Source organism: Hippopotamus amphibius, chromosome 1 (genome assembly GCF_030028045.1).
Source record: "Hippopotamus amphibius kiboko isolate mHipAmp2 chromosome 1, mHipAmp2.hap2, whole genome shotgun sequence".
Classification (NCBI taxonomy): Eukaryota; Metazoa; Chordata; class Mammalia; order Artiodactyla; family Hippopotamidae; genus Hippopotamus; species Hippopotamus amphibius.
In genome coordinates, this window is record NC_080186.1 from 235,316,651 (window position 1) to 235,449,834 (window position 133,184).

A 133,184-nucleotide genomic window follows, 5' to 3' on the forward strand; every position below is an offset into this window, starting at 1 on the left:
GCTTCCCTGGTGGTGCAGTGGTTAAGAATCCGCCTGTCAATGCAGGGGACGTGGGTTCGTGCCCAGGAGATCCCACATGCTGCGGAGTAACTAAGCTCGTGCACCACAACTACTGAGCCTGCTCTCTAGAGCCTGTGAACCTCAACTACTGAGCCCACGTGCTGCAACTACTGAAGCCTGCGCACCTAGAACCCCTGCTCTGCAACAATAGAAGCCACTGCAATAAGCAGCCCGAGCACTGAAACAAAGAGTAGACCCCGCTCTCCACAAATACAGAAAGCCAACGCAACCAAAAATAAAAACAAATGAATAAAAAACCAAAAAAACCAAGTACTCAATAAATATTATAGAATAAATATATTACTCTTAAAAATCAAGCAACACAGAAACTTAAAAGAAGCAAAAGTGTTTTTTATATTATCCACAATTTTACTACTCAGATACAGTAACTTTTTACTTGGTGAATGTTATTCCATCTGTTTTCTTTGGGCATTAAAGTTTTATATGTAAATATATATATATGTAATGCAATTATATTATATACTATTTTTCTTTTTAGATTTTACTTTATTTTCACTTTTAATTTTTAGTTTATTTATGACAGAATAACAAATGAAACTGAAGGAATTAAAAATCATCAGATTATTTACTCATAAGACAGTCGCAGCAAAAATACCCTTCTAAACTTAGCAAGATTGTGAGAACTTTAAGAGGCTTGAATCAGTATTTTGTTGACTGCATGTTCCAATTTGGGGCAGTTTCTATTATCATTTTCTTAACATTCTGATGTCACATTTTATTCCATAACCATAATCTCACAATTGTTTTTCTTTTATATTTAAATGGATTAAAATCTCATCTCCAGTTTTGTGGGGTTTGTTTTTTTTTACACCATTCACTTTCTTGTCACCGAGTTTTTAAAGTTTGATTATCCTCCTGATCGGCTGGATGTTTGCCCAAGGAGATTTTAAAAGAAGCGCTCCTGATTCCTGTATTTTTTTGAGTTTTCGCGGGTTGAGGAGTGTCCGTTCGCCCTCTATCCACACCAGCTTGGCTGTGTGTGATGTGTTGGGCCGTGCTTTTGCGCTCAGCCTCTTCTAAGATGTCGCACACCACCATCCTCTGGCATCAGGTGTTTCAGACGCGTCTAAGGCCGCCGTCCTCATGTCCCCGTTTTTCTCCCTGGGCGGGAACGTCATTCTTCACCCTCGATGTGTGGCATCTCCGCCGGAACACGCGCGGATGTCCGCCCTGGTAAACCCCTCCCGCCCCGGGGTGCTGCCCGAGAGCTGCAGCCTCGTCTCCTACGACGTCCTCGCGGGGCGCGCGCCCCCCGCCCACTGTGCCCTCCTGCCGCCTCGCCGCGCTGCCCGGCTGCTCCTGCGGCGCGGCGCCGGCCGGGAGAGCCCCCGTCCCCGCCCTGCCGTCTGCCGCCGTTCTCCCCGGCGGGTGCGGCTCCGGCCTCCCGCTGCTGCGCGAGGACCTCCCGGGGCACAGGCCTCCGGGGGCCGGCCCCGCGTCGCGCGCGCCGAGCCTCCGCCGCTGGCGCGTAGCGGCCTCGCGGGCAGGGCCGCCCGGCGCGCACCCCACGGCCACGCCGGAGGGAGCCGGAGACGCCCCGCGGCGCGCGCGGGCCCACCACGGCGCAGGCGGGCGGCGAGGGGCGTGCGACCGCGAGGCCGCTCGGGCGCGGTCGCCGCCGTGAGCCTGTGAGGAACGGCAGCCAGCGCCCGGCGGGCGGCGCGGGGAACGCGCGTCAGGGAGACGCCTGCAGGCGAGCGCGCGGAAACGTCCAGCTGCCGCAGCGGAGGGGGCGGGTGTGCAGGGGGCCCCGGGCCGGCCCCTCGGCCCCGCGTCTGAGGAGAAGAGCGCGCGAGGGCGGGCCTCTTCCCGCTCAGCGACTCCCGCAGGTCTCCCGGCACCGCGACGCGCCCGCGAGGGACCGTCACGTGGGCGGCGGGGCGGGGCCGGCTCTGCGCACGCGCCGTGCGGCGGACGCGGCCGGCAGGGTGCGCTTGCGCGCCGCGAGCCTTTGGCGCCTGGGCCGCCGCGGCCGGGGGAGCGGGCGGGGCGTCCCCGGCGGCATGGTTCCGCGGTGCCAGGTGAGCGTGGGGGCGGCGGGGGCCCTCCCGGACAGCCGTCTGTCCCTTCGCGTCGCCTCCCCGCCGCGGACCCGGCCCTGCGCGGCCGGACGCCGTCGACCGCCCCGCCGCGGGGGCCGCTCCCGGCCTGGGAGGCGTGGCGCCGGGCTCCCCGGCGGAGGGCCGGTCGGTCCCGCGAGCCCCGCTGCGCGCGTGGCGGCCCGGGAGGCCGGCTGGTTCCCAGGGGCGCCTGCGGTCCCGGCCCTCGCGGCGCGGCGTGCTCGTTTCTCAGCTGACAGGCTCTCCGTTGAGAAAGAAACGCGCTTGACGAAGGGTTCTTTGGCGAGACGTGCTCCGCGGACCCTTGGCGATGTGCAGAGCTCCGATTATTTCGCGGAGAGATGCGCCCCGAGGGCCGGCGGGTTATGTTTCTGGGTCGGGTCCCGTAGATTCCAGGCTGTCTGCAGGGGTTTGTCCTGCGAAGTACCGGCTTGTCCTGTATTTCGGGCCCACCTGCGTTTGTGCGGATCGGGGTTTGTGTGTTGCGTAACCTAATCCCGGGCCGCTGGGGTCAGCGTCGTGTGGACTGGAATCAGAGTTCCCGTGACAGCCGTGAAAGACGTGTGTTTCACTTATTTGGCCATTTGTGCAATTCATCTCTCGGCTCGGGCATTTGGTCACTGCTGAACTGTTTATGAAAGGTGCCATAATTTTACGTCAATGGAAGGCCGATTGCATGGTTTCTAGGAAGATATTGTCAGGGTTTTAGTTGTGGCTCGCGTACATTTGTAAAACTAAAAAGCATCTGCACATCCGTCTGAATTGTGCTTAAAACAAACATTTTTCAACATGTGAACGTGTAGATATACTGACATTTTTACGGGCACTTTAATTTTCTCCAACTTGTATGTAAAAAGTGTCTTCGATTAAAGTAATCCAGTTGAAATACAAAACCCAGCGTGGACAGTCAGAAAAGGACTGTGAGTTACTTTGTTAAAAACAATTTCTTTCTTTTCAGGTAGAAGTGTTGTATTTTGCAAAAAGTGCTGAGATAACAGGAATTCGCTCAGAGACCATTTCTGTGCCACAAGAAATAAAAGCATTGCAGCTCTGGAATGAGATAGAAACCCGCCATCCTGGGTAGTTATACATTTGTAGAATGTATATGATTAACACTTTTTAATATTTAAAAATGTGTGAGTAAATGGTAAAAGTAAAAAGTTGATGTAGATTTCCATGTTTAATGTCAAAAGGATCATTAGTTGTATTTTTTTCTGAAAACTTAAGTTTAGTATTTAAAAATGCAAAATTCCTTAAGAAAGGTTAGAGATACTTTACTTAAAAAACAGAGTGAGCTGTGATACTCCCAAAGGGACATGATTATATTTGCTTTTATAATTTACAAAATACTGAAAATGTAGATTCTGCATTTTTGTAACGTTAAATGAAGATTGTTACAAATTCTGTTAAAAATATGCGCTTTAAACTTTATATCCCACCCCTCCTTTAGAGTACTCAAAATAGAAATTTCTAAGATTGAAAGAAAAATGAAAGATAACAAACGTTAGCTGCTGCTGAATTTGAGTTTTTACAGTATTTGATGTTTTATTCTGGTTCTTGAAAATACATCATTTTACTGCTCTTCTTTCTACCTTAGTGAGTCTTTTTTGAAACAAAATATAAAAGTGGCCTATTTGAACCTGTTCCTGGAATATTAATAGTGTCACTTAAATCTGTGTGAATGTTTAACCTGGAAGTCTTAGTGCTGTGTATAGACAGTCCACAATGTATGTTCAAAAAGAAAATTATTCCTGCTTGATTTCGTATCTTTTTAAGTTCTTAAAGTGCCCTGATAATCAATGAAACGTGGTGGGGCATCTTCCTGCCTTACCTTTAATTTTATACCTGCTGAGAGGCACCTGGTGTTTTGGAACTTTCCAGGGTATACTTAGATGGAAAGCTCCTGGGGAGGCCATGTACTGATTAAGAAATTTTCCTTTTTTTTTTTTTTTTTTGACCTGGTGTGAATGTTGTCTGCAGTCTAGTGTTTTTTTGTTTGTTCCTTTAATTTCCCAAGACACTCAACGTCCGGTAAAGAGTTATTAGCAGCTTATTGCATTCTTTGTGGTGAATAAGTACGTTCTTCAGTGGATTTACCCTTTCTCTGCAGAATATGAGTTTAGTAAGCCATCTTTGCAGACGATGCTTCATAATGATGTTTATGTAGTTCTGATGGCAGCTGAGGAGCTTTGGGGTCTCACAGCATTGACACATCTAATTATACTTTTTTTCCTTTCAGATTGGCTGATGTCAGAAATCAGGTGATATTCGCTGTTCGTCAAGAGTATGTCGAGCTTGGAGATGAGCTCCTCCTGCTTCAGTCAGGAGACGAAATTGCCGTTATCCCCCCCATTAGTGGAGGGTAGTGCTTTGGAGCCACCTGGGTGTGTGAGACGGGCTTTTCTTAACCACTCTTCTGCAGGAGGGTCATACAGATAATAACTTGTATGTGGTTTGCTGTAACTGTGTGCTCTTTGTAAGGCTGTCTGCACCAACTCTTGGTAAAGCAGCAACTCTTTATTGGTGCAAATGGACTTAGAAATACCAGTCACCTCTGCATCAGTTCTGTTGCAAGCAGTTTAATGTCATGGTGATATGTTCATTCTATTGATTTAGCATGGTTTATTGAGATTTTATTTTATGCTGGGTGCAGTGCTAGACACTGGAATTTTAATATTCCTATTTTGCAGGAGGAAAAACTGAAATTCAGGGAAGTTAAAAAACTTGCCTGTGATCACATAGCTAATAAGTGGCAGAGGCAACATTCGAACTCAGGTTATTGGACTCTCTGTGTACTTTTCCACAAATGTGCTTATTAATACTGGATTATAGTTCTCCTGGGCACAGAGAAATGTAGAAAAATTGCATAGCTGGAAAGTGAAAAGATGACTCTTCCTGAAAAAAGCTTACCATTTTCCAGGTATAAAAAACAACTTTATTATTATAGTTACATTGCCAGTGGCTCTAGGACCCATGTCATCTTTCCATCTTTCCAGATAATGTAGTCCATGTCTGAGTAGGATGATGTGTAAGAACATTTCTTAGTATAGTCTGGAGAGGCAGACAATGAGGCTTCATTTGTCAACCAAGGAATAAATCGTGTAGAAATTAATAATCATCCCTAATTGAAAACTCTTGTAAGTTAGGAATGAAAGAAAATTTTCTTAATTTGATAGCAATGTTTTTCTCCAAAATCAAGTAAATATCATACCGGATGGCAAAACTTTGGTTTTATTACAGGAACAAGACAAGGATGCCTAATTTTTTCACTCATTTTTTCCCCCACTCTTCTGGAGGGCAGTGCCCCAAAAGTGAAGAATAAATATTGCAAAGCAAATTGCCTGGCATGTTGATAGAGATTGGATTTTCTTAGTCCTATTATTTGGAAATAATAGAATTCTTTCTTAGATATGTATCTCAATTTTATTTGGAAACTGTGGTCACCATATCACCACTATGATTATAGGAAAATAGTATTTTTTTGAGTTTGGAATTTATTCAGAAAACAGTGGGCTGCCATTGAAGGGGTGTGTGTGTGTTTGTGTGATGATTAGAGCTGTTCTTTGAGAAGACTAGGAAGATACTCAACAATATTGTGTATTATTTGAGTGTGTTTGACAGGATTTGTAACATGCAGTTTTAGAATCTGTGTTCCTATAGAATCAAGCTGTGGGAACTCAGTATGGTGTGAAGTTCGTAGATGATGTTTGGGTTACCTACATCATAATGCAAGAAGAAGTGAAAGAAACTCAGTGGCAGGTACAGGAGGTCGAAACATCTTGGAATCCAGTAGCATGGGAATAATTGCTTTTTTTTCCAGTAGCATGATCCTCTTAACTTAAACACACCTTCCCCAGTTCCCATGCTGTGTGTCAGAACCCTGTTTGTTTCCGTAAGTTATCCCTATTTGTAATTCCTGTCTGTTGCTTTGTTCCTCCTCTGGCGTAAGCGCCCCGAGTGCAGGAGCCAGGTCTTTTGTTCCCTGGTCTGTATCCAGTGTGTGGGCTCAGTCTCTGACCCTTAGTGAGTACAAAATAAACACTTGATAAATGAAATGAGACATGCATGGCAAAGGACTTTTACAGCATCTGGTGAATAGGCACGCAGTCCATTTCTTCACTTCCTCAGTTACTTAACTGAGGTTGTGCCTGATTGTGGGCTGAACCCAGTTCCTGTGGAGTCATCATCCTTTCTGCTTGCTCTCCTCTTTGAATAAAGAAAAAGGCAGTTCTAGGTGTGGTGCTTGGTAATATAGTGATTAGAGGTGACATGCGTGTGAATGAAGGAGGTTGAGTAGCAATTCCAGAATTTGGAATACATTGGCATATGAGATAGATTATATTTTAAGTAACCATGTTAATGGCAAGTTCCTTTTTATATCGTGCTTAATACATTAGGAATATTTGTAAAATTACTGTTTTGCTAAAATTTTACACTTATTTTTATCATTTAGATCAAATCATGCCTCCTAATGTATCTAATGTAGAAAAAAATATGTAAATTGAAACAGCCTATAAGTTGGGTGTTTTGCTCTAGTACCAATGTTAAGGTTTAGTAATATTTTATTTCTAGGAAAAATATAAATGAAGTTGAAGAGAAATCTAAAGATATAATAAAATTCACATCTGAGAAACTTTCAGTAGATGAAGTCTCACAGCTGGTGATTTCTCCACTCTGTGGTGCAGTATCCCTGTTTGTAGGTGAGTTGTATTTTCATAGCATCTGCTGACTATACAAGACAGTAGAAATTAGCAACTGATTCTCAGGTTTAGTGTTCATAGTCAGAGGATTTTAAGATACTGAGCAGTAAGCCATGGTGGTGGGTAGAAATTTTTTTAGTTCTTGTTTCAAGTAATCTTCAAAGTAACCTATATTAAAGGCAAAAAAAAAAAAAAAAAAAAAGTAGAGTAAAAGCCATTGTTAGCAGAGAGAATTCTGTATTTTACAAATATTGTAAAATGGTAACTTAATGATAATCCTGGGAACATAATGTTTTCCTTTTAAGTGTCAAATTCTAATTGTTAGAAAGGGACTATATACTGGTTTCTCATTTGAGTGTTTTCAGTAAGCCTGGCTAATAGTGTCATTTTACTTCCTTATCTTTGTGATAATTATCTTTTGATTTTCTAATCAAGAAATTTAGAAAATTTCAAAGCAATTTTTGGGCAAACTGGTATGCTACTTGTCTGCTCAAAAATAATCCTTTTTATTAGTGTGCTATTCCTACAGTAAGGAGAAAGCTTATTTTGTAATTAAAAAATTTTTTTTTTATTTTAGGGACTACAAGGAATAACTTCGAAGGGAAGAAAGTCATTAGCTTAGAGTATGAAGCATATCTACCAATGGCAGAAAATGAAGTCAGAAAAATTTGTAGTGACATTAGGCAGAAATGGCCAGTCAAACACATAGCAGTGTTCCATCGACTTGGGTATGATTTCCTTTATCAATTTAAAAGTTTAAGTGTAGTTGTTTTCCGCCTTTGTACTCATTCTGATTCTGGAATCTTTCATTCGCATCATGTATTACCCTGAGCGGGAGGTTTGTGTATCATTCTGGCAGACAGTGCCTTTAAGGCTGCTTGTTTCATTGTACCATTTGGAGAGTGGCTGATGCTGTAACAAAGCCCAAATGTGCACGACTCTTAGGCCCTGTGCCCAGCAGCCTGTGCTGGTGTGTGCTGAAGGCCATGAGGCCTTTTCAGAACTGTTTTGTAGTCTGGACTCTGTGTATGTGACAGTCTGTTAAGAGATTTGCTTGATGTAAAAGCCTTTTAAGGTCATTAAATTACTTTGTCTTTTTGTATCACTAAGAAGAGTAGAGTTCCAGGCTTTGAAAAAAACCCAGCAATGGGACTAAATCTATCATCTATTAGTTATTACTTTGTTATTGGTAACTATATTTTATTAATAATGTTATCAGTGATATCAATTCTGTTATTTACTATTTATTGCCATTTAATACTTTAAATTCTAAGTTATCTGCATCATGCGATGACTTTGTATTTCCAGGCATTACCTGGCACTGTGCCTTGTTTGTTTGACCAGATATTTGTTGGATCAGTGAGGTGCTTTCTTCTTGGTGCCGGTCATGTAAATTTAGTGGATACACGCTAACAAATTAGTCACAACCTTGGCCTCTCCTGCTAAATGCAACTGGGATGAATTACAGTTTGCTAACTAAACGGGATGTTTAGGTAAAACAGAACTGAATGTTTAGTTCTAGGAATGCTTCACTGAAAAATTTTTTTTCACATGTCTAGTAGATTTTTCAGAGGAGATGATCAATTTCTTCATTTTGTTAAAGCTTAGTTCCAGTGTCGGAAGCAAGCATTATCATTGCTGTGTCTTCAGCTCACAGGGCTGCATCCCTCGAAGCTGTGAGCTATGCCATTGATACTTTAAAAGCCAAGGTGCCCGTATGGAAAAAGGTACGTTAGGAAAATATCTAATTTTGTCTTTGGACATGATTTTTCTCAGGAATTTAAAGACCAAGGAAGAGGAGGACATACAGAGTTTGTATTCATGGGCCTTCCTTGACTTTATAGAATCTTGTTTTCTTTATCTAGGAAATAGGGTGTTATGTAATAATCTCCTTTCCAAGGTTTATTAAGCATGAAAAATACGTGCCCCAAAGAATGCATGACCTGGAGAAGACCTCAACAAGTGGTAACAGTTAGAATTCCTAGTCTAGAGCGTTCCAGTGGTTCATACATGAAGTATTAACCCTCGGATTGGAATTCCCTTGAGTTAGAGGGTCTTTTCTTTGGAGCGCAGGAATAATGCATGGCTATTTAGGCAATGGCTACAATAGAAATTTCTCAAGGCAAAAGGGCCTTCTCCTAGAACTCCTTCATTTTAGGAAAAGAAAAGTGGAACATTGCCTCCTCGGAGAAAATGCAGAATAAGTGGATTTAAAAACCTACGTAGGAAATTCTAGCTTGTTTTCTGTCCATACGTCAGACCCATCAATCAAAGCAAACAAGCCCCTGCTTAAATAGAGCATGCGGAAGAGATGAAAAGCCTAGCTCCCTGATTTCTCCCCTGGTGTAGTAACGTCAGCAGTGGGTCGCTGTATTCTCAGAAATGTGTCATGACACGTAAGAGCGTCAGGTTGCCCACAGCGTTGTGGCTGACAGCAGAGCTGAGGCGTGCGTTCACTGCCCAGTAGAGCAGAAGGCCAGAGTGAGGGACCAGAGGTGAGGTCAGCACATTGGGCTCTGAACCAGCACCTGTCAAATTTAGCGACCGTATTTTCTGAATAAAACCTGAAACGCATTGTTATAAGGGGATCCTTAGGGATTAGAGCAGCCGTCCCCAGCTCTTTGGCACCAGGGACTGCTTCCTGGAAGACAGTTTTTCCTGGGGGTGGGGAGTGTGGTTCAGGCGGCGGCGCGAGCGATGGGGAGTGGCAGGTGCAGCTTCGCTCGCCCGCCCGCCCGCTGCTCACCTCCTGCTCTGGGGCCTGGTTCCTGATGGGGTCGGGGACCCCCAGATTAGAGGATAGGATATGGGAAAGGAGTCTGTCTTAGTGAACTCAGATATCTGGTGGTTTTGCTGTGAACAAGACTGCCACAATTTTGATAGACCACGAGACCCTGGAGAGAGCAAGGTAGGAAGAGCATTCCGGAATGAACTGTGAGCCTGGCTGGAAGCAGTTCTTTACCTGGGAGCAAAGAAGGGACAGCGAGCTGACAAAGTAGATGAGAGGGTAGGCCCCCCCAAGTAAGGGAGCGGGCAGGAGTTGGGGCATATTCTCATTTTGACACTTTGAGGACTAGCTGGGCTTTCTATTTGCTTTGTCTGTAAAGAGTGGGAGGGTGTACAGGTGTTCAGAGGACAGTTGAATTTGGGTTTCTACCCTTACAGAAGTAGCATCTGACTAGAGAGTGAGAAGAGAAAGTGATATATTCTCATTCCCCTTCTATCCAGAAATTATCTAACTCCCAGTCTGGTTCTAGTTTCAGCCTGTGCTGGGAAATCGCCTGTGATAGAGGCGAGGGATGGGCAGGTGGGTAGGGCACGTGCTTACAGAGTGGGTGTCCCCAGCCTGCAGCGCAGGCCTGTTCAGGAACTTCTGTGGTGGTCTCTTAATTTCAAAGCTAATGGAAATATCCCTTCTGCCTTTTGAAAAGCCTGTTTAGAAGTGTGGAAGTAGTAAATGTGTCTGGAAAGAAAAAAATGCTTAAAGACCTTTCATCTTCCATATATAACCTTGCCCAGGCCGTCTCCAGTCCTGGTCCCAGGTGAAACTAATTGTTTATTGCTTTCCATGCTTGCACCTTGTCTTGTTAAGGCTCCTTGTCTGTGGTTTCTCCTTCTGGAGTGGGCCCTGGCGTGTAGGGAGCATGTTTATTCATCTTTTTGCTCTCGGGCCTCATGCAAATGGATAAGGGCTGTTAAAAGAGGACCAGATGTAAATAGTTGTGATATGCATTTGCCTGATTTATTCAAATATATTTGCATTTATTAAAATGCTCTTTTTTGAATTCTTGCTATGGTTCTGTTTTTTAGGAAATGTATGAAGAGTCATCATCATCTTGGAAAAGAAACAAAGAATGCTTTTGGGCAACTGATGATTAAACCACTGAGGTTTTTAGAGTCCTAAAATTTAAAACTTGGTAAATTCTTATCTTTGATCACGTTTTGATTTTTCTTCCCCAGGAGGTAGTTTACCGAACATAGTCTTAACGTATGTTACAGCAGTGGAACAGAAGAGAGGAAAAAAAGCAAAATAAATGAGTGTTTAGGATGAGGGCTTATACGGGAACTAGAGATAGAGGAAAGAAAGGCTTTAGGGAAAATAATGGAAGAATAATTTGTGTGAGGAAAGATGCCTGTGGTAGACATATTATTCTGTGACTAAGTTCTAATTGTGACTTGACTCACACTGAGGTGTGGCCCCTCCTCAGTGACCGTCTCCAAGGCTGCCCTCAAGCCCCTGCCCCTATGCCCAGTGATACCATTGTTGTCAGGGATGCATTTTGGCAATGTTGGCAGAACTGGAAGGTATAAAAAGTCCTTATCAGATACTCTTGATAATGATATATTTTTAGAATTTATATATTTTAAAAGTAAGCTAAATAAACACCATTTTAAAAGTTTAAAAGCAATATTTTCCTGTTTTTAAAAATTCAGTGATAATATCTAAGATGTTTCATAATATGGAGATTTCTGGTATGTCAGAATCAGTAATCTTACCCTAATACTTATTTTATTAGTTATTAGTATTATATTGGTATATAAATTAGCATAAAATTGTTGTAAAACAAGGCAAATTAGCAACAAGGGTGCTTTGTGTTATAATGTTAGCTATAAAATTGTACCCACAACTAATTAAAGAGGAAAATTTTATGATTATTTAGTAAAGCATTTTCAAATAGTTTTCTTTTTAGCTTAAGCAACGTTATCATCAGTGAAGTCATTAATAAAGTTATGTTTTCTGCAAAATCTTTATACTAAATAATGGTCCAGTTTTTGCTTGGTCAACCTATATACTATCTTGATAGATCTTAGTATATAAGTTCCATATAGTTTTTTTTAATTGAAGTATTGTTGATTTGCAAGATTTTGTTAGTTTTAGGTATACAGCAGAGTAATTTGGGGTTTTCTGTACATTATATTCCATTATAGGTTATTACAAGATTTTGGCATAATTCCCTATGCCATACAATAAATCCTTGTTACTTGTCTATTTTATGTATAGTAGTTTGTATCTGTTAATCCCATATTCCTAATTTGTCCTTCCCCCTCATCCTCTTCCCTTTGGTAATCATAGGTTTGTTTTCTATGTCCGTGAGTGTTTCTGTTTTGTATATAGATTCATTTGTATTATTTTTTTAGATTCCACATATAAGTGATATAGCATTTGTCTCTGACTTATTTCACTAAGCATAATATTCCATAGGTCCATCCATGTTGCTGCAAATGATGATATTTTATTTTTTTGTGATGAGTAATATTCCACTGTGTGTGTATGTGTGTGTGTGTGTGTGTGTTTGTGTGAGTGAGACATCTTTTTAAGCCAGTCATCTGTTGGGTTGCTTCCATGTCTTGGCTATTATATAATAAACAGTGCTTGCTATGAACATTGGGGTGCATATATCTTTTCAAATTAGAGTTTTTGTGTTTTCCAGATATATACCCAGGAGTGGAGTTGTTCAATTATATGGTAGTTCTATTTTTAGTTTTTTAAGGAACCTTCATACTGTTTTCCATAGTGACTGCATCAGTTTACATTACCACCAGCAGTGTTCGAGGGTTCCTTTCTCTCCACATCCTCTCCAGTATTTATTTGTAGACTGTTTGAAAATAGCCATTCCGACTGTGATACCTCAGTGAGGTGGTGCCTCGTGGTTTTGATTTGCATTTCTCTAACCGTTAGTGGTGTTTCATGTGCCTTTTAGCCATCTGTATGTCTTCTTTGGAAAAATGTCTATTTGGGCCTTCTTCCCATTTTTTCAGTGGGTCTTTTTTTTTTTTTTTTTTTTTGATATTATATGAGCTGTTTATAAATATATTTTTGATATTAACCCCTTGTGAGCTGTGTCATTGCAAATGTTTTCTCCCATTCTGTAGGTTTTCTTTCCATTTTGTTGATGGTTCCCTTTGTTGTGCAAAAGCTTTTAAGTTTCGTTAGGTTCCATTTGTTTATTTTTGCTTTTATTTTTTTTGCCTTGGGAGACTGATCTAAGAAAATAATTGCTACAATTTATGTCAAAGAATATCTTCCCAAGTTCTCTTCTAGGAGTTTTATTGTGTCATGTCTTATACTTAGGTCTTTAAACTATTTTATTTTTGTGTATGGTGTGAGGGAATGTTCCAGTTACATTGTTTTACATGTAGCTGTTCAGCTTTTGCAACAGCATTTGTTGAAGAGGTTGTCCTTTCTCCATTGTACATTCTTACCTCTTTTGTTGTAGATTAACTGACCATTGATTTGTGGGTTTATTTCTGGACTCTCTATTTTGTTCCATTGATCTATGTGTGTGTATTTGTGCCAGTACCATGCTGTTTTGCTTACCATAGCTTTGTAGTATAGTCTGAAGTCTGGAAGGGTTATACCTCCAGCTTTGTTCTTTTTTCCCAGGATTGCTTTGGCAGTTCTGGGTCTTTTATGGTTCCTTATAAATTTTAGGAATTTTTAAATTCTAATTCTGTGGAAAATGTTATAGGTATTTTGATAGAGATGACATTAAATCTGTAGATTGTTTTGGGTAGTATGGACATTTTAACAGTATTCTTTCAATCCAAGAGCACAGGATGTCTTTCCATTTCTTTGAATCATCTTCAGTTTCCTTTATCAGTGTTTTATAGTTTTCAGTGTATAGGTCTTTCACCTCCTTAGTTAAGTTTATTTTTAGATTTTTTTTTTTTTTGGGTGAAATTTTAAACAGGATTTTTTTTTTTACTTTTTTTTTTTGTGATATTTCATTATGAGTGTATAGAAACACAACTGATTTCCGTGCATTAATATTGTATCATGCTACTTTGCTGAAATCACTTATTTTAATAGTTTTTGTGTGGAGACTTTAGGGTTTTCTATATGGAGTATTTTGTCATCTGCATATAGTGACAGTTTTATCTCTTCCCCTCCAATTTTGATTCCTTTTATTTCCTTGTCTTGTTTGATTGCTGTGGCTACGACTTCCAATACTATGTTAAATACAAGCAATGACAGTGGGCATCTTTGTCCTATTCCAGAATTTAGTGGAAAAGCTTTCAGCTTTTCACTCCTGAGTATTATTTTGGCTGTTGGTTTGTTGTAAATGGCCTTTATTATGTTAAGATATTTTTCCTATATACTCACTTAGATGAGAGTTTTTATTACGAATGGATGTTGAATTTTGTCAAATGCTTTTCCTGCATCTTTTGAGATAATCCTGTAGTTTTTATCTTTCCTTTTGTTAATGTGATGTATCACTTTGATTGTTTTGCATATGTTGAAGCATCCTTATAACCCTGCAAGGAAGCCAACTTGATCATGGTGTATGATCCTTTTTATATATTGTTGGATTCAGTTTGCTAATATTTTGTTGAGGAATTTTGCATCTATATTCATCAAAGATATTGGCCTGTAATTTTTTTTTTTTTTTTGTAGTGTATTTGGTTTTGGTGTCAGGGTAATGGTGGCCTTGTAGAATGAACTTGGGAGTATTCCTAACTCTTCAATTTTTTGGAATAGTTTGAGAAGGAGGGTATAAGTTCTTCTTTATATGTTTGGTAGAATTCCCCAGTGAACCCATTTGGTTTTGAACTTTTGTTGGCAGGGAGGTTTTTTTTAATCGTAGATTCTACTTCACTTCTAATGATCAAATTGTCTTTTTCTCCTTGACACAGTCTTGGCAGGCTATATGTTTCTAGAATCTTGTCTGTTTCTTCTAGGTTGTCTAATTTGTTGGCATATAATTGTTTGTAGTATTCTCTTATTTTTTTTTTTTTTTTTGTATTTCTGTGGTATTGTTATTTCTGCTCTTTCATTTCTTATTTTGTTTATTCCAGTCCTCTCATTTCTTCTTGGTGAGCCTGGCAAGAGGTTTGTCACTTTTGTTCATCTTTTCAAAAAAACGAGCTCTTGGAATTACTGACCTCTTCTATTTTTTTTTTTTTTAAACTCTTTTTATTTATTTCCTCTCTAATCTTTATTATTTCCTTCCCTTTCCTTCCTGGGGGTATTGCTGCCCCCAGCTTCCTGTCATTTACTTTTGCATGAAATATCTTTTTCCATCCTCTCACTTTCAGTCTGGTGTGTCTTTTGCCCTGAAGTGAGTCTCTTGTAGGCAGCATATTGCAGGTTCTTGTTGTTTTATACAATTAGCCACTCTGTGGCTTTTGATTAGAGCACTTCAGCCATTGACATTTAAGGTAGTTCTTGATAAGGTATGTACTTTTTGGCATTTTATTCCTTGTTTTCCAGTTGTTTTGTAGTTCTACTTTATTTCTTTTTCTTTTTGTGGTTGGGTGGGTTTCTTTTGTAGTATGCTTAAGTTCCTTTCTTTTTGGTGTTTGTGAATCTGTTATATGTTTTTGATTTCTGGTTACCATGGAGTTTGGGGTTCCTGTATGTTGACCCATAACTATATCGACTTGCTTTATTTTTTTAAGAACTTTCATTGAGATATAATTGACATACAATAAACTACATATATTTAAAGTGTACAATTTGATATTTGTTTTCTTATTAGTGATATATATATGGAAATCCCAATCTCCCAATCATCCCCCCACATCCACTACCTCCACTTTCCCCCCTTGGTGTCCATATGTTTGTTCTCTACATCTGTGTTTCTATTTCTGCCTTGCAGACCAGTTGATCTGTACCATTTTTCTAGATTCCACATATATGTGCTACTATGCGATATTTGTTTTTCTCTTTCTGACTGACTTTACTCTGTATGACAGTCTCTAGGTCCATCCATGTCTCTACAAATGCCCCAATTTCGTTCCTTTTTATGGCTGAGTAATAGTCCATTGTATATATGTACCACATCTTCTCTATCCATTCATCTGTTGATGGACATTTAGGTTGCTTCCATGACCTCGCTATTGTAAATAGTGCTGCAGTGAACATTGGGGTGCATGTGTCTTTTTGAATTATGGTTTTATCTGGTTGTATGCCCAGTAGTGAGATTGTTGGGTCTTATGGTAATTCTGTTTTTACTTTTTCAAGGAACCTCCATACTGTTCTCCATAGTGGCTGATCAATGTATATTCCCACCAACAGTGCAAGAGCATTCCCTTTTCTCCACACCCTCTCCAGCATTTACTGTTTGTAGGTTTTCTGATGATTCCCATTCTAACCCATGTGAGGTGTTACCTAACTGTAGTTTTGATTTGCATTTCTCTAATAATTAGTGATGTTGAGCAGCTTTTCATGTACCTCTTGGCCATCTGTATATCTTCTTTGGAGAAATATCTGTTTAGGTCTTCTGCCCATTTTTTGATTGGGTTGTTTGTTTTTTTTGATATCGAGCTGCATGAACTGTTTATATTTTAGAGATTACTCCTTTGTCTGTTGGTATCATTTGCAAATATTTTCTCCCATTCTGAGAGTTGTCTTTTCATCTTGTTTATAGTTTCCTTTGCTGTTCAGAAGCTGTTAAGTTTCATTAGGTCCCACTTATTTATTTTTGTTTTTATTTCCATTATTCTAGGAGATGGGTCCAAAAAGATCTTGCTGTGATTTATGTCGAAGAGTGTTCTTCCTATGTTTTCCTCTGGGAGTTTTATAGTGTCTGGCCTTACATTTGGGTCTTTAATCCATTTTGAGTTTATTTTTGTGTATGGTGTTAACAAGTGTTCTACTTTCATTCTTTTACATATAGCTGTCCAGTTTTCCCAGCACAACTTATTGAAGAGGCTGTCCTTTCTCCACTGTATATCCTTGCCTCCTTTGTCATAGATTAGTTGACCATAGTTTATCTCTAGGCTTTCTATCCTGTTCCACTGATCTACGTTTCTGTTGTTGTGCCAGTACCATATTGTCTTGATTAGTGTAGCTTTGTAGTATAGTCTGAAGTCAGGGAGATTGATTCCTCTAGCTCCATTTTTTTTTTCCCTCAAGATTGCTTTGGCTATTCGGGGTCTTTTGTGTCTCCATACAAATTTTAGGATTTCTTGTTCTAGTTCTGTAAAAAACGCCATTGGTAATTTCATAGGGATTGCACTGAATCTGTAGATTGTTTGGGTGTTATAGTCATTTTCACAATGTTGAGTCTTCCAATTCAGGAACATGGTATATCTCTCTGTCTGTTTGTGTCATCTTTGATTTCTTTCATCAGTGTCTTATAGTTTTCTAAGTACAGGTCTTTTACCTCCTTAATTAGGTTTATTCCAGGTATTTTTATTCTCTTTGTTAAAATGGTGAATGGGATTGTTTCCTTAATTTCTCTTCTGATCTTTGTTGTTAGTGTATAGAAATGCAAGAGATTTCTGTGTGTTAATTTTGTTGTTACTGTATAGGAATGCAAGAGATTTCTGTGTGTTAATTTTGTGTCCTGCAACTTTACCAAATTCATTGATTAGCTCAAGTAGTTTTCTGGTGGCATCTTTAGGATTTTCTGTGTATAGTATCATGTGACAGTTTTACTTCTTCTTTTCCAATCTGGATTCCTTTTATTTCTTTTTCCTCTCTGATTGCTCTGGCAAGGACTTCCAAAACTGTGTTAAATAGTAGTGGCGAGAGTGGACATCCTTGCCTTGTTCCTGATCTTAGAGGGAATGCTTTCAGTTTTTCACCGTTGAGAATGATGTTTGCTGTAGGTTTGTCTTATATGGCCTTTGTTATGTTGAGGTAGGTTCCCTCTATGCCCACTTTATGGAGTTTTTATCATAAATGGATATTGAATTTTGTCCAAAGCTTTTTCTGCATCTATTGAGATGATCATAAGGTTTTAATTCTTCAGTTTGTTAATATGGTGTATCACACTGATTGATTTGCATATATTGAAGAATCCTTGCATTGCTGGGATAAATCCCACTTGATCATGGTGTATGATCCTTTTAACGTGTTACTGGATTCTGTTTGCTAGTATTTTGTTGAGGATTTTTGCATCTAAATTCATCAGTGATATTGGTCTGTAATTTTCTTTTTTTATTGTATCTTTGTCTGGTTTTGATTTCAGGGTGATGGTGGCCTCGTAGAATGAGTTTGGGAGTGTTCCTTCCTCTGCAATTTTTTGAAGAGTTTGAGAAGGATAGGTGTTAGCGCTTCTCTAAATGTTTGATAGAATTCACCTGTGAAGCCATCTGGTCCTGGACTTTTGTTTGTTGGGAGATTTTTAATCACAGTTTCAATTTCATTACTTGTGACTGGTCTGTTCATGTTTTCTATTTCTTCTTGATTCAGTCTTGGGAGGTTATATGTTTCTAAGAATTGCCTATTTCTTCCAGGTTTTCCATTTTTTGGGCATTTACTTGCTTGTAGTAATCTCTTATGATGCTTTTTATTACTGTGGTGTCCGATGTAACTTCTCCTGTTTCATTTCTAATTTTATTGATTTGAGTCCTCTCCCTTTTTTTCCTGATAAGTTTGGCTAATGGTTTATCAGTTTTGTTTATCTTCTCAAAGAACCAGCTTTTAGTTTTATTGATCATTGCTATTGTTTTCTTTGTTTCTATGTCATTTATTTCTGCTCTGATCTTTATGATTTCTTTCCTTCTACTGACTTTGGGTTTTGTTTGTTCTTCCTCTAGTTTTTTTAGGTGTAAGTTTAAATTGTTTATTTATTAGAGATTTCTTGTTTCTTGGGGTAGGATTGTATTGCTACAAACTTCCTTCTTAGAACTGCTTTTGCTGCATCCCATAAGTTTTTGATCATTGTGTTTTCGTTGTTATTTGTGTCTGGATAATTTTTGATTTCCTCTTTAATTTCTTCAAAGATCTCTTGGTTAATTAGTGGTGTATTGTTTAGCCTCCATGTGTTTGTGTTTTTTATGTTTTTTTTTTTCCTGTAATTGATCTCTAATCTCATAGTGTTGTAGTCAGAAAGGATGCTTGATACCATCTCAGTTTTCTTACATTTACCAAGGCTTCATTTGTGACCCAAGATGTGATCTCTCCTGGAGAATGTTCTGTGTGCACTTGAGAAGAAAGTGTAATCTGTTTTTTTTTGGATGGAATGTTGTATAAATATCAATTAAATCTAGCTGGTCTATTGTGTCATTTAAAGCTTGTGTTTCCTTATTAATTCTCTGTCTGAATGATCTGTCCATTGGTGTAAGTGGGATGTTAAAGTCCCCCACTGTTATTGTGTTACTGTCGATTTCCTCTTTTATAGTTGTTAGCATTTGTCTTATGTATTGAGGTGCTCCTGTATTGGGTGCATATATATTTGTAATTATCTCCTCTTCTTGGATTGATCCCTTGATCATTATGTAGTGTTCTTTCTTCTCTCTTGCAATATTCTTTATTTTAAAGTCTATTTTATCTGATATGAGTGTTGCTTTCTCCAGCTTTCTTTTGATTTCCATTTGCATGGACTATCTTTTTCCATCCCCTCACTTTCAGTCTGTATGTGTCCCTAGGTCTGAAGTGGGTCTCTTGTAGACAGCATATACATGGGTCTTGTTTTTGTATCCATTTAGCCAGTCTGTGTCTTTTGGTTGGAGCATTTAGTCCATTTACCTTCAAGGTAATTATCAATATGTATGTTCCTATTACCATTTTCCTATTTGTTTTTGTAGGTCCTTTTCTTCTCTTGTGTTTCCCGCTCAGAGAAGTTCCTTTAGCATTTGTTGTAGGGCTAGTTTGGTGGTGCTGAATTCTCTTAGTTGTTGCTTGTCTGTAAAGCTTTTGATTTCTCCATCAAATCTGAATGAGATCCTTGCTGGGTAGAGTATTCTTTGTTGTAAGTTCTTCCCTTTCATCACATGAAATATATCATGCTACTCCCTTCTGGCTTGCAGAGTTTCTGCTGAGAAATCAGCTGCTACTCTTATGGGAGTTCCCTTGTATGTTATTTGTTATTTTCCCCTTGTTGCTTTTAATAATTTTTCTTTGTCTTTAATTCAGTTTGACTACTGTATGTCTTGGCGTGTTTCTTCTTGGGTTTATCCTGCCTGGGACTCTCTGCGCTTCCTGGACTTGGGTGGCTATTTCCTTTCCCATGTTAGGGAAGTTTTCGACTATAATCTCTTCACATATTTTCTCAGGTCCTTTATCTCTCTCTTCTACTTCTGGGACCCCTATGTTGGTGCATTTAATGTTGTCCCAGAGGTCTCTTAGGCTGTCTTCATTTGTTTTCATTCTTTTTTCTTTATTCTTTTCCACATCAGTGATTGCCACCATTCTGTCTTCTAGGTCACTTATTGGTTCTTCTGCCTCAGTTATTCTGCTATTGGTTCCTTTTAGTGTATTTTTCATTTCAGTTATTGTATTGCTTACCTGTGTTTGTTGGTTCTTTAATTCTTCTAGGTCTTTGTTAAACTTTTCTTGCATCTTTTCAATCTTTGTATCCAGTCTTTTTTCCAAGTCCTGGATCATATTCACTATCATTATTCTGAATTCTTTTTCTGGAAGATTGCCTATTTCCACTTCATATAGTTCTTTTTTGGGGTTTTATCTTGTTCCTTCATCTGGTACAAAGTCCTCTGCCGTTCCATTTCTCTGTCTTTCTGTGGCTGTGGTTTTCATTCTGCAGGCTGCAGGATTATAGTTCTTCTTGATACTGCTGTCTGCCCTCTGCTGGATGAGGCTATCTAAGAGGTTTGAATACACTTCCTGATGGGAGGATTGGTGGTGGGTAGGCTGGGCTTAGCTCTGGTGGGTAGAGCTCAGTAGAACTTTAATCTGGTTGTCTGCAGATGGGTGGGGCTGAGTTCCCACCCTGTTGGTTGTTTGGCCTGAGGCGACCCATCACTGGAGCTTAGAGGCCCTTTGGAGGGGCTAATGGTGGACTTTGGGTGGGCTCATGCCAGTGAGCTCTCCCAGAACCCCAACACTAGCAGCCCTGTCCCCTTGGTGAGCCACAGGCGACGCTCCAACACCAGCAGGTAGGTCTGGTTCCGTCTCCTATGGGGTCACTGCTCCTTTCCCCTGGGTCCTGGTGTGCACAGTATTTCTTGTGTGCCCTCCAAGAGTGGAGTCTCTGTTTCCCCCAGTCCTGTGGAGGTCCTGCAGTCAAATCCTGCTGGCCTTCAACGTCTGATTCTCTGGGGATTCCTCCCCCGATTGCCAGACCCCCAGGTTGGGAAGCCTGACGTGGGGCTCAGAACCCTCACTCCAGTGGGTGGACTTCTGTGGTGTAACTGTTCTCCAGTTTGTGAGTCGCCCACCCAGAGATTATGGGATTTGATTTTATTGTGATTGCGCCCCTCCTACCGTCTCATTGCAGCTTCTCCTTTGTCTCTGGATGTGGTGGTATCTTTTTCGGTGAGTTCCAGTGTCTTCCTGTCGATGATTGTTCAGCAGTTAGTTGTGATTCCGGAGCTCTTGCAAGAGGGAGTGAGTGCACGTCCTTCTATTCCGCCATCTTGAACCATAATCCCCTATCAACTTGATTAAACTGATAAGTTATTCAAGTTCAAACACATTCTAAAAGATCTATGTTTTTTACTCCCCTCCTCCACATTTTGTGATTTTGGTGAGCTGTTTTACATCTTCATATTTATCCTTTCACTGCTTATTGTAGTTATAATTGCTTTTACATTTTCTGTTTGCTTTTTAATCTGTGTACTGGCTTAAGTGATCTTCAGTCCTTACTTTATATTTGTCTTTCGTATTGGGATTTTCCCTTTCCAATAGATTTTTTTTTTCCATTTAGAGAAGACCCTTCAATATTTCTTACAGTGTAGGTTTAGTATTGCTGTTTTTTTTTTAGTTTCTGTTTGTCTAAGGAATTCTCTATCTCCTCTTCTATTCTAAGTGGTAGTCTGGCTGGGTAGAGCATCATAGGTTGCACGTTTTTCCCTTTCAGGACTTTGGCCTGCAGAGTTTCTGTAGAGAAATTAGCTGATAACCTTACGGGGGATCCCTTGTAACTGACTCTTTGTTTTTCTCTTATTGCCTTTAGAATCTTCTTTTTATCTTTACCTGTTGCCATTTTAACTGTGGCATATCTTGGTGTGGGTCTGTTTGGGTTCATCTTGTTTGGGAACCTCTGTTTGTATATCTGTTTCCTCCTTCAGGTTTGGGAAGTTTTCATCCATAATTTCTTTAATTACATTTTTGATCCCCTTCTCTCTCTTTTCTCCTTTTGGAACCCCTGTTATGTGCAGGTTGGCATGTTTGATGTTACTTCATTTAAGAAAATTTTTCTTTCTGTCTGCTATCCTGATTGGGTGATTTCCATTATTCCATCTTCCAGATCACTTATTCTCCTGTGTTATTTAGTTGCCTCTTCATTGCTTCTGGATTGTTTTTAATCTATAAAATTGAATTATCTATTTTTGATTGGTTCATCTTTGTGGTTTCTAGTTCCTCCTTACAGTGATCTGCATTTACATCAATAAGCTTTCTTAATTCAGTTAGTATTTTTTATTACCACCTTTTTAGACTCAGGGTCTGGTATGCTGATGAACTCTGTTTCATTATTTATTCTTTCAGGGGATTTCTCTTACTCTTTTAATTGGTTCTAGTTCCTCTGCCTTTTCATTTTACTTAACTTTCTTTGTCTCTGTGAAAATAGGAGAAACAGTTACCTGTTGTAGTCTTGACAGGGTGTTTTTATGTGGGAGCGTCCCTGTGCAGACTGTGTGTCCAGAGTCTTTGGTGTAAGGGCTTGTTTTGATGTGGGTGCCAGCCACGTCTTTCCTCAGAGTGTGTGGCCGCCGTCACGTTTTTAGGGGGTTATAGCTGGTGCAAGGGTGTGAGGCGGGCCTTCCTTTATGCTCCATGGCTGTCACCACGCTGATAAGGGAGTAGAAGCTCTGAGGGTGGGGCTCAGTCAGGCTCCCCTCCCCTTGAGTGTGTGTTCTGCCCCAGAGGAGGGGAGTGCTGAAGCAAGTTGCGGCCTGTGAGCTCACAGAGGACCGGCATGTTGCCTGTGTAGGTGTCTGCGCTCTGCCTGCACACAGCCCGGGGCCCCGTCTCTTCCCCTGTTTTGTTCCTCCCAGATCTGGGGCAGGGCTGTGGCTTGGAGTGATGGGGGCTGGAGTGTTTGCTCGGCTGGGGCTGGAGATTGGGGCATGTGGCTGCAGGAACTGAGGTGGCTGTTCTGCCACCGGAGGTGTGGGCTGCATCTGTGGCAGTCTTCCCAGGACCTGTCTGCCCTGGATCCGGTGCCAGGCTGTGGAGTGGGTGGGGCCAGGGTGCTTGCTTTGCCGGGAGACTGACTGCAGCCTGTTGCTGTGGCACTGCCCGTGCGTGTGCCCGTTGCCGCCCCATCCAGATCACCCCAGGCCCCCCAGGCTGTCTCTGCATCGCTGGATGGAGTCTTCCCCAGGGTCTGGCTGGCTGAGGTCCCAGGCCAGGATGTGATGTGGAGTGAGCGGGGCCCAGCGTGTTCGCCCTGCTCAGAGTGGGGAGTGCTGTTTGGGAGTGCCGTGAGGCAGCCGCTACCAGTGCAAGGCCCCCTCCACCCTGGCTGTGGGCACGCCAGCACACGCGCACCCCTCGAGCAGAGTGTAGGCTTCTCCAGCCTTTCTATCTGCCCCAGCAGTTTTCCCGGCAACCAGCCAGGCTTGTCTCCTCTGCGTAGGACCCCAGGACTGGGATGCCCAGTCTCTGGCCCAACCCGCTCGCCCTTCTCTTCCTTTCAGATCCCTTCCAGGGGCGGAGGGCCCAGCTTTATGGCTCTTTTCCATCCTACCCGGTTATGTGAAAATCTTGCCGTTTCAGTTGTATAGGAGTTCTTTTGCCAGTTTCGTTCGTCTTCTGTGTGAATTGTTCCACACGTAGATGTATTTTTGATGTGTTTGTTGGGGGAGGTGAGCTCCGCATCCTGCTGCCTTGCCATCTTGCTATGACCCCATATAGTTTTTAAAGTAATAATATATTGGCATAATTTGGGGCAGGTGACATCATCATAAAATTTTCATAATGCATTTTGGGAACAAAGACTTAACTTTCATACCCATAGATTTTTTTTTTTCTTCAGTACTATCATTTGTTACATCTAGTAAAGCATTTTTTACCTAAGGAATTCATTTATTCAACAAATATTGAATGCCTGTTCTGTGCCAGGCACCTACCAGTGGTGTTTGTCCGTCAGCCTTAGATACCATGGGGAAGATCCTACATCCTGTCTGGCTGGGACCTACAGAGCAGCCATGTGGACATTAGGAATCTCCTGCTTACTTGGTGCTAATTCCTTTTCCTCTTTAGAGATCTGACCAGAGGAGTCCTGGGAAGGCAGACAAATCCTCCACCAACTCTTCTCTTACTGAGACGGGGCTGCCTGTCTGGTCTCAGCCTTACCCTCTCAGAATTCATTGCCCGCCTCCCTTCCACCGAACACTGTCCTGCTTCCGTTCGAGAGCAGGGGCTGCTGGTCGGACAAGAGTCAGTTGCCTTCTGTGCAGGCACAGTATCGTGAGATGGCTGGGCCGCCAGGTAGTCTGAGGACTGTGCACCCTTGTTGCTCATATGGTGTTTGTTTATTATGTCATACGTGTCCATATGAGGTATATGTGGGTTTCAGGATTTTTCTACTCAAATATTTCTTTAAAGGATCTTTATTGATGGTAATTAAATATTTAAAGAACAGAAAACATTCTCTAAGCATGTTATTTTGAAGAATCATATCTTCATTTTAAGTAGGTTTTGTTCTAAGTCAGGAACACAGATTATTTTGCTTTTAAGTCTCCAGTACAGAGAGGAGTTAATCTGGGGCATGTTAAAATTGGGATGGAAGGTCCCAGACAGTTTTTAGTGCACTGCAGTGGATTTAAATAGGGTCTTTGTTGATCCCCACTTTCTTAGGTGTGGCAGAGTTAATTGGTGGTGAGGTATTAACAGGCTAGTATCACTCTGACACAGCCTTTCTATACCTGCCACTTAGCTGCTTAACTAATTAGAAGAGTAACCTAAAAAAAACTGGCCTTTACGTGGATTGTAATATTTAAAGTCACTTTGGAACTGTGGCTTTGTATGACAGCCTATGTAGATTCACCCAAGAAGTAGGAAACTCAGATTACTTGTGTTTCAAGTTTTTTTTAACAGGTAGCAAAATTTAAAGAATTTTATCTTTGAATGAAAGTAACAGCAGATGGTCAACAAGTGAAGTGTTTTGTGATTTTGTGGATATTTTTGTCCTTTAGATATGATGTCGAGTCACTGTATTTTCAGTATGTTTTGAGAAACAGTGATTAAGAAGCCAGACGTTAAATCTTGATTTTAGGTCCCTGAATGAACCTATTGGAGAATTAGAAAACGATTCCTGGATATCTTTTGAATCCACTCATTTCTTTTTTCCGCTGCTGCATTTGTCATCCAGGCCACTCCACTTCTCTTGGACTGTTGCCGTGGCCTCGCGACAGTTCCCACTTCCTTCTCCCACTTAGGTCACTTCGTCATCCTACTTGAATCTTCTTCTGATAGGTAATCACATCCTAGAACCTCCGTGTTCTCACTGTGACCTACAAGCTACGTGATCAGGCTCCTGCCTGCCTCTCTCACCCTCCTCCTCTCTTGCTCCAGGCGCCCTGCTTTGGTGTGGTGCTTTGTGGCAGGCTTATTCTCCCTAAGGGTCCTTGCCTGTCCCTTCGTGTAGAATACCCTTCCTCCAGGTATTCCTGTAGTCCGCTTCCTCACAATTTCCTCGCTTCCTCCCTGATTCAGTGTCATCTCCTTGGAGAGCCTTCTCTGACTACCCTACTTAAAGGTGGATTGCTGTTCCTTTGCTCTGCTTTATATCTTGCAGTGGCACTTAACCTCATGTACTACATCTGTTAGTTTATCTCCATCACTAGACTGTCAACTTGCTGAGGCCAGGGACTTCTGTCTCTGTCACCGCAGTGTCTAACCACGACATGCACTCAGGAGCACTCAGAAGTTCTGTTGGTGTTAAGTGTTGTGCCCCCAAATTAAACACACCTGATGTGATGTGTCGTTGTAGTGCTCACAGACGCATAAAAGTATTTGGCTAGACGAACGAGTGGATAGGCGCAGGTTTCCTTCTGCACGTTCTTCCTCACTCCCATCCTGTAACGTCTTACATAGTTGCTGAGCATCTAGTTGCCGTAAAGGCCTCTCTTAAGGCAGTAATGATTTGTGTGGTGTAGTTAGGTAGCTCACCCAGCAGAGGGCAGTAGAGCCAGGGCTATAGTAAGAACAAGTTGCGTTTGCTTTTTACTTTTATCTTGCACAGAATCAAGAAGTTCGGTTTAGTTAGTAGCCTTTTCTTTTAGTTAGGTTGGAGTGGTCCTCAGATAAAAATCAGTCCCTTTTTTTGAATAAGATGATGTCCGATCTTTAATTGGTATCATAGTTTAGAATATTAAAGGATTTTGATAGGATGAGGGAGGAATTTTTTCAAAAATGCTCTATGTAGTTTTTTTTAAAGGGGATATGTAATAAACAAAAGGAATTACTTTTAAAAAGTACATAAATATAAAACGTTTCTGATTTGGGAGAGAATGATAGATTTGATAAAGGTCTTTAGCAGCACTTCCTAACCTCTGTGACAAAGAAAAATGAATGTTCTTTTGCTCCAAAGTTGTATTTTAATGTACAAACCATACCAGATACACTTACTGGTGGTGGTTCTGCAATAAGCTGCCCTTATGGTGTGCTTCGCCAGAACTGAGATGGGCTGAATAGGGGAAGGCGTGTGAGGGATCACCTGGTAGGAACTGGAGATGTTTGTGCACAGGTGCGAAAGGCAACACATACCCTGCAACCTTTGCATCTTTGCACCGTCTGCACAGTGATGGCCAGTCTCTGAGCCGGATGTGTATCTTGTTTTATAATTTCAGCACATTCTTTTCAACATAGTTAATCCTTAAGAATATGTAAGCCCTCTTGCTTACTATTAAATTGTTTTTAAAAACTATGCAGATGACTACTCACGTAGGCTGCAGCAGTTGGACCGGTTTTTTTTTTTTTCCATCAAACACATTTATTTCTAGAGGTGACTTGTGCTTTAGGGTAGTGCGTCTCAGACTTTAACATAATGTGAATCATCTGGTGATCTTGTTAAACTTTCACCTGTAATTCAGCACCTGAGATGTGCATTTTGAAACGGGCTCCAGGTGATGCAGCACTGCCTCGCCATCGACCACACTGTGAGGAGCAAGCCTTTACACCAGTCTCTAAACTGTGAAGGAGGTTTAGGGTTCCTGCAAAGCATCCTTGGAGCCACTGCTACTAATGTAAGAGACTAGATACATCCTTACTCTTCTTATATTGAGTCCTGAATGTGTTCTGAAGCACAGTGAGTGCATAAGATAAATACAGTAAAATAAAATTCAAATTCCAAAGTAAATAGCTTTATTTTCAAAACGATTTTAATGATAGTCATGTGGTATGTAAAGAGTGGTTTACAATTAAATAATACTTTTCTGTTTTGATTGTCATACTTTAATAGGGGCAAAGCTCTTAACTAATTTATGTTGATTACTGCTGCAGTTTGATTTTGTTTCTTAGAAATCAAATGAATTGTGAACCTTCATATACAAACATGCGTATTCATTTTTACATTTTTTGATGGAGAGAAAAAAGACAAAAACCAGTTTATCAAAAAAGCAAATGTACTTAACGAAGATTTATACATTGTGTGAAGGAAACTATCGACGACAGTTTGTCTTTAAAAAAATATACAATTTAACATAGTTGTGCAATATATACATTTATATTCTGACTTTATCTGCCAAAATAACTCAGGAAACCACTTTTTTATATTTACATAATGGCTACATTTTTCATGCTTTAAGGTCGAAAGAAATAGTTACCATTTTCCTTTCAAACTTTACCCCAGTATACCTTTGACCTCTAGATGTCTAGTCTTCTGAATGGATTAAAATGAGGGCATAGTCCTAAAAGTTGTGTATATAATTATTTTCTGTGTGCAAATTATATTAAAGATGGACCAGGGAGCTCAGTTTGAGGAATCCTATTTAATGCTTTCTGTTTAATGATGTCTTAATTTACAAGATTGCCATATATTAAGTTACAGCTGTATGTCAGAATAGATACATTATAAAATTATAGCTTCTGTAATTACTTTTAGTATAATCACTTGCGTGATTATGATAAATTGGTTTTAGTTTTCTTTTCACAGTTAATAACTTTTACTATTTTATAAAAATAACACAGCCAGCTAGGAATCTGTCCAGTTCTCATTTCACTGCTAAAGTGAACAACGCACAAATTCAAATCTCAATGCAATTTCTTCACAGGCTTTTACTTTACTGTTTTGTAAGGCGTGTGTGGCAGCCATGCACGAAGCAACTCAGTTCTCGTCACATTCTATACATATTGTCTATACACCATTTATGAAATGGAAACTTTAAGATGACATTTTTTAAGCCTCATATTCTGCTTACTTTTAAAACAAAAGTATGGCTGAATAGGAATACAGAGCTTTTTTTTTTTTTTTTCTTTTTTTTAATTTCTTGGATGAATACTCAAACTTTGCTTAAAAGTGCTTGAGAAATACTTCTCACTAGAGCCTCTGCCTCAAATTTGTGATCTGGTAACAGAAGTTGTGTATTCAGGCCACTTGCTCTGAGTGCAGTGGTTCTCAGTTGGGGTGATTTTTGCCTTTCAGGAGGCATTAGCCAATGTCTGGAGACCTTTTTTGATCACCACAGTTACTGGGAGAGGGAGCGTCTGGCATTGGTAGGTAGAGAGGCCGTAGATAGAGGCCACGATACTGCTGAGCATCCTACAGTGCACGGGGCAGGCCCCACAAAGAAAGAGCTGCCTGGCCCCACGTCAGTAGTGCCAAGGCTGAGAGGCCCTGCCCCAGCGTGAGACATGGTGCAGACAAGTGGCTGATTTTTCAGTTTATAGTAACCCAACTCCTTCATGCCAGCAGCGCCATCAGGGTGGCTCATCCAAGGCAAGGCTCGCCAGAGCTCGCAAGCTCGCGTGGGTTTGTGACCTCAGAGTGGTGTTTCCCTAGGAAGGTGAGGCAGAGTGAAATAAAAGGATGGCATGCTATAATTCTCAGTATGTCACACTGGAAAACTAGTAAGTATGTGCAGCAGTTACCCAGTTTATTCATCAGTCTTCATCAGTTTAATGACCAGTTTCTCCTCCACTCTCTCTTAAAAACAGTTTTTCTTGGAATGAAACAGTTTGAATCCAGCTGTTATAAGAATTAGGCTCTAGCACATGGTATTCTAGAGAATACCATGCTGTGTTTGCTATAAACCCCTGATGTTTTATTTCTAATCGTTTGGGTTTTCTTTCACCTTTGTTTTGTCAGATGCAAAATAAATCGTGTAACTGTGCAGACAGTGCTGCACTGCCATCACAGGCACACGTGGGCAGATACCTGTTTTCCTCTGACTTCTTTTCATTGTCAGATTCTTGGAGGATTGTCTATTTGTGTTATAAGAAACCCAGATAAAGTAGGTTTTTAAAGTTAAAAGCGTCGCTGCTGAGCTCCACCACAGTCTCCCCATTTTAGAACAGGGACACTGAAGTTTACAGAGGCTGAGTGACTTGTCTGAAACTTTAGCTATGTACTTTCTGACGTAAAATAGTCCCCACTGCCTTTGCCTCTGCCCTTTTTCTGCCAGTCCCTCCTAGAGGATGTGTGGGCTCAGAAGTAGAGGGCAGAAGGTGCAGAAGGAGAAATGGGTGGTGGTCCTCACGGTGGCCCATTTACATCATAAGGGCCAGGATGCTTGTAAAATACAGGTCACCAGGCTTCATCCCAATCTGGTGACTAAAGACTCTCAGGAACTGGCCCGAGACTGCCTGGTGAGCAGACTCCCGGGGGCAAGTCCGTCTGGAAGTGTAAGTCTTCCAGAAACAGGCAAGCACAGCAGGTGCACATGCTGACCTGGTGGTTTCTAATGTCTCCTCGTCTTGCAAATTCCTGAGATGTTTATACTTTACCTTGTTTACCCTGCCTGAAATCTCAACAATTAGACATTTCACTTGGGCTTTTCTTGCATGTTTAGCAACAAATGAAAATAGCTCCCTGAAGTTAAGGGGATTATACAGTAATTCACACAGGTGTGGAAGTGAAACAGATGACTTCCTTCTCATGCCTGAAGAAGAGCCGCTGCCCAGGGAGCAGGAGATTTGGACACGGGGTTACAGGAGGGTGGAAAACTCTGGATTCCTGAGGAGGAAGGCAGGCAGCAGGAGGTGGGAGAGGTTCATTGTGGAAGAAGGAAGGATTCCAAAGAAATTACTCATCTTTCAAAAATTCACAAGGTCCCTGCCAGCCAGTCAGGTCAGCCAGTTATGCATCCTAAAGGAGAAAAATGTTCTCCTCCTTCCAGGCGGGGCCTCCAGCAGACAAGATTTTATCATAAATGATGTTACAGATTTTGAACAAAAGTTTGTGCTTTGGCCTCTAAGTCATTTAGGCCCCTAACCCTCCCCCACTGAAATGGAGATTTCCTCTGCAGGAGGCTCCTACCAGTCATCAGGCATGTTTTGATAAGTACCTGGTAAAAAAGGAACTCTGAGGAAGCAGCTGTGGGCTGACAACAGCAAATTTTACCTAGTGTGTAAACAAAATTATCACTGAAAATACCCTCTGTGGCCACTTTGGACGAGCAGCATACCTTGAAGGCCTGTGTTTTTTTTTTCCATGAGCATCAATATATCCAATTCTATATCTATACCAAATACTTTCACTTTTGTTGTTGTTTAGGAACAATCATTGTAAATGACTGGGCTTTCCCCCCAAAAAATCTGAGAAAGGTTATATTTTTCTTTAAGACTTCTGTTTGGAAACATTGCATGTAAACGCTGGACCAGCCAGTGTGACGATCACTTTCCCCCCATATAAAATAGTCTTACCCTTTATACCCCTGCCCTCCCAAACCCCTCACAATTTCTTTCCAAACTGACCTGCAGTTCTAGTTTAGCTATAATATTATTAAGTGACACTGGGATTTTTAAAAGATCCGTTCACGCGAGCAGTAAACCCTGCCTGTGATGCAGCCGCTTCCCACTGCAGTGGGAGCCGCGGGCGGTTCAGCTGTTGAGTTCTGTGGTCTCATCAGTTTCATCCGGGTTTTTGGTCATTTTTTCGTATTTTCTTTTGAAGAATCCAAGCTGTAAGATGATGATGTAAGCACATTACCACTCCTGGCTTATTCCGTATGGGACCCAGCCCCCCCCCCCCCCCCCCCCCCGCACCTCGGGGAATTGTGGGGCTCTGGAGAGGGCAGTGTGCAGAGTGTTGACCTGGCATCAGCCCTTCAGTGAGGAGATTAAATACCCAGAGTTGAAATGAACTGCATAAAGTTAAATTTTTCAGGGTCTACTTATTTGCTGCTGAACAAAATATTCAGGGGCTGGATGAAAGGAAGGCTGGAGAAAAGGGACCAAGGCCAAGGAGATACCGCCCTTACTCATTATCTTCTAGAACATGAGTGAGAATTTGCAAATAAACCTGCATTTCCTTTTTTCTTATGATAGACAAGGAGGTACCAAGTAAAACTTAGGGTTGCTCTGTGAAAAGGAAATTCAGGACAGGTCTTCAGGACCCCGTATTTTTAAATATGAAACATTTCTTACCTTCCATAAAACTGCAACCAGAGCTAATAGCAAAAGGATTCCAGCGATGACACTTCCCACTACAACCCCGGTTGGTACTTCAGCTTTCTCGTGGGGCTTCATTATCGTAATGGGAATCTGTAAGTGTGTATACAGAACAGTTACGTAAATTTTAGCACTGCGAAAAGTGAAATGGTCTAGTCAAATCCCCTAATTTTGTAATTGATGGTGCAGGAAGGGGATGTGACTTCCTCACAGTCGTACTCCTCAGTGAAACACTGTGCAGGACAGTCTCGAGAGAAAACACGCCTGCAACACAGGCAACGCACGCGAGTCTGCCCATTTCCTTCAGGTGCGTCAGTGCTTAGCGGGTATGTCGCCTCTGATGATCTCAGATGCGTTAGTCACTTATGAAAGTGACACTTTAGCGTCTGGCATCCAGTCTCATCATCAAGCGAAAGCACTTGGAACCCAGTCTTGGGGAGGAGACAACAAATTAACAACCCAAATCCCTTGTGATTAAACAGTACCAACCACCACCACCTTGAGTTAGGCCCCTAAAACGCTGACTTCACTTCCGCTCACTCGCGATTACTTGGTAGGGATTGCCCGCAAGCAGAAGCAGTATCTCAGGGCTCACGCTGGCCTTTTCAGTGATAAACTGCCCTTGAGGTTACGCGTGGTTCTTAACCTCCACTTCCTGGCAGTCTTTGGGGCTTTAATAGCATGGCTGCCCTAAGAGTTCTAACAGTAGCACTGTAACACTTCTTTTTAATTGGAGGAAGAATCACAGCCATTCTTAAGGAGTTAATTTTGGAGCCAATCAAGGGGAGAGAAGCGAATTTATTTCCTTGCTTTAACACTGAATTACAGTGGCAGGTAAGCTGCTCTTCACCACAGAATTTATGAGTTGGGATAAACTTCAGTCTGGCCTTTTGGTGACTGTATTTCTTCTCATTTGGATTTTTAAGAGCTAAACTAAGGTTTTATAAATTTAGGAATAAACTATAAATTTATATAGTTCACTGCTTAATGGCAGTCATATCTCTACTTCTCTCTATTCTAGAACATCCTAATCTAGGCTCCATGGATCTCAAGGAAACCATGAGTACAGGATTTTTGTATCAGCTTTTTAAGTGGGCCTGGAATTCAAATAAATTTAAGAATCACTTGTCTACCTATAGGGATAGGTCAATTTATTATTTGGATAAATAGTATCTGGATTCCAAAAATATTTTTATAGACACAAGTAAACTAGTTGGCCTCTATTATTTTTCAGTATTGCTCAGAGAAAACCAGGAAAAGAAAAATCTCCCAAAAGGTGCATTGAAACTGTTAATTTGAATTTTTAATTAATACATTTATTTAATACTGCTTTCTTTAAAAAAAAAAGATTTCAGCAGAGGTCCAGCTATTGTCTGAATACTACATTCTTCTGAAATGAACTTTTAAAATATCTATAGTACTTCCCCTCAAGGCTAAGTTCATAGCACGTTGAATTTGAGTCCCACGTTTCCTTTGGCTCCATTTCTGATTTTCCACACCCCAGCCTCTGAAGAGAGGGTGTGGGCCTTCGCTGATAGTCCTTAACCAGAAGCAGAGAAGCATCCTCTGTGTGGCATCCTTTTTGCTGGGACAGTAGTGGGACAGCAGTGCTGTGAGCTCCACTCTTAGGCATGGAGAGAGGTCCAGCGTTCACGAGGCCACTGGCTTTATAGCCAAGTCCATAGACTGCAGCAGTGGACTGAGGCCAGCTACCAAGCGGGCCTTGGGGGCAGAGTCTTGAACTGGCTTCCAACTCCCAACAAAAGCGTTGGGAGGAAAACGCCCAGGGCTCTGCCAGCAGATTAGCTGAGCATGGAGATCCCGCTGTATCTAAATACGGCGTGCTCTAACCAGGGTTCCAGTGCAGAGGAAGGCTATGCCGCGCCAGCTCTTGGAACAGTGAGCCTTTGTTTTCTGTGAACGTATGTTTCTTTGCCAAACCTTTTTTTTTTTTTTTTTTAATGAAGAGAAGCATTTATAGTTTTCTAGATTGAAGATCTAATGAATGGATGTTTCACACAGTGTCAGTGTCTAGTTATAAGGAGTACTACTTAAAAAAAAGAAAAAGCCCTCTAATAAATGCCTTATTTATTAAGCATACTTCAGCACTTCTTTTTAAAAAATAGTCTAAAATACTATGTGTGATTCAAATGAGCATGACTTAGATGTCATGGCCCAGGACGTAGACTGCTTTGGGTAAGCGTGAGCGGAAAGGAGGAGCCGGGGTGCTGGCTGAGGCCTGGAGCAGGGAGGAGAGAGCCACAGCGAGGTGGGGCCCCTTCCGTGGTGCCTTCTGTTGGACCATCACTTCTGATCCAGCTTTGCCCACGTGGGGATGGGCCGGGGGGCAGGTATACTACTGGGCTTTTTTGAGTAGCAAACACCCTTAGCAACAGCTCAACGTGATAAACATTAGACTTTTCGAGTTTCAGTAAGAGACTTCTGTACACACATAGGTGAGAAAACGACTGTTCCAGATTGTCCAGCGCCCACAGGGAGGGATGTGATGCACTCACCGTGATGGTGTTCTCTTCGATCACATATACCTGAGGGTTATAGGTGTCGATTTCTGCAGCTGCTGTCAGCTGTACTGTCTGGAAAGTTGCCTGGAACATAAGAATAAAGAACATATTTTATCCTAGCAGAAGTTAACGCATAAAACTCGGCATGTTTGTTATTTACTTCCTCGTGGAAAGTGACAAGAGCGAATGCCAACTCTGAAGACTCAAGCATCTGGGTGTGCTGAAATCACCCTCATGACAGGACCCCACGTGGGAACTTAAACCGTGAGGGTGGGGTCCAGGTATCAGCCGGTTAAAGCATCTCCAGGTGACTCTAACTTGAAAACAGGAAAACTTGAAAAACTCTTAAAAAACAGGAGTTTAGAAATGAAGTTTTTAATTGGGAAAGATCATAGTTTAGGTTTTTAGAAATAATTTAGTTTGTGACATGAGAGAAAACCAAAAACTTGATATTTTTAAATATTTACCTGAATAAATCACAAAACGGAATGTAAAATCAGATTAAAAAGGAAGAGTTTCTCGGTACAAATATGTACGATAATACTACTTAAAGAGTATGCATGTCAGTGGCAGACACCCTAAACCTTGTGTCAGTGCTATAGGACATGAGTCACAATTTCAGATTTCCTAATCTAAGCATTTTTATAAAAAATACTAGATTTGGGGCAGGCATATAGAAGGGCATACATTTTGTGCGGATGTTATTAGTAACCACCAAACATGAAATAATTTTACATGCGTTCCTGAATCTAGTTACAGAAAAATAATCTATTTTCAGTGGATACATGACTGATGCGTATATTGTTTTCAGTATAATTAAATATTGGGACTGATGCTTATTTCGAGATGGAATCCAATGCCCAGATTTGAGAACTGCCTTCACGTGCTCTGGCTACCAGGATTTAGTTTTTGTGGTTACTAGGGCACGTGAATCAATAGACACCATGAGGTAATTTGCTAAACTGCATCTGGGAGCCAGAAAGAGAGAATGCATATCCAAAAAGTGAGCCGTTTATTTCCTTTCCACTGGCTCAGCCTCTGATGAGTCTTAATTGTCTCAAGATGGGAGGCTGTAGCAGACGTTAACCCTGATCCCTGGTCTCGCAAACGTATATTATTTGGGGAACGTGAAGAGTATTGATAATGGTTTAAATTTAAGGAGTAACAGTTAAGTGAATGCTCACTTCATAGTCCCTGCAGACTAAAGATGAAAGAGTTACAGCACGGATACGTCTGGCCCTCTGCACAGGTACACAGGATCCCGCAGGATCAACAAGCAATGGCAGGTGTGCCATGCACACCCAGAGGAGCAAAGTCACACACCTGCTAGCATTCAACAAGCCCCTTACAGAGGGCGGCCAACAATGCCATCGATTTGGAGGCCTAAGCAATCACTTTGTGATGAAATTACTTGAAGTGTTGACGTGCACGGCCTCAGAAAAAGGGCAAAAAGGATTCCAGGAAAGGAACCAGGATTCATATTTCAGATTGGATCTCCCAGGTGGTCTGAGAACAACCCCTTGGCTGCTGAAATGGCTGAAGACAAGGTGGGGATAAACATTTCATCTTTCGTGAAGGAGGAAGATGTAAAGGACGTGATATACACTAACTCTTGTGGGTGTTTTCCAGCTTAACTATCATAACCATGTTGAAAAAGCATAAATAGTACTCTCCTTCAGAATTTTGCTCCCAGAAATGAAACTGCCGCTTCTGAAAAGCTTGGGGAAGGTACTTTAAAAAGCCTTACAGTTAAAATGATGTAGCTTTAAACAAACTCAAGGAAAACCAAATGCTTTTTACAGAGCTGGAGGGATTGCCTTTTGATTTGCAACAGTCACTTTTCCTTTCCAGCTGGCAAAGGTTACTATGAAAACATTTGTTCCTCAAATCCAAGGAGCCAGGATCCAGTGGGTAAAATGGAGCACCGGTCGGCAGCAGCCGGGAAGGTGGCATGACTGCCTGCTTCACATCTTACTGGACCTAGAGGCAGACTGAAGGCTTGAGAGCAAATGCAACTAACAAGAAAACCACACAGAAGAAAGCAAACAAGGAGAAAACCCAGCTCCTCAGTCCTCCACTTCTCTAGTTTTTCCCCTGCTTTTCACAGTTCCTCTGTTATGTCCTTATCCAAGAATATTGGTTATATTTTGGTTCTGCGGGAGTTTGGAGGGAGCCAAGTTCTCTGTTACATAAAACTCCATAGCAGGGACTCCGGCTTGTTGGAGAGATCATGAAGTGGTTAGAAAATAGGGACTAGGGTATGGTTGGTAAGCACCTTGAAGACTGATTTATTTGTTTACAAAAAAATTCACAGAGCCACAGGCCCCCTGGAGGTTTCAGACTAATTTCTATTGTTGCCTCAATCAGAGCCAGTGTTAGTAAAATGAAGAGCTCACTGCTTATGTAATCAGATTTAAGGAGCTCTGTCCATCCTTACACTTTCCGTGCCAGATTGAAATTCTGGCTACTGAAATCTATGCTGAAAGCAGATATCACTACTGCCAAGTCACACCTGTCAACTGGAAAAACACTCTGACGTTGTTTTGGCACTTTCCTCAAACTTCTCATGAGATTGAAATGGTTTTAAAAAATTGTGAGCACACTGGGGCTTTCACCAGAGAAGGGATAAAAAGACAGCAGAGCAGCGTGGTTACCTGGCTCTAATGTAGCAAGATGGATCCTTAGGTCCATCTGCCAGGTGGTGTGAGGTCAATCGGCAGTCACCTGGGAGTGCAGGGAATGAGGCACTTTGCCGTGGGTGTGGTGGAGGAGGCCAGGAAGTCAGAAAAGTCAAGAGCGCGAGGAGGAGGACAGAGCAGGTGGCCCGCGGCACCCCAGGCAGCAGAGGGGATCCTGACACCATTTCCGGAGACTGCTTCTCAGACCCAGAAGCAGATGCTTTATAAGCACCCCAGGTGATTCTGAGGCACAGCCAGGTTGGGCAAGCTTTGGAAAGGGATGGAAGTATATTGGCCTTACAAGGTAAGACTGCTCTGGGTCATTGGGCACGGCTGACATTAGCCAGAATACTAATTTCGTCAAAGGGTGTGACCTTTTTGACAGCGAAGCCTTATGTTTCCTTGCTATCAATAAACCCAGGAAATAAAGCTGATACTTACTGCCGCAAAAGTCCCGTTCCAGATTCTGGTAGACACATTAAGGAAGTATTCTCCTCTGACCTGAAGGTCTTTCAGCCAGCAGGTGACATTACTACATGAAGTAGTTTTGCAATTCTTTCAGGTTGGAGTCCATGGTAAAAGAAGAGAGAGTTAGTATGGGCTTTAAAAAGCAAGTGCTAAAATTTTACAAAGACAGATGAAACCCAGTACTGGGAACGATGTAGAGAAATTGGCGATGTCATGAACTATTAGTAGTAACCCTTCTTCTAGAGATTTTGGCACTTTGCCTCAGAATGTAAGACGTGCGTGTCCCTTGCTCCATCATTTCCCATCTGTATGGAAGGCCTCAGGAAATAATCATAAATGTGAGGAGAAGAGTGCAGCAGGCCTGTTTATTGCACTACTATTGCTGACAGTTAAAAAAAAAAAAAACACCCAAAAGGCTAAATAACTCACGTTTATCAACAGTGTACTAGTTAAGTAAATTACTGAATATACATACACAAAATGCGATACAGCTTAGTCAATAACCTCAGGATAAAGATGCATCCCTTGAATTTTAAGAAAGTTGTTATTAAAAGAATTAGTGGTTGCCGAGGTTTAGTGGGGAGGGAGGGAGGGAGGAACCGGCGCAGCGCAGAGGAGTTTCTGGGCAGTGAACTATTCTGTACACGGTTATTTGTGGATCGTGTCAGTTATACATTTATCCAAACCCATAGAACATACATCAGGAGTAAACCTCATGTAAACCATGGACTTGGGGTAAGTATGATGCGTCAGTGTAGGTTCATCAGTTGAAACAAATGTACCAGTCTGTAGGGGGATGTGATGGTGTGGGAGGCTGTGGGTAAGTGAGGGCAAGGGGTATCTGGGAAATTTCTGTAATTTAAACTCAATTTTGCTGTGAACCTAAAACTGCTCTAAAAATAAAGCCTATTAACAAAAAGTCAGTGACATATTGGCCAATGGAAAAAGGTAGCTCGGTCCGTTTATGTAGCCGTATACATGTGCTTATATGTAGATTAATGATTAGTGGTAAAGAAGAATATTCATAAGTGGTCAGCGGTTAGATTTCTGGAGAACTTTAGGTTCTTCTTGGTAGTTTTTTGTGTTATGTTAGCTTCATATTGTTCATAGAAGTTGCCATTTTTACTAAATCAAAATATTTTTACAAAAATAAGGAAAATGCTGAGAGGTATAACTCATCCCAAATCCTGAGATGAGTTTTTCCTGAGCGGTTTTACACACCTCAGATTTAGACCACATTTACACTGTAATTACACTATAGTTACTTAAATAACAAACTGTTTCATTCTATTTTCCTGTTTTCCCATCCTTCATGAAATAACATAATTGCAGTAAAAGGAAAACAGGAGAATTTCCGTGTTGTTTCATAGGAGAGAATTGAGGTTGGTTTAGGTTTTACTGTTTACTAAATGTTTACTTATTTGAATACTTAATAAGTGCCAAGCACCAAGGTAGATGCTAGACAAGCCTCTTTGCCAAAGAAAGTGGCATAGCTCTGGAGCAGGAGATGAGAAAATACTGAAAACAGAGAAGGGTCGTCAGAGATTTGACAGCTCAATAAATTAGACATCAGTGATTATGTGGAGGAGGTGAGAGGGGCTTCACATCCCACCCATGCCCAGCTCCCACTCAGCTCGTTGCAACGTTTCCAACGTGCACAACACAAAACCAGTTTGACATGGAGTCCTTTTGATTTCATGAAATTGGGAACATGTATTTTATAGTAATGGCATAAGTAATAATTCCAGTAACCTAGATTTGCACATGTACTTTCTTGATTCACACAGACCATCAAAGGCAAAATAGGAAAGTTCTACTGCATGAGGTGGCAGGAAAAAAAAAGTGCCGCAATTTCCAGATAAAACAAACAATCAATCACCAAAGGAAATTTTCACCCCATTAACCTGTCCTCACCAACTCTTTTACGGGCCGGAAATTTTCACTCTTGAAAGATACAGAAGAAGATGTTTGTCCTATTTTCAGTGGATTTATTTCAGCTTTGCAACTGATGTCACCAGCCTACAAAGAAGGACATCACATCAGTCTTAGGAAGCCAGATGGTTTGTGATGTTCTTTCCAACGTGTTAGGAACTCCTCTTGTCATATGCTGGGGCAGGGGAGGGGCTCCCAGGATTCTCCTCCCTGTGCCGCCCTGGCCACACTAACGTGAATCCTGAAGTTTTCAAATCCTCCTGTGTGGCTTGATGGCGTGGCGCCGGTGCTTACAGCCCACACGTGATAAGACAAATTTGCAATAACAACAGACTGCGAGTGAGTTAATTCAGGGTTCTTTTCTGTGGAACAGTTTAGGATTTTGCTTTCCTGTAGTCACCTAGGAACATTCCAGATGTCATACTGCTGTAGCATTGGCTAAGTGCTAGACTATGGCTACGTCGGGGGTTTGGCTAGAGCACGTTAGAACTACCTGGAGGACTTTTAAAGAAAAACCCTGGTGCTGGAGCCTTAGCCCTGGAGATTCCGATTTAACTGCCTGGGGTAGGCCTGGGCATCACACATATTTAAAAAGCAACCCAGGTGACTAAATGAACAACCAGGGTTGACAACTACCGGGCGAAGGTCCAGGCTGGCAGCTTGAAGACCAGCTACTGACTGCAGCTGTGTAGACCAACTACTCTCCCACCATGGGTTCAACCTCACTTCGCAGCCAACTAACTTCTCTATAAACAGGGCTCTGACAAAGTCAGATCTTCACTTGGTCAGAAGGAGGTTTCCATAATAATTTCTGCCGTCTGTAAATCCCTAGACTCAGACATTTCTTTTAACAATATCCTGCTTCTAATATGAAATTAATTGCACGTTAACGGGCACCCAGGGTGCACAGGGGTTACCTTTTCAGCTTCTTGTCTACATGATGGCAGACACGATCACCCGCACCTCATGGGATGGTTCCATATGGAAGGTGCACACTTTTATAGGCAGTGTGGCTGCCCTTACCTGGCCTGTGTGCACCCCAGTCAGGTACATCAGCGGGTTCTTGCCTTTGGTGTATTGAGGGATGTGGATGATTACGGACGCCATGCTTACTGGAACACTTCCTGTGGTTACCTACGCAGTAAGAAAACATTCCGGTTGCTGCTGCATCCTACACGTGCCGCAAGGAAAGGGATCAGTAACCTCAGTGTTGATGAAGGCCAACTACTAAGTGGTAAGACTGAGTCCACACGAAAGTGACTCATTACTTTACGGTCACTCTTTGGGTCCCTGTGTCTTATCTCTTGGAAAAATCTCAACATCTACAATTTTAACTTGTAATAATAATAATTTGTGACTTAGGAGATGGTTGAAAACACCTACCATCTGTGGGTTTGGTCTGCAGGGCATGAAGTCCCACTCTGCCCCTGACGAACAGTGCGGCTTGGGCAAGGGACTTGACCTCTTTATGCTTCATTTGTAAAATAAAGATGATTGGCAAATCAGGAGGTATGCACAGGTACAACCTCTGTTCTCACTGATGGGAAGTCTGTCCTAATTGTCCAGGGCTCATGCCCTACTGGTTGTTAGACACTCATAGAAATAATAATCCTATCAACCTCATAACTGATCTGGGAATTAAATGAATTGACATACATAAGGCATTTCATACAAAGGCTGATACTTATTACATGCTCTTTGAATATTATTTTATTGTTACTACTAATTGACTGACTGTTTCCTAAAAGAAGTAGTTGGCAAATACCATGCACATTTTCTAAACTCCAGTATCTGGATCACAAATCAAGACTCCTTTAAGCACTTTTTTAATCACCGAATTATAGAGTTGCAACCACGTGACAGACTAATAGGAAATGTACAAAAATAAAATGGTAATGACTAAGGGTGGTGGATGGATTTTTTTTCCTTTTTATTTTCCAAAGTTTATGTCATGTTAAAAGATAGCATTCTCTCATAAGTTCATTTCTCTTTATATACCTGAAAACAAACTAAATAATTGCCAACTAATAGCCAATAGAAACTGATTTTAAACTATTTTTATAGACTACTTAGCATGACTGTACAAAATAAATATTTGCATACAAATGGTGAGCTTCTCAAATAGAAGTGGTTTCCAAGGATAAACTGGCATACGGACTATATTTCAGAGACTTTTGTCCATAGTAATGTCATTACATTAACGCTGTTGATTAATATGCAACATTTGCTTGCAAAATACATCAGTTATTCCTTGTCCAGGACACATCACTATGTACGAAGCCCAGCCGTTTACTTATCGATGGTCTACCTTAGTGGTTCTCAAAGAAGGCAGCTGGACCAGAAGCATCAGCATCACCTGAGAACGTGTTAGACACGCACATCGTCAGGTCCATCCCAGACCTTTTGAGTCAGCAACACTGGCAGTGGAGCCCAGTGACATGTATTTTAACAAGACTCCAGGTGATTCTGATGTGTGCTCGAATTTGAGAACCACTGGTATATTTCAACTTTTTACTTTCTTCTTCTCTTCCTGCCCTCATTTTTCTTGCCCCTTTCTCTTGATTTTCGATTCTTATGTCAGGCTTACCAACCTTAATGGAGAAGGTGAATTTTGGACCAATATCTTCGAAACTGTTCATGACAGAAGGAATATTCCCATCCGAGGAGACTTCATAAAAATTTATGTTGGTAGATCTGTTGGATGATGTTTGTAAAGCCGAATATGTTAGTTATGCTGTTGTTCTTGAAGTTTCATATTTCCTTTATTTAAATATATTCTAGCTTATTTTACACGTGAAAGAATTGGTACAAAACATTAAATGAAAACAAATGCTTCTTATGGACTTACGGTCCCGTATACATTTCTAAGGCTAAAACAAGTTCCTTTCAAAACATATCTCTTAATGATCATTCTGCTGAGATTCTTTGTGTTACATGTATATCAGTTGTAAAGTTTCTAAAATAAGTACAGATGTATTACTTTAGAATTTGTAGTGAAACTCTTCTCAAGATTGCTATTGTATTGACTGCTGTGTTAAAACAGTGGACACTTGGTCCTTATTTATTGGAGGAATGGATTTATAAGGTAGAGGATGATGGTATGATGGCTGAAATACAATGATAAGATATCGGGCATTCGCTCTTGCACGACCCATCACTGGATGCCTGTGAAACGGTATACATTTTGTTTATTATTCCTTCTCCCTATTCTTCTCTAGTTCCAAACCAGCTCTGACGCTTTGGTATGAATTGGGGTTGCTCAATCTGTTTCCACCACGGACCGTAGAGACCACCTCTCAGGCAGCTGACCCAGGAGTCTATTAAACGAGGCCCTGGGGCACTGGCCTAATCGGGCTCCCCTGCTTCGTCTGCTGATTAGGGTCTGCACGTGACGTGATGACCAGGCCAGAGGGAATCCCCCGGCCCCCCCCCCCCGCACCACAGGACCACTCACACTGGAGTGTAGCTGAATATCATTCCCTCTCTCCGCTCATTTCTGAGAATCTGAGACTGGAAGTCAACCAGGGTAGGTTCACTGAGGGGTGGAGGGCAGGTAGCAGGGATGAGAGTCTGAGAAGCCATATTTATTCCCACCAGACGCTTTATCCTAACTACAGGATGTTGATTCTATTTCCTAAAAAGAAAATGAACTGGATATTTTCTGAGATAGAGTTTTTTTGGTTTCTTTACTGAAAATCTTGCCTTTTTCTTTTGTTATGCCTTAAAATTTTCCCCCAAGTTCTCCGAAGGAAAATATGTCATAGGGACTTAAATAGACGTAGTGTTTGTCAAGGTTATGTCTGTGAGAGGAAACAGTGATTTGCCAGCCTTATATGGAAAATGGGAAAATGGACTAGGATTTAAAGCAGAAAGCCTGACTCCAATAAAAATTAATTATAAGAAAAGAAAAGAAAACAGAAAGTCTGGCTGTATGTGCATGAATTATTCCTTTTGCCTTCCAGAAGATCTTTGTATGACTCCTTAAGTATGGCCAGTTTTTAAATTGATTAATATGCTCTGTTTTTACATTTTAAAGAGATCCAGCATTTTTCCATCTGTTACTTAAGTGTTCCTTCAGTTGCTTACGTGTTGATCAATATATTTATACTAGCAGTTAGCTATACTCAGGTGGATCCTGTGTTAGAAGTAGTTCTACTGTCATTTATTTCCACCCATCATATTTGCACAAAATAATTGCACACTTATACAGTATCAAAGTGGTTCCTAAGGGATACACTCAATAACTGGGTAGGACTTTTTTTCAGAAAAAGTAAACTCTGTGTATGTGTGTATGTGTGTGTGTGTGTGTGTGTGTGTGTGTGTGTGTGATGCATATATCCTGGTAGACACATAAACCCTGCATCTGGAAGGTATTCTGAAAACAGTCAAGTTAGTCATGTACAAAATGACCAGAGGAGACAGGGAGGGATGATTTCACTTTTCATTGTGTATCCTTCTGTCATGTTTGGATTTTCTATCCATGGACATTTAATGTCTTTTTTTTTTAGAAAAGACGTTAAGAGAAATTATCTGGGTGGTAGGCTTAGGAGCCACTTTAGCCTTTTTCTTTATAATTCTCCATATTTTTTTAACTGCATGATATACTTTAAAGAATATCAGAATGTCTGAGAATCCCATTTACCATCACAAAAATACATAGCTAAGATGTTAGTAAAAGTGAAGTCCCACTTCAGTATTATATTCATTTCATTTTAAAATATCTGAAAAACTTGGCTATGGTGGGAGAATGGAATTATAAAAAGGCTCTATTAACAAAAAGTATTTAGGATGAGAAAGATGCATTACAGGTGGGAAGAAAAAAAATCAGGTAATGCGGTGCTATCAACCTCTGGCTGCCTCTGTTTTCAGCAGCTTATTTTAGCAGCTGAGGGCCCTTTGAAATCATCCGTTACTGAATAATTTTTCAGGCATGGATGACTTGGACTATACTTTGTTTTCCTGCTTTTTGCTGTTTGCAACTCACTCGAAACAGAAGCATTCTTTTCATCTTTGCTCATGTGTCTCCAGCTCTAGACATACTGACATATTTTCCTTTTTGTTTTTGCTTAGGGGTCTGTTGGGTGATATACTTAGTCCATGCTTTAGGGGCTGGAGTGATGTTAGAGAAATCTGTGGTCACTGCACACTTTGCAGCCTGCCTCCTTGGGGATGCACTGCTGCGTGTCTTCCAGGGGTCATTGATCTGTGCTGCGAAGCTGCCTTAGTGTTTCAGCAGGTAGAGAACTCTGGTGCCCAGGCTTGGAGAGGGGTGTCACCTGCAGCCTGTGTACCTGCATAGCTGTGCCCACGAACCCACATCACTTCTTGAGGGTGATAATATTAGCACCTGTGGTGTCTACATGTTACTCATCTTTCAAGACATCTGTCTCTCTGAACAATTCAAGATAACTGGTATCAACTGGTACCATTTTGCCCGGTGCTCTAAGGTTTACTTGCTGTGCGCAGGCAAGAAAATGGAATAACTCATTTTTTCTGGATGACCTCTTTTGAAAATGCCTCATTTCTTCCTGGTTGGAAGAAACCCCTAATCTGCTATGTCAGGAATTTTCCACCCAGAAACTAATTTTCTGCGACTAGATTCAGCATTTGTGCTTGGGGCCTCAACATCGGGGTGGGGACGTTGCTTGAGATCTCCTGTGGACCGCAGGACACAGGTGAGGAGAAGGAAGGGGGGGGGCAACTCCTCGGGGCCCTGCGAGTTCTGCTTTGACGGCTCGTCCAAGGGCCTTCCCCTTGGCACGTGACAGAGGATTATTCCTGTGTCTTTCTGGTGTTGCTCTTAGTCAGTAAACCTAAAGAGTCCCTCAAGATTCCCCAAGGGACCAGTTTGTCTCTGGACTTCTGTTTTAGTTGACAAGGAGGAAATATTGGAATTCAAATTCCCCAGTTAGAATGAACACACAGAGGACTTGTTTAGCCATGAACCAGCTGTGTTCCGAGCCGGAGCGATGTCCACGCTCACAGGCTGCCCACTGTCTCACCCACCTCGTTATGTGAATTTCAGCATCATACAGCAGAGGCAGTTTGAAGTTGACTGAATTATCTGCCTTGTTTTCCTCGAAGCTTTCGCTATTGAAAGGAACATTAGGAAATTACTGAAAGAGAAACATTAGCAAAGCCACCCATCATCAATTCATGACTTCATCGTGTTTTACCTTGAGGCTTGGAAACTGACAGATGCCTGATTCTGAAGGTTTTGAAGATTGAAGTCGAAGTTAATAGTAAACGTCACCTATACACAAAATGAAAATTCATCAATCTCTGGATGCTTTGTACTCTGGGGCCAACGTGAAAAAAAAAGTGCCCCATAAACGTAAACTCACTCAGCATTTGATGCTGAATTTTATAAACCGTAAGCTTTCTAATTTGTAGAATTTCAGTGCATTTGTCCAGCTTGCCTCACCTTCAGAATAGAGCTGAATTCACCCGACATATACCTAGCGCACACCACAGGCACTTAGACTTACCTGGGTTTGAAGGCTTTGTGCTGATGCACTTTGCTTACCAAGGGTTAAAAATGACATCCATGACTGTGTAAAGGATGTTGGTCAATGTGCTCAGAAATAAAGAACCTTTATCGTATGTGCCTTTGTGAATGAATTGCATGGGGGAAATCCCACTTTTATTAATAACTGAAAGAAAACATGCAGATATTTAAAAACTTCCTCTAAATGTGCAGGCAGTTATTTTGTGGTGCCTAGCAAATGATGATACCTAACATAAAGATGGTTCGTTGGTGAATTAACACCAATGGCAAGGAGGGACCAGCATGGATTTGAGGATGAAATGCAAGGTGTACCTGTTGTTCCCTCTTTAAAGCAGGGTAGCCCACATCGCAGGTCACAGACTTCTGAGATGAAGCAATCTGGCATGTCACTTCTGTCCCATCAACCTGAATGAGACCAAGGAAACCATGATCAATTAGTATTCAATGTGTGTGTGTGTGTGTGTGTGCGCGCGCGCCCGCGAGCGCGTACATACATGCTGAAGGATGTGTAAACTACCTGGACATGTAGCAGTAAGGTTGGTTTACAAAAAGACTTGAAAATCTTGTATGTATTTTTAAAATAAAACATACTATTTTTATTGCTAAGCAGGACACCCAACAAGACAAAGGAGAGGTCAAATACTGGAATTTTTCCCCAGAAATAAATATTTCTTATATTTCAAGAGTGCAAAATAACTTCAATCCACTATTAAGAAATGCTGTCTTTAATACATACTTTTCTCTCAATATATTTGAAAGTTGTAGTTTCAAGAGAAAAACAAAATATAGTTTTTGTTTATATTTTAAATAATTTTTAAAGAATCACTTTTAGTTTTCCTCAGGTTTTTTCTCTTTAAGAAGCTGTGACTTCCAGTGGTTGAGAATCCGCCTGCCAACACAGGGGACACGGGTTTGATCCCTGGTCTGGGAAGATCCCACATGCACTAAGCCCATGTGCCACAACTACTGAGCCTGCATGCCACAACTACTGAAGCCCACACACCTAGAGCCCGTGCTCCGCAACTAGAGAAAGCCCGTGCACAGCAACGAAGACCCAATGCAGCCAAAAAATTAAAAAATTAAAATTAAATTGTAAAAAAAAAAAAGTTGTCCTTTGCCACAAGAAATTTAAACAGTGAAGTCAGAATAGGTTTAGAACACTAAATCTATTAAGTTCACATTGACTTTAAATGGGATGAAACCATTTTTTAATCCTTTCATCAAGCAGTGAATTTGGAAAATCGTGGCTTTTCCCATCTCTCCTTTTCACTGCTTGGTGGCAGAGGAGGGACCAGCTGGGGAGCATTCATGGTCAATTGTGTTCCTGGTATAGCGATCAACTCAACGTGATTAGCTGACCTCACTGGAATGCATCATCTTGGCAGCAGCAAGACCTGTGGTTACAAAGCTTGGGCTGAGCTGTGGGACTCTTGATTTCTCGGAGCAAGTGCAGCTCCCAGCATCTGTGCGGCACCGCGGTAGCCTCATCACACAGATGGCCTGAGGAGAGTCTGGTTTACGATTAGAGTCTGGCTACTACTGCCAAATGTCAGGGCAAAGGAAAAACTGACCCAAGCTGTGAAGCCGAATTGGTCTAGATACACAGCCAGGCTATGTTCTCAAGCAGTTTAACTAGTTGGGAGCCACAAGTCAGGACTGATCATGCCCAGGGTGAAGGTGTTTCTTCAGAAAACACAGAGGACATGGAGGTGTGCGTATAAGGGAGATGGTAATTGACAAGTAGGAAACAGGTCAGCAGTTAACACTGGGTGCCTTCACGTACCGGCATGGACCAGGAAGCAAAAAACAGATTTTCTGAAAATTCAACAACAATCCCAGTGTTGTATGCACTTTCCTTTTTGTTTTTCAGTGTTACTGAAAATGTTAACCTTTTGTTTTGGTTGCTGACAATGAAGGGCTGTTGTCTGTTAAAAGTAAAAAGAAGGAGAAAAAAATGTCATTACAAGTTTTTTTTAAAAGCCAGTATTCAAGTATGTTGCTCATTTAAAAAATAAACTCTTTAGATTTACTATTTAGAAGACTGAGAAAATTGCTTAATAATAAATTATCTTCACAGTAAAATAATACTGGCGATGAATGAGTAAATGCTATTCGGTTTTCTTTTTGTTGCTTTTAATTACACTGTAGAAAAAGGCACCATCCAAATACAAGTGGTTTTATATTTCTTAGTGTTTTACTCCTGTATGGATGAGAAAAATTGAAATTTTTATTTTTTATTTTATTTTTTATTGAAGTATAGTTGATTTATAGTATTATATTCGTTTCGGTGTACAAAATAGTGATTCAATCTTTTCACAGATTATACTCCCATTTAAAGTTATTACAAAATAAAGGCTATATTTTGCTGTGCTCTACACTATATCCTTGTGTCTTATCTATTTTATATATACTAGTTTGTGTCGCTTAATCCCCTACCTCTATCTTGCCCCTTCCTCTTTTCCTCTGCCCACTGGTAAGTTTATTATTTTTATCTGTGAATCTATTTCTGTTTTGCTATATACATTTGTTTTATTTTTTAGATTCTCTATGTAAGTTTTCCATTACGTATTTCATTTAAGTATTTCTCTTTCTCTGACTTGTTTCATGAAGCATAATACCCTCTAGGTCCATCTACATTTATTGCAAATGGCAGAATTTTATCCTTTTTATGGCTAAATAATATTCCATTGTATATATTGGGTTGGCCAAAAAGTTCTTTTGGCTTTTTCCATAAGATGTTACAGAAAAACCCACACGAACTTTTTGGCCAACCCAATATAAATGTGTGTGTATATGTGTGCCACATCTTCTTTATCCATCAGCTGTTGATGGACATTTAGGTTGCTTCCATGTCCTGGCTATTGTAAATAGTGCTGCTGTGAACATTGGGGTGCATGTATCTTTTTGAATTAGTGTTTTTGTTTTCCTTGGATACATATCCAGGAGTGGAATTGCTAGATCATATGGTAGTTCTATTTTTAGTTTTTCAAAACTAAACCTCTATACTGTTCTCCACAGTGGCCCCGCCAATTTACATTCCCACCAACAGTGTACTAGGGGTCCCTTTTCTCCACACCCTCGTTAACATGCGTTGTATTCTTTTTGGTGAGAGCCAGCCTGCCAGGTATGAGAGGACATCTCACTGTGATTTTGACTGCATTTCTCTGATGACTAGTGACGCTGAGGATCTTTTTATGTGCCTGTTGGCCATCTGTGTGTCTTCTTTGGGAAAATGTCTATTCAGGTCTTCTACCCGTTTTTTAATCAGGGTGTTTGGTTTTTTGAGTTGTATGAGTTGCTTATATATTTTGGATATTAACCCTTTATCAGTCATACCATTTACAAATATTTTCTCCCATTCAGTGGGTTGTCTTTTTGTTTTGTCAGTGGTTTCCTTTGCTGTGCAAAAGCCTGTAAGTTTAATTAGGTCCCATTTGTTAATTTTTGCTTTTATTTCCTTTGCCTTAGGAGACAGAGACAAAAAAATACCGCTACAATTTATGTCAAAGGGTGTTCTGTCTATGTTCTCTTCTAGGAGTTTTATGGTTTCAGGTCTTTAATCCATTTTTGTGTTTATTTTGTATATGATGTGAGAAAATGTTCTAATTTTATTCTTTCACATGTAGCTGTCCAGCCTTCCCAGCACCACCTACTGAAAAGACTGTCTTTTCTCCGTTGTATATTCTTGCCTCCTTTGTGGTAGATTGACCATAAATACTTGGGTTTATGTTAGGGCTATTATGTTCCATTGATCTATATGTCTATTTTTGTGCCAGTACCACGTTCTTTTAATTGCTGTAGCTTTGTAGCATCGTCTGAAGACACCTCTAACTTTGTTCTTTTTCTCAAGATTGCTTTGACAATTTGGAGTCTTTTAGTTCTGTAAAAATTTTAGAATTATTTGTTCTAGTTCTATGAAAAATGTCATGGATACTTTGACAGAGATTGCATTAAATCTGTAATTTGCTTTGGGTAGTATGGACATTTTAACAAAATTAATTCTTCCAATTCAAGACAATGGGATATCTTTCCATTCCTTTGGATCATTTCCAGATTCCTTCATCAATGTTTTATGGTTTTCAGAGTATAGGTCTTTTACCTCCTTGGTTAAGTTTATTCCTAGATATTTTGAAATTTAGATTTTAAAGGTCTTTAAGAGTTATAGATGTTTCCTTTATAGAAAAAAATCTCCATAAACATTCACCTGAATGAAATAATCTAATGTGTCTTTTCTTTCTACTGTTTTCAGTGAACTTTAAAGTACAACTTACTGAGCGGCTGGCAGCTGTTGAACATCTAGGACTAGATCTGAGGTGCAAACTCCATCATCACCACAATCTTTATAGAAAGGGATCTACACAAAAGGAAAAATAAGCCCAGAAATTTGCTCTTGAGTTAAAAAAGCAAATTGTGGAAGAACACATATAATATTATTCCATTTACATAGAGTTCAAAACAATGCAAAACTAAACAACATTTTAGGAATATACACGTTTAGCAACATCAGAGAAAAAAGCATTGATACATGCAAAATTCAAGATGATGATTTGTCTGGGGGAGCAAGATAAAAGTGGATATGATAGGGTGGGGAGTGATACAGAGAATTTCAAAGGTATTGGTACCATTTTATTTTTTTTAAGTGGGTGGCGAGCACAAGGTGTTCACTTTATTGTTACTTATTTCTTCAACATTTATTGAGCACCTTTGGTGGCCAAGCACTGCTCAAGGTGCTGGGAATAGAGCAGGGAACAAGGAAAACAAAAAGCCCTGCCTTCATGGAATTTACATGCTGGTGAACTTTACATATAAGTAACTGTATTTCAATTAGAAAATTAACATCTTAAAGGCTATGTCCTAAGCATCCGTCAAACATCCAGGCAGTGACTGTGAAACTGTCAGCGAGTCTGAATTCCAGGGCAAACCACACTTACACTGAAGACCTTGACTGTCTCAGAGTAGGCTTCAAGGGCAGGGCTAGTGCCAGGGTTTTCCAGACTGATGTTCACACACAGATCCAGAGAGCTGACAACATCAGAGGGCTTCTAAACACACACACGCACAGAGTCAGTTAATTAGGGCATGGCAGCTTCAAAACCAGAAAATGACCACAAATGTGCTCACGATTAAGAACACAGTCTGCTCTCAGTCACGCAGGGTAGCTCTGTTCTGAATTTCTAAGGCTCTTGTTTCTTTATTTCTGTCCTAAGTCTGCTCTTAGGCTCTCCTCTGCTAAGAGACTTCAAAACGTGGGCTCAGTATTTGAATAAATTTGAAGCAGCAATTCTTAGTTAAGCTCATCAGTAATCTCAGTATTTATACACAAGTAATTATCAATATTTAGATGATATGTCCACTTTTAAATGCTCAGAAGACCCCTCTGTCAGTACCCAGCTCTCAGGCTGCTGGCCATGTTCTTCCAATTCCCATTGCCAAGACTTATGCAGTCCTTAGGTGTCCTGCCCAAATCTCTGGAAGAGAACCTCAGGACCTAGAAGGGAAAGTGCCCAGGGTTGGCTGTTGAGAATGGACAAGGGGACTCCCTTCCTTAGAACCTAACTCTAGTCTACAAAATCAGATAAAAGTGTTTCCCACACTTCAAACCAAGCTCCCCCACTTCTGGCCTTGCTGTTAGTGGCTAAACTGCTCTTTGCACATAGAAGATGATGCACGTGTCGCTCAACAGACATTAAAACCAACACTGTCCAGCTACAGGTACCACATTTCCTCTTTGTCTTTAGTAAAGAAGGCGGAGGAGCTGCAGTGCTCCAGGAGGCCTGGGCCACTTCCAGTTTTTGAGGTTTCCTGTCTATTGAAAAATGAAAATAATGAAATAATGCCAAAACAGGGTTGCAAATGCCATCTAGCATTCTTCTTCAAGAAAGAACAATGTCTGTACAATGGTAAGCACTAAAAATCAAGTCTGCCTTTTCCTAGAAGTGATATCTTTCACAGGCAGGACTTACTCCAATCTTGAGCCCTTTTTTTGAGCTGACCACTACAGTGGCATCCTGACTACAAGGAGATGTGTCCTTGGCTGGGTGCAGGCTTGGCACGTAGGATGGACTTTGGTATGGATATCAAGTATGGTGTGTTACCCGGAACACCTGTGGTCTTAGCTGACCACAATAACACACGCCTTGTGAAAACGTCACAAGTCCACACGCGAGAGAACAGGAGATATATCTACATCCACACATCCACACATACACCACAGCCTGGCTGTCTTCATTCCCCCACAATGCATTACATGTTTAATTTGACCCACCACTTAGCACGAGGATAAGAGAGAATGGAATCTGGCTTTAAGTCCTTTAAAGAAGTGGTATAATTGGCACATTAACAACAACAACAAAAGTCCAACAAAGAGGAAACCTTCAACTTGAACAATAAATTACTCAAGTGATTTTAGTTCATCCAACCATTAACCTTGTTTTTCCAGCTCTTACACTTAGCGTTTCTTGAGCTGTGCTCTCTGTACCATCCATCTGCAGCAGAAGTATTTGGGGACGCCCCGTAGACCTGCACATCCCTTGGACCTTCAAACCCAAATTCTGGCGGTAGGGCTCCAAAATACCCACTTTATAAAGTTTCCTTGGCAATTCTCACGCACCTTAAACTCTGACAACCACATTCTAGGAAAGTTCTTAAACAGCTCTTTTAAAGATAGTTTCCTGAGTAAATTACACTTTCAAATACCATTACATGGTTTCTAGGGGGAAATAGTCATATAATTTATAAAAAAGATTTTCTTTTAGTTTTCTCCTGAGAAGCACTTTTCCTACTTGGGAGAGTTTCAAAATCCATGTGAACTGTAGTAATTATGACATAAGATTAGAGCAAATAATTTTTACCTCAATCTACCATCCTTCACCTATATCAATTCAATGCAGTAATGGAAAGGACAATTAGAACTGTCCTTTTTAGTTGTTTAAAAATAAGTAAAACTTCTCCTGATATGAAAATGTGAAAATAAAATTTATTGTCAACTGAAAGTTCTTCCTATTAAACATTTAAGAAATCACTGTCTTTGATTTCTTTAAGAATCTTATTTTCAGCCTTTTTACTTGCAATCCGGAATAAAATTTAATGCGACTAACTTACATAATGGTAGAATGTGACCATATATATTAGTATAAAGAAAATATACTCCTGCTCATAGATAATTAGAAGAGCAAGCATTTCTCAAACTCATAAGCTTCCATTTTAGGCTTTCACCATTCATTAGTCTTTAAGAAGAAATGAGATGAAAAGGATGACTCGGGGCCTCACCTGTATGTGGATAATATATTCAGCGCAACTCTGTGCTTGATTTACTACCATGGTCTTCTGCAAGCACCTTTCATTATTTTCTTTAAATAATCCCCTGGAGGTTACTCTGGATGAATATTGGTCTACATCAATTGTGATGTTATACACAATGGCTATAATAAAAATCATAAAGAAATGTTATTATAAATAAACTTTTAAGGAAAAAGCATCCCTGTTTTATAGTGTCTTATTGGGTGAAGTCTCGGACTTCAAGAAAACAAAAACCAGTCTTTCTATTGGTGCACTGTGAACCATGGAAATGGCCTGTGATATTTGTAATTCTAGCTCTGGTATGATGTATCAATACGTGACTGTGGATAAAAAGAAATATGATTCACAGAAACATGGCTTGAAGCAGTGGAAGGAAAAGTACACTCGCCATTAGGAAATCTACTGAATGAAGCTGCTCAAATTACTTTCTCAAATATCGGTTTTACCTCCTGCACTGTTGGTGAGAATGTATGTTGGTACAGCCACTATGGAAAACAGTTTGGAGGGTCCTTAAAAAACTAAAAATGGAACTACCATATGACCCAGCAATCCCACTCCCGGGCATATACCCAGAGAAAACCATAATCCAAAAAGAAACATGTACCACAACCGTTCATTGCAGCACTATTTACAATAGCCAGGACGTGGAAGCAACCTAAATGCCCATCAACAGATGAATGGATAAAGAAGATGTGGCACATATATACAATGGAATATGACTCAGCCATAAAAAGGAATGAAATTGAGTTATTTGCAGTGAGGTGGATGGACCTAGAGTCTGTCATACAGAGCAAAGTAAGCCAGAAAGAGAAAAACAAATATTGTATGCTAACTCATATATATGGAATCTATAAAAAAAAATGGTACTATGAACCCAGTGACAGGGCAAGAATAAAGATGCAGATGTAGAGAACGGGCTTCAGGACATGGGGCGGGGGGTGAAGGGGAAGCTGGGACGAAGTGAGAGAGTAGCACGAACATATATATACTACCAACTGTAAAATAGCTAAAGCTGGTGCATAACACAGGGAGATCAACTCGATGATGGGTGATGACTTAGAGGGCCAGGACAGGGAGGGTGGGAAGGGGTTGCGGGAGGGAGAGGATATGGGGATATATGTATAAATACAGCTGATTCACTTTGGTGTACAGCAAAAACTGACACAACAGTGTAAGGCAATTATATTCCAATAAAAAAAAGAAAAAGGAAAAAAAAGGAACAATATAGCTCAGGTGAGCTCAATAAAAAGAAACTTTTTTTCTCTTAAAAAACAAATATCGGTTTCATCGTCCATAACATGGTGACATGAAAAGGAAAGGAACTGTTACTGAGTGCCTACAGTTGAACACGTTCTCATATGTTATCTTAGACAAGCTTTGCAGTAAACCGGGAGTGTGGATATTAATATCCTATTTTTCAGATAATGAACAGAATATTATCCTATTTCTCAAAATGCTTCACCTCAGTTCATACAGCTAGGGCATGGTCAGAAATAAAGTTTGGGTAATTCTGAAATCAGACCCCATGTTCCTATTGTTTCAATGCAGTTTTGAGGATTCACAGTTATTTGAGGATTAAGTTAGATGCTCTGAGGGAACGTGTATAGTGCCTGGCATATTCTAGATGCTTACTTGGGGAAAGGCGTGTAACACTGCAGGAACAAGTTTTGAACCAGGCAGACTTGCTTTGAATGCTAATCCCACCATTTACGAGCTTTTGGACAATGGGCTCAACCTCTTTGAATCTCCATTTCCTCATCTATAAAACAGTAACACTAACCCAGGGAAATGGAAATGAGAAACAAATGTGATAAAAACTGATGTCCGAAGCCAATGTCCAAACTGTCAGAACCTTCAATAAAGTCTGCTGGCTACACGTCCACAATTGAGAGAGAAGATCTGATACTGTTAATAGCATCAACTGCCTTATCTGGGATTACTCTATCTTATTACTTCCAATATTTTGAAGGCTGAATATACTTCCAAAAGCATTCTATGTGTTACCTTTCAAATATCTATTAGAAGTGATGTATAATTTTTCTTGCTCTGATGGCTTAATGAGGTTTAACAAGGTTACAATACAAAAGAATCAAGAACTAAAAATAAGTGGTGAAAGTAACCCAAAGGAAAAGTAACGGTGGGGAAGTAGTTGCAGCTAGGACACAGTACATGTGGTAATTATACTGTTTCACTTTTTTCCAGCAGCTTGGTAAAAGTGATACGTAGTCACATAGGCAATATAATAATCCTTTTCATGTTATTAACTTTAAAGTGGAGTGGGCACCTGCTGCAGTAAATGGAAACCACATGCTTCATAAATTCACTTTTCAAAATCATGGAGGTGGGATTCCTGTCTCACATACTATTATTGCCAGGTGATTAAGTGACAAGTGATCATGGCCGTGTGGACCTCAGGCATTAAGAAGAAGGGTTCAAAGGGAAAGATGCCCAATAGCAGGGCACCCGAGACGATGAGCGGAAGGGAATGAAATTCTCTGAAAGCAGAAAACCCTTTCCAAGTCTGTGGCAACAGAAGAGATGAAGCACAGTCAAAAACTGGGAGGAAGACACGAGACAAGTCCATGCTTCGGGGCCAGGAGAGGTGCCCTCCTAGTCATTTCTGCCAAGTAATAGATTTTCCAAATTAATCTTTTATGTTGAATGTTTTATTCCCCCTCCACCCCCGCCCCCGCTTCACTGAGATATCACTGACACATAACACTGTGTACGTTTAAGATATTCAACGACGTGCTTTTATATATTGCAAAATATGAGGGTGAGTTAAAAATTATCCGCACTTACATGTATAAATGCAGCTGATTCACTTTGTTGTACAGCAGAAACGGGCACAAAAGTCTAAAGCAATTATACTACAATAAAGAGCTAAAAAATAAATAAATGAAATGAAATAAAACAAAATAAAATATTGGCTGAGAAAGAAATGGGGCGGATAGACCTGGACGCTTCTGACAAATTTCTCTTTCTTGGAAAAAAAAAAAATTATCTGCACTCTGTGCGGCCAACAGGAGTTTTAATATAACCAGAGCGCAGGTAATTTTTGACTCACCCTGTGACTACCACAATAAAGTGAGTTAACACACTCATCACAAAGTGACAATTTTGTGTGCGTGTGTGTGTGGAGAGAACTTTTAAACTCTTAGCAACTTTCAAATATAAAATACAGTGCTCTTAATGAAAATCACCACGCTCTACATTCCATCTAGGCACTTCCTGTTTATACAGTAATGCTTTTTGACTCAACTGTCACAGCTACTCAGGTGGACATGCTACAAGGCAGGTCTGTGAGATGCGCTACTCAGAGTTGGGTCAGTGTTTGAACACCTGGAATGAGAAGTGCCAGATGAATGTGAAAAGTAGGAAATACGGAAAGCATGCCAAGATGTGAATCTAACTTTGTGTTCATAACCTACTTGTTTCTTGGTAAGAATTGTGACAAATAACCTGCGTCTATGTTGTTACACTTTAAGTTAATTTGTTCACTACCTAATGAAATAGCTGTAGGAATTGCAGGTTTCTAAAATTTAGAGGCAAAATCTGATGGAGGGGGACTAGGACCCATGAAACAGCAGCAAACGAAAGAAGGTTGTGTTGGGACAAGTGCTAAGTCAATGGCTATGTATTGAGGGAACTGAGACAATTGGAGCAGGAGTTGGAGGTGAGATGCAGTGGTTAGAAAGACTTCAGAGAGCATGTGGGACCTCAGCCAGGCCCTGGAAGACAACTGGACCCATCCAGGGAGAGACAAGGACAGTTCCTGCTGGTATCTGTTCACCATCTTCCTTACTCTCTCCTTGCGACAGCACGTTTCAGACTTCCACTCCCTTCTTTGGATTCTTTAGAAAATCTAAAACACTGGGCACAAATTATATATTGTTTTATACTTTCTCATTATTTCACGCTTATTAAATTTTTAATAATAGGAATATGTGATCCTTGTACTGAACACTCTATCTGGATCATGCCATCGCCAACATACAGTAGACGCATGCAACACGAGCTGGAGTCCAGTGTGACCTGTGTGTGCCCACAATTTTCAGTTAGGAAGGTTGTAGGCAAGAGAAACTTCAAGGACGGAGTGGGAGAGGCCATGGTTATGTCATCGAAATGACGACTTTCTGCAGTAGAGCGTTACCCTCTAGAGGTGACGGGTGAAGGTCTAAACAAACCTTCCACGCCTAATTAACCATTCTCAGGCACCTCAAATATGTGGCAATTCAGATGTCAGCAAGACACTTGTTTCTTTGGGTTTCCAAATCCACAAGTATAGGTTATATTCAGGACTAAAACTCTACAAGCAAACCTATCTCTTGTACAGATTATTTCGGATCTACTCACCCACTTGATTGGTTCGCTTAGTAGGTCTAAACTTAGCACTGAAACAGAGTTTAAGGTTTATCTCAGCATTCTTGTTGAGCAAAGTGATTTTTTCTGGTGTGAATGAAGCATCTACAGATACATCAGCAATACTCTGTGACCTGAAAGACATAAAAGTTTAAAAAAAATTATTCTCAGGAAGTTACCCAGAGAAACCAGTCTTAGCACCTTATAGGAATGTGACCGCAAAACAGCATTAACCTAGCTTAACTGATCCCCGAAAAAACCTGATTCGACTCCATGTGTCTTGACTTTTTAGAAGAATCAAATCCATCTTCAAAGAAAAAAGTCTGGCCATCATAGAGTATCTTAAAAGGGAATATCATAATATAGTAAGTATATAGCCTACCAAGCATGAGGCTTACCAAGGTGGCTATAGGGTGATGTTCACTGAAAGGTATGATTTCTTACAAAATTGTTTACAAACCAGCCATACAATTATGTAATCACACCTTGTATTTTTCTGATGCCACTCAACGTATTTTAACTGATTTTATGTATTTTCTTTTTTTCAAAGTCTTAAATATTATCCTTGAGTTTTATTTTTTCCACATGAAGGTTTCATTAAAATGATGCACTAAGTGACTTCCCTGGTGGTCCAGTGGTTAAGACTCCATACTTCCACTGCAGGGGGCACAGGTTCAATCCCTGGTTGGGGAACTAAGATTCCACAAGCCGCGTGTAGCGTGGCCAAAAGAAAAAAACGAAAAACAAAAAACCACTAAAAACAATGCCTTTCATCCTTCAAAAGCACAAGTGAGATACTGTAAATAGTTTCACTGAACTCTGAATGTAATTTACTCAATATGTAATTTTTTTCTGTTCTTGACACATCTGGACATTTAAAGCATGTTTTTCAACAGACATGAGTGGGTTAACTGAACTATATTTTCCTGGGGACTCTTGATCAAATTCCCGATTTCTTTCTGATTCCAGTCCCTCACAAGCCCAGTATGTTTATTTTTGTCCTTGACTCACATGGCCCTTGAATCCCTTATCGTACCCCCTACTCTTCAATTCCTCCTGAGGTCGGTGAGAGGTCAGCTAAACCTAAATAATGGCTTCTTGTTTATGACTAATAATTGTAAAAGATACCTTGTAACCACATGAGAAGCTGCACTTTACTTGTGTGGTCTCAGTGTTTAGTATTTTTAGAGCGTTCTCATGAGAATTCTTGTCTGTGAGCTGAGGTAAGGCTATTTGGAAGATAATAATCAAAGCTATCCTGAGTACCATGTCAGGGGCTTTGTCTTTTCAACGCACTTTTTCTGCTCACTATATAGACGAGAGAAACTGGATTCTAATGTTAAGCAAGTATTTTTTTCCTCCCACCAGGAAAAACATTTTCCTTCCTCTATGCAAACTGTGACATATAAATGTCTTAGAGTCTTGTAGAACGCATGCGACATTTCAGCAACACCAGCACAGCAGTCTGCTCTATTTAGCAGGCCATTTTTCCATTAGCTACTTTGTGCTCAGCTCTCACTGACTCACCAGAGCTGAATGACCTGTCCAAAGGCACCAACGGACACATCAGTGATGGAATCCCCATTTAAATCTCCAAAGCCATCCAGGGATCTCCCAAAGTACTGGAGGTGGCTCCTAAAGGCTCCATCAGATCCCAAGATTTTCTAAAAGAGCAAGTTTGAGATGAAACTATAGTGCACGACAATGGAAACAGAAAAACGACAGCACCTACATTGCCCTGGTATATTCTTTATAGAGCCATTTCCCAGCTTGTTTTATTCTCCACAGGCTTCCATTGATTCTTCAGTCACAACTGATCTGATCTGATTATCATTCTTGCAGCCACATTTTCATCAAAGAAACAGCGTGAATCTCCCACGTAAAATGACAAAGCAGTGAAAGCTCAGTGGACTGGGAAGGAGTTGAAGGAAGTTTGGGTCCTGATTCGTTTCCTAGCTCATTTCCTTCCAGCCTTCACTCAAAAGCTGCCTTCCCAGTGAGGCTTTCTTGGTCACTCACTCAAACACCTGGTACCTCCCAGCCCTGAAAATATACAGTAAGTCCCCTACATACGCACGAGTTCCGCTTTGAGAGCGCGTTTGTTAAGTCCAATTTGTTCAAGTCCAACAAAGTTAGCCTAGGTACCCAACTAACACAACCGGCTCTATAGTACTGTACGGTAATAGGTTTATCATACTTTTCACACAAATAATACATAAAAAACGAACACAAAAAATAAAGCATTTGTAATCTTACAGGCCAGTACCTTGAGAAGTACAAAGCCCAGCACAACAGCAGGCACATAGGGGCACACGCACATCTTTGAAAGTTCGCAACTTGAAGGTTCGTGTGTAGGGGACTTACCGTGCTCTCTAGTTTAGTTCTACAACATTCCTTACCATTTGGTACTATCTGGAATACTTTATCTTATTTATCTTAGGTTTCTTCTACCTCCTCCACAAGAATGGAAGAGCCATGAAGAGCACAGCTGTGTGTGTCCTGTTCTTTACGGCATCCCCAGAGGCTAGACAGTGCCTGACACGCAGTAGAGGTTCACTAAGTGTCTGACAAATGAGTGGATGAAGTTATAGAATAGGAGGGGTGGGTTGCATGGTCTCCCCTCTAGCTCTAACGCAATGATACTCACACGTAAGTACATCACCACGAAGCTATGGATTACCTGGGAATACTTCACACGAATGGTGCCCTCATGGCCATTGTAGATGTACACAGCTCCAGAGTTCTGATTTTCCAAAGGCGAACCAACGATCACGTCATTAAAGCCATCCATGTTGATGTCTGAAAGAGCTGCAATCGCTGAACCAAACCGAGCATTTTCAACACCCTCGGGGCCTTCCAGAAATTGGTGCCAATTCAGAACGCCCTTACAAAGGGGAAAAAGGGGACAATTAAAGCAAACCTTACGTTAACATATACACACTACTATATAGAAAATAGATAACCAGCAAGGACCTACTGTATGGCACATGGAATTATACTCAATATTTTGTAATAACCTATGAGGGAAAAGAATCTGAAAAAGAATCTATCTATCTATCTACCTATCTATGTATGTGTAACTGAATCACTGTGCTGTATTGAAACGAACGTGACCTAAATCAACTCTACCTCAATTTAAAAAAAAGAAAACCCTCCAGTTTTTATAATTAAAATTCACAGCAAATGATGCCCAAAGCAATTTGCAAGCTGTTAAAAATGGACAGGATTTTAAACCTAGAATTCGAAATTCTCTATTTCTGATGAGATGTATAACCTTTTTTTAGCAAGTAAGGTCACAGGCTGTCTGCTCACAAACCCAGGTGAAAGGAAGCCACTGTCTTTACAGTGGAAGTTACACATAAAAGTGTCCATGTGTTTACCTTCTTTTCCCCTTAATATTAGGGTCGTCACTCACCTGTTTCCAAATGTTTTGATTTAACAGTTTTCTGGTACAAATCTACTCATCTCTTCGATAACATTAAGGTAGAGACAAATAAAACACACTAGCTTAATTTAGTCCTTTTCTTAAAAACTACTGAACAACAGTGGCATGATTATAATGGTATAGGAAGTGAAAAATGAGGTGGTTAATATCCCATTACAAGAAACACTGAATAATTCTGCCAAATGAAAGACATTTCCTTGTGAAAGAGAATTGTTTGTTTGTTTTTTCAGATTTTGAAATCAAGAATGGAAATATTTCACGACTTCATAAGAAAACAGTGCTCCTCAACCGTGAGCCTGGGTCAGTGCTGGTTTCCTCTCCTCTATGATAATCTTATGGAAAGCAGCATGTTGCTGGACCTGGTAAAATACTGGAAGACCTTCTCGCCTTCCACAATTAGTCCTAATTCAGACTACCTGACTAGCAAGGAACATTTAAAAACTGGGGATTTTTAAAATTTTCAAACTAGTGCATATGCGCTTCCCTTATTAAATACTCAATTACATATTCTTTATATGCTGTAAAATTGCTTTAATTGCTTCTGATCAAGGGCTAACTCTCACATTAATTTAAACAAATAAGGTAGGACAAAATATCACAACAGCTAAAGATAATATTTACTATATTAATACAAGCTTCTCTTTTTCCATCCTTTCCTTATCTAGTCATCTAATTTCCCATGTCAACCTGTGCCTTTAATTTTGGTTTTCTTTCAGGTTTCACTAAGTTCACTACATGTATGTGCATGGATTTAGAGAGTTCAGTCTACAAGTTGGAAAAAACTGGGCTTTTCCATGTTAGCATATGCTCAGTTTTATGTGCAAGAACTGGAATTTCCAAGACTTGGATATATACGTAAATGTTACACTAAGCAATGGAATTTCCTGTAGAAAATTTTACTGCAGGAAGTATCCAGGAATATACGGAGGTTTCTAAAGTGTGTGGTACAATTTGTCCTTACCACTGTAAAATGTTAACAAGGTAGTGTTTGCCCTGTTATTGTTATATCTTTACAGCATAGAAGAATAATTGAATGAGATACTTGCGAAATATAGAGATGTGTGTGTGTGAGTGCATGTGTATTATTAAAAAAAACTGTGCATTTATAATAACTTTATTTGTAAAGAGACTATATAATCAAAGACCTCGTGGACAATGGCAGTGCACTACACATTAAGCTCTAGGTTATGCTTTTCAATGTGATTTTTAAAACTATAACTCAATGGTAACATCCTCAAAATGATGAAATATAAACCATATTCTATATGAAAATTATCATTCAATAATAAATTTTCTTAATTCTTCAAAAATGCAGATTAACTTTTATTGACCAATAGTAAAGCAAATCAAAGTCAGTTGAATAATTTTTTTTTTTTTACCTTTGTGATAGTAAACAGGTAGACTCGTCCCTCCTCTTTCTTTAGGTCATTCATGTACATTGGCGCACCTACCAAGAGCACGTCTGTAATGGAGTCTTTATCCACATCGACGGCACACAGCACGCTACCAAAATAGGAGCCAATCTGGAGTAAAAAAGCACATCAGCCTTAGCATTCCTATACTCCTAGTATCACACGGAACTTTTACTTACTCACTCAACAAGCAAACATTGAGCATTTGTTGCCTGTAAGGTGCCAGGAACATAAAGAGGGATAACACAGCCCCTTCTCTCTGGTTGTATCACAGTCTAACCCTTGGTTCTTAGACCTCAGGGTGCACGAAAATCAACAAAAAAGCATCTGTAAAGTACAGATTCCTGAGACTCATTTCCAGAGATTCTGATGCAATGTCTACAGGGCGATCAAGAAAACTGTATTTTAAGTAAGCACTCCAGGTGCTTCTGATGCTGGTGGGTAAACGCGCACACCTAAGCAACACTTAGAAGCTGTGTGAGATGTTGTACACAAAGGCGAGGCGGGCGGAGAGGGAAGTGGAACAAATCACTGTGCTCCTGTGGTAAAATACAATCTACTGTAATAGGGGCAAGTACCAAATGCTGTGTGATCAGAGTGCACAGGAGACAGAAGGGCTTAGAAAGGTTACGTATTATTTGAATTGCATCTTAAAGGACGGCAAGGCATTTCCCAGGTGGCGAGAAGTGGGAAAGCACGAGTGATGTAAGAACCGTGGCAGGATCTGGCACGGGAGGGCAGTTCCCGGGGAGACTGGGCTGGGAGGACTCGTTGCAGATAAAAGGAAATGAGAGGCTGGGAATCTGAAGGATCATCATTCCATTCAGCCAAGGTTCAAAGCGTGCCTACGTGAATGCCTCCTGAGGATTTGCAAATGAATGAGAAAGGATTCCTTCCACGACACTTGCACTGTTTTCCTCAAAATAAAAGCACCCTTCTTTAAAAGATTAAAGAGGAGGGAAAAGTATGTAACCAGTGCTGATTTGTGGTCAAGGAAGTCAAAGACTCAGATCTTCTTACTCCTGGAAAATCCAGACAGTGGGTCAGATTTAGTCCCAGAGAAGGGAAATCTGTGGATAGTGAGTTTCTCTGATTTAAGGAAGAATGTTGGTTGTTAGAGTTCAGTGATGCTCATTTCAAATATGTGCTAAGCCCATGAATCAAAACTGCTGAGCAAGGAAACAGGAATCTATCAGCTGGCCCTCGCTCTGGTGGGCCGTGACTCCCATGATTCCTCGTGGGAGGAAGCACAGGTTCTGACTACCAAACTGTCACACATCAGAAGAAAGTGGCAGAGAAGAGTGTTGCTTTACTTTTAGAAATGTCAAAGCCACAGGACACCTTGACAGGCCCAGAGGTAGTGGCTCAGTTGTTATAATGCTATCCTGCTCCCTTCTTATTTCTCCTCCAGATCCTTGGCTCCTCGTAGGGGCCACGTGGTTAGGTGCCTGTCATCATTGGGCTTTAATGACAGCTCCACCCCATGAAAGCTATGTGGCCTTGGAAAGGTGGTTAAACTCTCAGTAACCCGTCAAAAGGGAATGGCATCCATAGATCTTGGTACTGTTGTGAAGATTTAAGGAATATTCAAGGAAATGCAGATTACAGAGCCCGGCTACAGGACAGGCACTCAGTAAATGTTAGTTTCCATTTCTACTAACTCCCCCTGCCACCCCGCCCCCCAAATTAGTTTACCTGGTCACCTCGGTGAGACTGAATAACTGTGACGTTGCCGTTCTCATCAACACCGTACAGCACGATCTGGCCGGTATAATTTGCCCGGGGAGCACCGGCAACAAAGTGGACACTTTTTCCGGTAGAAATTGAAGCCACAGAGTAACCTAGGAGAGAGGGAGTTACAGGGCAGGTACGATCGAGTATCTCGTGAATTTACGCTTGACTAATAGGCTGGCGAATTTAGCAGAGATGATCAGAGGTCCTTTCCGTCAGTGTGACACACACTTGCGAGTGTCCCGCGTGCCTCACTGAGGGCACACCCTCCTTTTTCTGAGATGAACTGCTTCTGCTCTGGGCTGGCAGCACTGCCCTGTGGAGGTGGGACAGGTCCCTATAAAGCTGGCCCTAGATCCTGGGGTGTCCCCATCAGCCACTCACGAATCGGACACTCAACAAGTATTTCTTGAATGAATAACTAAATGAATTAAAAAAGGTGGAAATTTGCACAGTGGAAAGAACATAGACTTTGGAGTCAGACCGTCCAAGGTTCAAATTTTGGACTTGCCGCTGAGTTAAGTTTTTTTATCTTTAGGCAAGTAATTATTAACCTCTTTGGCTCTCAAAGGTAAAATGAGAATAACAAAACTTCCTTCAAAGGACAGTGGAAAGGATTTAAGTGTTAATGCAGACAGAAGAGCCAGCTCAGGAGCTGTCCTGTAGTAGGTGCTGCACACGGGTGCCTGCTTAATACACGGACAAAAAGACTAGGAACTCCAAACTGATATAAGACTACCACTTACGGTATTGACTTTTAGGAACTATTTCTGTTTTGGAGAAACACAATCATGTCCCAGGAATAACCACTGCAAGAACAGCCAGAAGAGATTAATGAGTCACATATACAGCGTTTCATTAAGTAGTTACGGGCTGAGGCCTGACAGGCAAACATCAGAAATATGTGCGATAAATGTAACAATTAGAGGGCAGCTCAAGCACTATGCTCAACTGACCCTGAGATGCAACAAGAGGCGAGTTTAAAGGAAGGAATTCAAGTTTGCTGAGCCAAGTGCTGCCAGGCCTTACCTAAATATGAACTGTGGTTCCTGTCTTGCAGGATCTGGTCAAAGGCTTGTTTAGGAAAGATCAAATGTCCATGAGGTGTGTGCTGGACAACAGTCCCACTCCAGTCATAAGCTCCGACTGCACCCAGCATCAGAATATCCTAAAACAATTGAGAAATGAAAACCATTAAAATCACCTGTAAAGCACAGGAGTGCAGGGTGTGCCAAACATTGAAACAAACGGTCTAAATTTAAAGAAAGAAAATAAGCATAAAGTAAAAATGTATATGAATTGCTAAAAAAAGAGAGACAATGGGCCCAAAATGGAATCATCTGTGCCACGTCCACATCACCAAACCCAGACTTAATATCGAACCTAAATGCAAGTTCAACCTCCCCCAGGAATGTCATCTGAACTGGTCAGTTTGGAATTTCCCGGTCAGCACGAGTGAGGTCATCCACCCGATCGATCCCTTCTGTCCCCTACAGGAAGGTGACCTTGCCGGAACCAATCCAGCCTTTTCCCTTTCTGCCTGTAACAGCCTTCCATTTTCTACAGCTCCTCGGAGCTCCTTTCTATTTGTTAGATGGGATGCTGCCCGGTTCATGAATCATTAAACAAAGCCAATTAGATCTTCAAAGTCACTCAGCTGAATTTTGTTTTTTAACAGACTGTGTGTTGACATGTCTCTGAATTGTTTTGATATATTTTGTGCCAGGAAAGAAGCCTTCCCACGGGCTATGTTACCTTGGCCTTCATTTGTACGACACACTTTAAAGATAAATCTGTACTATAGTATAGGCGGGGCACGTAGCCATCCTTAAATTTCCATGCAAAGGTACGTGCTTGCCAATGCTGAACAGGTGTGAGCCTTTAGAAAGGAGTCAGAAGTGAGCCTGCGGCCTCACGTGTTCCTGAGAAGACCCTGGGACATGATGCGTGCTCCAGAAACAGGAAGTGCTGCTGCCAGAGGAGGAGAAGCGGGCGCCGCCACCCCAGGCCCTCTTCTGACCTGGTCTGTCTTCAGCTTCCTTCCCTTTCTTCTTGACTCCTTCCCAAATGTTCCTCTATCCTCTCTATCCTACCCCATCCATTTGAAAATGGCACAGCTACAAAAGGCACCTGAAGCTGTGACACTCAATATGGGAAGAAAGACAGCCTTGGACGGCACCAGTGCGGAAGGGCCAAAGAGGACAGGCAGCTCGGGATTGACTCAAGACCCAATCTGAGTATTCAAAGCTATAAATCGTCACAGGAGGCAGGGCTGGTGAGGACGGGACTTCTTATTTAAGTTTCTGATCTTCGATCTTAGAAAATATCCAAGATATGACTTTGGAATGAAAATTACAAAGTCATTAGAAAAACAGCAAATAGGGACATGCTGTGTCCCATTCTGAGGATAAGAGATCATGAAATTATGCAAATGACTGTCATAAATCCGGGACTCCTAATCTGGGTGCAGGAAGGGGGTTCAGGGAGTGTACCAAACCTCAGGAAATTGCTGTGAAAAATTCTCTGTGTGTGGGTTCGCTTACATTTTTTCTGAGGGAAAGACCCGTAATTTTTATGGGCATCTCTAAATGATTGCTGGTCCAGAAAGTGTAAGCACTTTTTATTCCAGAGAAAATAAGCCGACCCTGGTCCTTTATTCTGCCAATCAAATCCTCTGAGTTCATACTGTTCCCTGTACCTTTCCCAGTGTCACCTCTTTGCTTCTTTTACTGTTATTACTATTGCACTAATATCCTGAGTAGAATTAGAATCAGAGGCCTGCAAGATGGATGTTTCCGAGGAAGAATGGACTTCCCTGAGCTAAGATGTCCCATCTCACTTTTTTTCCTAACTCCATACTTTTCCAACTATTTTTTTTGTCTCTGCTCTTAGAAAAAAGATACTCCAGCAACTCAGAATTCAACAATGACAGTGATGACTAGTTCGTATTTTTAATAAACTTTTCCAGTTGTTAAATGATATAAAGAAAATTCCTGCAGTGACAATACCTTGAATTAATATAGTGCCTGTTCCCTAGAGCACTCAAAGGCTTTCTCGTATATTATTTTTTTTCCCCATAAAAGATCCCTGTGAAATAGGGAAGGGAAGGCATTATTAACTTCTGTTTTCAGATAAGCCAGCAGTGCAAAGAAGCTAAATGACTGTGACTAGGAGTGAGAACGGCTGATCACTAGACTGCTGTTTTTCCCATTTTGGTGCAAGGCTACGGTGCCCAGGAGTGTTAAGAGAAATGACAGCATCTCTGGAAGTTATCTGATATACACACATTGTGAGGAGAGTAATCTGCGCTGAATCCCACTTGTGACATTTCCATCTGGAAGCTGTCTCCTCCTTGGACAGTACCTGGGAAATAGCAGTTTCAAAAATTATATCAGTGCTATCAATTTCAAATGAAATTTTCAAACCCATGCACACACACACACGGTTCTGATATCCACTCAAAAATATAGAGCTGCCTGATTCTGGGAGGGAGGACTCTCTAAGGAAGTAGTCTAACAGATGCAGAAATCCACAATGCTTCCGAGGTAGTGTCTGAACTTGGCATTAATCTTGATTACGTATTAATGTATTTACTGGCATACTATGAAATTCCTGGTATCAAAGAACACTCAACATAGGGGATGAGGTAAGATCAAAATTGGCATGATTGTCTTTTTTTTTTTCCAAATTATCATTACTAGCTAAGAACCTAACTGAATTTTTAGCTTTTAAGTATTGGTACTAATAAAGCACATATATCTCAGATGCAGTTGGAGGAGCCAGGCAGCTGATCTGTAGTGAAGACTGTGCTGAGAGATATTTGGATTCGGCTTTAGGAGCCAGAATTGAAGACTGAGGAGGAATTTTACCAATCGGGAAGCTGGTCCAAGTTCTACATATGTGCTTGCTTCTGAAACTAGCACCGTAAGACTCAATTAGAACTCATTTTCCATACAGTGCGGCCAAAGTGGCTACGTTTCACTAATCTTTGCAAAAAGGAAGCTAAATTTCTGGACTGCCACATTCATGTAGAGAAGAATAAAACTTTTTGGACAGACCCTTCCAGTGGATAATCAGGAGATAAAGATTTGCCTACAGGGATTAAGACCTAATCTATGCAATCTGCCTGGATCTAGTGTCTGAAGCAGTACCTGATCAGAGTAGGTGCTCAATTAAACATGCATGTTATTGCTGCGAGTTATTTGGGTTAACCTTCAGGAACCAGGATCTGAGTCATGTGGGACTTTTCACCACCTGGGAATTGTTTTCTAGTCCTCCTCACAGTAAGCGCTTGAACATGTGATGTTTCTATAGTGACTGCACCTTCCAAGGCCATAGAAGTAAGTTATTGTAGATCTGGTAAATGTTTCCCCAAAATCTGAACTATGAAACATCTTCACTGTATTTTTCTAATTTTAATGGAAGTATACATGTTCCTTGCAAACAAATTCAAGAATTTCAGAAATTATGTAACAGTGTAAAAAGGTAAAACTATTTATGATTACAAAAACTATTTACAGTGTGGAAAGGTAAAACTATTTATGATTGTAACAGATATTACTAAACTGCCTCCCCAAAAGGTTATACAATTTATAATCAGTTCAACAGTATATGAGCTTTCTGCTTCCCCATAATCTCTCCAAGATTAAACATTACTAATCTTTGTCACCTTTTAGGCACAAAGTAACATTGATTTGATTTATATTTTAAAATAATTACTAAAGTTGGGAATATTTTCTGATGTTTATTGGCCATTTGCATTTTATCTTTTATAAACTACTTGTTCGTCATTCTTTGTCTATTTTTCTTACTGATGCTACTTAGGAGTTCTCTTTATATAAGGTATACAAGTTAACATTAATAGAACAAGCATGTGGTAATAAAGAATCCTTTTTTTAAGAGTTTTGAAGAACATTTTATTTTTAATTTTTATTGGAGTACAGGTGACTTACAATATTGTGTTAGTTTCAGGTGTACAGCGGAGTGAATCAGTTATATATATAGACACACACGTATCCACTCTTTTTCAGATCCTTTTTTCATATAGGCCATTACAGTGTATTGAGTAGAGTCCGTTGTATAGCAGGTCCTTGTTAGTTACCTATTTTATATACTGTATAATAGTGTGTACATGTCAATCCCAATCTGCCAATTTTTCCCTCCCCCTTCCCCTTACACCCTGGTAACTATGTTTGTTTTCTTGAAAAAAGTTTGAAAGAAAATTCTGGAAAGAAGTTCTTTTACCTTCAATGCTGAAAATTTGTTCTCCTAATGTCCCAGCCTTTTCTAGTAGAGCTGCTTCATCAGAGACATTGAAAAAGTATCTTTCTGTTGGAATACTGGCAATTGCTTTAATTTCTTTTATTAAATTTTTAGTATCAAGGGCGTTTCTGTTTAAGTACCCAAGAACCTTGAAAACAGAGGAAGAGGGGAGAAGGCCATTAGTGCTGTACTTCCTTCAATTTTCCTATTAGTATTTTCTAGGCTATTTCTGAACACAACAGGCCCTCTGGAGAAGTAAATCAAGCAACACTTTCACATCTTCTTGGTTGGCAGGACTGAAAATCAGCAAGCAGCAGAGGAAGAGGAAAAAATATTCTTTTCTAGTAAGCTATGAACAGCCAATAAGAAAGTGCAGTCTTCGGAAGTGATGTTATAAAGGAATGTTTACCCATCAACTGAAAGACAAGTAAAAAGGAAAGCCACTTACTGCTATGCCAAACCTCAGTATATTGTCATTGTTACATTGATCAATCACGGCTTTCAACATTGACCCATCATGGGATTCACCGTCAGTTACAACCACCATGACTTTGGTAGCACCTGGCCGTCCACCAGCAGCTGCTGAATAAGCGGAGTCTCTGTGGCAGGTGAAATAAAAACTCACTATCAAAAGGTAAAGGTAACATGTGGACCTCTGGTTAGAAATATAAACACAAAACTGACTTCTTTGAGTAGAACCTGTTGTGATGTAAAATCTATCAGTTCTGGTGACTTTTAAACTACATTCTATTTGTAGCTTGTACAGAAACATATAAAAATATGAATCTTGCTTGGCATTAAAAATAACTTCCACCGTTTCCATGGTGTGTGGGTGTGTATTTACATCAGGAATCCTTAGAATTATCTTCTAAGAAGATCAAACTCATTAATACTAATCAACGGAGCAAAGGTGTTCATTCCTGCCATAAGGTTTACTCATTGGATCTACATTTATTTTTTTCAACAGAAGATTGTTTTTCAAAAAGTAATAAGTATACATGGGAAAAGAAATCCAAAGCGTTTGGAAAGGTATAACACAGAAATTTCACACCAAGCCCTTATTCCAAAGTAATAACTATTATCAGTGTATGTTCCCGTCTAGACAATGTTTCATTGGGAGAGGTATAGGCAAAAGTTACTCCCTAAACTTTTACACAAATGGGGACATGCTATAGAGTTGTTTTTCATTTTGATGGCGATCTTTCCATATCAGCACATACAGAACACCCCTCTCCGTGTTTGATTTTGATTTTTTGATTTTTATTATTTAACTTTCTTTTACTTTTGTACAATTTGTAAAGGTTATACTCCATTTACAGTTATGACAAACTACTGGCTCGGTTCCCCGTGTTGTACAAGACCTCCTTGAGCCTGTCTCACGCCCCGTAGCTTATACCTCCAGCTGCCCCACCCTCACACTGCCCCTCCCCCACCACTGGCAATGAGCAGTGTAGAACTCTCCTCTTTCAGTGGCTACATGATATTTCATTCTTCGGAGGAACCACAGCTTATTGAACGAATTCCCCGTTATTAGCATTTAGGCTAGTTTGAGTTTTACAAATAATGCTATAATGAAAGTCCTTGTGTATATATCTTGGCATACTTTTGCAGATGTGTCAAGTAAGGTAAAATCTTAGCAGTCAAATTATTTGCACAAAGTATTTACACATTTCAAATTTTGATAAATAAAATACAAAGTTGCTCTTCAAAAATTCCACCAATTTACACTGCCATCAGTGTACAAGAATGCAATTTTCTCTACCTCCTTTCCTTAACAATGAGAACTATTATCTTTTTAATCTGGGATACTGCTATAAGTGGGAAATAATATATAATTGTTGTTTCAATATGTCCTTTTTCACTACGAAGGGTGATGAGTATTTCTATATGTTTACTGCCCATTTATCGTTCTTCATGAACTCTTGATTCTTCTCTGTCTTTGCCCACTTGTCTTTGTGTTTTTCATCACTCTCCTGACCAGTAAGATTTCCGATAACAAAAAAAAATCCTTGTCACACATATTGTAAACAATTTTGTCAGTTCATTAATCATTTTTTGAATTTTAGTGATATTCTGTACAGAAATCTTATATTTTGATATAATCCAATTCATTAACTTGTGTGTGTGTGTCTTTTATATTTGACATGATATTTTAAAAAGACTTATCTCTAAGACTTTTCTCTTGAATCACCTAAGTGTTCTCAGTCTTTTAATGGTTTCATTTTCTTAGATTTAAATTGGTGGTCCAGCTAAAATTTATTTTGATTCAAGGAGTGAGTCAGGGGTTCAGGTTTACTTTGTTTCTAGATGGTTAACAAGTTGTCCAACAACTTTTTCCCTGTCTGTTGGATTCTCCCGTTGCACATTCTTTCTGGTGTCATCATATAGTTTCACCACCACCACCTACATGATGACAGTTTAAAGTCTATATTTGCTTCCATTCATCCCTTCAAGTCTGTGTATTCAATGCATTGAATATTTTCACCTGAAGACGTAAGGCGCTCTTTAAATTCAACATGTTTAAAACTGAGAATACCATTTAATTTCCTAAAGCTTTTTAGTATCCTATACAGAATACAGAAATATTGAAAAATATTTCATATTTCTCAGCCAGACAAATTTGAATTCTCGTACACCAAATACTTTTTGAGTGAATTATACTCTTTATGACATACAGGAGAGCTCATGTATGATTATAAGTTTACTGAGGGTAGAAACTGTGCCTCCGTTAGTTTTGGTTACCTGCACAGTTTGGAACAATAAATTATAACTGTCGGCACTCAAATAAGATCAACAGAAAATGGCAATATTTATTCAAAGAGTATCGGAATTCTATTTGATGTTGTAAAGAAATAGGTCAAGAAGGAGGAGGAGATGGAGAAGGAAGAAGAAGGAGAAAAAGAGAAATGAAGTAGTTAAATTCTAGAAGGTGTGAGAAGTTAGGTGATTCTCCTAACACTGGAAAGACTCCTGTTAGCTTGGGAAACTGTGGTGAGACAGGGATAATGGGGAGAAAAACAAAGTTTTGAAAAGATCATGAAAGCCCTATGAGTCCCATTTTAACCGAAACTGGCCATTCTCCTTAAGAAGCTTACCAGGCCCCCAGGCTCCTTCCGGGGAAAAATGCCACATCCACATTCCCTGCTAAAAATACAGTCCCTCTGCTGTTTCTAAGTCCTAGGAGGCCATTTTTCTATGTCATCTTAGACTTCCCTAAGTCTAATTTACGGGAATAGGAAGGGTACTCGCATAATGGCCACTGGCCAGCAGCCGTGAGATGACTTGGCTCCAAAGGACATCTTAATAGAGACAAAAGAAGATTAACCAAACCAATCATATCTTCTCTTGTAGGGACTCTACTTTTGAGACATACAGGGAGAGTCAGCCGTTGATAGAAGCAGCAACCAGAACACAGAATATACTGAAAAAAGCAGGGACAGATATAACAGGACATTCAGAAATAGAAAGGACAGGATGTGGTGACTGACCAGATGTGTGACCTAAGGAGGAGCAGAAAGAACAAAGCAAACCGTCAGGTTTTTAGTCTGAATGACTGGTGGAAAAGGCAGACACACGAATCAAAATGGCAGAGGGGGCAGGGGAAAGAATCAGGCCAGTTGAGGGTGTACTGAATTTGAGAAGCGAGCCCACGCTCCAAATGAGGGTATTCAGCACCAGCTGGATGGCTGTGTGAACTCTGGGAGAGAGCTCAGGGCTGATGACACAGCAGTGCGGTGACCCAGGCACGGCCGATGGCTCATGTATCCGGGAGAGTGGATACAATGCCTGAGAGAAAGGGGCTCCAAAAGAGCGGGCTCTGTTTAGTGAAGAAAAAATAGGAGAAGGAGCCCGTGAAGATGCAGACCTGGTGACAAATGATGGCAGGTTTTCTAGAAGTGCGTGGTGTCGTGGCAACTGGGGCAGAAACAGCAGTGTGTGCTCACTGCTGTCAAATGTTCGGGGAAGCTAAACAGGATGAGGCTTGAGGCAGGACCACGTTTACCTGGTGGCAGAGCTATATGTTTCAAGGATGTGGAGAAGGGAGTATAGACACTTCTTTTGAGGAGTTATGGCAGTGGAAGGAAGGAACACACAACCAGATGAAAAAGGGCAGGAAGGAGGTTTAAAGGAAGGTGAACCTACAGTTCTCATTTCTTCTTTAACATCTGAATGTTCAGCACGTTTTGTAAAGGTATGTGATTAAAGCCGGGTGAAGATGAAGGTCCGCAGTGCTGAGAAAACAGACACTGAGCTAAGAATTGGGAGCGAGTTACACAGTTACGGAGCTCACACTGCCCCAGCCTGAAATCAGCAGAGTGAGCCCTTCTACTCCGTTCAGACGCCTAGGTCATTAACACCTAAGCGTCTGTGGCCCTTCCTAATTTGCATGACGTGCTGCACCAGCTCAAGCTGTCTATGGCCTTGACAAATATTAACAAATAATTGCAGGTTGCTCCATTTCCCGCTTAATCTGTCTTTTAATTTCACTTTACTTCATGTGAACTCTTAAAAAAATTATGTAATATCTTATAAAAGGCCTAGAAATCAAAGATTTAAAAATTTCACTCCCTACTGCCTTCCCAAAGTTTTCAAGTAACAGAACGTTCAGACTTTTCTTCTCTATTAGTTCTGATTTAAGTGTAGGTACCACATATCTATTTTTCTTTGTCTCTCCTTATTACTTACGAGCACTTCTACTTTAATCAAAATAGTGGCCGATTAGCAACATAACTTACCTTGCATATTGAATTGCTTTGAATGTATTTGTGAGGTCTCCACCATATTGGGATGTCTGCGCTGTAGCTTTCATCATTTCGTCTTTGGTTTTAAAAGTGTTCAGGTTAAACACAACTCTTGGATTATTGGCATATTGAATTAACCCCACCTTCAGGAGAAAAGAAGTTTATTACAGGTTTGTCATTAAGTTATAAATCATTCCTATTTAACCAAAATAATAAAAGCCAAAAGTGCATTTAGACGTGGGCTGATAGCTGAAGGGAATCATTTGCAACTTTTTTCTTAAGAAAATTTTCTTCCAGTGGAATAACTTCCTTGTCTGAGACCATCAGTGTTCAGCGGCATATTTGTTGACAAGCAAGAAGATATTGTGCCATTTGTGTACCATTTGGTTCTCAAGAGTAGTAGCTGTCGATTTTTAAGCACCGCCATATGGATGAATAGTAGAATTAAGTTTGTAACAGGAAGATTCAAATGATATAAATAGATTTTCTAGTTACCAACGGATACAAACAGGTAGGCAATTATAAGCAGTCATGGATGGAACAGAATAATCTCATCAAGTGAGGGGAATTATATAATAAGCACAGAATTATAGTTGAATACAAGAAAAAGTGATGTGTCAATCAATGCAGTCAGTGTGGATGTTTTTGTTGTGCTGGACCTCCTCTAATCACAGGTGTTAGGAAGAAAGCTGCCACATGTGCACGTGAGGCAGGAAGTTTCTGGTCTTCAGGGAAAATGCTCCTGGAGGGAGTCTTATTCGAGATCAGCTTCGGAACAAGATGTTTGGGCACATACCCTAATCCTTCAGCTTGGAGGGCAAATACTCCTGTTAATGTCCTTGTTCTCAGCACTGAGATCACCCTCTATGCCTAGGATTTGGGGCTTCCAGAGTAGGGATGGTGATGAGGGATCAGTGGTAAAAGGGTCTCTGAAACAGAGGTCAGTGTGTAAGGGCAAGGCCTGGATTTCTGAATTCAATCGGCTACTTTCGCTAGGAAGGCCGTTAACCAGGCACTGGGAAAACGACAAAAAAACATAATATTGCTGAGCCTCCCTCTTTAGGATAGGATGTAAGACTTGAGAGAGAAGAAAGGATCAAAAATAACTCTAAGGGTTGCAAAATTTGAGAGGGAGAGAATGGTGACCCCCCCCGACACAGCCCCAGAACTTCTGTGCACAAAAGAGGAAGCGTGGCATAGAAGATTTAAAGAAATGTGGTATACTAGGGCTTATAGAGAGCTCACATTTAGAACAGAAGAAACAATATTGAGTAAAAGCACCTCTACAGATGAAGAAAATGCATCGGGATTAGAAGATAGAAGAGGACGGCCAGGAATTCCACACAAGAGACTATTAAACACAGCAAGTCACGTTATGGGGGAAACCCATTTAGAAACAGAGAAGATGAGCAGATACAGATGAAAGATTCTCTTACGAGGGAGTTCACCTTAACAGTGATGTTCTTCAGAAACCAGTAGTATACCTAGTCTTATTTAACAGAATTTTCTGGCGAAAGCCCTGATGGATATGAGTGTCCTCTTGGTATTGAAAAGCAATGTCAGTGGGGAAAACATGGAACAATATTTTATACTACTGTATAAGGAAGCAGAAAAGCAAATTTCAATGTAGATAACTGCAAAGCATTTAGGGAAAAGTGCTCCAACAACTGCCGGGCCCTGGAGCATCAGATGCAACCCAGGAACTGGTAACTCTGTGAATTGGTTCCTACTGATATTGCTTCAATGTCCTGCTACAACCAGGATGGCCCACGAAATGGCAGATCCAACAAGAAAGAAAGAAAGAAAGAAAAGACCTAACATCTTAAAAATGCTGTTCACCGTTATAAAAGCATGACGTTTCTGCTCCTGAGCTGTGGTTGCCTATCTCAGGAAGACAGAAAACCAAATTAAAGACTCTTTAAAACATAGAAAGTTATACAAAACTACGGAAAAGACTTGTCCTGTGTGAACAATGGAAGGCTAGACTAGAACATGGCAAAAGACTATAAGATAATAAATGGTAGAATTATGCTATGAACTTACTTATAAAAATTCAAAGATAATTTTTTCACCAGGAAAGAGTAAGTAAAAGAAGTCATCATTAGTCCAAGTGTGTATAAAAAAATACATATTGGAATTTTAAATGTATTGATTAGCTCAGGAGTTAGTGGAGGAAAAAAGAAGCAACTAAAGAGGATTAAGATGCTATACACATGTATCTGATGCCCGAGTCAGAAAGAGAAATCCAAGCTTAAAGACTGGCGTTCGGGGAAGTCATAGATGGAACTCTCAGGGCGGCACAGATTTCAACGAACGTTCAAGATTACCATTAAATGCCTTTAACATGGAGATCTGACAAATACAAAGGTAAAGACCTCATCTCTGATAGTATTTTCTCTGAAAGAAAGCCGTGGGTTAGTGTATGTATAATGGAGGTCCATACCTGTGTCTTGGCGGGGCCTATATCCAGGCCTTGTACAAATTTTTCCAAAAAGTTCTTTACTGCATCCCAGGGATAAATGCTGTTTGATTCGTCACATACAACCACAACATCTATGAGGGAAGGGCAGGCTACACAGGAGACGATGAAAGAAACATATATCCATAGGTAAGGCAAAATCACAGGCACGTGAAAATGAGACAAAGTAAAAAAAAGGATGGCACTTATTGATACAATTTTTTCCCTCTTTTAATGTAAGGCATTGCCAGGCCCTCTGCACATGCATAACTTACTCTGAACTGCAGGTGAAAAGCTGGTCAGGAGCTGAAAATTGGGACTGACATCAGAGCAAACCCCGGTTGTATAATATTGACTTCCGCACTGCTGTGCCCACAGGGGACCACAGGTCTTCAAAGAAATAAGAACAATGACAAGACACATGGAAAATGTTAACCATCCACCTCACCATCTGTGAAACTCAGGAATCATTTCTATTCACTTACGAGACCCTAGGAACCGTCATCTCTTAAAGCGAACAAGCCATCAGTGAGTGAAAGTGCCCTGGAGCCCACAGAGGGGGGGAGAGGGCGGCAGGCGTCTCGGGGACAGGGGCGCCGGAACTGTCAGTGCAGCGAGGAGCCCATCGATTCACCCACCCAGCTAGAGAAGAGGGGTGCTGTCCTTCCAGAGAACAGCCCGCGTGCAAAGTTCATTTTCTGTCTCTCAGGTACCTGGGTCTCGGCTTCTTCATTTGTAAAATGAGGACGATCCGATCTCCTAACTTAAGGCTGTTGTGAAGACGACATGAGTCTGTAGCTACAGAACGCTTAGAACAGCACTGGGTAAACAGCAAGTGACACATCACGGTCAGCCAGCATGGTTATCCTCGTTACTCCCTGAACATAGGTCTCCTCCTGTCCCGTCCATTTGTACTATTCAGCGGAAACTATAAACCCTCAGATCCCTGTGGGCCGGGCGGGCAGCGCGGAAGAGCGCTGGGCCAGGTGCAGACACCACGGTGGCCCCGAGGAGCCCCTGCTTCCGAGCCGGGCAGGACACTGCGGCTCCCGCCTGCGGCCAGATCTCCCCAACTCTCAAGGGGAGTCAAACGGAAAATTCTGTGTGAAAATTCAGAGTTGAAAAAACCCTGAAACACTCTGCATGCTAAATGAACACAAAGGAAGTTCATGAATTGTCAGCTTTTAACTTTGCAGGGTTCAGAGTATTTCTTTGAGGACTTCAGAACCCTCTACTCGCACTCCCTAGGACCTTCAGTCATCCAAGCTGGTTCCCGTCTTCTTGTGCAATGGTACTCCACTTATCCCTATCTCCATTAGCCTGGCCCCAAAGCCCTCCCCTTGAATGCCAAGAACTCCTGATTAAATCATGATTACACCATGTGGGAAGCAGATTAAATAATATTCAAATCACTTGCTTTAAAAGAGAAAAAATGGGGAAGAGAAATCTAGTCATGATCTTAAAAAAACACCTAAAAAGTTTAACCTTATGTAAAGCTGTGGATCCGTTATTAAAACTTAACTGGAAAGTGTGGACTTGCAAAAAGTGACTGGAAGAATAAAAGGGAACTTATTTGACCCAGTTTAATTGTTGGTAGCTCAAAGGAGAAGCAGTTGCGGTCATATTTCATGCTCAATGAACAAGGCATAGTTTTCCCCGTATAAAACTGGGTTATTTTGCCAATTAGGGGAAAATCACAATTGATGCCTTGGGTTAGTTTACCAATTAAGATACCAGTTACTGATTCCTATATCCCCACCCCCAGGTTGGTTTATCTTAATCACCCTGAAAAATACTAACTCATGAGGTATTCACAAAAGATTTTTTTTTGTTTTAAAAGCAATGGAAAACAGCATTAAGGAGTTGAAATTAGAATATGCCAATTGTTAATGCCAGAACAACATTCCTGCTTTAAGCCCAGAACTTAAGAAGGTTCAGAAAAATGTGATGATTGTCAGTCTTTTCCACTGTTCTTTAATTCTTAAAAGTGTCTTAAGATTTTGACCTTTTAAGTATGGAAAGGAAACTTTGGCTTTTTTCTTTTTCCTTGCTTTTTCTTTTCTCTCTCTTTCCCTCCCTCCCTTCTTCCTTCTACTTGCTACACTGACTGTTAAATTAATCTCTCAAATTCTCTTGCAATCTTATTTTATAAATAAGATTTATAAAATATTTTGTATTTCATATAAAAATCTATAAAGTTACACATTAAAAATCTGGTTTCAGGACTTCCTAGGTGGTGCACCACAATGAAGAGTAGCCCCCGCTCTCAGCAACTAGAGAAAGCCTGTGTGCAGCAATGAAGACCCAGCACAGCCAATAAATGAATAAAATAAATAAATAAATTTTAAAAAAAATCTGGTTTCAGATTAAAATCTGAAGTTACAGATTAACAAGTTTGAAGCACATTGTGTAATCCCTATATTTCAATATGTTTTTCTTAATTTATTCAACTTTTAGAAAAAGCAAACAAAAAAGACAAAAGCAACCTTAGGATAGACACTTCAGAAGATCATAAACCAGGAAGATTCACTGCAATGTTCATTTATGCATTGATCTATCACATATTCTAAGCAACACCTAATACACTTAGTGATACCAAAGTCTCTAATATCTCTCAGTAAAAACAGAATCAAAAATGATTACATTTTTAGAGTAAACTGGTTACACACAGGCTTTTAAGTTAGCATGTCAATGTAGCATGTCATAACCAGTGTGAAGTTAAAGTAAGCTTTCGAAGACTATTTGAACAGGGCTATACAACTAGGTTACACCTATATGGGCTGGCAGATATGTCAAATGAGATTGGGTTTTTGTTTGCCTTTAAACTCTTTTTCTTTTCTTTTTTTCTTTTTGGTGTGTGATGGTTTTCATTTTTTTCATAGTTGCATCTTTTCAACAATTTTCTACATTATTTTTTCTGTTAGTTTCAAGCTCAGAAATTCTTCTCTCTTTCAGAAAACTTCCATCTTCTTCTAGTTTTTTAAGTTAACTCTTTAATTCACTTGGAAGTATATTTGGATATGCAAGTTATTCACCGGTTAATTGTCCCCAGACTACTTGTTAAATAAGGCATTCTTTTACTGATTTGTGGTGGTGTGTTCACAGCCTTCCAGAAATTAAATGAGAATAGACACTAACATGAAATAAGATGAAACCAAGCCATGCCTTAAATAACATCAGGTTAGTCAATGATTATCAGAAATGATTAAAAACAAAAGTACTTTGTAGCTTTGAAACCTGCTTCCGGAATCCGCAGTACCTATCCTGAATGTTCCTACAGGAAGGAGAAACGAGAGCTAGAAATCTCCTGTTACTAACAAATACAAAGCACTCTCCCCAAAGGCAAAGAATCAGTGTTCCTTCTGCTGTCTTCTTCCAAAATATCCTGTGGCAATGGCTTTACCAAATAAGATGTCTACACGTCACCACACTGTTCTCTCATGTTGGCCCTCCACCTAGCACGACTTATCCAAAATCAAGCTGGAACATTTAAACCTCGAGATTTGGTTTGCAAGGAGGAATGGTCAGAAGACACTGACTTCATACTTTCTTGAGAGAAATGAGGATCTGAAAAGTAAACACTCACAAGAAATCCTCCAGTTCCCACGTTCCTTGTCAGTGTCAAGCCAAGGCTCATGTTGGTTTTCATCTCAGTAACACTGGAAATGCTCGTGGAAGCTTTCAAAGAGGAGAAGATTTTTTAAAGTGGTTAAATCATCATTTATTTAAAGCCTTTTTTTTTTTTTTTTCAATGTACATTGAGGTTTATATGTAGCATTGAATTTAGTGCTCGTGTCGTATAACCAAGTGTATGGAAATGAGGTGCCTTCAGCGATCTGGCAGCTCACTTAAACACGTGAGGCTGCAGAATGTGATCCTAGGGGGTGGGGTCTGCAAAGGTCATGATAGCTCCATCTAACGCTTTATTCTGGATCAGAAAAAAAATATCCTTAAAGTGTTATCAAATAATGCTGTGTGGCAGAACCTGGCTCAAAGCAATAGTGAATGAACTTTAAAAGGAAATCATGACACGAGCATGTAGAATAATAGATAAATCTCTCCAACCTTCTCTCTCCCACTCAAATAGGGCATCATCTGCTGTATCCATTCTTGAGCTACTGAACACTGAAATTCTTCTCAAAAATATCATTTTCTCATCTCCTCTAATCTCTGCCAAGGTGTATACATATATACACATACATGTTTACATGTACACAAATTATGCTAAGTTAGCTGCTCATATGTACATACACACATGCATAACATTTCTAAAATAAAAAAATATATATGTTAGGGGTGAGTGTTTAACAGTTTTATTATATAGTTTATCCCCCATTTCCTAGGATGCCCGTTTCAAAACTTTACCCTTCTTCTCAAGCCTCTGAACTCAACCCAGATCCTATCACTCTCCACTGCAAAGAAAATAATCACGTTTGAAGGGTAATCTCAACTTTTCTCATCTTTACCTAAAGGTCCTTCTTAAATTCTGACTTCTTCTCTCTCTCCTTTGTGATTCCGAGAAGGGAGCGTTCTTCCTAAGACTCACTTTCCCAGCTACCAGAGACACTAATTCCACCCAGTTAACTTTATCCTGACCAGTAGTCACTCCCTTTTTACTGCCTCCTTGTCTCCCTACAGATAGGATCATTTCCTTTTTATTAGAAAAACTGTCTCTTAACCCTGCTACCTTATCAAACTATTTCCCCAATTCTCCTTTACTCATTAACTTTTGGAAATGGAGGCCTACTTTTGTGGATAATTAAAACAGCAATTCCAAATAATTCCAAATAATTCCAAATTGTGAATTTTTCTTAGTAGAATGAAATCATTTAGACACGACCAGAAACACAGAGTGTTCCTTAGCAGCCCTGAAATCAGCCCTAGGACTGATGTTTCTATACTTAATGGCTTGTTTTGAGGAAAGAGAGAAGTATGCAGTCTCAGATTTCTCTAAATAATAAGCAAAATAATCCTAAATGTTGGTGGAAACTGGTCCACAGTCTTGGGGTAGATGATCCAGCAGGCAGCACACTTCCCACGTATCCATCTTACTTAGGTCATCAAACTATGTTGGGAATTTGGATGCGGTTGGGCCCCATGTGGCTATAGAGATAAAGGCAACAAAAGCTGTCTATATGTCTTAAAGACAAAACTATGATTGGTTTTGTTTTTGTTTTTCAACTGGATGTATAACAAATGAGATCTCGTTATGTGTAAAAAAAATCACATTGCTAATTATAACTTACTTTGCAAATTCAGTCTTTCACATGTAGTGGTGGATGGATCAACAGGACATTTATATACATCTCCCATTCGGTTCTCAGGAAAGCCACTCCATGGTGAACCAACCAGTAACCTAGAAATATGGGTTTTATTTAACATTAGACATAAAATGTTAGCTACTGCTTCTTAAATATAAAACTGATCACAAAACAGTAAAAGAAACCCACATTTAGTTTCAGTTTTTCATAAAGTGAACAGTTTCTATTTGCTCAGCTATAATTTGTCCTCCTTCTTCTCTTCTTAGCCAACATCAAGGTCCTTGATGAACACAGGCAGAACAGCTGTCTTGCCACAACACCTAGGAGTTGTCCCTAAAGCAGTTCTGTCCAATGGAAATATAATGCAAGCCACAAAATGTGAGCCACATATGTGATTTTAAGTTTTCTAGTGGCCACATTAATAAAACAAAAAAGCAACAGGTGAAGTTAACTTAAATAATATATTTTATTTAACTCAATATATCCACACTAGCATGCCATCAATACTATAATTATCAATGAGCTATTTGACATTCTGTTTTACAAACTAAGTGTTTGAAATTCAGTGTGTATTTTTTATTTTGAGCACATATCAATGCAGACCAGTAACATTTCAAGTGTTCAGTAGCCACAGTTCAGTAGCCATGTTCAGTACCATACTGGTAAGCATAGCTCTAAAGAATGAAACAATATTAAAACCTAAAGCAAGAAACTAACATTTGTTGAGTGCTTTCTATGCACTAAGCACTTTCACATGTTATTTAGGGAGCAGATGATTTATCTAAGTGGCTTTATGTTTACTGTCTATATAAGGGAATCCTGAGCAAAAACACAGAGTAAGTGTTCTGTGGGGCTCTCCTTATGTGTATGGTGTTTATACCTGGAATACAGAACGCAGAGGTCAGAGATGGGTGCTAACATCTTCCCTTTGGTTAGTTCACTTCCTACAGAGCTTTTCCAAAAAGAAACTATGCACTTCCCTGTAGAACCACTCACTTGACATTTCTGGCCACAGAAGAATGGACAGAAAGAGACCATCTAACAGCCTGATCTTTAGAAACTCCTGTGGGTTAATTATTCAGCAGCATGCAGTGACTAAGGAAGCATATTTGACTCAATATTTTTTTCTTGTCAAAGTTGGGAAGGATTAGATTATTGATCTATGAAACTTAAATTCTTTCACGAGACTTCTGTCTAAATATTTTATCATTATCGATTAAACAATATGCGCCCAATTAAGTGCTACAGTGGATAAAAAAGTCTAAGGCACATTTCTGTCTACTAAATGTAGTAAAACTGTTTAAAATACATAAGATAATAGTCATACACATGTGTGGAAAGATATGAATAAGTTCCCCTTCTTGGAAAAGAGTAAAATGGTCAAAGGAAGCAAAAGTGGGCATCAAAGGATGAGGCTGTAGTCAGCATTCTTATCAGAGGACACAGCACAAGACAATCATGGAAAGAGGAAACTACAAGTTGTTTTGAAAGAGAGTTAATGATTCAGTAATAATCTTCTTTCCTTATTCATCTTATACAATTATTCTCAAACTAATATTTTGTAGAGCATTCTAGGATACTTTAAATCAGTTAACTTTGATGGTTAGAGTTGCAAGTTTTTGTCTTCTTATAAGCAGATACTTGACCTAATTTACCTGTTAGAATATTGCCTATAGACAAAGAATTCTTAGATATGACACTAAATGCACAATTTTTTGAAAATTAATTGGACTTAATCAAAATAAAAAACTTTTGCTCTGCCAAAGACAATAAGAGAATGAAAAGACAATTACACTGCTGAGCGCACGCACCACAACTGCTGAAGCCTGCGTGCTTAGAGCCCGTGCTCCACAAGAGAAGCCACCACAATGAGAAACCTGCACACCACAACGAAGAGTAGCCCCCCTCGCCACAACCAGAGAAAGCCTGTGTGCTGCAACGAAGACCCAATGCAGCCAAAAATAAAATAAAGAATAAATAATAAAATAAATCTAAAAAAAAAGACAATTACAGACTGGAAAAATATATTTGCAAGTCATATATCTGACAAGGGATGTCCTTCAGTTGGTGAATGGATAAACAAATTGTGATACATCCATAAAAAAGAATACACTATTGATACATGAAACAAAATAGATGGCTCTAAAGCGGCACTACCTGAATGAAAACCAGGTTCAAATGGCTACATACATGTATACTTCCACTCGTGTAACATTCTAGAAAAGGCAGAACCATATGGATAGAAAACAGATCAGTGTTGCCAGGGTTTAAGAACTGAAGAGGGTGTGACTGCAAAGGGACAGAAAAAAGGAAGTTTTTTGGAATGAAAGAACTATAATGTATCTTAATTTTGGTGGTGGTTACACAACTCTATGCATCTGCCAAAATCAAAGAACTGTACATCAAAAAAGAGCGAATTTTATTGTATATTAAATAATTTTCAAAAAAAACTATTGCCTATAGAAACCATTGACAAAACAAAAAGACAACCTATTGAATGAGAGAAAATATTGCAAATGATAAGACCAATAAGGGGTTAATACACAAAATATATAAACAGCTCATACAACTCAACATCAAAGAAAAAAAATTTAAGAAAAAGGGACAGAAGGCCTGAATACACATTTCTCCAAGGAAAACATACAGATGGCCAGAAAGCACATGAAAAGATGCTTGACATCATCAAACATCAGAGAAATGCAAATTAAAACCACAATGAAATAGCACTTCACACCTGTCAGAATTGCTATTATCAAAAAGACCACAAAGAAGAAATGATGGTGAGGATGTGGAGAAAAGGGAACCCTCATATACTGTTGGTGGGAATGTAAATTGGTGCAGCCGTTATGGAAAACAGTTTGGAGGTTTCTCAAAAAACTAAAAATGGAACTACCATATGACCCAGCAATTCCACTCCTGGTCATTTATCTGGGGAAAAAAAAACAACAACCCACAAAAACACTAATTTGAAAATATCTGTGCACCCCAATGTACAAAGCAGCATTATTTTCAATTGCTAAGATATGAAAGCAACCTAAGCGTCCATCAACAGATGAAAGAATAAAGGTGTTGTGCGCGCGCATACACACGATGGAATACTGTTCGGCCATAAAAAAAAAAGAATGAAGTTTTGCCATTTGCAACAACATGAATGGACTTAGAGGGTATTATGCTTAATGAAATAAGTCAAACAGAGAAAGGCAGATACTGTATTATAGCACTTATACGTGGACTCTAAAAAATAAAACTAGTGAATATAACAGAAAAGAAACAGACTCAGATACAGAGAACAAACTAGTTGTTATCAGTGTGGAGAGAGAAGGGAGGAGGGGAAATACAGGGGTAGAGGATTAAGAGGCACAAACTATTATGTATAAAATAAATAAGCTATAAGGACATAGAGCACAACGCAGGGAATAGAGCCAATATTTTATAATAACATGAATGGACACAACCTTTAAAAATTGTGAACCACCATGTTGTACACCTGAAACTTACATAGTATTGTACATTAACTCTACCTCAATTAAAAAGTAATACATCAAAAAATATTGCCTATAGACAGGAATACAGTAACACTAGGTATATAGTTTAAGGTTTTTGAAAAAGAAATTGAAATGTTGGCTATGAGTAGGTCCCAATATTCACTTTAATGGAGGGAAAGAATCAAGGAGCAGGAATTGAAGTGCATGTTTGAACATATCTGATGTTCTTAAAATTCATGACAACTCAGAGGAAATTAGGAAACTTATGAAGCCTCTGTATTGTAAAAACTATCTTCCAGCAGCTTGATTTTCTCCATTTGTACAAATCTCTGGTCTTCATTACATAGCAGGACTACACAATATTACCTCTGATCTTTGTGTGCAGGGTACATCTTAAAATTTAAGAAAGAAAGAAAGACTGAAAAATATATAAAAATAATATATATTTATATATATATTATTTTATGTATTATGTATATATACACATATTAATATACATATATTATATATATACTGTATATATACACACATATATACAGTATATATATAATACATATATAACTGAATCACTTTGCTGGACACCAGAAACTAACAACACTTTTCCTCAACTAAGAGAATTCTCTTAGGTAATAGTGTAGAATCAACACAACATTGTAAATCAACTATACTTCAATAAAAATTTTTTTAATAGAAAAGGAAAGAGGTAATCTGGCCCTTGCTTACTTTTCCAGCCCCGTTTCCTCCATGCACATTCCTGAAATTCTCTATTTCAGTCATTAGACTGATCCGGTGGAGGAGCTGAGTTCCTGCTTCTAAACCTTCGCACGCACTGTTCCCCGCCGGGGGAAGTTGCTCACTAGTTATGTCTCTCATTAGGCAACCACTTTCTCCAGGAAGTCACCTGGTTCTTCCACATCTGAGCCAGGTGGATTTCCTGAGGACTTTCACAGCCTCTGAGCTTTCGCCATCCCAGTTTTCATCACATTACCTGTAAGTGCCTGCCTCCTGACTAAATCCTAGGAATTAGGGGATTAGGAATTGTGCCTATAGCACTGAGTGACTAGGTATTTAACGAGTGGATGAAAAAACAAGTGAACAAACAAACAAATGGATGATTCTACAATTTTTAAAAATGTTTACTGGAGCATAGTTGATTTACAATGCTGTGTTGATGCTACACTATTACCTAAGAGAATTCTCGTAGTTGAGGAAAAGTCGAGTAGAAAATTTTTAGTTCTGTTTTTATTGACAAGCATTTCTTTTTGTCCAAATTAAAGGAAAAACAAACAAACAAAAAAAGAGGTGAAAAAGCTTCATGAGGTTGAGAGGAAAGCATTATACGGTTACTGTTCCGTCTGCTGTTCCTGATTCGGGCTCCACGTATCCATGATGCGCCAAACTTGTCTTTATTTTTTTAAACAAAAAGCTGACAGGGGTCTGTAGGGAACAACACAGCACCTGACAGCAAGAAACTACCATAGGAAGTGTGGCTTTGCCCTTTTACACGCGGGGAACTGATATTCATTACAGCGCATCTTACGACAGCTGGTACGGAATGGGAGGCTGTCCGAACGTTATTAATTTCCTGTGCAAGACAAGTCTGAGATGATTTTACCTCCATTTTACAGATGGAATCACTGAGACACAGAGAGAGGAGCACCTTGCCCATGTTCACAGAGGTCGTGAGAGCCAAGCACAACTGCTTCTGACTGCCAAGCTCTTACCCCTTAGGCTGTGTTCTCTTTCCTGTTGGTGGCAAGAAGGCCTGGCAAAGGGCCCAGGTTGGGAAAGCTGTCTGAATAGATGGGTTGGGCTCCGGAATCACCTAAGAGGAGGGCCTGGAACCTGAGGGTCAGGCCACACCCATGGAGACAGGGCAGCGGGGTTCTGGCTGTACTGCCGACAATTAGGGAAGAAGGGCGCATGTAGAGAGAGCACCACGGCTCTACTGTGCCCCCTTCCCACCCACAGCACACTCCGGAGAAACACGCGGAGAAACAGAAGTCCAGTGCCTCTCGTCTAAAATGGAACCGTCTCGTCCCTCAGAGCCTCCAGCGGTAAAGCTGTGTCACTAGCCGCCCGCTTTCTTGGTGAGAAGCCTCAGAAGGCCACTTGCTCTTTCCCATCAACTCAGCATTCCCTGCACACTCTCCCCCCACCTCCTCCCACCTCCTGCCAGCATTCAGGGTTTGATAACCTCGTGGCTCGGGGCGGGGGGTTACGACATCTCCAGCACCACTGTGAGAGGCCCCCCAACCGCATTCATCAGACAGGAAGAGAAGGCAAGTATCCGTGCAGCCGCGGGCCCCTCGGCCAGAAATCTGTGAAAGGACTTGAGAGTCTCACGCAGAGCACATGTAAATCTCCGGCAGCATCACACCAGAGTTTAAACTCTTCACACAAAGCCAGAGAAGACAGAGGCAAACCAGACCATTCTGGTGACTGCGGAAGACCGGCAAGGGTGTCCTCATCGCATATGACTCATCCTTTACATGCTGGGAACCTCACTCGTAAGCAGGAAGTCACAGGCATGCCAGTGACTACAGCAAACTTTTGTAAAACCATGGCCCACCTCCTTTATTGGCGGTGTTTCCAGCAGATTCTCCCTTGCACCCAGTGAAATCCTTGCTCCTGACAACTCACCACCACCAGAAAAAGCTATGACATCACATCACCCGTGGCTATTCCGAGGGAATTGTGACATCCTCAAATTAATCAGGCAGGAAGAGGGAGGCAGATATATCTATCTAGAAAATTTTATGCAGTCAGCTGTAGCAGGAAGAAACATGCCAGGAGAGGCTGTTATAAAGGTGGGGGAGAGGATACGTTAGTAGGTAAACCCTGCTGACGTGTGACGAGGCCTCTTTGAAGTTAGGGATTTAATTTAATCACAACCAGACAAAGAGCTGCGTGAACACTCGTGTGTGCCGATTCTCAAAACAAAACAAAATCCCAAGATATAAACGTCTCTTTTCCTACAGTGAAACTGGGAATTCTTCCCAGACTACTTAAAATAACACTTACTGTTCAATTATCTTGTGGGAAAATAGTGATTACATAGACTTCCAAAACATAGCCAATTTGCCCACCTCCACTGGAATTCAAAATACTTTGTTTAGTTAGTAAACAGTATTTATGGTGGTGTAGGTAGTTTCAAACCCACAATCCAGGGCCTGTTATAAATATCTTCCTTTGGTCTGTGAGTCTCTAAACTCTCCAAGCTTTCTTCGATACTAGACATTTTTCCAGAGATTATTGACAGGGGTGCACTTAAAATACTAGGGCAAAGCATGTTTTATTTGATTCAATAAATATTTCTTGAGATCCTAGAGGGCTGACATGTTGCACAGCTCTAGGGGGTACCATTCCCACATGAATGGTGTGCCCTGACTTTGTGCAGTATACAACCTGTGAAGCTGTACATGGTGGCCAGACCAACTATGTGCCAGACTTGATTCTAGGCACTGGGGAAATATTAGACAGTAAGTCAGTCGAAAATTTATGGCCTCACAGAGGCTACATTCTAGTGGGAAAAGATAGACAATAAATGCAATAAGTGAGTAAAACATATGGTGACGGTGATCAGTGCTTTATGGGAAAAGTGAGGAGGTTAGCGTTAAGAGCGTGGGGTGGAAGGTGTTGTAATCTTTATTAGAAGGGCCAGGGAAGGCCTTACTGAGAAGCGGACATTTAAGTAAAGCGTAGGAGGGAAAGGAGTAAAACCATAAGACTCTGGTGGAAGAACAGTCCAGGCTACGGGAAGAGCAAGTGCAAACGCCCTGTGGCTGGACCAGAATGCACGAGGGGGAGATGGTAGGAGATTAGGTTATGTTGGTTATGGGCCCAGATCCCGTGGAGCCTTGAATGAAATTGTCAGACCTCAGCTTTCCCTCTGAGTGAAATATGAGAAGGAAAGCCACTGGAGGGTTTTGAGTGCAGGAGTGATATGATCTGACATACTTTGAGGGATTTTGAAGGCCTCTCTGTTGAGAATGATCACACCGGGCTCAAGGCGGAACAGGGGAAGCACTCAGAAGGCACCTGGCCTAGCACAGGCAAGAGGTGATGCTGGGCTCCTCAGAGGGCTGGCAGGACGGAAAGGGGCGACGCGTGTCCTTATTTTAGCTGTATTTTGAAAGGAGGGCCAGCAGGATTTCTTGAGAGGTTAGTTGAAAAAAAAAAAAAAAAGCAAGGATGACCCCAAGGTTTTCGGCTAGAACTAAAAGCAACCGAGTGGCCGTCATCAGATAAGGGGCACGTGGTCAGTAGAGTAAGATTCTGGGGTAAGAAAAGCTCAGGAGTTCAGGAGGAGGTATTTTCAGTTGGAGCTGTCTATCAGCCATCCACGGCGGTTTGGCATGAGACGCTTATTGTATATAAGACCCACATTAAGGTGAGAAATGTCAACGCCGACAGCTTATAAATATAAATACTGTTCCTGATATGGTTAGTCCCAGGCCACTGACAACACAAGGCGTCCGGTGAGTTCCATATGGCTACCCGCTTGGAACATAAAAGGAGTTTGTGATGGGAAGAATTCACCTGTAAAGACTTCACATCTCTGGGAAGGCAGAAGACAGGTAAGAGAGTTCACTTTTAGCTCTTGGTTGGGAAACACTGCGATTATAAATTCAGTAGCTAAACTCCTTGGCATGTGTTGAAAGGCAATGTTAGTCTCCCGGCCTCATTATGCTGCCTCAGACTTCTCTGGCTGCCAAATCGCTTCCTCAAATAGTGGGGCGGCTACACCCTCAAGGTCTTTCAGTTCCCCCATGTGGAGTCTACCCACCTTATGATCGCTAGAACATCTTAAGCCTATTGTTCTGTCTCACAAAAGCCCTGGGAATTAGCTTTTGCACTAGAAGCAAATGAATCCCTAAAAACTGATTCTGCTACGTGGACCCATCCAACATGCGGTATTCCTGAAGTTAAAATCAAAAGCCAAAACAGTCAACTTAAACTCTTGTGATGATATAAACTCCACATTCTTGTGCCCCGGCGGGGAGCAAAGGAATGCTTTTAAGGTCACACATTTTTATAAATCAAAGCCCATGAGATAGTACCTTTTAAGTAGGTGCTTTGGCAGATGGCTATCAATGCTAAGAACTGGAAAAGCAACGACATTTGTAAACTACTTCACAGGTTATAAAGCACATTCATATATCTTCTTTGATCTTTATAAATACTCTGTGAGGTCAAATATTATGACTCCTATTTTCACGTAAAGAAACTGAGTCTACGTGTCTGATTGGCAGCAAAGCCTAGATCTACGCCTGTGTCCTTTCAACTCCAAACCTCCAGTTCTTTCTGTCATATTAAGCTGACTTAGAACTCTTCCAGGAGAGCTACTCACTGTTGCCCCATCACCTGGGTCCTAAGCAAATTAACACACAGGTTTCTCCTGGGCCACTTAGCATTCACCAGATCCTTCTTCAGACAGAGTCGATGGATGGAAAAGTTTCAGACAAGTAGCCACCAGGAAGGGGTGTGTGTGGGGGTGGGTGGGTGGGTGTGTCCGTCCCGGCACCATTGTCAATGAACTCATTCTAAAATCAGACATTCAGACATGAACGCAGAGGAAAGCTGGAAATGATAAGACTAGCTGGTGAGGCATGGAAGATGCTCACAGATCACCGACACTCTCCAGATGCTCGGGAGCAGCACATCTACTCCACGCGCACATCACAAAAGATGGGCGTGTATGTGTGTCCCTGCGTTTGTGGGCACACACACACATTTGTGTCCAGAGCAGGGGAAGGAAGAAGTTAGTTAGAGCTGTATTTAAAGTGCCCTTTCTACTATAACGCAAACCGTTAAAAAAATTTAGCCATAAAGATAACTTTAACTTAGCGGGGAAAAGAAATGAACAACTGTGGTGTGACAAAGGTAGGTGAATCCCCGCTAGAGTGGTCCATGGGATTCTAAAAGGTACTTGGTTCCCTACTTACTCTGGCCCTGCTGCCAGCCAAGGGAAAGTCATCGTGGATAGGAAACACGCCACTTTATACACCTCTATTAATAGTGTTGGTTTAAGTACATGACAATAGCATAATAATTAGTTATAAAATATTAACAGTAAGTTTTTTTAAACTTTAAAGTGCAAGAATATATTACAGTCAGACTTCTAACGCCTTTACAGAATCAAAAATAAGACCAGGTTAGAAGTTGGTGAAAAGAACTAAGATGTAATGCAAGAATAAAAAGGGATATATATGTCATGGATTTAAAATAAAAGCAAACCTTGTGAATAAACAAAGTAAGCATGTTCAATGGCACAGCCAGAAAAACCTAACGGCAAGAGAGTTTTATCTTTGGAAAGAGACATAAAGGATGGTATTGGCTGATATTTAAAGGCTGTATAATGAAAGACACAGATATAATTATTTTGGAAAAGGAATCAGAATAGCATTCTTGGCCAAGAAGAAGAAATGGACTAAAGCTCATTTGTGATAGATGAGAAATGGCTGCAGCAGAGGCGGTGGAGATAGGTGGGGAGGAACTAGCTATTTAAAATCCTGATTTCCTCCTTGTTTATTTTTACACAGAGTTAATGAGAGTACCTCATATATGCACAGCAGTTTAGTTTTTGAAGTGCTTTATTTTTATTCTCTCACAAGGTGCTAAAAACTTCTGGTTTGCTCGGGATGGCATTTTCTTTGTGCTCCAGAGAGGTCGTGTGACTTTCCCTAAGTCCCCCAGCTAGTGGTGGGGAAGCTGAGGGTAAAACCCTGTGTTCTGGCTCTTGACGTATATGGCAAATCCCTGTCTATGAGAGACACGGGAACTGTCATCCCCGGCAACACTTTTCTGTAACAATTTTTAATTCAAAATGCTGAAGAAAGTTCATCTGACTTTATAAAGTTTACATGAAAGTTGTATTTATATTATTTATAAATGCCAGTTACATTCTGCCACTTTCTTCCTTGGATACTTACAAAACTATGTCCACTTGGAACACCTTATCTCTGCATTAATCTACCCTACACATGTTACTTCTTAGTTCTGTAAACTAGGAAACTAATAAAGCTTTCTAAGTCTCACTCCTCTCATTTGTAAAGTGGGTAATAATTTGACAAAGCTCATACAGCATCATGAGTGTTCCGTGTTTGGCAAAGAATTTACCAGTATTGATATTACCCACGTACTATATGACATAATCTTTGATGGCTGTTGCAGAATTGAATGTTACTTCTTTATTATGCATCTAAAATTCTCTTACAAGAGATATCTTGTACAATCTGCTATATTTTAAAATACACATAATGCTTTAATATAATTTTTCTCAATTAAAATTTAAAACTATAATATATATAGATGGAAGGATTTTTTATTTTTTGGCTATGATACATGTTCATTATATTTCTCCTCTTACAGAACAAACATGCACTGGTCCTCTCTAGAACAAGAAAATGCATTCTTACAACTGGAAATACCCTCAATTCCCAGACAGTCCTCGTCACACAAGTGATTGCAGTGTTCTAAAGTTTTTGAGTCATATAATGAGCTCAGATGGTTCTTGGGACAGGCCCTACAATTAGACAAACAGAACCAGTGCATATCATCCCAAGCTTCCAGGAAATGACTTTAAACATATCATGATCCTTTGTATAACGATTTGCGATAAGGATTGCATCACCTACAGTGAACATCCTGTGTATAAAATGAGGGCTCCAAAGTGGGATGACCCTTTGCCTGCACTCAGAGGAGAAGAGACCACAATTTTACTCACAGGCAGAGGAGCGCTCTGGCGCTCTCCTTGGGAGGTAATCTTGCTTTTAAAATCAACCAGCTCATGTGAGACGGTGAAAAAGGCTCAAGAATTTGCAAAGCCACATCACCACCGTTTTTAGAGTGACAGTCCACAGTGTAATAAAAGCAGAATACATAAAATAGCTAAAGGAGTCAAGATTATTTTGTTAAAATCTTGTAGATCCCAGGGCAAAATATGCCTATAAATTCTTAGAAACATGGGACATATGAAACAGCTAAAGTTGTGCTTTAAAAATAGCGGAGTGTGATTTAAGAAAATTCAGACTAGAGCTTTAAGCGAGTTGTCAGAAGGCAGGAAAAGGCTGAAAGATGGAGTCGGGGCTCAGCAAGACAGACTGTAAGGAGCGTCAAAGTGAGCAGAGGAAAACACTGTCAAAACAGCAGCTTCAGAACAGGCAGTAGGGAGTAAAAAAATAAAGGGATGTGTGTGTGAGCGTGTGTGAGAGAGCGAGCATATATAACATATATAAAGTCCAAGGGGAAAAGACGCGCAGTTTATTAAAGAAATTCATAGCAATATCACTTTCTGTGCCCACAGTTAACTTGCTTAGTATCAAAAGAAAAGTTAATGTTTAAACAGTCTTTCCCGCATCTGCTACTCCCATAATGTCCGCGCGACTGTCATAAATTAGGAGAGAGAAGGGCACAGTGCCAAGTGTCAAAACAAACAGGCGATTCTGGATTCCAGGTTTCCCATTATGTTCCTCGAGGCTGCGCGTCGTGGAGGCTGCGCGTCGTGGAGGCTGCGCGTCGTGGAGGCTGCGCGTCGTGGAGGCCGCGGGTCCTGAGCGCGGCCACCCCGGCGCTGGAGCGGGGGAGCCCACTCACCTGGATCCTGCCCCAGCCCTGCCCTCCGAGCGAGGGCGCTCAGGAGGGAACCCTGTCCCTCGAGTGTCCCGGGCCTTGGGAAGAGAAAATGCGCTCTTCACGGTAAGTTAATACAGCAGGTGACGCTGGAGGAGCACAAAGGCTGTCACCTACAGGGACTGGCGTTGTGCCTCTGGCATCATTCCTCGCCGCCTGCCCCGCACGTTCATCTTCCTCCCTGACGCGACTCTGCACACCTAAAAGTCTAGGTCTGTGTCTTGTACCTTCTGCACCGCACATCACGTTCAGCCTGTGGCGCATCAGAAAATCACGCCCCTGACCTGGACGTTCCAAGGCCAGATCAGTGACGGACGTGGGACGGCATGCCAGGCCAGTGTCCGCTCCCTTTCCTTCCTGCTTCACACCTTCCACGGGCTGTAGCCCTCGGGTAAGACGCTGCCTTCTCCTCCTCCCGGGGAGGGTGGGTATGCACACACCAGTGTGGTTTTACACAGGCTTGTGGAAGGAGGGCCTCGATAAGCCTCACACGACATCTTACCAGGAAGCCCTGCACCGGAGCTAAAAGCACCAGCCCGGACACCAGCAGAGTGCTGCCTCGCTGGCCACCAGCCATTGTCCTGTTTACGTATCTTTCAGGAATGTCATGAGAAGGTCAAGGCAGGGTTTAGAAATGCCTGGTGTCCCTGGCCTTGACAGAACCCTATCGGCACCAGAACTTCACCACAAACTGTCAGTACAGTTGCCTTTTAGCGATGTTTTTATGCTCGGAGCGAATCCTGCAGAGACAGAGGAGATATGGCTCCCCCTGCCAGGACTCCGCCTTCTGGGTTCCTGTCACTTTTGTTCCTCTGGGTCTTCATTTGCAACCTGCCGTGTGGTCAGTGCTTGAGTTGCCTGCCGCCTTTGACAGGCTTGTCATCTGTAACAGCACCTACTGCTGATGGTGGCGCTCTGTCCCAGAAAAACTGTTCCTTAAAAAAGAATAACCTCACGTTTCATGCCAGGCTGTCCTCAGCAAGGCCACACTTACGAAGTGGACCATCAGAGCGCATCTGGATGTCTTGTTCAGCTCCTACGTAAGTCAGTCTACTAGAGATCACTTTGTAGACCACCTCAGGTGAATCAGTTGGAACTAGGACTTTCATTCAGTCATTCAGCAAATAATCAGTGACCCCTCTCCTCGATGCCACGTGCCACTCTGGGCTCTGAGCACACACCAGTGCACAAAGCAATGTCCCTATCCTCGGAGACAGAGCAGAAGATGGATAGTGGGCATGTACGTATATTAAGATAATTTCAGATAGTAATAACTGTTATTCAGAAAATCAGCCAACGTAAAAGGCTAGAAAGCGACTGGGAGGTGCTGTGAAGTGCTAATTCAGACAGGCTGGCTCTGAAAGGTCTCTCTGAGGAGGAGGCATTTGAGCAAACCTCAGAGATAAGAGCCAAAATCTTGGGAAGACTGTCCCTTCCCGGAGAAAAGTGTGTGCGCCGAGGCTCTGAAGCAGAAAGAGTTAACTCTTCTCTCACCTGTTCATCTCCATTCTTAAGACCCACCTCATGACTCCCCTTCTCCAAGATGCCTTCTGAGACATGCTACCCTTTTGAGTGATCATTTCATTTTGTTTCTGCATCATACAGACAGGCACGCTTCAAAATGTGGATAATCTGGATTCTGAATGTTTCTTTGAATTCCAGTTTTCATAGCAGCAGACAGAAGTTCGCACAGGAAAAAGGGTATGATAAATGGAGTACTGCCTGTCACATCCGTAAACAGAGGATGCCACAGTCATCAGCGATGGCGGTCACAGCCAATGGTGAGCTGGGGAGCCCTGAGGGAACGGGAAGGCAAAACACCTGCCATCTAGCAGCCAAGAGACTGCAGCCACTCCCCAGGGTGAGCCCCGAGGAAACTTAGGGTGTGAAAACACGGGATACTGGCCCCAGACAGCTGAGGTGCACATCAAAGCAATGATTTCAGTGAGTTCGGACCCTTGCATCTTCCCGTACACGGAAAAGTGCTAAATTCCTTAACTCGACATATCTGGTTTTCCATAATTAACAGTAATCTTTCGACGTTCAGACTACCTGTCCTTTGTTGCAAAACGCATATATATCCTGGCTTCCCCTCCCCTGCTGGGAGTAGTTTTCTCAGGGTTACTTGAGATGCTGCCTCCCGGGTTCGAAGTCCTAAAAATTCCCACTGCATAAAACATAACTCTCAACATGCAGGTTGTGAATAATTTTTTCGCCGACAGGTATAAATGGTAGCACTCATTTGATAAGCCGACAGCAGCTGGTTTATATTTATCATCTAGGTTTAAAAAAAGCACCTTTATGCCATCCCATTAATTATCGATCTGAGAGTTATCAACTCCCAAAAAAAAAATCCTTCATTTAAGGATATCTGAGGGCTCCCCATGAATAACATATACATGTACCAATTTGAACAAGCAATTGTAGTCAAATATTAAATTTATTTAGTGTTTTTACTGAAGTCATAAAAAAGAGACTGTTCTTACCAGTTGCCTTCTGGATTTATAAACTGCTGCACTGCATAGCCAAACTGTTCACTTGAAGGACCGGAAAATACCTTTGCTTCTGGGAGACCAACATTGTATGCCACACAACAGTTTAAAATGCCTATGAAAGAAAAACGAAAACACAGTCCACATTTACAATTTGTGAATATGAGTTTGTAACATAATTGTCAAAGGCCACTTAAAAGAATGACCTGTTTGAAATAACAATTATTCTCTTTATCAATGTTTACCAGGAAACAGTGGCTGCTGATTTTTAAGTACTAATCTGGGGCCCTGGCACCATACTAAGTATTTTATTGACATGAGTCACTATTTTCATTAATCTTCATAGCAACCCTAGGATATGACTGCTTTTTTACTTTTACTTTTTTTTTGGCCACACAGCTCAGCTTGTAGGATCTTAGTGCCCCTCAGGACCAGGGGACCTCAGGACCAGGGATTGAACCTGTGTCCCCTGCAACAGAAGCATGGAGTCCTAACCCCTGGACAGCCAGGGAATTCCGTGACTGCTAGTATTACATTTGTTTTGCAGAAATTTCTGAGGTTCCTGGAGGGAAGTGTGTCTCACAGTTAGTAAGTGATAAGGGAAGGGCAGGATTTGAACACAGGGCTGTCAGATTGAAGAGCTTGAACTCTTAAACCACATATTACCTCTCAGGATTAAGTAACTTCAGTTCTGTTTGTCCTTCCTAATGCTAGAAGGCTCTAAACCACCCAAGGGCAGGGTCAGAAGGTTATCTTCTACTTCTTCTGAATCTCCCTGAAGATCTTGACATGAAATCTATATGAGATGTCTGTTGAAAAAGCAGTGCTCACTACATCAAAGGCGGTAAAAAAAAAAAAAAAAAAAAAAAATCACAGCTGCTTGAAAATTGTACTATTTCTTTCAGAAGGGATCATTTTTGAGGATGAAAATGTAAGGGAAAGGGGTCATATCTTTCATTCCAGCGGGAACCGCAAAAGTGGTTTCGCTTTTTGATGCTTCTGAGTGCTCGAGAAATGATATTCATTTTCAAAAACAACAAAGGCCTTGATAGGATAAAGCCTGGATAGATCTTTTCGAAAAACCTTGTTTGTGCTGGAAAAAGGGGAAAGAGTAAGGCTGGTGAAGTCTCCCTCTCTGACACTGATAGCATTAAGCTGGTCGTCCTGCATTCTGGAGAAAGAAGGCTGTGTAGATATTAATGTTTTCTATGGACATGGGAACAGGCTTCAAGCTGTTTGAGATCAGTAGTTATCTTTGCAGACACTGAAGGCAGAGTGGACACTTCAAAACTGACATCAAAGTTCCATTAATATGTGCTTTCACAAAGGAATAGCTCACTTTCTGGGCAACATTTAAAGTGCACAATATTTCATAAGTCTATTTAGTTTTAGGCACTGAAAGGACACAGGAAAAGGTCTGGCTCTTCCATGACGCCCGTGTACTTCTGGGTGCAGATTCTGAAAATGTGCTCCAAGGGAGTAATGAGGTCAGTGATGAAGCTTTGGGGACCTAAAGTAGTTGACATGCCTCTTTACCTGACAAAACCATTCTACCTCGGATTTGTTCACTCAAGAGCACTCAGTTCATTATTATTTTTCAGAAACAAATGTACTGCCAGGAAGAGGAGGACAAATAATAATTTTCATATACTCTGTAGCAAAACCTACACAGTTTACATTTGCAAATTTTCTCCTTAGTATCTATTTTTCATATGCACCACTGCTTCTTTACACTTTTCAGGAAATAAAATGCAAACAAAAATAATAAAGTAAGCAGAGAACCAGCTCTGACATTCAGAATACTGGTGTTTCCAATCAACAGTTTAACTTTACCCCTTAGTGCAGAACTCAATAAAGCCTATTTAAATATGTTACCAATTATCTAAAAAAAACTAGTAAAAGCTTGGGGAGATGATGTCAAACTGTCCCTTCTTTGAAAATATCTTTTGCTAGAAAGACCACATATGGCTGTATATATAATGACCTCATTTTTTCCCCTATTAATTAGACCTCGGCAGATCATGTCATGACATGAAATCACAGTGGAGTCCATTTTATCATCTAGCAGTTAAATTTTATTATATACATGCATATACGTGTGTGTATATACTTATATGTATATACTATGTATATACATACGTATATGCACATGTATATACACACATATATAAAACATTAGTTAAAAATGTAAATCACATCATTTTCTCTCTCTGCTTAAAATACCCCATTGTCTGAGAATAAAATCCAATTTCCTCACCACAGTTTCAAAAGTCGTTCATGATCTGGCCCTGGTGTAGCTGGTGACTTTCACTTTCCACCAATGTCCTCGCTCACTGTGTTCCAGCCACACTGGCTCTCCTACTGTCCCCTGATCACGTCCAGTTCATTCTGCTTATGGCCTTTGCGGCTGCTTGACCCACTGCCTACAGCGCTCTTCCCAGCTCAGTATTTATGTCCTGCCACCGATTCATCATTTCGATCTTTGCTGAAGTCTCTGCTGTGCTCGTAGAGACTTCCCCTGACTCATCTACCAGTAACATCCTCCTCCATCGATACACCACTATCGCAGCACTTATCATCTGAAATGATCTTGCATATCTGCATGGTTTTGTGTCTGTCTGCCTACTAAAATCTGAGCGACTTGAGAGCTCAGAACTTATTTCTTTTATTCACTCTTATTTTCTCAGCACCCAGGCTAGTATTTGTGGAATGAAATGAATTTTTAATGCATATGTTTGTTGATGATGAGTTGGAATACAGGCAAAATTAGGGGGAGAAAGATCGCTCTTAATCATGTCATTCTCATGCAAGTGCAGTTAATTTGGATATACTATTTCCTTCCAGTATTTTTTCCCTCTAATATTTAAACCATAATGTATATTCCAATTTGTAGTCAACTATTTCTTAATGCTTATGTTTGCCTGCCTATGTCCAAATCATCTTGACTCATTTGATCCCCACCACAACCTTGTGAAACAGCAAAACCTAGCTATTATTACCAGTGTACAGATAAGGACACTGTAACTCACGGAGACTAGATGTCTGTCTTGCCCAGTGTCACACAACTGGTGCTTGAGATCTGTGTGTCGATCTGGCTCATCTTCTCAACCTTATTGTCCAGAATTTCCATTCATAAATGGTCTGCTCATTCTCTCACAAAACACGTCCTTCTGCATCCCCATCCCTTCATTCCACTGATCCTGAATCTCTTCTTTCCTGTCCTTCAATCCTTCCCCCAGGAGCCAGCTCCTTTTGATAGAGCTGGACAATCTCCGTTCACTATACTTATTTTTTTCAAATATATATTTACAACTCACTGTCACCATTTCACATTTTGCCTATGATAGCTAATTAGCTTCTATAAATTAATGCAAGCATTCTAATTCAAGGTCTATTTCCTCTTTACAATCCTACTGCTTATAGTAATGTTTTCCTACGTCTGTCCTCATAACTTAACTGAATCATGTGGAAGATAACAAACCTATTTGGTTCATCGTGTTTCCTTACATGCCTACACACTAAGAAATGAATCATTCAAAAATTATTTATCCAACTCCTTTGTGCTAGGCATTTTCCTAGGTCCTGGAGACACAGCAATGAACAAAACAGACGAGATCTCTGCTGTCTTTGAGTTTCCATTCTTGTAATTGGAATTAAAAAAAAACAATTATATCATCATGGGATAAGTATTAAATTTCAGAAAGCTACAAAGAACTTGAAGGACAGGAGGCAAGAGTTACACTACACGCCCAAAAGGTGAGAAGAGGGTGAATCAAAGTTTGAAGGCTTCATAGAAGAGGTGGGAATCCATATGGACCTTGGAGGATGAGCTGGAATTTACTACGTAAAGAGGAAGGCCAAGGTCATTCCAGGCCCAAGGAGTGTCTTGCTCAGCATTATGGAGAGGTGAAAGAGAAGAGTATGGGGACGGTGAGAAACTGGCCCAGCGAGTCACAGACGACTCATTTACACATTCCAGGTCTATATTAGATGCAGTGAGTTTCAAGGTGACTTCAGCTTTGCCCTGTCAGGGTCATGTCAGTACCCAGAGTGTAACTCTTGCCTCCTGTCCTCAGGTAGATGCCTGTGAAGGCAGTAACAGCCCAGCAAAGGGCTTATCCAAAGTCACCTTACCGTGTACCTGTTGACAGTAACCGAGCCCAAGTACTCAGTGAATCTCACCAAAACTTACTACAAAAATAAGTGATATATGTCCTGGAGGGTTAACTAATTTCCTCTCTGTCCACAATTGAAATGGGTCGTGTTTCCTCCTTGATTATAACCTGGCTTGTTGTCACTTTCATATCCACAAGCAAACCAGATAGTTAAGCACACATTGATTCATGCAAACTTCTTTTTTCTTCCACTCACTTAAAAATTTTATAGCACCTCCTGCCCTGAGAGTTCCTGCTCATCTCTGAAATAGATTTCTGGGAAACTTTAATAATTTAAGAATTAGTTTCAGCAAATACGGAGTTCATTCTCCCACTTTATTCTGGAATCTGATTTTAAATTATAAGATAATTCAAAAGAGAAATAAATATATGTTTGGGGATGAGATATAGTTAACCCAGTTTTGTTCCCAAAATGTAGTGAAGCTCAAAAAGGAACAAAATCTTTGGAAAACAAGGGCAGAAATAAATGTATTAAACAAAATATGTCCTTCTATATTCAACAACAAAATTTGGTTGCGAAGTGTCTTGACTTGCATGATATCATTGTCCGATGTTTGTAGCAGAAGATGGCAGGAGCGTCTAATTTGTGGAGCTAATGCAGAATGGAAGCATATCTACACGTGCTGAAGGGCGGGGGGGCTGGCTTCTCACGGAAGGGGTTCATTTGCAAAAAGATCCAAAGATTTAAAGGGGAAAAAAATTCACGTCAAGAGACGCGAATTAACGCCAAAAGCAAGAGGTAGAATTGTGAAGAGAGGAGTGTTTTTCACTAGGACTCTCTTATTGCATTCTGGCCCATTCCTGCAGATGGATGCTGGCATTTTGAGCGGGGGAATGTCTCTGTTAAAGTCAACAAAAATATAAGAACTCTTTCGGTTATAAGTCAGGGGGATGTAAGGTACGGCATGATGACTACAGCCTAATAATACTGTCTTGTGTATTTGAACGTTGCTGAGAACAGATCTTAAAAGTTCTCATCACAAGAAAAAAATCTGTAATTACGTGTGGTAATAGACGTTAGCTAGACTTACTGTGGCAACCATTTTGCAATATATACATGTGTATTAAACCATTGTGTGGAAAACAAACAACCCAATCAAAAAAATGGGCAGAAGATCTAAATAGACATTCTCCAAAGAAGACATACAGATGGCCAAAAAGCATGTGAAAAGATGCTCAACATCACTAATTACTAGAGAAATGCAAATCAAAACTACAATGAGGTATCATCACCTCACACCAGTGAGAATGGCCATCATCAAAAAAATCTGCAAACAATAAATGGTGGAGAGGGTATGAAGAAAAGGAAACCCTCCTACACTGTTGGTGGGAATGTAAATTGGTACAACCATTAAGGAGAACATTATGGAGGTTCCTTAAAAAACCACCATATGATCCGGCAATCCCACTCCTGGGCATACGTCCAGAGAAAATCGTAATTCGAAAAGATACATGCGCCCCAATGTTCACTGCAGCACTATTTGCAATAGACAAGACATGGAAACAACCTAAATGTCCATCGACTGAGGAATGGATAAAGAAGGTGTGGTACATATATACATCGGAATGTTAGCCATAAAAAAGGACAAAACAATGCCATTTGCAGCAACATGGACGGACCCAGAGATAATCATACTAAGTGAAGTAAGTCAAATAGAGAGACAAATATCATATGATATCACTTATATGTGGAATCTAATAAAAATGATACAAATAAACTTATTTACAAAACAGAAACCAACTCACAGATCTCAAAATGAAACTTATGGTTACCAAAGGGGAAATGGGGGGGGGGAGGGGAGTGATAAATTAGGAGATTGGGAGTAAAATATATACACTACCATATATGATAGATAACTAATAAGGACCCACTGTATAGCACAGGAAACGCTACTCAATATTCTGTAATAATCTATATGGGAAAAGAATCTGAAAAAGAATGGAGATATATCTGATTCACTTTGCCGTACACCAGAAACTAACACAACATTGTAAGTCAAATATACTCCAAAAAAATTTTTTTAAAATAATTGTGCTGTACACTTGAAGCTAATGTAATATTATATATCAGTTATATCTCAATAAAAAAATAAAATCCAAATTACTCCTCTACATGAACTCGAAGGCCTGAATCTCTATGAAAGTGCAAGCACAGGGTGTCTCTGCTGTAAGGACATGGAACACATCTCTCTCCCATGCCTGGTGGCGAGTGGTCCTCAGGAGCTGCAGCGATGTTGGCAGAAGCAGGGGCACAGGACAGTGAGCTGAGCATTGCAGGGGCAGCAGGAAGGCCCAGCTGTCGCTAAGACACAGGGGAACCCTCTTAGGGGACAACAAAGGTTCCCAGGAGAACTGTGCTTGAGAGTCCAGGAGAAACACTCTCATCTAAACCAAAGATGGGTAAAACCCCAGATATGATCTGTCTTGGGGCAAATTTTTCCCCATTTGGGGGTCTGTGAACCTAGAAAACAAGTTCTGTGCTTCTGAGAAAGAATGGTGTGACATGCATTGGGATAGACATTTCCATTGAAAAGGGAGAGATTCGAAGGAACAGAGAAGCTGCTGGTACCAAGAAAATTTAACATAGCCTAAGAAATTCTGTTAGGTTTTAAGGCCTGAAAATAATCCTCTGTTGCCCAAGGCTCTGTTCTCTGGGTCTGCAACAGCTCTGCTGGCCTCTGCTTCTCTGTCACCTTCAGTCCAGAAGCAGCATTTCTGCTGAGACAACATTCCTAAAAACCTTGTGGATCTCCTGTGTATGTCATGGGGAGCTGTGCCGTTCAACAGATCCTTCCTGGGTAACGAACTCTCTCTTCCTGGCCTCTGCTGAGACGGTTGAGAGGGTCCAGGAATCTCACGCCTAATCCACTCAACAAAACGTCTTCCAGCCACACCCGTGGCCGCCTCTTCAGAGCCCGCTTTCCTAACAACGAGCCTCTTCATATCTGCTTTTTTTTTTTTTTTAACTGGATAAACTGAGAATTTCTCAAATCATCAAGTACTGTTCTTTCTGTTTAACCCTTCCTTCCTCCATTTATCTCTTTCCTCTTGCACCTTACACCATTCAGCAAGGAAAAACACAGGCTGCATCTTCAGCATCTTGCTTGGAGATATCCTCAGCTAAACATCTAAGTTCATTGCTTGAAAGTGACCCACACAACAGTAGGACACACTTAGGCCAAACCGTCTACCACTATTCAACAGGCATCCCTCTTGCTCCAGTTTCCAACATGTTCCTCACGTCCTGCTGCGTCCTCACTGGAAGTGGCTTCGGTATTCATGTTTCTGCCAACAGGTTCCGCAAGGTGATCTTCAAAGCCCCTCTATCTAAGTGAGATAATAGTCACAGATCTGGGGGACCACCATTCAATTCAATACGATGAGTATGCCAGTAACGTAAGATCCTGACTGATGTTTCCCTGGGCCATTTTTCAGGGTTGTCTTTACAGCAAGAAACCTTGAGGGTGACGTAATCTCACTCTTCAGGACAGAGAACGGGTCTGCTGACTTCTTGCTGTGAAACAACAGGTCACCACACTCAGTTTTCCTCTCTCGTAATGCAACCTGCAGTATGTGCAGGCTTCCCTTTGGATCCCTTCCCGCAGCCCTTGTGAGATTTCATGGGGAAGCACAGGGGAGCGGATGTCAACGTACTCGTGCTGCCTGACATGCTGTGAGTAATAGAGTCCTTGGTCTCTGACTCAGGAATCTCATGTCGTCTGTCAGTTGTCCATGAAACTGTAACGGGCTAATGTATTAGCTTGTCTAGTGGGTAAAATCAAATATCAGACCTGTCAAAGCGGAAAACAAAAAACTCCCCAGTCTGGATATTGAGGGCTGAATGGCAATGAAAATGGATACATCCTGGGGGTTCAGAGAAATCTCGGGAGAGCACTATATTTTCCTACAAGGGTGGAATAGGGAGTCAAAAGAATTATATTTCAATTTTAAGAAGCAAAGAGATTCCAGCTGACATCTGGGTAATAATTTCATAATTTGTTCTGCTTCATAATTTATGGCCACTTTTTAAAAAAATGATATGTGCATGTATCATTTATTTGACGATTACTGTGTATTCATATTAAAAAAAGTGTATCACTTCCACACAGAAACGAATGCATTACTACACAGTTAAGCCTTAGTTAAGCCTAGTTATGGATGAACTGCATCTTCCCCAAATTCCCACGTTGAAACCCTAATTCCTAAAGTGACTATATATGAAGATAGGGCCTTTTAGGAGGTAACTAGGTTAATAGAGATCATAAAGGTGGGAACCTAATCCAACAGGACTGGTGTTCATATAAAGAAGAGGAAGAGACACCAGACCCCTCTCCCTCCATGTAAATACAAAGGAAAGGTCACGTGAGGACACAGCCAGAAGGCAGCAGTCTAGGAGTCAGGAAGAGAGGCATCACCAGAAACCAACCCTCATGGCCCCTTGATCTTGGACTACTATCTGCAAAACCGTGAGAAAACAGATATCTGTCGTTAAAGCCACCCATTCAGTAGTATCTCATCATGGCATCCCCAGCAGACTAAGACGGGGAAATCGGATGACGTCAGAAATTTTCAATTTACCATGCTGAGTTTCAAAAATGTCTGTCAACATACGGATGTGCATATATAAATACAGGAGAAATATCTACTAATTCAAATTATATCATTTAAGGTCCACATTTTGTATGGAAAAAGATCTAAGTCTTTTTTTGCGACAAAGTAACTACATCAAGTATTAGAGTACTGTGGCACATTCTTAGGGGACTTTGATGCCTTTTCACAATTTTTGATCTTGCAGGCAACGAACATCTTCAAAACTCTATACAAGTGCTTCTTAAGTCCATTTATCAGCACTTACTGCTTCCTAACAATTCAATAGAGTCTCTTTTCTTCATAAGGATGTTGGAGGAGGAGCTGCTATCTGGCAGACTCACTGGCTCCCAATGGCCTAGAGGATGGGGTGAAGAACACCCGCTCATCAATTTACTTTCTATTTGAACACTATCTTCCTAAATTCCTTCTTTGTGAAGGGAGACACTCCTCCCGCCCCGCCCGCCCCCCCCCCCCCCCCCCCACTTCTCAGAATAGCATTCTTGTGCTTTTAGCAAGTCAGTGCCTGTTGAATAGCTTGCTCATTAACACGATGTGCCGGACACACCTCGAGGCCATGTGTGGAAACAGTAGACATAACTGAAGCTAGTATTCCTTCTGTTACGTCTCTGTTCACAGGCCACGCCTCTGCACACGTTTGGTTTGGGTCTTCCCCTATCATTCTAGCCTGCACACACCCACCCTTCCTCTAACTCACCCTTTGCACCCGTTAGCGTGCTGTTCTCCCTCAGAACGCTGCTTACTGTTCTCCTGTGTACGTTCTGTCTCTCCATAGTTGCACACTCATTGCCTCCCCTCCTGTCTGACCTCACCTCCTATCCTTTTAGCTCACTCACCTGGCTCTTCCTTAAACTCACCCTGACCTTAGCCTTCTGCATTTGTTCCTTCTGCGAGGAGGAAAGCGACTGTTTTGCTTTTGCATCAACCGTCCATCTATCAGAGCTGCCTTTCCTCACTACCTGCAGGGGTCAGGGGGCCCCCGGCGACCCACAGCTCCTGCTGTTCATGCCTTTGTGTGATCCTGTCCCGCCCAGGGCAGGATCTGTGACTTCAAACCAATAGAAATGAAGATTCAAAATGCAGCGTCTAATATCATAGAATATCACTTCTGTCATTACATTACATAAGATGGTAATGTAGCTAGCTAGCAGATGCCTTCTCTTGTTGGCTTGGATGAAACAAAGAGGCCCACAGGGCAAAGAACTGAAGGCAGCCTTCCGCTGAGAACCACTGGGGAACTGAGGCCCTCAGTCCAACAGCTCCAGAGAAAATCAATTCTGCCAGCAATTAAAATGAGCAGAAGTGGATCCTTCCTCAGTTAAGAATTCAGGTGAGATCCCTGCCCTGGCCGACACCTTGATTACAGCCTTATGAGCTATCCTGAAGCAGAGGACCCCAGTGAAGCCATGTCCACCTTCCTGACCCACAGGAACTGTAAGACAGCAAATGTATATTCTTTTAAGTTACCCCATGTGTGGGAATTTGTTATATACCAATAGACATAGCCCTAAGCGAAAAAATACCTTTCCGTCTCCCACTCCCTGCTCAGCATTCTGTCCCCCTCACTGTGCTGTTTTTTAATAGCGCGTTGCTACCTCTTATGTTATACATTTATCTTTTTTATTTGTCTGCCACCCTCACGAGAATCTGTATTAGAAGAGTTAAGTTTTGTAGGGGCTGATATGACTACAATTTGGGGCAGAATCTCTCTTTAAGGAAAAAATTTATAAAATTGTGAAACGAATTCAGGTATAAAATTAACTATTTATTTAGAATGAGAAAAGTAACCCTAGCAAGAGAAATAATTTTAAAAGCTGAAGAATATTTTTTTAAAAAGTACAGCTCACTGATTGCCTGACATACTTCTGTAATACATTTTGCCTTGGCTCTACATCTTTTGATCAGCTCTTCACTTGATAACTTTATAAAATCATATTCTCTAAAAAATAATTTCTTTTGGCATGGTAAATTGAATGTTTAAGATTTTTATTATTTACAGTTAAGAAGAGTTTCTTTCATTTTCATAACACCTTATTTGTAGTGTCATCTAAATGTTTAGGATGGTTTTCCAGTATCATACAGGAGTTTTAATATTTCAAGGTACCTCAAATTTTCTTTTACAGGGATTAATCCAGAAACTTTTTGAACGGATGACATTTATCAACCAGTTTGTTGTTGATGTCTTTGTTGAAATATGTTATATATTAGGGTATAAAAGAGACAGTGATTTTGCATATTTAATAAAAATATCAGACATGTGAATAAATGGGAAGAGGCCTGCAGACTGAGGGTCCCTGAAACTTAAGCTTCACTTGCTTTATGGTAAATCTGCCTTTGTCCCTAAAAGTAGGGACTTTATTTTGTTTACTGCCATATTTCCCAGTACTCAGGGTATCTACATGGTTGTAGATCAATAATAATCAACTGATATTGTACAGCAGAAACTGGTACAACAGTGTAAAGCAATGACACTCTAATAAAGATCTGGAAAAAAAAGAAAAAAATAATCAATTGAATTAACAGACGGGCTCCTGATTGTTTTACCTTTCCACCTAATAGTAAGTTATGCATATAATGGGTGATCAGTAAGGACCAGGTTCATTAATAAATATAAGTTCTGGACTGATTCAAAGGAAGATGCTTGAATGCAGGTTACTGAGAAGATACATATAGAGATGGATTAAAAGGTAGATGAATAAATATGCATACAGATAAGTACATACACATGTATATACAAATGGCTCGCCGCAACTAGAGAAAGCCCGGGTGCAGCAACGAAGACCCAACACAGTCAAAAATAAATTAAATAAATAAAATAAAAATAAAAAAACTCTCAACCCAGTGTCCAGCAAATGATGAGCACTCAGTAAATACAGCTTTTGTTAATTTTTTTTTTTTTACTATTAATGTCATTATACATTACTGATAACAGCATACTTTTTGAGACATTTTAAAAGGCCTGTTAATTTGTGGTCCCATTTTCACCTCTCACATAAAAAACTTATCCTGAGTAAGTTTCCATTTACGTTTCTGAGAACTGCTGTCTAATGGGTAGGAGGATGGCCTGTCTGCATTTTCCTGAAACACACTCACCCTGAGAGCCAAGAAAACATTATCAGCCCCTGGACCCTCCAGGAAACCACAAACACAGGAAATAGGGTTACTCAGATCCTGACTCTGAAACTATGAAAAAAGGCTTCAAACCCTCCAGTATAGCTAATCATTACCTAGAAATATGTACGACAGCAGAAAATGGTCATAGGTCACCTTAGATCCTTTGAACATGCACACAATTAGGGGAAATCATCCTCGATACCACTGTCTTCATGCTGAAGAGACAGCAGTGCAGAAATAACTTAGGACGACCTTCCCCCCTCCTCTCAAAAAAAAAATAATAAAGCAACTCAACTTGGAAATTGTAAGCCCTTTGAAGAGAACCACACATTCACTGTATGCACAGGTTTAAGCTCTACAGTACCTGGCTTATAGCTCGAGTGCTTGAAAGGAGAAAAAAAAAAGGTAGTGCAAAAGCTAAAAGCAGAAAATGACCCTTAAAACTGCTTTTAGAACATAGCAGTGTAACATTCTCCTGCTTTCGTTAGGAAAGAAAAATGCAACTTTTCCTTCAAAGTTTTGGGTATTAAATTTTACGTTGAGTAAGGATCGAGATTCTCCTTCACGGGTGACATTAGAAATGGAAAGCAGAGCTCCTGGAGGGGCTGCCCTGAATCCTCCAGTTCCTCCCGTGTCTGACACGCTCCTGCCACACGACAGGCACTCCACTGAGGTCCCTGAAAATAATGAATGATAAAAACGGATGAACACCAAGGATATGAGGTTTGAAAAGGAACATTATATATGCTTTTACAGCGTGCAAACGACTTTTCCATTCATAATTCCATTGGATTCTCCCAGTGACCCAGCAAGGTAGGGAACAGTTTGCCTGTGACTCATCCAAAGTCACCCAGAAAAATGGCATTAAAATGAACATTTACTCTCGGAGCTGGAGTTCCTTCCACGATGCCATGAACATGAATACATGTTTGTTTACTGAAGTGGTTCTCAACCGGGAGCGATTTTGTCCCTCAGGGGGCATTTGGTAAGGTCTGGACACATTTTTGTTGTCACGCTGTGGCAGGGAAGGGCGTGTCTCCTGGCATTCAGTGGCTGGAGGCCAGGGAAGTCGCTCATCAGCCTCAAGGGCACAGGACAGCCCCTCCTGCCACTGCCACGGCTCCATCCCCCAAGAGGATTATCTAGTCCGCAGGGGTCATTAATGCCGAAGCTGAATAACTATGATCTAAACAATCAACAGTCTTGTAAACACCATGAAGCTGACTAAGTTACTGTGGCGGTTTTAAAACCTGTCTGGGGCTTACTTGATGTTCTTCCCACCAAGACTCTGAGTAAGTCTCCTCCCCTAGAATCAGGTGTGGCTTGGTAACATCTTTCATGAATAGATACAGTTGCATGATTTCTGAGGCTAAGTTAGAAAAGACTGTGCAGCTCCCGCCAGTTTTGAGGGGGACACTTGCCTTTGGATCCCTGAGTCGCCCTGGTAAGACATCAGGCCACCTAGAGGCTGCCATGCTGGAGAAACCCCTTGATGGGACCGGGGGACAGAGAAAGCTGCCTACCCTCTGACGGTAACCACGTGAGAGACCTCAAGCCAGAACTGCCCCGCCAAGCTCTTCTCAAAGTCCTACACAAGAAACCATGAGAGAGAACAAACGATGGTTGTCACTTTAAGCCACTGAGTTTAGGGTCGCTGGTTACATAGCAATAGTTAACCAGAACAATCTCCAGCTACAGAGGCTCAGGGTCAAATGTCTTCTCTTTCCCCCAAAGGGTTCTGACCCACAGAAATATGGAAATCTTAACTAGAGGATTGCCACACCTCAAGTAAAAATGGATTAGAATCAACCTGTGGGAAACAGATGACAAGCAGAAGTCTGTCAGAGATTTTCAGAAGAAATTCTGAAGGCTATCTTGAAATAATGGACTGCAGGCTGGAGTCCTGGGCTTTAGTCATTTCAAAAGCTGGTTACTGTAAAAATGAAGCATTTACCAGATGATTTCTTGAGGTTTCTTCTAGGCCTAAATTCTAGAATATCCTACTCTACATATATTTTCCCAAAGATAGGCATTTTAAAATTGTAACTTAAAAATGCAGCCTGGTGAATATAAAGAATGAGAAGATAAATATGAAGCACCCGTTTACATTCATCAACCTACAAGAAGTTAAAGAAAAAAAACCTACAAAAAGTAAATTAAAATCTAACGTTGGTAAAATTGGCAAAAATCGCACACTACTGAGGACCACGGTGTTCAGTATGCAACAGGGGCTACAAAATACAGGTAACCTTTGATCCAATAATGTTGCTTTTGGCAACTGTCCAAAAGGAAAAAGAAAGAAAAAGCTTCTTGTACAATGATATTTATAGCCACATTACTAGCAGTTGGGGGAAAAAACCCACAGGAAACAACCTAAATATCCAACAATGGGACAATAGTTAACCATGACATGGCCGGATGTATTAATGTAAAGTTATAAATATGAGCGCCACATGGGAAAGTACATACAAAAGATATCAAGTGAAAAAAGTAAATGAGTCATTTTTATATAAATGGTGAGTATATCTATGGAAATTTACATTCACACTTACAAACATTAAAAGAAAGAAATATAATTTTTTTTCTTTTAACAAGAGTTAGTATATGTCGTTTTCTGTAAGGACATTGAAATATTTTGCTTTATAAAGAAAAGCTATAAACTGAAAGTGTTAATTAGGTTTAGTACTTTGATGGACATTTACCGCATATTATTGAAATCCTATTTTTATTTGACAATTTCTTTACCAGTCATTTTCTAGGTGCTTACTATATGCTAGGTCCTGGGAGTACAATCATAAGTAGGATGAAAGGTGATCTTAAAAACGTATTCAGTGGGAGAGACAGTCAAGCTGAAGATAAATTATGATGCTGCTTTATGAGAACAGAAAACGGGAACAGGAAAGGGTTTTTTAGGGGAAAAAAGGATGTCTGCGCTGTCCTAATACTTTTACTCATCTTGTTACCTGTCAATAGCACTATCCTAATTAGACATTTCAAGACAAAGGAGAAACATTCCAGAAGCAAACAAACTCAAAGAAGTAAAAAAAAAAAAAAAAAAAAGAATTGATCAACTAAAGGAATATTTTAGCAAATTTGGATAAACCTGCAAATAGAGGGGTTTTGGCATATATTAGCTGAAAAGAACTAAGACGTTTTCAGCTTGGCATTCATCCAGAAAGTGTGCCTTTAACCCATGTTACAGTAGCTGTCATACAGGTTTCATTCATTCAACAAAACTCAGCTTGGCACAAGTGACGAAGACATGCCCCCGCCTTCTCAGAGTTTGTGATCTCTAGGATTGAAAGCCAAGTAAACAGAGCATTGAAACAGAGTGTGACAGCTGCTATGAAAGGCTCCACATGAGGAAGACAACTAAATTGGAGGACAACGAATGGGGAGGCTTCCTGGGGTATGTGAGCCTCTGTGAAACTGAGACTTAAAGGATGTACAGAATAGGGGTTGGGGGCTAAACTGTATTTTAGAAAGAGAGAACAAGATAAAGGCAAGAGACTATGCAACTGTACTATTAAAAAGGACTATGGTCATATCTCACTTGAACCATGGCTAAAATAAAATGAAATGATACTAATATGTTAAAGTCTGATTACTTGGGGGCAAAAATTAAATACCGTAATAATAGAAGGGACTTCCTGATTACTACATGCTATGGCCTGAATGTTTGTGTCTGCCAAATTTTATATGTTGAAATTCTAACCCCCAAAGATGATGGTATTAGGAGATGGGGGCCTTTGGGAGGCACTTAGGCTTTGCCCTCATGAATGGGATTAGTGCCTCATAAAACAGTCTCCAGAGAGGCCCGTATTCCCTTCCCCCATACGAGGACATAGCAAAAAGGCACCGGCTATGACCCAGGAAGAGAGCCATCACCACAATGTGACCACGCTGGCACCTTGATCTTCGACTCCCCAGCCTCCAGAACTGTGAGAAAAACATTTCTGTTTTCTAAGCCACCCAGTCTGTGGTATTTTGTTGTAGCAGCCTGAAAGAACTAAGACACTATGACATGTACATACATTATTTAACCATCTTTCAATTTCGCATTATAAGACTTTTTTATCTGGGCTATTACATTTTTACACTGAAAGGAAAATAAAGATCACATAAAAGTATCCCAATTTCCAAGGCTATGCCCCCCCCCACCTGAACAATGTGAATAAGTACACAGAAAACTAAGTCAATTACTCTGAAATATGTTTTGTGCACTAGCCCTCAGAATATGGCTATGAAAAGGCTACACAATTCATCTATATTCTAACAAGTGTCCAAGAAGCCATTTGGTTAAAGGACCTGATGGAAACTGGTAAACAATTTGGAACAGAGCTATCTGGCTGAACCGACCAGAAGCCAGCTTGCATTCAGCCTGCATTGCTACACGGTATCCATGGAGATGAGATCAGGCCTGCACAAAGACAAACAAAGGCCACCTTTGAATGAATCGGGAGAATGACAGCTGCAACGCTCACGGCGTCCACGCGCACAATAGCTTTGCACACGCTCTTCAGAACACAATGAAATAATCCCTTATACTGACAGTACAGCGTCCACCACTCTTTTTTTCTCCCAATCGCTCTGTTTAAACATTAACCTCATTTTTATACAGAGAGCCTTTCAGTGATCAGGAGTTATGTACGGTTTCTGTAGTAAACACCGCTCTAGTCCCTTTAAACTAATAAAAGGGAGAACTGCAGTTACCCTTTCAGAATATGGAATAATACTTCACGAATCATCACCGACAAAACTGCCCAGTTTCTATGAACTGTTTGGTCAACAGAACAGACAATTCTCTCAAAGGAGGAAAAACGTATTTGAAAATTATGAACAGTCCCAATAGTCAATGGACCTGAAAACATTACGAAAATATGCAGTGCGAGTTTATACTGCTTAGTGAACGTAATTTACGTGTACAAGGGCCAGCAGGCAGAGACTGGATAAAACACTTGCACTGAATATAAGTACCTTGAACTAATTGTAACGTTAACAAAATTGACTTAATATCTTTTCTAATTTATATTACACGGAAATGTTTAAAACACCTTGAGACAACGACTGAGTTACCCAGAATAAAAGGCTTTAATATTTTACGAACAGAACCTTTCAAAGACAACACTAATTCCCTGTGCTATACGGGACTATGATTTCTTAAAAGATTGTTCTGAGGCTCTTTATTACAACGGATAGAAATACAGCATTAAACGCTTACCTGGAGACACATAAACCTATAGCTCCAAAAGAATGTCTTTGTTTTTTTTTTTTTTTTTTTTAGGAAATCTGACTAAAGCACTGAACGTCCTTCTACCAACAGAACCGGAATGTTATCTATCACACACCCTGAAAACAGCACTAAACTTATTAATTACAACTGCTTCTGTGTGGTTAAGTATGTGCGGAAGCAAACAGAAGTGTGTCCACCGACTCTCTCATCCATCCTCGCAGCCCCCTTGGAGGCCGGGAGGCGCTGATGGCCGCAGCGCTCTGTCTTCGCTCTGCATGCCTTGGTCAGCTTCGCCTTTCTCTCCTCCATGAGCATCCTCTCCGCTTCAGAGCCCAGCACCCGCTCCGACTTGCTTCACGTGACCAGCCGTGGCTTCTAATCTGCCCGGGGCTGCTGGGCTCGTCCGGTCTCCAGCCCCCTCTCCTTCCTCCCTGACGGCCACCTGGCCCGGGTGGCGCGTGCCCCTTCCTCCTGTCCGCTCCTCCGGCGCCGCGGACCCCCCGCCACATGCGGGTGCCTTGATGCAAACGTCCAGACTCACGCGTGTTTCTCAAGGGCAGAACCGTCGGTGACAGAAGTAAAAAAACACACTAACAACGTGTGTGCACGTGTCTCCAAGGTTCGTCTGTTTGTAAGCAGCCGCTCCCCCTCGTCCCTCTGGCTCCTTCCCCCTCTCCTCCTGCCCAACCGCCGGACGCTGCCCCCACCCTCCACCTTCCGCTGACTCCTCGGCTCACCCCGCTCTGGTTCTGCTCTTTCCCCCGGACCAGACGGCCCTCGGCAAGGCGGTCAGACGGGCCTGACTCCTCTGAAGACGTCGATCCTGCGGACCAGCTCTTCCTTCTGGAAACGCTTCTGTGGTGCCCCCGTCTGCACCGTCCTCCTCCTCCTCCTCCAGCTGCACCTCCTCGCTCCCGTGGCATCGCCGCTTCCTCACCGGACCCTGAGCTGAGGCAGCTCCTCAGGTGTAGCCAGAGTCATCTTCTAGTCGCTCTGACTCCTCAGCGTCATGTCTTCAGCCCCTCTCCAGATGGCCGGACTCCTGAATCTCTGTCCCCATCCTGCTCTGGCTCCTGTCCCTAACACCGCTGCACATAAAATAACCACCTAGGAAATCGACACACACTCACGTGGATGTCTCAGACCCAACCTACCAAGCTGACCTGCTCTCTTTTTCCTCCAGCCTTGCCGTCCTCAGCCTCCCGTCTCGGTGAATGAACCCCACTGAGTTGTGTACATCAGAAACCCAGGTCTCAGTCTTACCTTCTCCCATTCTCCCTGCTACCCTCGTGAATCAATCACCAAATCCTGTCCATTCTTCCTTAATATTTTCACATCTGTCCCCAGCTATCTTTCCCTACGGCCACTAGCTGGGTTTTTACCACTGCCATCTCTTTTTTAAAAAAAATTTTTTTTATTTTATACTGGAGTACAGTGGCACCACCACCATCTCTAACACTGAAACTAGACCGTTCACTCCGCCACCACCCCTGCTGCCAGAGTGGCCTGCCAAGGGGCCAGCCTGAGCACGCCACCGCCCCTCAACCGCCTGCAGAGCCTTGCCACCGCGCTCAGCATAGACTCCACGCTCCTCGCCACCGTTTACAAGGCCTTTCACAGTCAGGCCCTGCTCACCTGCCGGCTCTCACGTTCTGTGAATACCTTGAGCAACGTGTTCGGGCATGATGGCCTTCTTTCCTAGTCGAGCATCTAAAACATCTGGCCCAGGAACTAGGAGACGTGGGACCTATTACTGATTACGTTAGCATATGACCACTTACAGTCATTTACAAGGAGCTGGACTCTGATCTCCGAGGCCCTTCACAGCAGATGTGAATGGTAACGACTACTTCCTGCTCCCAGGACAGCCTCTCTAGAGCAGGGGTCCCCAGCCACGGCCTGTTAGGAACCGGGACGCCCAGCAGGAGGTGAGCAGCAGGTGAGCAGCAGGTGAGCAAGTGAAGCTTCGTCTGCAGCTCCCCGTCGCTCTCATCACCGCCTGAACTGTTCCCCACCACCCGACCATGGAACCGTGGTCTTCCACAAAACTGGTCCCTGGTGACAAAAAGGTTGGGGACTGCTGCCCTAGAGGCTTGATACTTAAATACGTCACAGTGATATTTCTCCATCCTTTGAACTCAGTATCTAGTTCTGTATCATTCATTCAATTGCATGAGACCACATGACACCTATTACATTGTAGAAACCCACACTACATCTTTATCTTATAGGCATACACAACACAACAACATAACAAAAACAACATAAGTTTTAAATTACACAGAAATTTTTTAAGAAACCAAGAGGTACAATGGCTCAAAATTTCAGTAACTATCAATAAAAGACAATATCAAGGACCCTCTTTCTTTCTCTCTTTCCACTAGGCCATGTATTGGCTTTATCCCCAAGCTAGCTGACATCATGGTTGCAAGATGGCCACATCTGTTCCAAGATTCACATCTAGACCTGACAATGTTCTTATTAGCTAGTATTTCCCTTAGGAATGAAAAATTCCTTCCCCAAAGTCCCTGAGCAGATCTCCCTCCACATCTCATTGGCCAAAATTCCATTATATGTCCATGTCCAGATCAGAGACTAGTGAGAGATGTGGGACCATCAGCACTGGCTCCGTCCAATTACCCTTCCACATCCCCTGGGTCCCCCAGCTGTGCAGAGGAGCAGAGCAGGGGTTAACCCAGTGCTTGGGCTTCTGTCAGAAAGGAGGACCGCAGAGTATGAAATTGGTTAGGCGCCCCCCAGGGACTGAGACAATGTCTTTCCATTATGTGTGGACTTGTTTCTAAACAGGCTGCAACCTCTCTAGACCACATTTCAAGTTTCCTATGGTTCCACATTGGACCCAGCACGTTGCCTTACATAAAGCAAGTGTTGCATAAAGATATGATCAAAACTAGTTATGGAATTCACTGCAGCCAGAGCAACAAAGCACCTATGCAACATCAGAGGGCGGGATCGTAGGGATCCCTTTCACATACAGGACCTACTGTTGTCTCAGGATTTGTGGTATCAAGATTCTCGTCTTTAGAGACTCATTATTCTGTGTGTTCCTCCGCAAATCATTCGTTACCGTAAGAAACAAAAGCACACTCCCTCCACATCTTCGACTTGCTGATTGGAGTACCAGCTTTCCGTGGTTCTTTCTCTTATGCTGTGCTCAATCTTTCTATAATGTCCCAAGCTAAGCAGGGCTGATGGTGACTTGCGTGGTAACATTTACATGATGTCAGGATGATACTTTTGGTCCCCCAAATCCTCCCTATTCTTCCTGAAATTATTTTTGACACATGGACTGAATGGTTTTTATTTTGCTGAATGTCTAAAATTCCACCATTAGAGGCTCATCTCTTTACATTAATAGGCTTTTCCCTTTTTATACGCCCAAGGCTGTCAGCACACTGAGACAGGAGCAGTCATCACCTACTTCAGGGGGAATTCACTTGAATTGATGCACTCTCTGACTCTTGGTGTTGAAATACACTTGACTTCGTGGTCATCACGAAACAAGGTGGTGCAGGCAATTCTGGAATTTTAATTTGTTAGGAGAGGGAAGGTGCTGTGCTAATATTTACGCAATTACTTCCAAACCTGGCTGTACATCAGACACGTATGAGTAATTGTTTTTAAATACTTAATCCTGAGCCCCAATCCACGAAGGTGAATCAAAACGGTGGCTCCTGAACCAGCAGAGCAAAGCTCCGTTGAGGCTGAGCAGGCGTAGCTGGAGAGCCACGGGAGAGGGGAGTTACCATATCAGATGGGGGTCTAAGGTGGTTGAGGGCCTGAGGCTGAGCTGAGAGGGATCGTTGAGGGCGGGTCCCAGGAATGAGAGATTACTTCGAACTTCCTTTTTCGTTATAAAAACTTCCCTACTTTATAATTTTACGTGGGGTCGTCTCTTTTAACAGAGGACAATGGCGAGTTGCAAAGGGATGAGAAAAAAGGGGAAATGCATCAAGGCAGTGAAGGCCAAGAAAATAGTCTCGAAAATAATTCTAACACCAAAGGCGGTATAATCAGGTACAGCCAGAATACAGAAGGGTATGCATACACATGGCTCTAGGGTGTGTGTATTGTGCAAGTGTGCATACGTGCAGCGTGTGCTTGTGTGTAAGTGTGCACAGGGGGAGTGTGGTAGAGAAGAAGCTGAACAGGCAGTCAGATGGCGAAGGACTTTTTATGACATGCCACAAAATTTGGACTTTGCACTTTGTGAGATGGGGAGCCACCAAATGTTTGAGGCAAAGGGGTGACTGGATACAGAGAAGTGTTTAGAAAGATAACACTGGTGACAAAGTGGAGAACAGACTGGAGGGATAAGAGACAAACACAGGAAAACCAGCTTAAAAACAGTGGGAGTGCAGACACACAAAAATGAGGGCTTGAACTGGGTGGTAGCAGAAGGCACATGAGTTGGGGAGAGCAGACAGAACTTGGAGATGGGCTGTGAGGTTGCAAACAAGAGAAGAGATCCCTGGTTTCCATGTTTGCAGGATAATGCTGCCAGTATAAACAACAGACAATGTAGGAACAAATTTCAGAGGACAGGTGTCTACTTCCGTTGAGGACATGTTGAGCTGACGTGCACATAGGGCATCTAGGTGGAGACATTTGCTAACAGATGGTAAACTGGTCCAGAGCTCAGGAGAGGAGTCTGGCTGCAGATGCTGACTTGAGCGGGGAGCAGGCCCAGAGAGAAGTGGTAGAATGAAGAGGAGAATCCGGCATGGAACTCTGCAAACACCAACCAGGACTGGGCCAAACAGCCGAGCCTGCAAAGGAGACTTAAGAAAGAACAGCCAGGAAAATAGGAGACAAACAGGGAGAACAGAAGCCAGGGGTGGAGGTTGTTTCAGCAGGAAAGAGCTGCCGTATTACACAGTAAAGGAGGACTTGTTCACTAACAGGGAAATTAGAATATTTACAGCCTGAAGGGAAACTGGGGATTTGAAAATATTCATTAAACAGGGGGTGACTTGGGCAGGGTACCAGAGACAGCAAAAGATGAGGCCTAGAATCCGGGGTAAGGATTATCCTTGGCCAAGCAACACACTGGAGAGTGTAAGTGATGTCGTGCATTTTAAAATCACATGTCCCTTTCCTCTGTGGACCCCGTACTTAGTTTACGGATTATCCAGGCCTCTTATGGTCTTTCTTTTCCATGCTCAACCTGCTGTTACTATTTCAGCAATTGCAAGCACTTAAACCAAGGAATGATCAATGAAAGGTGATAAACACGAAACCAAACAACGACCACTGCTTCTTCTTAAATACCTGTGAGCATGTTTACAGAAAGTGAATTTGAATCTAAGTGTTAACATGAGATTTGAGGGTTTTAAGTTTCTACAGTGGTTGGCTTATACGCTGGAGTGTAGGCCAGATGCATAAATGCCTACACGTCGGTGCCTTTTACATTTTAATTTTGGGTATTTATACTACACAATTATATGTGGATGTTAACTTATAAACAACTGTGTGTGTGTGTGTGTGTGTGTGTGTGTGTGCGCGCGCAGTAATGATGAGTACTCAAAAACTTTATACAGATAGAGTCACACCATAAAAAACTGCAGCTGTCACAAACCCAGAGCTTTCAATTATTCATTTTAATCTCCAATATTCATGGTATCAAAAGTGATGCTGTTTCCCTGGAAACCTGGGTTCAGATCACAAATGACAAAGCTTCCTTATGATCATCCTGAAACAAGAGAAAACCTGTTCCTTGAGTGTGTAAACACCTGGAGCAGAAGGAGGAAATAAACTATTTGGACAGATGTCATTTTAAATCACCTCTGCTGGCTTGCAGCGAGTTGTCCTTGTTATTCAACTCCAGGTAAAATCTCTGTACCTGATTTCATGCCTTGCAGCACCACATTCCTCTGAAGTATTTCTCACCACTCCTTAAAGAACAAGTCTCAACACTTCAAGGATAAGAAAATGATATTATATTTCCATAGCTTCTGTTAATAATGGGTAAAGAGAGCTGACAAGTTTGGATTGAAATGTCCATTAGCTCTTGGGAAGGTGGTGGTGTCCAGGGACAGATTCTCAATGTGAATCCAACTTTATCTGAAACCCCTAGGTTAGGGTTGATGGCCCCTCAAAACACTCTTGGGGTCCCAGGAGAGAATATCTGTGAAGCACCAAACCCAGGGTTAGACAGGAAAACTAGCGATGCCTATTCTCCCTGGGGGTGAGGACGGTGGTGCTATTTCTATCACCTGGAGAAAATGCTACAGCATATTCTGCATTGGATGTCTTTCCTGATAAAGAATAGTAACTGGCTAAACGCCTCAAAGGAGGGCAGTTTAGGAAAAATTTATCCTCTTTGTAAAAACACTTGAAAATCAGAGACCCCTGTTTTTCGTTGCATAGATAGCTATTCAAACCAGGAAGTATAAACGTAACTCCCCCACCCCACCCCAAAAGTAAACTAAAGTTCTTGACGTGAGCACAAACGAGGCTCTGGATAAGGTCTGGAGAACGTACTCTTGATAGACTGTGGTCCCGCCGCAGCTGGGCTCCCCCAGCCTCATTTCCCCACTTAGTGCAAAAGGAGCCCGGTGATGGGTGGGCCCGGCTCTCACCGCCCTGCCTCTGGAGCTGCAGCTGCGGGTCATTGTCTTGTTTTGGCGCCTAAGATCCAGAAAGTGGAAAGAACTTTTCCTGACCTAAGTTTACATTCGTTGAACAGACGACGTTATAACAATTAGAGGAAGGCAGAAGGGCAGGGAGAATTGCCCTCTGCCAAGTATTTAAGAGGCGCTTGGTTTTCCTACGTCCCCTAAGGTTAGAAACATCAGTGCTGCGTCGTGAAGACATGGGGACATTACTCACACCCTGGGGTTGAAAAATAAGCATCCTGGGCTCCCAGGCGCCTGCAAAGCCACCAGGCATGGCGTTGAGGGGCAGGCTGGCGCCCAGGACCGGATTCCCGGGACGCACCGAACCGCCGGGTCCGGGCCTGGCGGGGCACCTGTCCGAGCCCGGCTGCAGGATTCTGGACCTCCAGGCGCCCCCACTCATCTTCACTCCCCCCCCTGCAAGTGTGCGCGTGCGTGTGTGCCCAAGCGCGAAGCACGCATCGAGCTGGCTCTGAAGGGTGCTCTGCAGACAGGGCGAGCCATGCCCCGTGGGGACACCAGGCGGGGGAGAGCGGGAGTGGGGCTCCCTCCCCATCCCGCTGGGGTGGCTGCGAGCCTAGGTCCACGTGGAATCCGAGCAGAGGCGCACGCCGCCGCGCCTCGCTGGCGCAGGGGCCCTGGCTCTCGGCTCCGGGACCCGCGCGAGCTCCTCCTGCAAGCCCCGCGCAGCAAGCCCCTCGCTTACCGTGCGCCAGCGCCAGCCGCAGCAGCGCGCCGCCCGTGCGTCCCGGCCGCATCCTGCGCCCGCCGCCCTGCGCCTGGAGCGGCTCTGGGTCTGCACGGGGACCCGAGCACCGGACACGCTCCCGCAGCCGCGCCGACGGCTCCTCGCCGCTCCCGGGTGCGCGCGGGAAGTGGCCCTGCCGCTCCCGGGCGCCAAGGCCCGCCCCTCCGCCTCGGCACACCCCCGCCCCGCCCCGCCCCGCCCCGCCCGCCGCACCTGGGCTCCCCACTCCCCGGAAGCCTCGCCTCCACCCCCCACGCCCGCCGGGCCCCCGGGATCCGGGAAGCCGCGGGGATGGGCATCGCGCCCGCGGGCCTTCCCCGCCGGCACCCCGGACGCGCGAAAGCCAGCCAGTCACCACCCCGCCCCGCGACAGCCCGCGGGGCACCCCGGGTGCCCGAGAGCCCCTGGCCCGCCGGCAGGCCTTTGGGGCCCGGCTCCTGGCAGGGGTGGGAGGGCCGGGCGGAGCCGTGAGCCTCGGCCCGCGGTCCTCGGGGGCTGCGCGTGCCTTCCCCGCCTTCCCCAGGTGGGTGGAGAAACGGACAAAAATAAGCGCAGAATGACCAGGTTAGACACCAGCTCGACAGGAAAGGGGATGTGCCCGCAAGTCATGATTATCCCGAAGTGATATTTAAGCAAGAGCTGCTGCAAGAGCGCCGAGTGCGTGTGTGTGCGCGCGCGCGTGTTATAAATCCTCTATTCCTTCCCCTCCAAGGTAAGGAGTTGATTTGATTGCTAACTTTAAGCGATTTACTTCAAGACAGAGACGAGTGAGAGCTCCCGTGTGAACTCGTGATTCTTCCTGTTTGTCTACATGACATCGTGAGCATTTTCTTCCAGGATTTCAGGCTCAGATCTGGAAGGAGAACATTCCACAACCCCTTCTGAGATTTTTACTTCCCAGTCGAAGAAATAGGATATTCACTTTTCTCTAAATCTGCTTTTTCCTTCCCAGAGTTCACCCACAGATTCCCAGCACGTTGCTGAGACCAGAATCAAATGTTTTAATAAAACTAGACTTAATAAATCCTTAAGTCTCGTCAAGCACCGTGATCACCACTCCAGGTCTTTATGGAGCTGGTGCTGTGAGGACGATGGGGTGCCTGGGGCGCTGGCCCTAGGAAGTCAAGTCGTTCGAGATGGGAAGGGCTTAACTGCTCAAAATCCAATGCTCGCCTGTACCCTAGCTAGGGGCGGAGGCTGGAATTGTTAAAGTGTTCCATGGGCATGCATCAGGTGCTACTGCCTACCATCGTGACTAAACTCCAGACATCTGAGCCTAAAATACATAGCCCCTGGTTCTTTCCTGTTTTCTTATCTCTCACCGACGCCCCTTACTAATTCTGACAAACACTCCAAGGCATCTTTCTCTGCCCTGTCGCTGCTACTCACCTGCTTCCTGAGACTCCACGTAGCACCTGAGAACGCGTAGGTGGCCGCTCACTAACCCTGACACCCAATCATGACTCTCCTCTCAGACTTCTTGCAGGAAGTTAGCCAGGTTTCAGGGAGATGAATATCTGTCTGTTTCCTCCTGACTCACTGAAATGTGAGTAAGTGTTTGGAACAGACCCTTGTTTGGGAGGCAGGAGAGCTCCTTTCATGTGAGACAGGAATCTGTGCTTTGTCTCAGAGCGCTGGAGAGGAAAATGCACCCTTCTTTGCTTTTGTGCTCAGAGCTAGACAAATTAACATGCTGGCATGAGGTACAGGATAAATCGGGAGCTATATTTTTCCAGAGCAGGCAACAACAAATTTCAAGAAACAAAGAGCCAACTCCTGCCCCACATTAATTTTTTAAGAGCATAAAGGGTTCTTGACACAAAAATTTGAGAACTCCTGCCTTAATCCTCCTAGGAACTATTCTGCCTAGGTGTAATTTTGCTGGACACCACATTCTGAGCAGGAAATAAGAAGATTAAGGCAGGGCTTCTCAGACTCTTTGGTCTCAGGATCCCTCGGATGAATGAACATAAAAATGTGATTATATATATGATGAAATATTATTCAGCAATAAAAAGGAAGGGAATTCTGTCATTTGCAGTGACATGGATGAACCTGGAGGACATTATGCTGAGTGAAATTAGCCAGACAGAGAAAGATAAGTACTGCGTGATATCACTTACACATGAAATCTAAAAAGGTCAGCTTATTGTACAGAGAGTAGAATGGTGGTTCCCAGGAGCTGGGCTGTGGGGAATATGGGGTGATGTTGGTCAAAGTGTACAAACTTTCACTTATAACATGACAAAGTTCCAGAGATCTAAGGTACATCGTGGTGCCCATAGTTAATAATACCGTATCGTATACTTGAAATTTGCTAGGGGAGTAGATCTTAAGTGTTCTTACCACACACACAGGAAAAGTAAATCTATGACGCGATGAATATGTTAATGAGCTTGGTTGCAGTTGTTTCACAATCTACATGTATATCAAAACTTAATTTGTCCATTTTAAATATATACATATTTTAATTGTCAGTGACCCCTCAATAGAGCTGGAAAAAAGTATTGAGGATCCCAAAGAACTTTTGTATGTGTGAATTGTTTCTATCAATGTTTTCCATGGAAGAAATTGAAATTTTTCAGTATTTATGTGTTAATTCATCTTAAAATAACAATATTACATTAACATAAATAATACACGTATTTTCCCAAAATAAATGAATTCACAAGAAGAATGACATTGTTTTACATTTTTGTCAGTCTTTTTAATATCTGGCTTAAAAAATAAACGCTTGGGTTTTCTTATCTGCTTCTGCATTCAATCTGTTATAGACATGTAGTTTTCGTGAAATTATATGAAGTAATCTGTCATCGCACAGATATATCATTGGAAAAATAGATAACTGTGGCTATTCCTCTGCACCAAAATTCAAGTGGTGTTTTTAAAAGACCAGTTGTGAAACCATGGGTTAAATCCATTTCACCTGCCTTCACTCATGAACATTGTTTTAAGACTTGCATGCCCTCCAAGGTGCACGTAGCCTAAGCCATAAGATGCTTGCCCAAGTGAGTTGTTTTCTAGAAACTTAGAGTCGGCTGTGTCCAGTTTGAGCTGAGCTGGCTGAGACTGGATAGGACCACTGATCCTTCAACTGGGCAAGTGTGCTGGGTGACCTTTAGAAGGTGCAGAGCCTGTAGCTTCGTTACACCTGTGCAGAAAGATGATTAGGGCACATTTTTCCAATCACTGCTCCCCTCGCTCCCCACGCCTCAGACTGCCTGCTTCTTGATTGGTTACCATAAATACCCCCAGCCCCTTGCCTTCATGGAGGTGGACTTGAGGTTTGTTCTTACATCTTCTCACGTGGCTGCCTTGTGAATAATCCTTGCTGTGCTGCAAGCCTCCATGTCTCAGCCTTTTGGCTTGCCAAGGGTCTGGCAAGATGCACCCGGTTCGGTAACAGTTGCAATGTGAAACCTGAAACCGTATCAATGAACTTTTCCTACCCTAGTGCTGGTTTGCAACCTGGGAAGTACCCTGGGTGAAATTTGCACAGAGAGAGTATAAACTAGTTGGGGAGACATGCAAATAAACCACCAGCCACAGGATAACTTCCAACAGATTACCAGCAGAGAGTAGCTTAGGTCACAAAGGGGGCCATCTGAATCAGACCTGGAGGATCTTGGAAGACTTTCTTGTATAAGAAACACATGCTAAATTTAGGATTCCACGTGGAGTCAGCTGCGTCTAGTTCGAGCTGAGCCGGTTAAGACTGGATGGGACCACCGACCCTTCAACCAGGCACGCACGTACAGTCAGTACACAGAGGGCAAGGAGAGACCAAAGAAAGAGTCAGGCCACTACAGATTGGTAGGTGGCAGTTTTAATAAGCAAAGGAACTTGCATAGGAGGCGTGTCTTGGGCAAGACGAGTGGATCTCTGTGCCCTCCTGCAAGATGATCGTTTGTGTAGAGGCCTTGATAGCATCCAGTCACATGTACAGTTCCGATGACCTCAGTAACACATTACTCTCCCAGCACGTGGAGTGGCTCCTGTTGTGGGAACAGTGGGTAGAATGTACATGGAGGAGGGGAGGGGCGGGGCGTGGGGGGTGCCTGTGAAATCGCCTGGGTCCAGCTCATGCTTATCTCATCTCGGTGACCTCCTCCAACACCTGGTGCATTAAACGTCATTGGTTCACTGAGCACTTTGACTGGATCTCATGCAAGATTCTGTCCCATCATGCATTGTTCATTGGGAAAATACTAGTTCACAGAGTGTTGCAGCTCTTCCAGTTGTTGATACATCTCATTACATGATATAACTAAATCATATTACCACCTGTCTCATCAGAAAAGTCTTTACATATCAGGAAGCTGTCAAGCTCATGCTGGCAGATACAGAGTTTCCAAACTTCTAATTTCCTTCTGAAAGCTTGAATTTCATCTTTGGCACAATAGCCTATCAGTTAGTTGTTTTGCTTGAAATGAAAGGACCACTTTTTTCATTTTGGAGAAATGTCTGTGAAATAACCAAGTCTGAGTAATCATAGTTTGTCTATCAATTGTTCTTTCAAGTAGAACTGGCATTCCATGAAAAAAGTGGGTAGTTCATCCCTGAGACAACCATGCAACTTCAGTGTGCAGCAGAAGTGCTCTGTGTGTACTGCCCAGATCTACGCATGCAAAATATTGATAAGACGTACTCAAGGGTCGAGATTTTATAAAAGTAATAATTTTTACAGCTTCATCAAGGACACTCTCAAGTACAACTAGCCTGCCTGCCTGCCTTCCCTCCCTCCCTCCCTCCTTCCTTCTCCTCTCCTCCTCCTTCCCCTCCCCTTCTCTGTCTGCCCCTTCCTCCCTCCCTCCCTCCCTCTTTCTTCCCCACTCTCTCTTTTCCCTCTCGCCCTTTTTCTCTTTCTGCTAGTACTCAGTGTTGAAGAATGCAATGATTACTCTTACTGATCATTGTTCTTGCAATACAAGATCAGGGCACCATCACGTTGCACCATCAGGGCAGATGTGAAAAATGCAACTAATGTCTCAGTATTATTATAAAAATAGCTTTGACCTACTAGTCACTTAAAAGAGTCTTGAGACCCCCAGGGACCACATTCTGAGAACTGCTAAGAACTCTTTTCTTTCCTTCACCTCTAGGCAGGAGTTTGGGGGGAGGATTCCCTTCTGCTCTCTTTCTATCTTCATATCAGGCCCTTCTCTGCTTATCTCATTTCCGCGTATACATTCACTTAAACCAGAAACCTCGGCTGTTTGTCCTCAGGGCTACCACCAGGTGTCCCGGCCACTGTACGTATCAGTTCCGTCTTTACCTCTACCCTGGTTATCAATGTCATCTCCTACCTTCTGTTCCATTGCTACTCTCTATAAAGCCCTTTTGATCTTGTACCACGAGACAGTCTCCTAAATTATCTCTCTGTGCTTTCCCCATTCCTGTCTCCAATCCACTCTTTATACCATCATCACAGTTTTCTTTCTAAAATGCGGGATTGGTCGGCTGAAAATCTTTCTACAAGAAAAAGTTCAAGTACCATAGTGTTTAAGCTCCTACTTGAACCCCAACCTGCCCCTGCGGTCTCTCACCATACCGCCATACACTTAAGGAAAACTCATCCGTTCTCTGACCATTTCCCATTCTTCTTTGCTAGTTCCTTCACTATTTTTCTGCCTAGAATAGCTTTCTCCCTTTTCTCCATTTCTAAAACTCTACTTCAAGGCTCCAATCGAGGTTTGCATTACATGCCCAACCTTTCCTATCCCCTTTATTCAGAATGAATTATTCTTTCTTGGCTCCCATCTCCCCTCATTAAAAAAAATCTTTCTTCTGTATGTGTTACGGTGTGACTTGAATTTAGTTATATGTGTATTCTCCACCTTCTCACGTAAATGCTGGATCACTTAAATATATGTTTATATCACAAGAGTCTAGTCCTGTACGTGGCAAACAAGTTCCTAAAAAGTTACTACATTGAAATAAATTTCCTAACAGTTCAACATTCCTCTTCCTAGACCTCAGAAAGGTAATGAATGTGAAATTCTATGTACATCCTGAAAATTTTGACATGAAGTAACCAGTGACTCCTCAAATGCCACCCAGTAAATCCATGACAAGACTGAGTGACATTCAGCATCCACTGAGTTTGACGTGCCTTGGGTGTCCAGGTGCTGGTTGAGTTGCATAATGTCCAAAAGTAAGAGCTATTTCGACTAAAAAACGAAACAAACAAAAGTAAAATACTTCAGTGTTTCCCAGCTCCCTGGGCTGATCGGCACACCTTTGCATTTTATTCATACTTCTTTGCGAGCACTGATATGTTTGATGGTCTTTATTTGTCTTTGTGTGTCGCAGACGTGCAAAGCACTGCGCCAGCTCTGCCCGCAGGTCGTTCTGAGTTTGCCGTGACTCCCCTCCGGAAGTCACTGAGCCACCTCACCCTGCCTCCTGGTGACAAGGGTAGGCACCTGACCCAAGCTGGATTGATCAGATGGTCTCCCAGGGATTTGTGTCCAGGGTATAGATTCTAGAGTCTTTGCTGACCACATGGACTAGAATTTGCGGTCCCTTGGGGCAACCATTTTCTTTAATGAGTACAGCAAAAGTCAGTCTGCAGCTATTCATAAAACAGAGATGCAGAGATGAAAGACCAAGAAACTGAAGCACGCGTGCGCCAGGGAGAGAGGGGGTGGGAAGAGAGAGACTGCTTTAGTTATTAACTCCTGTTTTCTGTTTCCAGTCATTGGTGAAATCTGGCTGCCCTTCCAAACTTTAGTTCCATGAAATGCCCCAGTATCCTCCCGATATTTCCTCTTTTTTTTGAATTTAGTTTCGGTAGGTTTCTAAGCCTAGCACTAGCTTACCTTTAAGGCATATGTATTTCTCCAGTGGGAAATCCTTGAGGACAGTGAACACGTCTCATTAACTTCTTTCACTCAGTTCTGAAAACAGGGCCTGGCATAGAGCTGATGCAACAATGAAGGTTTGTACATGGAAAAGCTCCATGAAGGGGAAAGATTATTCACATATACTTTAGATGTTTTTAAAGAAATGTGTCTTATGATGGATCGAGCTGCTCTGCTGTCTCTGGAAAACTTGGACGTTTCAGTTAGAAATCAGCTATTTTTCAGAGCGGAAAAAAAATCAATCTTACCTAGTCTAAGTCAAAGAATAGTTAATTGAATGGATACAAAGAAATTTCAGAGACCCTAAAGACATGAATTACATCTGGTCTTAGCGACCTAGAGTGCAGACTGGAAAGATGAGAACACAGTTTACTCTACAACTTTTAGGGATTATGTGAGCTCTTGGCTTTGCCTTCCTTGGTATACCTGCTCCATTCTCCTCTCTGTAGACTGACTTCCTCTTCAATTACTCATCATTTCCAGTGCCCTGTAACTTCAACCAGCAAGTACCTTTAGCTTTCCCTAGCCTATCTCTAGTCCTGATTCTATGAGACTTAAGTTTAACTCAATACATGGTCTTCTTTACTTTGACACACTCATAAGACCATTCAAGATATTTTTTTTCTTAAAGTCCTTTGCCAATCTTTAATTCTTTAGGTAGCTTTTATTCCTTTCTGAAGCCAAGACCCCTCCTTTCTCAACCATTTGGCAACTTAACTTTTAGTGCATCCTGTGCGTGACACTAACTCCTCTTTTATTTGCAGTAATTTTGGTTGTGCCGTCTGGCCTGGAGTCAGCCCTTTTAGAAGGAAACAAATTTCAAATGTTTAACATCAAAAAGTCAAACAGAGCCAATTTTGCCATTAGGATTTATCTGACTGGCAGGCCAGTGAGCTTTGTTTACACATCCAAAGAATGAAATCAGTGAAGAAGAGAGAGCCTCAAAGGACTTTGAACTTAAGTTTTGTCAGCAATCTCAGTCTTAATCACTTAATCTAAATCTTTTTTGCTTCTACATCCCCTATTATGCTGTCTGAGAAAGCCACAATCCTGCCTGACAAACTTTGGTCCATATCATGGTCTTGTAATATTTGCTTCTAAATTTCCTGCATAATTCTCTCCCAGACTTTCTTTCTCATAAATTCTTTTTTTTTAATTAATTAATTTATTGGCTTCGTTGGGTCTGTGGCTGCACACGGGCTTTCTCTAGTTATGGAGAGCGGGGGCTACTTTTCATTGAGATGCAATGAGGGCTTCTTATTGCGGTGGCCTCTCTTGCGTTGGAGCACGGGTTCTAGATGCTCGGGCTTCAGTAGTTGCGGCGAGTGGGCTCCGTAGTTGTGGCTCGAGGGCTCTAGAGTGCAGCCTCAGTAGTTGTGGCGCACAGGCTTAGTTGCTCTGTGGCATGTGGGATCTTCCCAGACCAGGGGTCGAACCCATGTCCCCGAATTGGCAGGCAGATTCTTAACCACTGCGCCACCAGGGAAGTCCCATCTTTCTCATAAATTCTTATAGTTTCTACCATGATGCTTCACTTGAATTAAGTTGGGAATCTTGCAATGACTATACTTTTATGCATTCACTTAACACATATTTAGTTAGCACCTGCCTTGTGCAAAGTAATGGGCTCAGCTACTGGGGTGAGAACCAGTATGTTAACTGCCCGTCCTCAGTGACCTTGAAACCGCATTCCCAATCACTGTCCTCAGAGTCTTGCTGTAGCTGGAATCGTATGAGGCATGTGAGCAGAGGATATGGACGTGCAGTCTGGTTTATGCCATTCAGTTGAATGAAAGAACATTTAGGCACATTTTCTTTAGATTCCTCATGAAAATTTATAAAGGTATAGTTATATGGGAGGTGGCTTATACCATCAAAACCCTCTAAATCTGAAGGTCAGCGCAGATGTTTCAAGGCTTAACGTTGAGAGGACTCCACATTTTTCAGGCCCTTAGAACCACACATTTTCACACGCTACGCTAGGGTAAGGCCATTCCTTTTCTTCTTAGAGGGGACATGTACATAGAGGCTGTAAACTGAAACTTGCCAGCTTGCCAGTCTCTTGGGTACAAATGAGATCCCGGGGATGTCAGTACTCAGATGCCCTCCTCTCACCGTTCCCTCTGACATGTGTAGGGCCCTTCTTGAGTGCCTGGGCTGTTATGTCCACACCTGTGCTCGGAGATCAGTCGTGACTGCCGTTGGCCCTGCAGCCTGAGAGCGGTGCTCTCCTTGACCGCCAAGTGTCTGTAGATCCCTTTCCATTTCTGCTCTTGTGATCACTTCAGATTTCACGCTGCAGCATCGGCTTACGAAGCTGCCTTACCGTGAGGAGGCTGCAACCTCCTCTCAGTTTGCCATTTTCTTAGAGGGACTCCCCGAAAGGCTTACTTTTATTCCAGTGTGTCACCCGGAGCCAGTGGGATTCACCGGTGGCCATACTTCCCTCCCGCTCCCCCAGGTGCATACCTGCATCCTGGGGGGCTGAGTTTCAAAGCATTCAAACAAGTTACCACATGACATCCAGGAACACTGTTTCCTCCTGACCCTTGGCTTTGTTTCTGAGTCTGGCTCAGCATTTTTTTCCATCATACTTCCTTGAATTTTGGCTTCTGTTCTTTTCCATTCTCCGCCCTCTCCTTCCCCAACTACCTAATTCCACATGACACATATGACTAAATCTCAGCTCCAACCCTAGCACAAACCCTGCTGTATACTTACATATGTATTTTATAAGTAGAAAGTTAGAATAGTGATTATATTTGTTTTTTCTTTAATAATTGTATTGAGGTAGTATTGACTTACATAAACTGTACATATTTAAGTTATGATTTGATATGATTTGGCATTATGTATTTATATTTTGAATAAACCTTTAAATAATATTAAAATATTTTTTAAAGTACCCACACAGTTGTGTAGGGGTGTGTGTGTGTGTGTGTGTGTGTGTGTGTGCTCCCACACGCGTGCATATCTGTGTGTGGGGTTAGAGGGCAAGGACGAGGCCGTTGCAGGAGGCCAGCTAACCTGAGGATCCAGAGACTGGAGGGCTAGTCTTAACACACATCCAGGGGAGGAACTAGCCCCAGGAGGTAAATCGGGTGTGGAGTATTAATCCAAGGAACCAGAGGTCTTTCAGGGGGAAACATTAATCTGAATAAAGCAAGGTGTCAGCTCTAATCCCAGAGCAGGGGTGGGGAGAACATAGTAAAAGGATTACAGAGAGAATGGTAAGTGGTAGTACCACCCTAGGGATAGAGTAAGAGACAGTGCTGTATTTTGGCTAAGATATACCACCAGCGGTGTGGTGGATAGGTTCCTCGTTTCAGCACACACAGGACGGGATTGTGAACCAAGAGGGGGGACTGGCTACGAGTTTGATGCCACAGAAGGGGTCCAGAACGTGCCAGCACACAGCCTGCCACTTTGACATGAAGGCTCTTTTGAGTCCAAGGCAACTGAGAATAACCAGACTGGAGAAAGACTCTGCCTTCCCCTCTGTACCAGGAGGTGCGGGACAGTTCTGAATCGCCGGAGACAGCTCGAGACGTACCAACCCAAAGAGGGCACCAGAGAAACCCACACGACACGCCTCACTAAGGAGCCCTTTCCTTTCATCGGTTTCCCCGTAGTTACCTTTCACCGTTTGCAGCCCATAAAAGCCGAAACTACTTTTCCTTCGTCTTGTCCTTTCTCTACAAAATTACTGTGCTTTGTTGCGAGGCTATGTAAGCCCCACGTTCTAACCACCCCTCCTGCTGGAGAAAGTCATCCAGCAGATGGGACCAGCGGCTGACCCTTGAGCTGGATCCAGGCCCCTGGAGGCTCCTCGCCTCAGCCCCTGTGCTTGGAGCGTGTAGTCCCTCCACTGTTCCCACACTAGGAGCCACTTCAGGGATGCGGCCTTGAGAAGGTAATGTGCTATTGAGACCAACTGGGCTGGTGTGACCGAGCCTCTTTAAGGCCTGTGTATAAACTTTTATGATTCTAGCAGGTGAGAGTGCATATCTAGTCATCTCGCAGAGGCCTGAGACAAGCAAGGAATGGAAGTTCCCTTGCTTTTTAAATCTGCCACTTACCAATCTGAAGTGGCCTGCCTCTTTCTTTGGTCTCTCCTTGCCCTCCTAAATGGGGACCAGTTTGCGAACCAACACCATTGAACTACTCATCACTGTGTTTCCCATATATATGCTCCATGCATACTTTCATGAACTTCTGCTTACCTTTTTTTTCTTGTTATTCTCTTTTGACAGTGCGATGCACAGGGCCCCAGGCTGTGAACCCTAAGAGCATAGAGGGGAAAAGTACCCTCCTCCCCGCTGACACTACCAGCCATGTCCAACAGCAAGAGCAGAAGAAGACAGCTATGATCTGGGCACCACACCGTGCAGTCTCCACCATCACGGTAGTAAGAGGAGCAGAGGAAAAGGCGGACAGTCTTGCTGCTGATTGATATCTGTGAGATCTACATTCTAGTGACCCACAGAAGATCAGAGGAAGGATTTAGGACTAGGGGTCCCACACATCTCTAAACAGGACTCGAGTCAGAGAAATCTTATTGTAAAACTCCAATCCATTCACTGTGTGCCTCTGTAACTGCCCTCATGCCTGAGAACCCAAGGGCTACACACACCTGATTGGTATCTTACAGGCACACCTCATTACGACTGTCTTTACTGCACTTCACAGGTACTGCGTTTTTTACAAATGGAGGGTCTGTGGCAACCCTGTGCCAAGTGAGTCTATCGGTGCTACTTTTCCCAACAGCATCTGCTCACTTCATGCCTCCGTGTCACATCTTGGTAATTCCCACAATATTTCAAACGTTTCATTATTATTACGTTGTGACCTGTGATCAGTGATCTTTGGTGTTACTGCTATGATTTGCTGAAGGCTCAGATGATGTGTGGCATTATTTAGCAATAAAGTATTTTTTAATTAAGGTATGTACATGGAGGTTTTTTTAGACATAATTGCATCTCACACTTAATAAACTACATTATAGTGTAAACATACATGTATATGTACTGGAAAATCCAAAAGTTTGTGTGACTGGCTTTCTTGCAATATTGCTTTATTGTGGTGGCCTGGAACTGAGCCCACAATATCTCTGATGTATGCCTGTATGCACTGGTGCATGTAAGTTGCCTTTTATTTTTGTTTATAATCTATTTCCACCTCCACCCCCCAAAGTAGGGTTCCCTCATATGCTCCTCTTACTGGCTCTCAGTAATAGTAGTGAAGCAACAGAACTTCCTGCATTTATCACTTTTGGGTTGTAGGCTGCAGAAATGAACATGCGGATGGAGGAGGACATAGGTGACAAGCATCAGTGCTGATTAGAAAAGATTAGATCAGGACCTCCCTCGTGGCGCAGTGGTTAAGAATCCGCCTGCCAATGCAGAGGACATGGGATCAATCCCTGGTCCGGGAAGATCCCACACGCCTCGGAGCAACTAAGCCCGTGCGACACAACTACTGAGCCTGTGCTCTAGAGCCCATGAGCCACAACTATTGAGCCCACGTGCCGCAACTACGGAAGCCCATGTTCCTAGAGCCTGTGCTCTGCAACAAGAGAAGCCACCGCAATAAGTCCGCACATCACAGTGAAGAGTAGCCCCCGCTCTCTGCAACTAGAGAAAGCCCGAGTCCAGCAACAAAGACCCAACACAGCCAATAAACAAATTAATTAATAAAAAAAAAGATTAGGTCAACCAGTTGCCGAACTGCTATCCGTTGACACACAGTTTAATTTGAACCAAAACCAAAACTAACTGTTGCCATTTCTACATGCTTAAAATTATAGATGTATGTTCTATAAACTGTGGCAGAAAGGAAATATGCTTATTTTTGACTGAAAAAAT

At 41.7% G+C, this 133,184-nt stretch overlaps 2 protein-coding genes across 9 annotated transcripts; one reads left to right on the forward strand and one right to left on the reverse strand.

Moving 5' to 3' along the window:
• Positions 1–1,891: 1,891 nt before the first annotated feature.
• On the forward strand, positions 1,892–50,296 carry MOCS2 (molybdenum cofactor synthesis 2). Of its 8 annotated transcripts, XR_009054881.1 has the most exons (9): positions 2,132–2,267; positions 3,100–3,221; positions 4,381–4,525; positions 6,714–6,841; positions 7,419–7,569; positions 8,445–8,568; positions 10,652–10,758; positions 39,993–40,084; positions 41,432–47,158. XR_009054881.1 is itself a non-coding variant. In XM_057743702.1 (8 exons), exons 3-7 carry the CDS (start codon positions 4,428–4,430, stop codon positions 10,718–10,720), a joined length of 570 nt encoding a protein of 189 aa, XP_057599685.1. In that variant the 5' UTR covers positions 2,132–2,267; positions 3,100–3,221; positions 4,381–4,427; the 3' UTR covers positions 10,721–10,758; positions 49,608–50,296. The 8 variants fall into 8 exon arrangements, 7 of the variants coding, with proteins under 7 accessions (XP_057599677.1, XP_057599685.1, XP_057599652.1 ...); XM_057743702.1 differs by lacking the exons at positions 39,993–40,084; positions 41,432–47,158 and adding an exon at positions 49,608–50,296; XM_057743694.1 differs by lacking the exons at positions 2,132–2,267; positions 39,993–40,084; positions 41,432–47,158 and adding an exon at positions 1,892–1,910 and having other exon boundaries at positions 10,652–12,008.
• Positions 26,989–120,583, reverse strand: ITGA2 (integrin subunit alpha 2). The gene is made up of 30 exons (XM_057743659.1): positions 120,416–120,583; positions 95,936–96,056; positions 81,316–81,425; positions 79,656–79,747; positions 76,345–76,459; positions 76,055–76,182; positions 73,606–73,754; positions 69,318–69,468; positions 68,852–69,017; positions 66,894–66,970; positions 64,637–64,775; positions 63,572–63,717; positions 61,844–61,987; positions 59,700–59,903; positions 58,547–58,683; positions 57,014–57,153; positions 52,628–52,779; positions 50,290–50,400; positions 49,630–49,712; positions 47,142–47,283; positions 45,671–45,763; positions 45,027–45,103; positions 44,857–44,940; positions 41,442–41,544; positions 39,874–39,984; positions 38,833–38,937; positions 36,892–37,005; positions 33,767–33,856; positions 31,227–31,343; positions 26,989–30,761 (listed from the first exon to the last, which is right to left on the reverse strand). Exons 1-30 carry the CDS (start codon positions 120,465–120,467, stop codon positions 30,681–30,683), a joined length of 3,534 nt encoding a protein of 1,177 aa, XP_057599642.1. The 5' UTR covers positions 120,468–120,583; the 3' UTR covers positions 26,989–30,680.
• Between the last annotated feature and the right edge of the window lie 12,601 nt (positions 120,584–133,184).

Excerpts from the sequence above, each read along its gene's own strand:
- MOCS2 (XM_057743694.1), top strand. The coding sequence starts at position 4,428 with ATGTCGAGCTTGGAGATGAGCTCCTCCTGCTTCAGTCAGGAGACGAAA. Across the intron at positions 6,842-7,418 it reads TGCAGTATCCCTGTTTGTAG|GGACTACAAGGAATAACTTC; the intron begins GTGAGTTGTATT and ends TTTTTATTTTAG. Across the intron at positions 7,570-8,444 it reads GCAGTGTTCCATCGACTTGG|CTTAGTTCCAGTGTCGGAAG; the intron begins GTATGATTTCCT and ends ATTTTGTTAAAG.
- ITGA2 (XM_057743659.1), bottom strand. The coding sequence starts at position 120,467 with ATGCGGCCGGGACGCACGGGCGGCGCGCTGCTGCGGCTGGCGCTGGCG. Across the intron at positions 96,057-120,415 it reads GCGGCTGGCGCTGGCGCACG|GCATTTTAAACTGTTGTGTG; the intron begins GTAAGCGAGGGG and ends TTTCTTTCATAG. Across the intron at positions 39,985-41,441 it reads AATTCACCTTCTCCATTAAG|GTAACCACAGGAAGTGTTCC; the intron begins GTTGGTAAGCCT and ends CTTACTGCGTAG.